This window comes from Oryctolagus cuniculus, assembly GCF_964237555.1.
Source record: "Oryctolagus cuniculus chromosome 17 unlocalized genomic scaffold, mOryCun1.1 SUPER_17_unloc_2, whole genome shotgun sequence".
Classification (NCBI taxonomy): Eukaryota; Metazoa; Chordata; class Mammalia; order Lagomorpha; family Leporidae; genus Oryctolagus; species Oryctolagus cuniculus.
In genome coordinates this window covers 985,237-1,129,415 of record NW_027208203.1, presented here as the reverse complement: position 1 = coordinate 1,129,415, position 144,179 = coordinate 985,237, and the positions used below count along the sequence as shown (strand labels likewise).

Sequence of the window (144,179 nt, the reverse complement as noted above, 5' to 3'; positions counted from 1 at the left end):
GCATCAGGAAGCCAGACCAATGCATCCACTGCATGCCATGCACGTGTTTCTGAAGTCACAGGTACGCACCATGCCATCCATGAATCCTGCCAAAGAATGCCTGGACTGTTTGGAGACAGATCACCTGTATATGCTTGCAGGGTATCAGAGGCTTGAAGAGCTTGTATGATATGAATCTTGTCTTTTGTTCACAATTGATGCCATGAGTGTGTATGTGTGTGGGGTGGAGTTGTGATACAGCTCTGAAGGCCAGCATGGTGGTCCCAGTTTATGACCAGGCTGCTCCACCTCTGATCCAGTACCTTGCCAATGCACCTGGGAAAGCAGTGGGAGATGGCCCAAGTGCCTGGGCCCCTGCACCCATTCAGGAGATCTGGATGAAGCTACTGGCTTCAGCCTTTGGCCTGGCTCAGCCCTAGATGTTGTGACATTTGGAGAGTAAACCGCCAGTGGATGGAATTCTCTCTCTCTCTCTCTCTCTCTCTCTCTCTCTCTCTGTGTGTGGGTGTGGGTGTGGGTGTGGGTGTGGGTGTGGGTGTATGTATGTATGCATGTATGTGTCTCCTTCTCTCTCTAACTCTGCCTTTCAAATAACTAACTAAATCTTGAAAAAGAAAGAAGCAGCTGGCGGGGGAGGGGGGGAAGTTCAGCCATTCCACCAATGGGAATCCATGGATAGTGAGCAGTAGAACATCCCAGGATACCAGAAGCCACAAAGATGTTCATTCATGAACTCCTGGTATGTGAGTATAACATCATCATTTTATTTTCCAGGCTGTAGTGTGTATATGTGTGTAATTCTTTAATTGCTCAGGAATGGGATTCATGACATTTTATGGATGAGAGTTTTTATCTTCTTTCATATTAAGTTTTTTATGTCAGCAAAGAAATGTCAAAGAATATTTTTGCTTTAACCATGTATTTCCAAGATAGTGCATGTAAGGACAACAAGGGTAAATCAGTAAGGATGATCCTTGGCCACTCTGTGTCAACAAAAGAGACCATGGTAAGCCTGATGTATATGCTTGAACTTGGCAAAACTCATTTCCGCTGGAGTTATGGGCCTAGGTGGACCTGACCTTTTCTGTACCTCTTTGATAATCTAAGGGATTAAAAATGCATAGCAATCACTAATTAACTTAAAAAAATTTTGGTATCTAAAATCAAATTTTTCTGAAATAAGATTGATGTTAAAGTAAATGAAAATTTTTAGTTCTAAACTTAAGTGACACAAATGTAAATAAGAAAAAAAAGCTCCAGATTTTGTGACTCAAAGAAACCAAAATATTTGAAAACTTAATAATCCTATGAATAAAATGGTGACCAATAAAAACAGGCTAATCAGTCACTCAGAGAAATAATTTTGTAGACATAATAGAAATTAACTCCATAATCTCAAGATTCTGATACCCCCAATATAAAGGAAAATAAATACAGGTTTGCAAAATTGGGGCCTGTTGTTTTCTTATATAAGAGGCCTTCCTAAATAGTATCGATAATAAGGTTAAGTGGAAAGAGGGGTTTTCAGAGGGGAAACTCACATGAAATAAGGATAAAATACAGAGCCAAGAAATTAGGTGTCATTTTTTTCAGCATTGCAAATACAATTGAGACAAATATTTCTGAATCCTATATTCATTGACAATTCCCAAAGCCAAATTTTCTATTAAAAGGAACAAAACCAAAATCTTGGTGACATTATGCACAACTATATACAAAAGTACTAAAGGGAGAAATCAGTAATAAAAAGACAGAAAGGACTCTCTGATACATGCAAATACTTCCATCTTTGTGTAATTTGTGTTCTCAGCAGGGTAGTTTACAGGATGAGGGAAAATAGCTCAGACAATGATACCAAGCATGAAAGGACATCAATACTAAGAATCAGGGAAACTCAGAAATGAATGTACAGAACTCAGGAAAAAAGGAAAACGGGAAAAAATAACATCACTCATGAAATGCAAACCAGAAGAAACACAGAGACAGATGGTGCCTTTCAAGAAACAGAAGGTGAAAGGGGAAATATAAAGAATAGGTGCTTGACCAAAGATTTCAGAAGATGAGAGAGAAATACTAGAAGTTGAATACAAGCATATGTATGAATGAGATTCTTGGAAGAGGAATACCAATGCAATGATCTAAAGCTAATAATTTTAATTCAAACTATTTCAGAAAATGACAATATGCTCTCAAAGTCCATCTTCACAGAAAACCAGGTCATACTTACAGTGATTGAAGTCATTTCTATTCTAGTAAAATCTGGGAATTAAATAAAAAGTACTCAGGCATCTAGAAAACACAGATGAGTAACATAGAAGGGAATGAAAAGGATCCAGCTTATCTGGGTTAGGAGGGAAAAGAATATATTTAAGATGCTCAAGAAGAAAAGGTTAAGCCAGGAACTGCGTGCTGTGTAAGCTGACATTAGTTAAAAAATGCAGTGGCATCCAAGTCTTTGAGAAAGACCTTGGGTGAGATGGACCCCATGATCCCTTCCAGAGAAAGGAACAGATGTGAGACAAAATCCCTAGAAAGTCATTCCTGTAAGGACAGATTGAAGCAGCCAACTTGGCAGTGACTTTCTTCAAGTGAAGACCAAACGAGATTCCTCTTGAGGGAGAGAATGGTGGTGGTACTCACTAGGGTGACTGCTCTCTGATCATTTTAAGTTCTACATTTGCTAAAGGTGTTTTCTTTCCATGTATTTTCTTTGACAGAAAAGCATGTGAAAATCAACTAGTACTGGGTGACAAGAATGTAATGTCAAAGCTACCAGAAGACTGATGAGGTGCATGTGGCTGCAGTTGTGTCTCCTCCTGTATGGTTCAAGTTTCCGATGGCTTGGGAAACTCCAGCTCCTCTGCATCCCAGGACTCCACACTGCAGTCTCCTAAGTTGCTAAAAGTTTCTGCAAAGATGAAACAGGTACAGGGATCAGTGGGGGAGGACAAGGATGTTGTAGGGGTAGGGACCATGGGATGGGTGTGCAGCACTCAGAAGGCTCCTGTGCTCTGGAGGGTAACCCTAAGTCCTGACCTCCACAGAAATCAGGGCCATGGGTCACTGAGGCCCATTTGTGTGGGGCATGGATGTCCTACAATTGTGAATTCCATTAGGCATTCACTTGAGCAGCCTTCAGGGGACATTTCACATGGCATTGAACCTGATGTACAGGAAAGGGGAGATCTCTTGGCCCCTGGGATTAAAAATCCAAGGCCAGGCCGGTGCCGCAGCTAATTAGGCTAATCCTCTGCCTATTCCACTGGGTTCTAATCCTGGTGGGGATGCCGGATTCTGTCCCGGTTGCCCCTCTTCCAGGCCAGCTCTCTGCTATGGCCCGGGAGTGCAGTGGAGGATGGCCCAAGTGCTTGGGCCCTGCACCACATGGGAGACCAGGAGAAGCACCTGGCTCCTGGCTTCAGTTCAGCGCAGTGTGCTGGCTGTAGTGCCCCAGCCACGGTGGCCATTGGAGGGCAAACCAACAGCAAAGGAAGACCTTTCTCTCTGTCTTTCTCTCTCTCACTGTCCACTCTGCCTGTAAAAAATAATCCAAGGCCCACTCCCCTGGGTCTTATGAGAAGGAGGTTTGATGACACATAATGGGAGTCCTGATGCTGCCTACTCAGTTCTTACCCCACAGGCCTGGGGCCTGTGACCTACATGTTAATTATGGACAACTGCATAGAGCTCTTTGGTTTCCTTCCCTAATCATGTAGAAGTTCTTTCTATCCTCCATGTAGAAGTCATTTCAGGGATTTTATTGGCAAGAATTATTCTGTGACATTAACCCAACCATTATTGCTTTACTATATTTGAGCATGGAAAATGTGATGGAAGACATTTCTTTTGAGAGGGCCATGCAGCCAGTGTGTATTTGTAATTGAAGTATAAAATTAGTGCACAAATGAGAAGAACACTATGTCCTTGACACCCTGCTCCTGTCACTCTTCAAAGTGAGTTTTGCCTTAATTGCTGACAATTAACAGGCACATAGAAAAGTTTATATGCACAAAAATAAACAATCAACATGTGAAAAAGCATCTATCAACCTCTGAGAATGGAGGCTGAGGGCCCCAAAAGGCCTGGGTAAATCCCCACAGCTCTTGTGTTCTGTGCTGGCTCTTATGTGATGTCAGGTTGGGATGGGTAGCTACAAGGATATAAAGATGTGTACAGTGGGCTGTCTTCCTGGTGTGAAAAGGCACCCAAAGGTGCCTCTCTCTGTCTCACCCTCTTCCTAATCTTCCTGAGTTGGAGGTGGTCAGGGACAACCCCCAGTGTCTCCCCACACCTGTAAGGCTCCCTGTTGACTTCAGGTTGGGTTGGCAGGGACTCACCTTGTAGAGGGAGATATTCAACAGCTGTGTTGGCTCTCCCCAGACACAACACAACTACACTACTAACAGCCCTCTCCAGAGTCATTTGCCTGCTAATCCTGCTAGCACCTACAGCCTTCCCTTCAGATGAAAGCAAAACTCCTCCTAGCAGCTCTAGGAGCTTCCATGGAACGGGGATGTGCTTCATGGGACCACCTCAGGGCACATCCTTCACTCACCTGTGTGGATCCTGAACATCCATTCATCTCCACTCTCAAGGTCAGGCTCATTGGCAGCCTCTCCACTTCTGGTCTACATTTAGTTGGCATCCCTGAGGTGTCACAAAGAATGTGGAACAATGGAGTCCATGTGACCTTATTTCCCTGACCCCCATCTACCTGCTGCAAACTCACATTTCCTGTTCTTCTTGGTCGAGATCCTCAATGTCCTGAAAGCTTTGAGTGTGATTCACATCAAGGAAACACGTGAACAGCTGGAAGGAGACCAGAATGAGTTTCTTGAGGCAGGCATTGCAGGAGAAGACCTGTCTGACCTGTCTTGGTGGACAATAAGGACAGATTCAGACTTCCCTGGAGACCTCCCTCCCACCGAGATTGGGACCCAGCTTGCCTGTCCCCAGGTCAGTTCCCTTGTAGGCCAGCCAGATTGCTCAGCACCATTTCATAGTGTAGTCTGGGGGTTAGGAGTGAAGGCAAGTTTGATCAACTGAGAAAGGAGGGCTGTAGATAGATTGTATCAGCATCCATAGTGCAAGTATATCAAGTGCCTAGATCATACCAGGTTCTTCACAATGAGAATCATCAACTCTGGTGAGGAGGGAATGAGGGAGACAAAGGAATAGGAGCTTCTGAGCAAAAAGCCAGAGAATCAGAAAGATATGAAAAAGGAAACACTTAACCCCAGATCACCACTTCCAATGGAAAGTTCAGAGACTACCACGTAGCCTTCCATGTGCACAGGAGCAGGGAGTGATGAGGTTGCCAGAGAAAAGAAAAGGGAAGAGTTAGACTTGAGGTGAGGACTTGGACCCCTGCTGCTGGTTGGATGATGTAGGCCAACCTTGAGGCCCTCTTGGGGCTCCATCTCTATACCCCTGTTCCTGGGATTGGATGGCTTCACCTTTGTAATGAGTTAGAGGATCTCTGAACTTTGACCTCTTCCTTGAGCCCTCAGTATCCCATAATACTCACTAGGAATGTCACCTTGTTCCTCCTTGTGTAGCCACTGTCCATTTGTTGATGTGTGCAACACATTGTTTTTCATCCCTCATGTTTCCCTTCCTCTATTTTGGCTCATAAATATTGTCCATTTCCTTTGTCCTTGTCGACCTCCACCATTCATATTATTGTCTGCTATGGGAGCTTTGGAGCCCAAGATAATGCTATACTGCCACCTGGAGCTGGCATTGTGGTGCAGCAGGTGAAAGCGTCCTGTGTGGTGACCACCCCATAGGATTACTGATTGGTGTCCCTGGTTCACCCCTTCTGATCCAGTTCCCTTTAATGTGCCTTGGAAAGCAGTGTAAGATGGCTCATGCTTGGGTCCCTGCCAGACATTTGGGAGACAGATGGAGTTTCAGGATCCTGGTTCGGCCTGGCCCAACCTTGTCATTGAGGTTATGTAGGGACTGAAACATTGGATGGAAGATCTCTTTTTATTTTTTTATTTTTTGCTCCAACTCATAACTCTGCCTTTCAAATAAGTATATAAATCTTTTAAAAATATATTTTCATGCACAGCAATATATCTGGAGATCAATTCTAAATGTGGGGAGCGAATATCCTGGTATCCTGTTGGGGCCTGAGAAGGTAACAAGATAACAAGGACCAAGTCCATATATCCGGGTTAACCTTGTGGAGTTTGGAAATATTTAATCAACATAGCAATCCCAGGTTTCCTGACCCATTTGAAAAGATGCCCCAAAAAGGAGAGGAAATTTAATTTGTTCAAATTCTGGTAGTGTGCCAAGGAGGCAACAGGGAGTCCACAGCAGGTTTATTTTTGGCCATATCAATAAATGGGACTTGCTAGAGTTTTCAGTGAGCAGTGGAAAGACTGGGAAGAAGGACACCAGGCAGGCCTGAGGACAGGGAATCTGCTGGGTCTGCCTAGAGGAGGGAACAGTTCAGTACTGTGTGTTTGGAGCAGTACATCTGAGGGGAACAGCGACACACAGCCCAGAGGCACTCCACTGAGCCCAGTACGTTCCAAGGGATGAGGTCAGCAGGACCGTGAGGGCCAGTGTGTGTTTCCAGCCCAGAATGCCCTAACACAGATCCTCTGGGAAGCCTGTGCAGCTATGCAGTATCTCCAGTAGCAGCTGGATAACAGCCTGTCACAAAGCCTATTCCAGACTTGGGTGAGATGGGGATGCCAAGAGGAACTCAAAGTAATGCTTGGCCATCACAATTCTGGGATGTTGGGGCCTCCTCTGTCAGCTCAGAGGAATTATTCTTTAACTTGGCCAAACCTGGGCATGAGAAGGTTGTGTTGTAAGCTGGGAGTAGACAGTGAAGATAGAGCACAAAAGCATTGGTACATGTACTGGCTGTGCAGAGGGGCAGGGTCCACTACTCACTGTCACCTGGCACTTGCTACAGAACTGTGTGGGTTCCAGCCAGTGTGTGTGAGAGATGGTGTCCCACTGTATCCCATGCACTTCTGCCTTCTGCCAAGTGAATCGAGGATGCAACAAAGAGCCCTTCCTCAGACACAATGGCACCATCTTGGTCTTTGACTTGCCAACCGTGAGAAGAAAGAAATTTCTCTTCCTTATTAATACAGAGTCTCAGGTATTATGTTGCAGTGAAAAGTGGACTAAGGTAATGGTCAACAGAAAACTCAAACATCTCCTGTCCTGAATATGCAGGCAGTGCTGTCCTATCACAATGCAGTGGACTTGATCTTTACAATGGCAAAGCCAGGGATGGTCAGCAGCAGAGAAAATGTAAAGTTTTAAATACTAAAGCAAGAAATGATCAGTAAAAATTCAGTTTGCTCCAATCCCATGGGTATATAACCTCTTCCTACTCTATAATTAATGTAAAAAAGAACAAAACAGACGTCTACATGCAATATATTTTTTCCTCCTGAGTTAATATGTCCTCTCCAAAGTCCAAAGCAGCAGATAATCCAAGCCTTCCCCTAATTTGACTCTCCAGTCTTTGTGGGTATTGCTCATACCTGAGGGGCTTCATCCTCACTGTTGGACTTGGAAATGCTCTGCAAGACCCAATCTTGAGAGACAAACACAGACAACATGTGTTCACAGAGAGTCTCGCCTATTCCTCCCCTCAGCCTGATCCCATCTTGGATTGCCCAACATGATCCTGCTCCCTCCTCTGTGCTCTCACACCCTTCCTTGGCTCTGTGGACCTTCAGGCAGACATTGACCACAGCTTCAAGCCTTCCAGTGAAAGAGTGGAGCTGAAAACACTACCTCTCAACATCTCACTTTCCCTAAAACAATGAATGAGGATGCCTCCAGCCTGCATCTGAAAACCCCAAATCCCAGCTGTGATGGGCATGCTCATAGATGGATGAGCTGGAGAATGGACCTGTCCCAGGCTGAGAGAGAGCATTCTGTGAGCAGCTGGAACTAATTGTGCAGGAAGAGCACTTTCTTCAGGAGCTCGTGCTGATTGTGCCTGACTTGGTTCAGAGCCTGAGCAGGTAATCGGCCCGGTGTGTGGTCCAACAGGGTGTGCACAGTGAGGAGTAGACCTTTCCAGCCCTATGCTAGATCCCACACCAGGGATATATTCCTCATTTGTCTATGATACCCTAGGAGGACAGCCAAGAGCCAGGCTGTGGGATGGCAATGTCTGCAGATGACCAACCAGCCCAGGCTAGGCCTCCTGTACACAAGAGTGGGAGAACACAGATGGACTTTGGCCCTGGGAACTCTAAGAATTTCCAGTGCTGCTAAGCCACAGAAGTCTTTGGATCATACAAAGAAGCAGCAAGGGTGCATGGACCCTATCATTGTGCTGAGCGTGTACTGTGCTGGAGCCTATGCCCCTCCCCACCTCTCCTATTACTGCAGTGTGCTTTAGCTGTGATGGCCCTGAGATGTGATGGCCCCTCTAGTTTCCCTCTTTCTGTGTGGACAATAATTGTATGGCAACTTACAAAATCTTGTTCCCTGTTCAGGCCCCAAAAGATCAGACCTGAAATCCTCTCTGTATCTGGCCTATACCTGAAATTGATTTCTGCTGAGGCATGTACTGTCCTTCTGCAGCAGAGAAGTGGAGACCTGCATCCTATTCTCTGAACCTCACCACAGCATCCTTTATTTCCTTTGGTATTTATATAGACTTCAAACAAAGACCTTGAATTGTTTCCTTGGAAATGCCTTCTGAAGAAATATAGAACCATTTTCAACTGAGAAATTCAGCAGGAATATTGTAGGGTACTCCACCAAGGACCGAGTTGACATTAGAAGCAGACATAGCTTTCATTTCTTAATGTAATCAGTTCTTAGTATAAGGCCATAGGATCAAATATGGACATTTTGTAATGATTAAAACAAGGGTTTTCCATAAAGAAGCATAGAGAAGATGGTAGAATAGGGAGAAAGCTTATTGATCTAGTCCAGGAGAAGGTAGTAAAAAAAAAGTGGAGATAGTGTAGTCTCAGGAAAGAGTTAGAGAAAAAAATGGCAGAGGAAACTCTTCCAAAATTAGAAGGACACAGTGGACCTACTTGAAGGGTGTGGTCACCCACAGCTCAAGACACCAGCATTTGAGAGGCTAAGCTCCAGCATTGGAAAGTAAGGTGAGATGAGACTGCAGTAGCTGGAGACACTGGCAAAAAAGCAGCAGGAAGAGCCTAGAGGGAACAAGGCTTGAAGCCCCATGGGGGAAAGTACACCAACCTAACTAGATGAGAGAAAAAATAAAAGGGGCCATAGAGACACATTTCTCTCTGATCGCCTTACAAAGGCATACAAGCTAATAGAGCCAGCTCCATTTTGGACATACATAACAGCAGCGGCAGCTTGTGTTTGCAACCAGCAATCAGCTGAGCAGAGAAACCTGACTCTGGTGGGGAGTAATAACAGGAGGCTAAGACCTAGTGACTGTATGGAACTTCTGAACTGGGATTGTGAAAAAAAAAAAAACTGAGTGTGTGGGAGAAGTCACGGTGTGGCTGAGACTTTGAGTAGTCTTGGTAGGAGAAACCACAAGCTCAGGCGGACCTGGCTAGATGGTGGGAGACATTGCAGGGGAATCTGAACTTACACTGAAGACTGCACAGATTCATTGTGAGGTCCTTGTGACAGTGCAGACAAATAAACCCACTGGGGCTACCACTCAGGCACTGATCACCATCAAAGTGAAGAGCTTAGTTGAGCAGAAATACTTCCCCTCTGATTAAAAGAGAGAGAGAGAGAGAGAGAGAGAGAGTGAGAGAGAGATTTACCACATCAAACCTGGGTGTGTCACCTTAGGCACGTCCCTAAACCTGAAGAATTGAACAGAGTTTTCTGGCCACATCCACCACAAGCCTCTAGAGATTCGCTGAAAGCAGATAGTCCACTTATCTACAGAGTCATAGTACAACGAAAAACGCCACCACAGCAGAAATAAAAGCAAAAGAAGAAGAAGAAACCAATGAGAATTTCCACAAGTGCTGAACAACAAACACAACAATCCAAGAAACAAGGATAAGGAAGACAACATGATGCTCCCAAAAAAACGCGACACTTCAATACAAGATTATGAAGACAATGAAATAGAAGAAATGCAAGAAATGGAACTCAATACATTGATGATAAGAACACTTAGAAGTAATCAAAACCAAGCACACAGAGTACTGAAATCCATGCAGGATATGAAAAAAAATCTCTCTCATGAAAACTAAATCTTAAGGAGAAATCAAAATGAAATGAAGAATTCAATAGAACATGAAATTGAGATATTGAAGAAAAACCAAAATTAAGAATTCAATAGAAAAAATAAAAAATGCAGTTGAAGGCCTTAAAAACAGAATCAGTGAGGAAGAAGAGAGAAATCAGACTTGAAAGAGAACAGGAAAGTATAGAGTCAAACTGAAGGCAAGAAGAAGAAATTAGAAATCTAAAAAATATTATTGGGAATTTACAGGATACTATTAAAAAAAACAATATCTGGGTTCTGGGGATTCTTGAAGGCATGGAGAGAGAAAAAGAATTAGAAGGCCTTTTTAGTGAGATACTTGAAGAAAACTTCCAGGGTTTGGAGAAAGACATCCACATACAGGAAGCACACAGAACTCCCAATAGGCATGACCAGAAAAGATACGAGCCACCACACATTGTAATCAAACTCCCCACAATGAAGCTTCAGGAAAAGATTCTAAAATGTGCAAGAGAGAAATGCCAGATTACTCTCAGAGGATCTCCAATTAGACTCACAGCAGACTTCTCATCATAAACCCTACAGGCTAGGAGGGAATGGCGAAACATAGTCCAACTACTAAGAGAAAAAAAACTGCCATCCCAGAATATTATATCCTGAAAAGCTCTCATTTGTGAATGAAGGTGAAATAAAGACCTTTCATAGCAAACAGAAATTGAAAGAATTTGTCACCATTCATCCAGCCCTGCAAAAGATGCTTAAAGATGTGTTATACACAGAAACATGGTCATCAATATGAAAGAACATAAAGGAAAAAAAATCTCTCAGTAGAAGAACACAGGAAGTTCAAACTATATATTAGAAATATTTTTGGAAAAATGGCAGGGCACTATATAATGATTATGGGATCAATTCAACAGGAAGATCTACCTATTATAAACATCAATGCACCTAATTACAGGGCACCAGACTATTTAAAAGATATGTTAAGGGACTTAAAGGAGACTTATGCTCCAATAGAGTAGTATTGAGTACTTCAATACTCACTTTCAGCAATAGATCAATCAGACAGAAAATTAACAAGGAAACAGTAGGTTTAATAGACACTATAGACCAAGTGGATCTAATATATCTATAGAACTTTTCATCCTATACTTGAAGAATACACATTCTTCTCAGCAGTGCATGGAACTTTCTCTAGGATTGACCACATACTAGGCAAGTCGCAGCAAATTCAAAAGAATCAAAATCATACGATGCATCTTCTCAGACCCCAGTGGAATGAAGCTGGAAATTAGGAACTCAGGAAACCCTAGAACATATGGAAACACATGGATACTGAACAAGATGTACCTGAATGAACAATGGGTCATACATGAAAGAGAAATGAAAAACATTCTGGAAGCAACTGAAGATAACAACACATCAAAACTTATGGGACACAATAACAGCAGTGTTAAGAGGAAAGTTTATAGCAATAGATGCCTACATCAAGAAATTGAAAAGGCACCAAACAAATGAGCTATCAATGCATCCCAAATATCTAGGAAAAATACAGAAAACCAATCCCAAAACTAGTAGGAGAAGATAAATAATTAAAATTGGAAAAGAAATCAACAAAATTGAATCCAAAAGAACATTACAAAAGATCAGCAAAACGAATAGTTGATTTTAAAAAGAAAAAACAAAAACAAAAATGACACACCAATTGGCCCAAATAACCAAAAAGTGAGAGAAGACCCAAATCAATAAAATTAAAGATGAAAAAAGTAATGTAACAACAGACACCACAGAAATAAAGAGTCATCAGAAATTACTACTAGGGGCTGGCGTGGTGGTGTAGCAGGTAAAGCCACCACCTGCAGTGCCGGCATCCCATATGGACGACCGGGCTGCTCCACTTCCGATCCAGCTCTCTGCTATGACCTGGGAAAGCAGTAGAAGATGGCCCAAGTCCTTGGGCCTTTGCACCCGCGTGGGAGACCTGGAGGAAGCTCCTGTCTCTTGGCTTTGGATCAGCACAGCTCTGGCCATTGCAGCCAATTGGGGAGTGAACCAGTGGATGGAAGACCTCTCTATCTCTCTCTCTCCCTCTGCCTCTCCTTCACTCTGTGTAAATCTGACTTTCAAATAAATAAATAAATCTTTAAAACAAATTACTACTAAGAGTTGTATGCTAACAAACTGGGAAATCTAGCAGAAATGCATGGATTCCTGGACGCATACAACCTACCTAAATTGAACCATGAAAACATAAAAACCCTAAACAGACCCATAACCAAGTCAGTAATTTAATCAGTAATAAAGGCCCTCCCAAGAAAAAAAGCCCAGGACCGGATGGATTCACTTCTAAATTCTACCAGACATTTAAAGAACTAACTCCAATTCTTCTCAAACTATTCAAAACAATTGAAAGAGAGGGAATTGTCCCAAATTCTTTCTACAAAGCCAGTGTCACCTTAATTCCTAAACCTGAAATAGATGCAGCAGAAAAAGAAACTTACAGACCAGTTTCTCTGGTGAATATTGACACAAAAATGCTCAATAAAATTCTGGCCAATAGAATTCAATATCACATCAGAAAGATCATCCACCCAGACTAAGTGGGATTTATTCTTGTTATGCAGGGATGGTTCAGCTTTCCCAAATCAATGTGATACACCATATTAACAAACTGCAGAAGAAAAACCATATGATTATCTCAATAGATGCAGAGAAAACTCTTGGTAAAATACAACACCCTTTCATGATGAAAACTCTAAGCAAATTGGGGATAGAAGGAACATTCCTCAACACAATCAAAGCAATTTATGAAAAACCCACAGTCAGCATCATATTGAATGGGGAAAAGTTGGAAGCATCCCACTGAGAGCTGCTACCAGACAGGGAAGCCCACTCACCATTGAATATTCAACATAGTACTAGAAGTTTTAGCCAGAGCCATTAGGCAAGAAAAAGAAATTAAAGGGATACAAATTGGGAAGGAAGAAGTCAAATTATCCCTCCTTGCAGACAATATGATTATTTAGGGTATCCAAAGAACTCCACTAAGAGACTTTGGAACTCATAGAAGAGTTTAGCAAAGTAGCAGGATATAAAATCAATGCACAAAAATCAATAGCCTTTGTATACACAGACAATGCCACAGCTGAGACAGAACTTCTAATATCAATTTCATTCACAATAGCCATAAAAAATACCTTGGAATAAACTTAACCAAGAATGTCAAAGATCTCTATGATGAGGATTACAAAACTTTACAGAAAGAAGAGGATACCAAAAAATGAAAAAATCTTCCATGCTCATGGATTGGTAGAATCAATATCATCAAAATGTCTATTCTTCCAAATCAATATACAGATTCAATGTGTTACCAATCAAAATACCAAACACATTCTTTCTCAGATCTTGAAAAAATGATGCTAAAATTCATATGGAACACAGGAGACCTCAAATAGCTAAAGCAATCTTGGACAACAAAAACAGAGCCGAAGGCATCACAATATCAGATTTCAAGACATACTACAGGGCAGTTATAATCAAACCAGCATGGTACTGGTACAGAAAAATAGATGGATAGACCAATGGAACAGAATAGAAATGCCAGAAATCAATCCAAACATCTACAGCCAACTTATATTTGATCAAGGATATAACACCAAAGACAAAACTAACAAATGGGATTACAACAAATTGAGAAGTTTCTGTACTGTAAAAGAATGAGTCAGGAAAGTGAAGAGACAACTGACAGAATGGGAGAAAATACTCACAAATTATACAACTGATAAAGGATTAATAACCAGAATCAACAAAGAGATCAAGAAATTTCACAACAACAAAACAAACAACGTATTTAAGAGATGGGCCAAGAACCTAAAAAGACATTTTTCAAAAGAGGAAATCCAAATGGCCAACAGACACATGAAAAATGTTCAGGATCACTAGCCCTCAGGGAAATGCAAATCAAAACCACAATGAGGTTTCACCTCACCATGGTTAGAATGGCTTACATACAGAAATCAACTTAACAGATGCTGGTGAGAATGTGGCAGAAAAGGCACACTAATCTACTCTTGGTGAGAATGCAACTAGTAAAGACACTATGGAGACAGTTTGAGGATTCCTCAGAAACCAGAATATAGCCCTACTACATGACCCAGCCATCCCAGTTTGCAAATAAAAGTGCTGTCTGTGCCTCAATGTTTATTGCAGCTCAATTCAGAATAGCTAAGACATGGAATCAACCTAAATGCCCATCAACAGAAGACTGGATAAAGATACTATGGGATATGTACTCTATAGATTACTACACAGTGGTAAAAAAATAAAATTCAGTCATTTGCATTAAAATGGGGAGTCTGGAAAACATCATGCTGAGTGAAATAAGCCAATCCCAAAGGGACAAATATCATATGTTCTCCCTGATCTGTGACAACTGAGCACCTAAAAGGAAACTTGTAGAAGTGAAACTGACACTACGAGAAACAATGACTTGATCAGCCCTTGTCCTGACTGTCGAGAAGGAGCTTACTATTTTATTCTTTTTAGTATTTTTTCTACTTAATACCATTGGTTGAACTCTTTTAATTAACACACAATTATTCTTAGATGTTTAAATTTAAGTGAAAATTGATCCCTGTTAAAAATAAGAGTGGGAATAAGAAATGGAGGAGAGGTACAGTTTGGTGCATGCTCACTCAGACTTACCCCTTAATGGTAGAGCTAGAAACGTGTCATGGAACTCCAAATCCCATTAAGTTGGCAGGTACCAATGCCATCTTACTAGTAAAAATGATCAGTTTAATTCAAAATTGATCATAAAGATAGCATTAGTGTCAAAGGAATCACATAAATAAGACCATTATCTGCTAATAATAATTGATAGAATTAAAAAGTAGAGAATGACCCAACATGGGAAGTGGGATACACAGCAGACTCATAGAATGGCAAATGCCCTAAATAGCACTGTGGCCTCAGAATCAGCCCCTAAGGCATTCGGATCTGGCTGAAAAGCCCATGAGTTTCTCAGGCATGGAAAGCAAAGACACTGTGGCAAAAAATGACCTAAATGAAAAATCTCTGTGAGTGAGATTCCAGTGGAAAGAATGGGCCATCAAAGAATGAGGTACCTTTCTCTGAAGGGAAGAGAGAACTTCCACTTTGATTGTGGCTTTGTCTAAATAAGGTCGGAGTTTGTGAACTCAAGAGGCTTCCATAGCTTTGTGTGATTACTGATGTCATAAATAAGAGGTGTCAATTGTTAAATCAACAAGAGGAGTCACTGTGCATTTACTCCCCATGTATGCTCTGTCCTTAATGTGTTCTACTATGAGAATTAACAGCAAAACTAGTCTTCAGACAGTACTTTATACTTTGTGTTTCTATGTGGGTGCAAACTGTTGAAATCTTTACTTAGTATATACTAAGTTGATTTTCTGTATATAAAGATAATTAAAAATGAATCTTAATGAAAAATGGGATGGGACAGGGAGTAGGAGGTGGGATGGTTTGCAGGTGGGAGGGTGGTTATAGGGGGAAGCTGTTAAAATCCAAAAGTTGTACTTTTGAAATTTAATATTTATTAAATAAAAGTTTTCCAAAAAAGTGAATTTGCAAACCATTAGGCTTTCATTTTTAAGTCAATATTTTAATCTTATTTGTTGATTTAAAAGGTTGTGATCATCTTAAGGCTGATAAATAACCCACACTCACATCATTCTTGTTAAATTACTCATGTGGGCATTTGGAGAATTCACCAAAAGATAAATCTTTCTCTCCAAAAAAAAAGTTAGATGCTGCAAGTAGCAAGCAAGTTAGTTAATAATCTCCAAATATATTCCAGTATTACAAATCATTTAAAGTTAGGTAAATAATGATAAACTAAATATTTACTATAATGAAAATGTATTTGTGGGCAGGCACCATGGCTCACTAGGCTAATCCACCGCCTGCAACGCCAGTACCTCGGGTCCTAGTCCCTGTTGGGGTGCCAGATTCTGTCCCGGTTGCTCCTCTAACAGTCCAGCTCTCTGCTGTGGCCCAGAAAGGCAGTGGAGGGTGGCCCAAGTCCTTGGGCCCTGCACCTGCATGGGAGACCAGGAGGAAGCACCTGGCTCCTGGCTTTGGATTGGCACAGCACGGCGGCTGTGGTGGCCATTTGGGGGGTGAACCAATGGAAGGAAGACCTTTCTCTCTGTCTCTCGCTCTCACTGTCTAACTCTGCCTGTCAAAAATAAAAATACTTTGAGATCTGGCACTGTGGCATAGTGGGTAAAGGTAAAGCTGCTGCCTGCAGTGCCGGCATCCCATATGTGTGCCGGTTCGAGACCCGGCTTGTCCACTTCCAATCCAGCTCTCTTCTATGGCCTGGGAAAGCAGAAGGAGATGGCCCAAGTCCTTGGGCCCCTGCACCCACATGGGAGACCCGGAAAAACTCCTGGCTCCTGGCTCCTGGCTTCGGAGTGGCTCAGCTCTGACCGTTGCAGCCATCTGGGGACTGAACCAAGGATGGAAAGCCAACTCTCTCTCTCTCTCTCTCTCTCTCTCTCTCTCTCTCTCTGCCTCTCCTTCTCTCTGTGTAACTCTGACTTTCAAATAAAATAAATAAATCTTAAAAAAATAAGTAAGCAATTGTAGGTTTTCCTGCTGTCCTCTAAGCAGGACTGGGCTTAGAGGGTTACAGCAACACAGGGTGAAGGGGAAAGCAATAATGGATCCTAGGATGCTTAGTCACTAACTGAAAAGTGGTGAGCAGGTTCATCCACAGAAGACTCTGCACTGCATGGAGAACCATGAGGTTTAATGGAGATCCAGAACTAAGCTGCTTGTAGATTTCACATGTTGTTGCTGTTGTAACTCTTACGTAAAATAGTTATGCCTCAGCCACTGATCTAATGAAAGTCTGAAATAAGCAGCATAACTCTAATCATTGTTAGGAAATTAGTCTAGTTTCCTTCCATTCTATCCTGAAACTTTATGAACAAAAATGGAAAAAAAGCTTGTGAATCCAAAGTATAGGAAACCCTTGGGAGGAGAGGTATTATATCAATATTTGTCTTTGAATATTAGAATGTTTATTTAAAAACCCTTAAAAATATTCACTCATTAAAAGACATATTCTTACACGTTCATTATATCCAGAAGACATTGTATTTTTAACTTGTCATGTTATCTTAAGGCTAAGTTTGGTAAACAAAAGACTCGTAACTAGGTTAATTAACAGTTGGAGAAATTTAGATAAATGTAATTATTCCTATTGCCCTTTTTAGGGTGAAAAAACAAATTTTTGTGATAACTAATGGTGTGGCAGATAAAGCTGCTGCCAGTGATCCTAATATTCCGTATGGGTGCCAGTTTGTGTCCCAGTGGCTCCACTTCTGACCCAACTTCCAGCTAATGCCCTGGGTAACACAGAAGAAAATGGCCAAAGTGCTTGGGCCCCTGCTACCCATGGGGGAACCTGGCTCCTGGCTTTGGCCCAGTCAGTTTGTGGCCATCTGGGGAATGAGCTAGTGGATGGAGTACCTCTCTGTCTCTGTGTCTTCCTCTGTGTAACTCTTTCAAATAAATAAACTCAATTTTTTCAAAAAAAGAAAGACTTAGCTATTTTTACTCCATGAATAACTATTTAATATTATTTAAACACTTTAAGGATATATATATATCTTCCAAAAAATTTAAAATATATATGGATGTATATATAAATAAAATAAATTTATAATGGTATGTACCTATATATAAATATATATGAAAATGCTAGGTATATTATATTCCCAAAAGCTTTTGCAGCCACTTCTCTCACCTCAGATGCCTAAGGCCCTCCTGTGATGAACACAGGTTTCCTTTGAGGTCCCAACAGAGAATCTCAGGGCGCCTTCAGCCGCCCAGCTCACAATAACTGTAACCTAGCAACGCCCTTAAACACAAGTGCGCAAGCACGCCTCCAGAGGGTAGTAGATGTAGGTGGACTTGACCGAGTGTTGGGGTCATTGTGGAGACGAACCACTGGAGCCTGTGGAAGCCGTCTGCGCTGACCAGGGCTCAGGTGGTGTGGAATTTCAGGATGCTGAAGACCTCGTCAGGAGTAGACACCCTTAAATCCCTCTCTAGATCTCCTGCTCCTCAGTTTATGCTCCCGCCACGTCCCCCTGAGTCCTGGGCGGCTGCAGTGGGAATGTAACAGATGCGAAGACAAAGTTGTGCTCTTTGATTTCAGAAACTGGCACATGTGCCATATAGGTCAATCTTAAGAAATCAAAGCAGGCCGTCCAGAAAAAATGTCTTCAGGCCTCTTGCATTTGCCCAGCCTTTACATTTTCTTTACTTTTAGTTTTTATATTATTTCCCTTAATTGGATTTTTAGTTGATCCATGCATTATTTTGAAACATGGTGTAATATTTATAAACTTTCTAAAATGAGTGTTCACTTGTCCCACAAACAGTTCATGATTTGATGGTATGTTAAGATGCCCCATTGTTTTACTTGAAATTCCTGTTTTTCCCATTTCTGGCTTTTTCATTGTGTTCCATCAAATGTTCTGCTTTTTATTCTTGTTTTTCCTGATCCATGCATTCTTTATTCCATTACCAGCCCCTGTGCCCCATTAAAACAACAGTAGGCAATCCAGCAATCACTACAGTCCAGTTGCACCACGATCTGAGGCTTACTGTGCTTTAAAGCTTTTAACTTTGAGGGAAAAAAGGAGAACTCAAGACAAAGAAACCCACAACCATTACAAACAAGAGTGTCAATTGTTCAATCAACAACGGGAGTCACTCTGCAGTTACTCCCCATGTAGGATCTCTGTCCTTAATGTGTTGTACTTTGAGAATTAACGGTAAAAAATGTCTTCAAACAGTACTTTACACTTTGTGTGTCTATGTGGGTATAAACTGTTGGAATCTTTACTTAATATATATACTAAGTTGATCTGTGTATAAAGATAATTAAAAATGAATCTTAACGAAGAATGGGATGGGAGAGGAAGTAGGAGATGGGATGGTTTGTGGGCGGGAGGGTGGTTATGGAGGAAAAAACCGCTATAATCCAAAAGTTGTACTTCTGAAATTTATATCTATTAAATAAAAGTTTTCAAAACAATACAAGTATTAGAGCAATTCTAAGCATTTTACAATCTGATGCCCCAGAAGGGCTCCAGTCTTGGGGTCAGCGCTCAGAGAGAGGCCGATGACCTCAGCTTCGCCCCAGGACGACCAGCAGGTGAGAGACTTCAGAAATCCTCTCGGTGCTGGGACAGCCAGGAAACAGTCTTCCTGGAGTCCAGACAGGCCACGCGCAGAGCGGACGCTAGAGGGCAGCAGAGGACGAGCGCACACAGCGCCGTGCTGAAAAACATGACGGAAGCAGGTGTTCAGGTTGAAAAATATTTGTGTTATCCAGAGAAAACCCCATGAGAACCGAAAGATGGTGAATTTTCTATCTCCATGGTTTGGCCAAAGCGCAAACCACTGGTCAGAGGCAGACAAAGCCCTCTTAGTCTGGGTAGATGAGAGTAAAGAAAGCAGATGCCACGGGCAGAGACAGCACTGGGAATCAGGACACTAGTTGAGGAGACTTTTGTATGCCTCCATCCCCAGAGGTATGAACCTTTGCCGATTCAAGCCTCACAGATTCTTCCTGTTATATATAAACAAACATAACGACAATAGAAGATGGTTGTTTATTAGCTTGTTCCAAAATGTATCAGGAGTTGTCAAGGCATAGAAGAGAGTGTTGGCAAAAGGGGAAAGTAGTTTGCTGTCTCTTTAAGACCGAGACCGAGAGAAAGAAGAGAACGAAAAGCCTTTCCAGTAATAATGATAATAATAATAATAATAACAACAACAACAACAGTTGGTGGTGGTGGCGGTGGCAGCGGCTGGAGACCGAGGGAAGCGCTGCTTTTTGATCCCGATTCCAGTCTCTCAGTCTCTCTCTCTCCTGCTCTCTCTCTCCGCCAAATCTCTCCTCATCTGGTCTCCTCGGGAAGCCCCGAGGAGGTGCTCACAGCACCTCTGCCCCTTCCCCTCCTCCTCTCGCCCCGCCCGCAGGCCCCGAGTCCCAGCCACCAAGGGTCGGGCCAGGCCCGCGCACAGCGCCCACAGGTGCAACAGGACCGAGACGGAGCCGGAGCCGCCGGGCCCGCGCACACACAGCGCCCGCAGGTACAGCAGGATGGAGACGGAGCGGAGCCGCCGGGCCCGCGGCAGACTTCAGGGCTCGGGGGGGGGGGGGGGGGCGGGCGACAACCACAACCGTCCGGATCGCCTCAGGCGGCCCATGAACGCCTTCCTGGTGCGGTCCCGCGGGCAGCGGTGCAAGATGGCACAGGAGAACCCCGCGATGCACAACTCGGAGATCAGCAAGCGCCTGGGCGCCGAGTGGAAACCCTTGTGGGAGACGGAGAAGCGGGCGTTCACCAACGAGGCCGAGCGGCTGTGAACGCTGCACGTGGAGGAGCACAGGGTTATAAATTCCGGCCCCGGGGGATCAGTGCACGCTGCCTGGCAGGCTGCTGGACCCAGCGGCCACAGCAGGTGAGCGGGGTGGGGAGCGGGTGCCGGCCTGAGCGCAGGCGCGAACCAGCGCGTGGACAGCTACAGCGCAATGCAGGACCCGCTGGGCTGCCTGCAGCTCCCGGCACCGCCTAGATGCAGCCCAGGCAGCCTGCGATGTGAGCGCGCTGCAGTACAACTCCAGGAGCAGTTCCAGGACATGCATGGAGGGCTCTCCCACCTACAGCATGTCCTACTCGCAGCAGGGCACTCCGGCATGGCGCTAGGCTCCAAGGGCTTAGGGGTCAAGTCCAAGGCCAGCTCCAGCCCCGTGGTTGCCTCTTTCTCCCACTCCAGGAAGCCCTGGAATACGGCATGTTGATGACTAGGCCCAATGCCTGTCCCGGAGTCGATGTTCCTAATCAATATATTCCATGGATCATATAGAGCCTGATCACCTGGAAGGCCCCCTTGGTGTCTAGCTGAAGTCTTCCATGAGGCAATTCTAACAACTTCGCTCTTCCCCAGTTATTAATGGGGCAAAAATGTCTGCAACTGAAAATCCACGAGCACCCACTCCTTCCAAATCGCTCTCTGCCTCCCAAACAGTTTTTAAGAAACAGGACAAAGATGGAGACATTTGTCTGGATAGAGGGAGCCAGTCGATTTTCAGCTAAAATACTGCTCTTGACTCAATCACAATCAAAATCTCAGAGCCTGGGGATGGTGTTGTGGCATAGCAGATAAAGCCACCAGCTACAACACCAGCGTCCCATGTGGGAGTTGGTTCGAGTCTTAGCTGTTCCACTTCTGATCTAGCTCCCTGCTCAGTGGCCTGAGAAAGCAGTGGATGATGGTCCGAGTGTCTGGGCCCCTGCTACCCATGTGTGTGACCTCGATGAAGCTTCTGGCTCCTGGCTTCCACCTGGCCCATTGCTGGCCATTGTCCAATCTGGGTAGTGCACCAGCAGTTGGAAGCTCGCTCTCTCTGTCTCTTTCTCTATGAGTTTGAAAAATAAATCTTTAAAATAAATAAAATCTCAAAACATATTTTCATTAAATTTGTATAGAATAACGATTTGCATAGACTTAAAATTCATCTCAAATAATAATCAATATTGCCAAGAGAATCCTGAAAGAGAAAAATACAGGTGAAAGCTTTCTAACTGTAGCAGACTTTTAAATGTTAACATGTTCTATCCTTTCATTTTATTTTAGCAGCAGAGAGTGACAGACACAGAAAGAGATCATCTTGTCACTGGCCCACTCCCCAAGTGCCAGCCACAAATGGGATGTGGTCCAGGAAGAAAACAGGAGCCTGGACTCGATCCAGGACCCCAGGGAGTCCTGTATGGGCTGAGGGCATCCACGTCGTCTAAACCAGTGTTCCAAACACTCATTCCAGTGCACTGCATGTTTTGTAGATAAACAAACATTTTAGTACTCATTTGAAACACTGAGTTACAATGAGGGAGGGAGGGAAGGAGGGAGAAGTAGAGCGAAAGTGTGGTGGGAGGGAGGGAGAGAGAGAATAAGGGAGGGTGGGAGGGGGAGGGGGAGAGAGAGAGAGAGAGAGAGAGAATCTTCCATCCACCGGTTCACTCCCCAGATGGCCGCAATGTCCAGGGCCCAGCCTGGAGGCAGCCAGGAGCCGGGAGCTTCATTCGGGTCTCCCTTGTGGTGGCAGGGGCCATGCACATGGACCATGTCCGCTGCTTTTCCCAGGACATCAGCTGGGAGCTGAATCGGAAGTGGAGCAGCTGGGACACAGACCCGATGGGATGCCGCGTGATAGGCCACGGCTTTCCCGGCAAGGCCACAATGACTGCCCCTAGAGCACCGAGTTAGAGCACTGACCATCCGGAACGGCGCCTCCGTCTGACGCAGTCTGGGAGGGCTGCACTGCCCTTCACGCACGCTCGGGCCGCCCCTGCCCCTCGCCCTGTGCCCTGCTTGTCCTGCAGCGGCAGGCGCCAGGCCGCCCTGATGCCAGGCCCCAGGATGAACGGGCATCTCGCTGGGAGAACTGCGGCGGCTCTTCACTGCCCTCCCTGCCCGAGCATCAGCTCCGCCAAGCCGGCCTTCCTGCCGCCAAACCCACCTACGCCGAGCTTGTGCCCGAGCGGCGAGGCCCAGGGTCACCGGCCTGAGCGGCCGCCGCGGCTCCAGCCCCTGCCTCTGCAGACTAAGGAGCGCCCGGGCGCAGATCCCAGAGTTTGCAGCCTGCACCGAGCGAGCGCGCGACTGGCGACACCGGCAGCGCGAGGTGGACGCGGCCGAGGTGTTCTTCGCGCCCTCGGCCAGGCACGACCCGCGGAGCTGCAGGTTGGTGGCCCGCCCGCCCTGCAGCCGCTGCGCGCTGCTCTTCTCCCACACGGGCACGCGGGGGACCAGGGCCAGATGTCAGCTTCCATGTGGGCCTCGGCTCGCGCATCAGATGCAGCGTATGGGATTCCTCGGTCTACGGCTTGAGCCCGGCCAGCCCCCCAGAACCGCCATGCAGACCCGCAGGCGCTGTGCCCTGGGCAGGGTCCCAGTCCCGAGAACTTCGTCTTCTGCAGGCAGAGCCCGGGACTGCGGCCGCGGGGGACTCGGCCTCGCGGGGCCGCGCGCGCTCGTCCTCTGCTGCCCCCTGGCGTCCGCTCTGCGCGTGGCCTGTCCGGACCCCAGGAAGACTGACCGCTTCCTGGCTGTCCCAGCACCGAGGGGATTTCTGGTCTCTCACCTGCGGGTCGTTCTGGGGTGAGCATGAGGTCCTCGGCCTCTCTCACGGCCTGGCCGTGTGTGAGCGCTGACCCCGGGGGTGGAGCCCTTCTGGGCATCAGGTGTGCAAGATGCTTAAATTGCTGTATGACTTTATGACTTGTATCGGATGCTGGTATGGGTTGTATCGGATACGGGTATTTCTCTTGTTTCTCCTTTTTTCCCTCAAAGTTAAAAGCGTTAAAGCACTGTAAGCCTCGGATCGTGGTGCAACTGGACTGTAGTAATTGCTGGGTTGTCTACTGTTGTTTTAATGGGGCACAGGGGCTGGTAATGGAATAAAGAATGCATGGATAGGGAAAAAAGAATACAAAACAGAACATTTAATTGGGCACAATGAAAAAGACAGAAACGGGAAAAAAGGGAATTTCAAGTAAAAAAAAATGGGGCATTTTAACATACCATCAACTCATGAACTGTTTGGGACAAGTGAACATTCATTTTAGAAAGTTTATAAATACAACACCATGCTTCAAAATAATGCATGGATCGACCTAAAGAATCCAATTAAGGGAAATAATATAAAAACTAAATGTAATGAAAATGTAAAGGCTGGGCAAATGCAAGAGGCTTGAAGACATTTTTTCTGGACGGCCTGCTTTGATTTCTTAAGATTGACCTAGATGGCACATGTGCCAGTTTCTGAAATCACAGAGCACAACTTTGTCTTCGCATCTGTTACATTCCCACTGCAGCCGCCCAGGACTCAGGGGGACGTGGCGGGAGCATAAACTGAGGAGCAGGAGATCTAGAGAGGGATTTTAAGGGCGTCTACTCCGGAAGAGGCCTTCAGCATCCTGAAATCCCACGCCCCTGAGTCCTGGGCGGTGCAGACGGCTTCCACAGGCTCCAGTGGTTCGTCTCCACAATGACCCCAACACTCGGTCAAGTCCACCAACATCTGTAAACAATCTAATCCCTCAGTTTTACCAGGTGGGAATCATGCACATGCACACTAAGCACACTTGGCTGCCGGACTTCTGTGTGCAGGCACAGTGACTGCCCTCTAGAGATGCGCTTGTGCACTTGTGTTTAAGGGCGTTGCTAGGTTACAGTCATTGTGAGCTGGGCGGCTGGAGGGGCCCTGAGATTCTCTGTTGGGACCTCGAAGGAAACCCGTGTTCATCACAGGACGGCCTTGGGCTTCCAAGGAGAGAGAAGTGGCTGCAAAAGCTTTTGGGAATATAATATATCTAGCGTTTTCATATATTTATATGTAGGTATATACCGTTATAAATTATTTTATATATACATCCATATATATTTTAAATGTTTTTGGAGGATATACATATATAATCTCCTAAAAGTGTTTAAATAATATTAAATAGTTGTTTATGGAGTAAAGATGGCTAAATTATTCTTTTTAAAAAAAAAAAGTTGAGTTTAGGCCCATGCTGTGGCTCACTAGGCTTATCCTATGTCTGCGGCGCCAGCACTCTGGGTTCTAGTGCTAGTTGGGGCGCTGGTTCTGTCCCGGTTGCTCTTTTCCAGTCAGCTCTCTGCTGTGGCCCGGGAGTGCAGTGGAGGATGGCCCAAGTGCTTGGGCCCTGCACCCACATGGGAGACCAGGAGGAAGCACATGTCTCCTAACTTCAGATTGGCGCAGCTCGCAGGCTGTAGCAGCCATTTGTGGGGTGAACCAACAGAAGGAAGACCTTTCTCTCTGTCTCTCTCTCTGTCTAACTCTTTCTGTCAAAAAAATTGAGTTTATTTATTTGAAGAGTTACACAGACAGAGGAAGACAGATACAGAGACAGAGAGATACGCCATGCACTGGCTCATTCCCCTGATGGCCACAATAGTCAGGAACTGATTGGGCCAAAGCCAGGAGCCAGGTTCCCCCATGGGTAGCAGGGGTCCAAGCACTTGAGCTGTCTTCCTCTGTTTTACCCAGTGCATTAGCTGTAAGTTGGATCAGAAGTGGAGCCACTGGGACACAAACCAGCACCCATGTGGGTTGTAGGTATCACTGGCAACAGCTTTATCTCTCATACCACAATCCTGGACCCCAACATTATTTCTTGTTTTGTAGTTGTCTTCTGTGTCTGAAGAAACAAGTTAGTTCCTTTGGTTAACTATAGGAATTAATAAAAATATTTAGTTGCACTAGGTATAATAATTAGAAATATAACTATGTATATTAGATAATAGATATTATTTTTAACTCCTTATTAAGTTATTATAAGATGAATATCACATGTATTGCTTGTTTATTATACTGATAAATTTTTCACCTATAAGTTTCCTTAAACTTATAGGTAAAATATTGAGATTATAGCCTATTTATATGTTTATGTATATCTTTGTATGCATTCATATAAAGGTATATTTATAAATCCTTTTGTACAAAGTTGTATACTGATAATGTGCCAGAAGACTAAAATTATTATTTGAATATTTTTTATGTGTATGTAGATTGATGGAAGTTATTTTTCATGAAGTTATTGTGTTAACTCTTGGTGTTTCTCAATATCTTCTAAAATCATCTTGTAAAAAAATACTTACTTTTAAACAAAAAGCTAATTTCCTTTTTCAACTCTTTATTGGTGAGTGATTTCACAGTGTTAAGTGTATATATTTCTTTCTTTAGATGTTTATGACTTACACCTTGTCCGTTGTAACAACAGTTCATAGTTTTATCCTCCCTACATGTAGCATAATACAACTACTAAGAAGTCTTTATGCCCAAATTGCATTTTTGTTTCATAAAATGGTAATCAGGTAACACAAAAATTTGCTTTTTCATCCTAAAAAAGAAGGGGCAATGGGAATAACTACATTTATCTAAATTTTTCCAACTTTTAATTAACCTAGTTATGAGAATTTTGTTTACTAAAAAGCATTAAAAAAACGTGCAAGTTAAAAATAAAATTTATCTTCTGGATGTAATGAAAATATAACAATATGTATTTTAATGAGTGAACATTTTCAAAAGTTTTTTAAGAAACCCACTCACATTCAAAGACAAATATTGGCTGGTGCCATGGCTCACTAGGCTAATCCTCCACACTCCGGGTTCTAGTGCTTATTGGGGCCCCGGTTCTGTCCCAGTTGCTCCTCTTCCAGTCCAGCTCTCTGCTGTGGTCCGGGAGTGCAGTGGAGGATGGCCCAAGTGCTTGGGCCCTGCACCCGCATTGGAGACCAGGAGGAAGCACCTGGCTCCTGGCTTTGGATCAGTGCAGCGCACCAGCCATGGCAGCCATTTGGGGAGTAAACCAATGGAAGGAAGACCTTTCTCTCTGTCTCTATCTCTCACTGTCTAACTCTGTCTGTCAAAAAAAAGACAAATATTGATATATAATACCTGCCTACCAAGGATTTCCTATTTTAGATTCACAAGCTTTTTTTCCATTTTTCTTCATAAAGTTTCAGGATAGAATGGAAGGAAACTAGACTAATTTCCTAACAATGATTAGAGTTATGCTGCTTATTTCAGACTTTCATTAGATCAGTGGCTGAGGCATAACTATTTTACATAAGAGTTATAACAGCAACAACATGTAAAATCTACAAGTAGCTTAGTTCTGGATCTCCATTAAACCTCATGGTTCTCCAAGCTGTGCAGTCTTCTGTGGGTGAACCTGCTCACCACTTTTCAGTTAGTGACTCAGCATCCTAGGATCCATTATTGCTTTCCCGTTCACCCTGTATTGCTGTAACCCTCTAAGCCCAGTCCTACTTTTTCATTTAGTCACAGCAGGAAAACCTACAAATACTTCTTTTTTAAGATTTATTTATTTTATTTGCAAGAGTTATATAGAGAGAAGGAGAGGGAGAGGGAGAGGGAGAGGGAGAGGGAGAGGGAGAGGGAGAGGGAGAGAGAGAGAGAGAGAGAGAGAGAGAGGAAGGTCTTCCATTGGCTGGTTCAATCCCCAGATGGCTGCAATGGCCAGAGCTGAGCCGATCAGAAGCCAGGAGCCAGGAGCTTCTTCCAGCTGAGCCAGAAGCTTCTTCTGGGTCTCCCATGTGGGTGCAGGGGCACAAGGACTTGGACTATCTTCTACTCCTTTCCGAGGCCATAGCAGAGAGCTGGATCAGAAGTGTAGTGGCTGGGTCTTGAACCGGCACCCATAATGGGATGCTGGCACTGCAGGCGGCAGCTTTACCTGCTAAGCCATAGTGCCAGCTCCTCAAGTATTTCTTTTTTTTTCACTGTTCAAGGTTTATTTAATGATTTAGTTGGTATGACACATGGATAGCTGGTTGCATTGCTATATGTAGATCTTTCTTTTTACATTATGTGCAGTGTACACTACTCATACATACAATACACAAAATAAGATCCTTTAGAACAGTTATGCACAAGACATGCAATATTGAGTTTATACAATATTGGATCCCAGGTTATGACTGACTAGGAAAAAAAGTTGGACTAAGCACGTTTGGTGAAGGGACCAGAAGTTACGTAGCACACAGTAAACGCACGTCTAGTCGGAAGGGCAACTGGAGCTCGTGCAACACAGGCAGTGGCACCTCAGAGGTGGGGAACTATAACTTAGGCTGACCAGCTCAGGATGACACAAAGTCAGTGTCACCCAGTACCTGGATGTAGCTGTCGGATTTTGTAAACCATTCTATTTCTAACTTTAGGAAACATGGTTTTTTCCCTCCCTAGGCCATCATGATCTCACTGCTTTAATCATGGATCAGATTAAAAAGGACCACATGCACAACCTCCAACTAAAACCCTGTAGTAGCCTAGACAGTGAAGTGGTAGGACATTATCCAAAGACTTTAAAACTGCAGCTCTTTTTGGATTCCCCAAAGCGTGTCTGCGCTCTTCTTCAAGTGGGCCTCTTCTTCAGAGGTCAGAGTCACCTTCACAATGTCTGAGATCCCATTTTGTCCCAAGACGCAAGGAACACTAAGGAAGACCTCCTCCTTTATTCCATAGAGCCCCTTAATCATGGTGGAAATCAGATGCACCCTCCTGAGATTCTTCATTATGCTTTCTGCCAGATCTGCCACAGACAATCCAATGGCCCAGGATGTGTAGCCCTTCAGCTTGATCACCTCATAAGCACTGTCTACCACTTGTTTGTGAACCGGTTTCCACTGTTCCTTGTCTGCATCGGTGCCTAACTCTGAGTGCAGAGTCTTCAGGGAGACATCAGCAACGTTCATGCCGTTCCACACAGGCACACTTGAATCTCCATGCTCGCCAAGGATCCAGCCGTGACAGCTCAGTGGGTGAACTCCCAGCCTTTCCCCCATCAGGTAATGGAAGCGGGCTGAATCCAGATTGAAACCACTTCCAATCACATGGTTTTTGGGAAAGCCACTTATCTTCCAGGCCACATAGGTCAGGATGTCCACTGGATTGGAAACAACAAGCAACTTGCAGTTGGGGCTGTACTTGACAACATTGGGAATGATGAATTTGAAGATGTTCACATACGCTGGACCAAGTTCAGACGGCTTTCTCCCTCTTGCTGTTGTGCCCCAGCCATGATGATCACCAGCTTGGAGTTGGCCGTCACACTGTAGTCCTTGCCAGAGACAATTTTAGGGGTTCTAAGGAAAAGGCTGCCATGCTGGAGATCCATCATCTCTCCCTTCAGTTTATCTTCCATGACGTCAACAAGAGCAAGTTCATCCGCCAAGTCCTTCATTAACATACTGATGGCACAGGCCATGCCCACAGCACCAACCCCCACAACCGTGATCTTATTTTGGGGGACATGTTCTTCCTTCAAAAGGTTGTAAATCAGCTGATCCTTGAGAGCTGCCATTTTGGACCTGGAACCAAAAGGAATCGGGAGTGCATGTCGGACAGGCGTGAGGGGCGCTCGGTAATGGGACCCGGGCTCGGCGGCAGCGGCTCCAGCACTCAAGTATTTCTTAAATACTTTTTTGTTTGAAAAAGCTACAGGTGGTATTGGGGAAAGGCAGGTAGATCTTCCAAGGTTTACTTGCCTGAAGGCTGAAAAAGTCAGAGATGGGCCAGACCAAAGTCAAGAGCATCAGCTAAGTCTCCCACATGTGTAGCAATAGCCCAAACACCTGGACCATCTTCTATTGCTTTTCTTAGGTCATTATCGGGGAGTTGGATTGAAGTGGAGTCTCTGGGACACAAACTCTTGCCCACATGGTATACTGGTGTTGCAGGCGGCAGTTGTATCCACCACATCACGATTCCAGCCCCTGTTACCAAGCACTTTTGATAAGAAATTTTCAAACCATAGCACAAGTTTTATAACTGATTTAGTCATTTGCCATTTTGGCTTATCCAATGAAGCATTAGAACATTATAAATACGAGTGAAACATTCCCCCAAATTTCCAGCAAAATCACCATACAGTGTGTATGAGATCTGTTACTATGAGGCAGTTGAATTTGTGGGGTTTTGTCATGTCTCATCAGTCAATGAAGCTTCTGGTTCATTCCTATGTGTGGCCTTCCCAGTACCCTTGTTTGAGTTTAATAAGTTTATCCAAATATATTGTCCAAAGACAGTTGATTCTATGAGGAAAATTAGGGTACTGGATGATGAGTCTGTTTTCTTTTTAACAAAATGTTCATGCTGAATGGAGACTTGGACCCCAAGATTCAGGATCCACTCTTCTGGCCAAACCCTCTCCCTGGAGCTTCATAGTAGAGGCAAAGGAGTCCTAGAGTGGTAAAGGCCCTAGCTTTTCATGGCCCAAGCAATTATTGATCCCGTGGTCCAGGGTGACCAAGATTGAGTGATGCTAACTCACCTCATCTGTAAGCTACCAAAGCCTGAGTGCAAGGAAGATGTGAGTAGATGAGAAAGATAGACAAGGGCCTAGTAAATGATATTTATTGGAGGGATCTTGGAGATGTGACTTTCAGTGAAGGGCTGACTTGTCATATCTGAAATATCACCCCATTACACACTCCCATTGCTTCATTCTGCCTTTGTTATTCCCAGAATGTGAACTGTTTGAAACCTATCCTCTCTGCATTTTGTATTTGGAGATAATGCTGAATCTCCCTGTATCCTGATAGTTTTTTCTGGTGGCTCAGGAATTGTCAGGTTCTTTGTACCATATGAGAAAGATGTAACAAAGCGTGCTCTAGGACATTGTCTGTTGACAAATGTCAAATGATTAATAGATGTCAGATACCATGGATTTTAAGTAGAAGCATTTACTTTATAGAAATTGTAAACCAATGCTCATGATGTTCAAGCAGTTTAAGTGGCAGTGGTCTTGCTGACATCCTTGCTGACATAGTCGGCATGAATCATGCCCATGATAATATCTATGTGAAGCTCTCTTGATTGTATTTGGCATACTATTAAATTTTTCCACACTCAGCAAAGTGTATCAGCATTTGATGTATTACAAATCAACAGAGGCTTTTTGTTGTAATTTTATTTGTAATTTTTAAAGTATTTATTTGAAAGGCAGAGCATGAGAAAAGGGAAGAGAGAGATGTTCCATCTGCTGGTTAATTCACTTGCCAAATGTCCTAACAGCCAGGGCTATTCCAGGCTGAAGCCAGGAGCCAGGAATCCATCTGGGTCTCATATGAGGGTAGCAGGAATCCAAGTACCTATCCATCATCTCAGATTATGTATTTTAGGTATGTAATAGCAAGGACACAATCCAAGAATGTGCATATGGGATATGGTTGCCCCAAGCAGTAGTCTAACCTGTATTCAACCTTCTCAAGTCTGGTGGTTTGTCCTGATTCTTTCCTAGACCTTGTATCTCCAACAGGCAAGTCCCAGGTTTCTTCATAATATCACTATTTAATAAAGTAAACTCCAGTAGGCAAATACTTTTCAAAGTGTGTTGGTATCATATATGTTGATATTCCCATTAACCTAAGGATAACTAGATTTAATCACTGCCAATTACTCTAATTTTGTGTGCTCTTTCAAAAGTCTTCTGCCTGTTTTCAATTGTACAGTGCTAATTCTCCATAGGGAGGTTGATTTTTATTTTGTTTCTCCAGCTAAGGTGTCGGTTATTCTGTATTTGCATGATCTTCATTAGCACTGTGGACTCTAAGAGCAAGTCAGGCCAATTCTCTCATGATTCCCTGCATTTACCTTCTCTTCCAGGTATAGTTGTAGAGACCTCTACATGTTTCCAAGACCAAAGGAAATGAATACATCTCCAGTAAGTTGATTGATTATTTCTCATTTTGTTTTATATCATATTATAGGAGATTTATGAGGGCTTTAAGTTAAAATGAAACAAATAAATGTGATAAGGTAAAATTTTCATGGTTATAAGAAATTAGAGCCATCAAAGCTGATTGTATATTGGTCTCCAGGTCTTCTGATGCCACAATAAAGGCATATTTGTTACATAGGATTAAAATCAGAATTTAGAATTTGCTAAATTCCTATGGGATATGAAGTCTGAAATGGTCTTTATTGGTTGTATAGATGATATAGTAGAAGTGGTTAATATCAGCCTACAAATAAACATGCAACATTCTGCAGTGGTGAGAGTTACCCTCTGCTAATATACAAGTCAGCCAATGAAGTTTTTAAGGAATTGCTGAAACAGCATTTGGGAGATTGTACTGCATTTATGGATCAGACCAGGAGTTTTTGGAGAACAGAATCTGCTGCAGGTTCTCAGACAGCTCTGTATACTTTTCTTCTAGCCAGTCTCTATAGGTTGTTTGTGTTGCAGACTTTTCCTAAGTTATATTTTCAGGCAGATATTCCATTCTTCATTGATACTTCAAACAACTCACAGTAGTTTCAATTGAATTATTCAAACATGAGTCAATATCATGTTATATTCTTTAGTCGTTGCTTTGCTTGATTATTGTCATATTAAAAATTACATATGTGTGGCCGGCGCCACAGCTCAATAGGCTAATCCTCTGCCTGCGGAGCCGGCACACCAGGTTCTAGCCCTGGTTGGGGCACCAGATTCTGTCCTGGGCACTCCTCTTTCTGTCCAGCTCTCTGCTCTGGCCTGGGAGTGCAGTGGAGGATGGCCCAAGTCCTTGGGCCCTGCACCCGCATGGGAGACCAGGAGAAAGCACCTGGCTCCTGGCTTCGGGTCAGCGTGGTGCGCTGGCCACAGCGTGCTGGCCACAGCAGCCATTGGAGAGTGAACCAATGGAAAAGAAAGACTTTTCAATCTGTCTCTCTCACTATCCACTCTGCCTGTCAAAAAAAAAAATACATATGTTTGTGTGTGTCTGTATGTGTGTGTGTGAGTTAAAGAGACATAAAGAGAGGCAGGTAGGCCAGGAGAGACAAAAGAGAAAACCTCTTATATACAGACTTACTCCTCCAAATACCCACAGTAACCAGGGCTGTATCAGGGCTGAATCCAAGAGCTGGGAATGTACTCCTGTCAGAAGCCCAATATCATGAGCTATCACTACTGCCTCCCAACATCTGCATTAGCAAAAACCTGGCATCGGAAACAGCTGCGAATCAAACCAAGCACTCTGAAGTGGGATTAGAGTCTTTTTTTTTATTTTTTGACAGGCAGAGTGGACAGTGAGAGAGAGAGACAGAGAGAAAGGTCTTCCTTTTTTGCCGTTGGTTCACCCTCCAATGGCCGCCGCGGCCGGCGCGCTGCAACCGGCACACTGCGCTGATCCGATGGCAGGAGCCAGGTACCTATCCTGGTCTCCCATGGGGTGCAGGACCCAAGTACCTGGGCCATCCTCCACTGCACTCCCTGGCCACAGCAGAGAGCTGGCCTGGAAGAGGGACAACTGGGACAGAATCCAGTGCCCCAACTGGGACTAGAACCCGGTGTGCTGGGGCCGCAAGGCAGAGGATTAGCCTAGTGAGCCACGGCGCCGGCGGGATTAGAGTCTTTATAAATTTTATCACTTTATATAAAGGACTAGATTTCCTTTATTTCATATATACAGGTTTTGCAAATAATTATTTTATTTATTTATAAGGCTAAGTAGAGGGAGAGAGACAGACACAGAGACAGAGAGATATCTTCTCTCTGCTGGTTCACTGCCTAAATGGCCACAATGGCTGGGATTGGGCCAGGCTGAAGCGAGGAGGCACGTGCTTCTTCCAGGTCTCCTACCTGGGTTCAAGGCCCAAGCACTCGGGTCTTCTTCTGCAGCTTTCCTATGCAAATTAAAAACAAAAATGACATTTTGATATGTGATGATCTTAACAGCCCTTATCTTGACTGTTGAGGAACCTTTTTTTCATACTAATTGTTGAACTCTTAATTGTTGGATTAATCCTATGACTATAATGTTAACTGTAAATATATCTTAGTAAAAATAATTGGAATAAGAATGGAAGGAGGAAGAAGAGTGGGACCATGGGCAGGAGGAATGGTAGGATGGAAAGTATCACTATGTTCCCAAATCTATATATATGAAATACATTAAATTTGCATATTCTAAATTAAAATTTAAAAATAAGTGTGATATACAATATTATCATAATAAAGAATAAAAATCATAAAATTGTCACTATATGAGCAGATACAGAAAAACAACTTGTGAAAATTCAAATTTGTTCATGGGAACTCTCTAAAAGTTGTCACAGAAAGAACATACCTCAACACAATAAAAGCCATAAACAATAAAAGCAGAGCTAACATTAAAGTCACTGATGAAAAGTTTAAAAAGTCTTTTGTCTAAGATCAGAAATAATACAAATATGTCCATGCTTACCATTTCTTTTCCATGTAATGCTGAAAATCCTAGAGAGAATTATTAGGCAAGAACAAAAATATCATCTGTATAAGAGGAAGAAGTAAAATTGTTTCTATTTGCCAGTGATAATAATGAATCCAATAAAAAACTGTTAGAAAATAAATAAATTCAGGAAATCTCAAGTTCTAAAATCAATATAAATATCATTAGTGTTTCTACAGATGAATAATATGTTATCTGGGAAAGAAATTAAGAAAATCATCCCATATATAGGAGCATGAAGAAATAATGTTTTAGGAAATAATGTGTCCACATAGGTGAATATTTTATACACTAAAATTATAATACATTGATGAAATAAAGAAGATACAAATAAATTAAAAAAGTCTCTCATAATAAATTGGAATAATATTATTAAAATAGGCATATGACCCAAAGCAATCTATGCATTCAGTTCAATTCCTATAAAAATAAAAACAATCTTTTATTCAGAAATAGAAAAAAAATCTAAAATTTCCTTGGGACCAGAAAATATACTACATAGTCATAGTAATCTTGAGCCCAAAGAACAAAACTGAAGGTATCACACTTCTCCCTTGAAAATATATTATAAAGCTATTGTAATTAAACAGTATGACACCAGCATGAAACAGATACATAGGCCAATGGAATAGGATGGAAAGTCCAGAGAAAATATCCAAGGATTTAAGTCAACTTATTTTTGACAGACATATCAAAGAAGCACAATGTGGATAAGATAGTCTCATGATAAATGGTTTTGGGGAAACTGTAAATGCAAATATAGAAGAATGAAATTAGTCTCTTTTCCATGTCATATACAAAAGTCAACTAAAAGTTGATGAAACACTTAAATGCAATACCCAAAACTATAAATCTACTGTAAGAAAACACGTGGTGGAAGCTTTACTCTTCTGAGCAGTACTTTCTTGGATAGGACTCTAAATCTGCAGACACCAAAAGCAGGGATGGACAAATGGGATTGTGCAGTTGATGAGGATGTAAAGTAGGACATCAGTCATCATGGAAAACAAAGCAATGAGAACAGAAAACTGTCAAATAATCCACCAACTGTGTTCCTGGATATATATACAAAAGAACTAAAATCATTATATTAAAGGGATAGCCCCACTCCCCTGCTCATTTCAGCATTGTTAACAACAACCAACATAAAGAAGTTACTTAAGTATCAATAAAAGGATGAATAATTAAAATATCTATGTGTGTATATATATGTAATGAAATACTAGTTAGCTTTAATAAAGAAAAGAATTCCACAATTTGCAGAAACATAGGTGAAATTACAGGACATTATATTGTGAAATAAGCTGAATAGACAAAGACAAATACTGTATTATCTCATGTATATGTGGAATTAAAAAAATCTCACAGAAACAGAGAGTAGAAAGGTGGTTACCAGAGGCTAGGGTATGGGGCAGGATGGGGAAAGGAAAAATGTTGACCAAAAGGTACAAATTTTCAGTTAGTCAGGAGGATATGTTATAGTAATCTATGAAACCACTTGTTTGCCGCAATTAATAATGCATTGTGTATCTAAAATTGCTAAAAGAGTAGTATTTTACCATAACCAAAGATAATTTGGTAATTAGCATGATTAAATCTTTCTACAAACATACATACATTTTAAAGGTAACATCGGGGGCTAGTGCTGTGTCATAGCAGACTAAGCATCCACTTGCAGAACCAGTATCCCACATGGGTGCAAGTGCATGGGCTGGCTGCTCCTCTTCTGATACGGCTCTCTGTTTATGGCCTGGGCAAGCAGCAGATGGTGGCTCAAGTGCTTGGGCCCCTGCATCTATGTGGGAGAACCAGAAGAAGCTCCTGGCTCCTGGATTCTGCTTGGCTCAGCTCTGGCTATTGCTGCCACTTGAGGGGTGAACCAGGATGCTGAGCTGTGTAGATTCTGGCTCCTGATTTCAGCCAACAGTCATCAGGGATCCAAGAACTGCTTCTGGAGGCCCAGGATGGATGGAATTGTTTGGCCAAAGAGAGGGACACAGGTTACAGCAACCAAGACCTGGCCCTGGGCTGCTGCAGAAAATCAGCTGGAGCAGCAAGGGCCAAGGGAAAAGGCCAGTGCACACTGTGGGGACAGCAAGATGCAGCATGCGACACAGGGATCTGGTGCCGGGAGCTTTTCAGGTATCTTAGGATCAAGGCCGGGGGTGCAGAGGCTGAAGGACCTGGAGCTGCAGCAGGAGCAGAGCCAAGCTAAGGCAGCAGGATGGGGATCACAACTTTCTCAGGCTCGGGCAGCTCCAGTATCAGCCTGGAAAACCAATATGGAACTACGCTCAGAGCTGTCTGACTCACTGTGCACACTGCAGCCTGAGGGCACACCCCTGGAGATCATTGCCAGTGCTTCCAGAGGAGAGACAAGTGGAAATCAAAGTACAAAGTGAAGCTCCTGGAGAACTGGGCATCCTAGAGACCCAGCTAGAGCAGTATTGGTGTGGGAGCCACCACCCTTCAATAACAACAGTAAAATTTAAAATGAACCAAAACTGATGTACACTTAAAAATGAGGATGTGGGCCGGCGCCGCAACTCAATAGGCTAATCCTCCACCTGCGGCGCCAGCACCCTGGATTCTAGTCCCTGTCGTGGTGCCGGATTCTGTCCCAGTTGCCTCTCTTCCAGTCCAGCTCTCTGCTGTGGCCCGGGAGTGCAGTGGAGGATGGCCCAAGTGCTTGGGCCCTGCACCCGCATGGGAGACCAGGAGAAGCACCTGGCTCCTGGCTTTGGATCAGCGTGGTGCGCTGGTGGCAGCGTGCTGGCCACAGTCTCTCTCTCTCTCACTGTCCACTCTGCCTGTCAATAAATAAATAAATAAATAAATAAGGATGTGATAAACATTAGAAACCATGGGTTCGGATATCTCAGAGTATTTTATCATGGCTCATTAGACAAAAAAAATTATTATTCTCAAACAGAAGGGAAAAAAGGCATCTTGGGCCAAATATTAGACAGAATGTAACTGAAGTTTAAAGCCTTTAACAAAGAACTATGATATTTTGGCAAAAAGTAAGGAAATATTGTACAAAAACACAGCAAACGAGAAATCAATGAGGCAAAATGTATTGCAATTGGAAACTCACACATAAGTTATAAAAGATTTCAATTACCCAGGTATGTTGGCTATATTAAATAAACAACAAAATAATAAAGATTTGGAGAACATAAACCCAATTTTAAAAATCCATATTTGTAGGTTTAGATGAATTAGATTAAAATGAGAACATCATATTTTTATAACTCACTACATTTAATCTACACTACAACTGAAAGTTTTCTTGCCAGATAAAATACAGAAAGCAGTTAAATGTGTTTTAGATATAAAGGGAACACATGGGATGCCATTGCTGAAGGCCAAGGCATTAAGGGGCTGGGCCACAGCTTTGGCCCCTGGCTTGAAATTTACATACAAGTAGTTTCTCTGCATTTCTATTTGCAAAATTAGTGGCCAGGCTTTAAAGAAATCACACTTGCTACATAAAATAGAATTTTGCATTTAAAGCAAGATTCACAAAAATTAAGTAATAAATGACAACAGAAACCTTAACTCCCCCCAAATCATACAAACGAAACCTATATTAAATGAAAATTGAGAAATACTCTCTGGAAATTCAGTTAACCAAAGAGTGAATAAAAGGAGAGAACACAATTAGGAGCTTGTTTTTAAATTACAATTTAAAAACGACACACTGTGCCCTAGACTCACAGCTACACAAAGAATGGCTCCATGAAATCGCAGATCCAGCATCACACTGGCGCTTGTTAGACCTGCAGAAATTTATGTTCATTTAAGACTAGTAAGTCATTTTCCTGCCGCGCTCCGACAGAGGGCCGGGGCCGCGGGGAGAGGCGGAGCCCGGGAGCAGGGCCTGGGCGCCCCGCGGGGAGGTCGCGGCCTTGACCATGACGGGGCTCGGGCCTGCTCCCCTCCCGCCGGAGATGAGGGAAGATGGCCGTGTCTGGGCTGAAGGCCGAGCGGAAGTTCCTGGCGTCCGTCTTCACGAGAACCACGGGCGATTCCGCATGGTCAGCGGGAAGCTGGAGGAGCTGCACTGCCCGTTCCTGGTGCCGCCGCCGGCGCCGCCGCTGCTCTCGCCGCACCGCAGCATCGCGGATCTGAGCCCTCTTCTTCAGAACGCGCTCCTGGGACCTCTCTCGGCGGCGGAACTGCACTATTATGACATCAAAATCCTGCAAGATTACGTTTCTTACACCACCGGGTCTGATCGGACAGCTCGCATAGCCGTCAGCATGGACGACACAGAAGACGCAACAAATCAGCATCTTTACAGCAGGGACGGGAACTCCAGGCCACTCCAGATGGTAGAGAGGGGAGGCCTGGGTTCAGGGGCCAAGGGCCTCCCCCAGGGCTGCACCCTTTCACCAGTCCCCTGCTGGGACCCTCCTGCCTCCCCAAGGGTCTTCCTGGGAGAATCCCACCTGAGGCTGCAGTAACCTGCTTAGGGTGAGGTAGAGAGTATTGGCTGTTTATTGGCTTCTGGGCCTTTTCCCTTTCTTCATATTTGTAACTCATTTCTCTGTGTGTCATTTGTGGTGGTTTTGATAATATTTTGATAAATATCTTGTGAATGTTTACAATTATTACATAATATAATCGTTTTATCTCTTGTAGATATTTGTTTTCTACTCTGCTTCTTGCCCTTTAATGTTTTTTTTATCTCTTGTTGGTACTTAGTAAGTAGTGGAAATCTTTCTAGTAATCTCATTACATTTGTTTATTATTTGTATTTTTTTAGATTTTTATGAATTATCTCTATGTAAGTGTCATACTATATGACAGTTTTATTCCTTAGAAATTATCTTTACACCTTTGATTTACTTTTTGCCATTTTATTTCCCTGACGACCCTCCAGTAGGAAGTTGAAGATAAATAGTGGCAGCCTCCTGATCCAGGCTTACTTCCAGGGAAGAAAGCTGTCAGTGGTCCTGTATTAGCTGTGTTGTTCGTTGTAGGTTCCCTTTGTTCTTGACCAGATTGAGGAAGTCACTTTTTGTTTGTTTATTTTTACTGATAGCACGTATTTTTTCACTAGATGCAGAATTCTATTAAATGCTTTTCAACATGTAATCTAACTGATCACGTGATTTCCTTTTTGTATTTTTCACCTGTTTAGATGACTTGGTAACATTAACAAATCTTATATTTTTAATTATCTCTTGCTTGTAGTTTATTATATTTTCATACATGATTTCATTTATTATTTCATAATACTTTGCTTAGCCTATTTGTATCTCTGTTTATGAAAGGGCTGCTTTTAAATCCTGGTCCACTTGCCTCATCATTGATGTTAATGTTAGTTTCACAAAAGAAATTTAAAAATATCTTCTGCTTATTTACACTTTGCATAGGTCTGGGAATTTTTGTTTGTTTCCTTAGAAGTTTGGAGTATGCCATGTTTAATTTGAACTTAGAAAGATTTCACTTTAAAATTGTGTTTCTGAAGGATTTTCAGAGTATAGAATAAAATATTCAAGGACAACTTAAGAGAATCCAGAACAAACATGACAATGAGGGGGATTTTGGACAACTGGCCTTTGTTTCTGGTAAGTCAAAGAAATTTTAAAGCAAATGTGCAAGATTAAATGACAGAAATGGGCTAAAAAACAGATCAGTCATTAGTCCTGCTTTGTTCCTTGGACATGTCTGACGTGGAAAAAGGGAAGTAATCGTTCTTCATTAAACTGGGTAGAGGCCGGCGCCGTGGCTCAATAGGTTAATCCTCCACCTGTGGTGCTGGCACCCCGGGTTCTAATCCCGGTCGGGGCACCAGATTCTGTCCCAGTCACTCCTCTTCCTGTCCAGCTCTCTGCTGTAGCTCGGGAGTGCAGTGGAGGATGGCCCAAGTGCTTGGGCCCTGCACCCACATGGGAGACCAGGAGGAACACTTGGCTCCTGGCTTTGGATCAGCGTGCTGGCTGCAGTGACCATTTGGGGGATGAACCAATGGAAAGTCTCTCTCTCACTGTACACTCTGCCTGTCAAAAATAAATAAATAAATAAACTGGATAGAAATGCACTGTTGAACAAAAATAAATATTCATGAAATCATATAACCGTGATGCTCATAGAATGTTCTCATATAGGAAAAAGTAATGCTGTATTTTCATTATGAGATCTGGGATGATATGAGTCTTAAAAGTTAATAGAAAATGTGTACTATGGAAAAAACTATGCAGGGATTTAAATATTTTTGCACAAAGTACATATCTTTTAATTTCATTTTTCTACAATCTCAATATTCCTTGTGTATATATGCTAAGCAATCTCCTATGAATCCCATGTTGTTTTTGTACTACCCAGTATTCAATGTGAGTTCTTAACCTACTTGTTCTAAGGTTATACATTATGACTAAAAAAAAATAAAACATCACATCTGCAGTTGTTAAATTTTGGACTTTTTTATTTTCAAAGCTTTACTTATTTATTTGAAAGGCAGAGTTGCAAACTCAGAGAGAGATTTTTTCATCCACTAGTTCACTCCCTATATGGCCACAGTGCAGAGCTGGGCTGATCTGAAGCCAGGAGCTAGAAGTTTCTTCCAGGTCTCCCATATGGGTGCAGGGGCCCAATTAGTTGGGCCGTCCTCCACTGCTTTCCCAGGCACATTTGCAGGGAGCTAGATGGGAAGAAGAGCATCCAAGACTCAAACCAGCACGCATGAGATTCCAACACTACGGTGGTAGGTTTACCTGCTATGCCTCAGCACCAGCCCCAAAACTTTGGACTTTTAAATCAGAAACTTCATGGATTGGAACTTAAAGATGCTGATCTTGCTTTCTCTCATAAATATTTGGCACTGATTACCAATAAACTCAGGATGCCAAACTTCACTATTTGGATTCCTGTCTATGCTGATAAGCATCCACTGCCAGCTGTCTCTTTTATTTGAAATTTGGTTGTATTTAAACACAAAGCGACAGAAATACCAGCACTGCTGACACACATAGAATTTATGGTAAAATAAACAATACTTAAACCTTCAGTTGCAACAGTCTGTAGTTTCTGTTTCATCCTGTAAATTTTCAAAGCAGCCAAAGCCAACAAGAATAAAATGAGGAACAGTAAGACTCAAAGACAATACTTAGCAATACTACTAATGTCGATGATGTTAAAATTTTAGTTATGTGCCCTGCACAAATTAAGTTCTTTCACATTCTGACCCAAGAACATAGATCCCCAAAACTACCTTAATGTATGCTTAGAAATCTGAAAACAGATGTAGAAAAGTACTAATCTAAACCAGCCCTCATTTCACAAGGGAAGACAGGAATCTACATATGCACACTGATTTAACACAGTAACAGGGAAAGAAAGCCAAAGCAAAACAGTCCAAATGAGCAAAACTCTGCTTATTGAGATTTCACATAATAAACTTTATAGCTGTTCTCATGGATAATCTGCACATACATAATTATCCTTCATTTTCATATATTTCATTTTCCAAATGAGGGCAAAATAGTGTCAGTAAGCTCTTTGAAGGGCATTATAAAAGCTATTAGCCAACCTTTTATGTGAGTGTAATCTACACATTCATTTCTCCAAGCTGGGACAATGAACATACTTAACTAGTGACTGATATGAATCAGGATTTCTTTTTTTTTTTTTTTAACGGGCAGAGTGGACAGTGAGAGAGAGACAGAGATAAACGTCTTCTTTCCATCGGTTCACCCCCTAAATGGCCGCCACGGCCGGTGCGCTGCACCAACCCGAAGCCGGGAGCCAGGTGCTTCCTCCTGGTCTCCCATGCAGGTGCAGGGCCCAAGGCCCTGGACCATCCTCCACTACACTCCTGGGCCACAGCAGAGAGCTGGACTGGAAGAGGAGCAACCTGGAAAGAACCCAGTGCCCCAACTGGGACCCAGGGTGCCGGCACCACAGGCAGAGGATTAGCATAGTGAGCCACGGCGCCAGCCATGAATCAGGATTTCTAATACCCATTAAAAACACTTGAAGAGAATTACTTACCTAAACTATTTTTGAGAATCAAATTAGGTAAAACTCAAATGAAAAAGACTACTTTAAGCATGTCTCCACTCTCACACTATTCTAAACCTTCTACTCTGGTTTCAAAAATTATCTAAAAAATTTGTTGTCAAACACCATAAATACTAAGAATATAAATCAATGATATGATACCAGGAATTTGGCTAGCTATATTGAGAATTTGAAAAATATTGAGAATAAAGAAAATACTGAGGGGGCAGCAGATGGTGTGGTTACAGTAGTCTCATATGAGTCCTGTATATGATTCACATTCACAAATAGGTGTATATGCAAGCAAAGACCTAAAATCAACCTTAAATCTACATTTATGGCCAGTGCCATGGCTCACTAGTCTAATCCTCCACCTGCGGTGCCAGCACCCCAGGTTCTAGTCTGGGTTGGGGCACCGGTTCTGTCCCGGTTACTCCTCTTCCAGTCCAGCTCTTTGCTGTGGCCTGAGAAGGCAGTGGAGGATGGCTCAAGTGCTTTGGCCCTGCACCCGCATGGGAGACCAGGAGGAAGCACCTGGCTCCTGGCTTCGGATCTGCACAGTGCACCGGCCATGGTGGCCATTTGGGGGGTGAACCAATGGAAAGAAGACTTTTAACTCTGTCTGTCTCTCTCTAAATCTGCCTGTCAAAAAAAAAATCTCCATTTATTTCTTCTCCTGCATGTAGTTTATGTTTTTAATCTTTTTTAAAAATATTTTTGACATATATTCATTTTATTACTTGTCTAATGCTACATTCTTAATTTATTACCTATGATTCTCATCGCACTCAAATTTTCAGATCAACTTTCTAGCAGTTGTTATTGCCTTCTCATTCAAGTTATCTGAAAACATCACTATAAACTCCACATGTAACTTGTTCCCATCATTTATGGTTTCTGGTCTTGAGGGTTTTGCTTTTTTTTTTTTTTTTTAATACCTTAGATTTTATTATACCATCCAGAATTTTTATTTTGTTTGAATTTCCATTGTTTTTCAAATAAAGTGTTTTTAATTTTATTTGCTTTTTTTATTTTTTTTATTTGACAGGTAGAGTTATAGACAGTGAGAGAGAGAGAGACAGAGAGAAAGGTCTTCCTTCCATTGGTTCACTCCCCAAATGGCTGCAATGGCTGGCGCTGCGCCGATCTGAAGCCAGGAGCCAGGTGCTTCTTCCTGGTCTCCCATGCGGGTGCAGGGGCCCAAACACTTGTGCCATCCTCCACTGCCTTCCTGGGCCACAGCAGAGAGCTGGACTGGAAGAAGGGCAGCCGGGACTAAACCCCAGTGCCCATATGGGATACCGGTGCCGCAGGTGGAGGATTAACCAAGAGAACCACAGCACTGGCCCCTAATTTTATTTGTTTTTTTAAAAAAAGAGTTTTACATTTTGTTCAAAGTGTTTTTCACTTTATTTGAAAGCCACAGATAGTAGAGACAGAGAGATCTCCTATCAGCTTGTTCACTACCTCAAATATTCATAACTGGCAGGGATGAACCAGACTGAAGTCAGACACTTGAAAGCCTGTCTTGGTCTTTCATGTGGGTGGCAAAGATACAGGTACGTGAGTCATCACCTGCTCCCTCCCAGAGTTCACATTAGATGGAGTGTGATAGAAAGCAAAGGAGCAGGGACTCAAACTATGCATCTAATATGACACACAGGCATTGAAAGTGATATCTGGGGGCTGGTGCTGTGGCACAGTGGGATAAAGCCCCAGCCTGCAGCCCTAGCATCCCATATGGGCACTGGTTCAAGTCCCAGCTGCTCCTCTTCTGATCCCACTCTCTGCTATGGCCTGGGAAATCAATAGAAGGTGGCCCAACTCCTTGGGCCCCTGCACCCACTTGGGAGACCTGAAAGAAGCTCCTGGCTCTTGGCTTTGGATCATCTCAGCTCTGGCCATTGCGGTCATTTGGGGAGGGAACCAATGGAATGGAAGAACTCTCTCTCTCTTTCTCTTTCAAATAAATAAAAAAATTAAAAAGTGACATCTGAACTGTTGTGCCCATCACCTTCCCAGTTAAAAAATTGTACCAAACTAAATTTTGAGCCTATTCAGGGAAAATTACTTATTGTCCTGACAGCTTTGTTAGACTATAGTAGAGCCCGGCCTCTGAGCACTGCCCTTTTGCTGGAACTAGTATGGGGCAGCTCATGGAATCCAAGCAGTCTTATGCAAGAGAGAAAATTGCATACCCATTTGCTTACATATTCATTTTTCTTTTGCTTCTGCAATAATCCTGTAAAATATTCACATCACTTTTATGGAGACTAGCCAAATTAGTTTGGTTATACAAAGTGTTTTCATTTTGATACCAGCAGTATAATGATATATACTTAACTTAAAATCAGCAAAAAGGTTGAATAGAGAGAACACCTCACTTTTCATAAAGATAATAGTTTATAAATTGTTCTGCCTTCCTTAAGTGGTGGGAAACCTTCAGAGTGCTTTGATAACTTCTATGAAGACAAATAAAGCCGTTTCTGAACAGTAATGCTTTCTTCACCACTTCTTTAATGTTCTGATGACAGAGAATAAAGCAAAAATAAAAGCCTGTGCTGCTGTTATCTTTGAAACTAACTTTATTTAGTGAGATACACACACACAGAATAAAACTCATTTCAAATAGATAATACATGCAAAGGACTGTATATTTCAAATATATTTATAGTAAAAATAATTTTTGTGAAGTTACATAACTCCCAGCATTCCTTTCTTGTCAAGGTAACATAAAATATCAATATTTCACAACACTTGATAAAACATAACTATCAATTTAATAACTGCAGAGAAACAAGTACAGCTGGTGCTGCGGCTCAATAGGCTAATCCTCTGCCTGTGGCGCCAGCACACTGGGTTCTATTCCTGGTCTGGGCACCGGATTCTGTCCCGGTTGCTCCTCTTCCAGTCCAGCTCTCTGCTTTGGCCCAGGAGTGCAGTGGAGGATGGCCCAGGTGCTTGAGCCCTGCACCCACATGGGAGACAAGGAGAAGCACCTGGTTTCTGGCTTCAGCTCAGCGTGGTGCGCCAGCCGCAGCGGCCATTGTGAACCAACGGAAAAAGGAAGACCTTTCTTTCTGTCTCTCTCTCTCACTGTCCACTCTGCCTGTCAAAAAAAAAAAAAAAAGAAGAAGAAGAAAAGAAAAGAAAAAGAAACAATTACAGTTGGAAAATGTTACAGTTGGAAAACCAAACCCTGTAAGTATACCTAGAAGTTTCCATGCTGTCTGAACATTTCAGCCTGAAATGGTATCCATTCCACCCATTTATATTCATTGATATAAGCTCAATACTCAGAACCAACTACCTCTTACAGACAGCAAATAATCAGAATTTGAGAAGAGTTCAATATTATACTATGGATAGCAATAATGATGATAAATATCATGATTTCTCTGATTTTGTATCTCATGCTCATTTAAATTCAGCATGGTATCTTCAATCTCATCAAAGTATTCCACTTAAATATTTATAACATTTTTGGAAATAGGTGAACATTGTAGTTTGACAGATAAACAGTTATTCATGGGCAGTTTATAGGCATTATAGCCCAGAAGTTTTTTTTAATTGTTTTCATTCAACTGTTTTATAAATAACTTTACAGTTTTATTAACGATGTTTCATCAAAAGTTTTAGAGATATAAAACTTTTATAGTACCCCCAGTACTATATTCAAGAAGATTGGTGAAAGTGGACATCTTTGTCTTGTTCAAGATCTGAATATAAATTCTTTTAGCTTTTCCTCATTCAGTATGAGATTGGCTGTTCTTTTGTCATATATAGTCTTTATAATTTTTGTAAAGATTTTATTTATTTGAGAGGTAGAGTTATAACAGACAGAGGGAGAGACAGAAAGTTAGTTCTACCATCTACTGGTTCATCTCCCCAATGGCCACAATGGCCAGAGCTACATGGTTCCAAATCCAGGAACCAGGAGCTTCTCTGGGTCTTCCACATGGGTGCAGGGGCCCAAGTACTTGGGCCTTCTTCCAGGATGGAGAGCAATGTGGTTTCCTTTTCAAAGTCCTGCAGTTGCTCAGACACCAGTCAGCTTCCCAGAGTAAAGCATAAGTCACTGGATGGGTGTGGAATTCCCTCTCTGCTAAAGCTGCGAGTGGCAGTCATTTTTTTTCTACCTTCATTTGGTAAGATGGAGGCAGAGGCTCAGAATGAGCAGCTGGTTGCACTGCATGACAGACCACAACTGTGTTCCTGCCTTCTCTCCTCTTGCCCCACAGAATCTTCATTGTTTTGTCACTTCTCCACCAAAAACACCTGCCCCTGGAACTGTGGTCCTTCCTTTGTTCTTTTTATAACCCAGAGCAGCTGAAGTCAGCACAGCTATGCCCTATTTAGACATCTTGGATCTCCATTTGAATGCATTTCTGCCATGTTGTTTTGATTACTACAACTTTGGAAAAATGTCCAACATCTCTGCTTAAAAATGCACATTTACACCACATTGTGGTATTCCCTCCCATGTTAGATTGGCTATTATCAGAAAGATGAGAGAAAACAGGTGTTGGTCAGAATGTGGAGAAAAATGAACCCCTACACACTCTTGGTGGTATATGTTAGGATAGCTATTTTGTTGTATAACATGAATATTACTCAAAAAATTAAAGATAGAAATACCATACAATCTAGCAATCCCACTTTGGGGAACACCCTCAAAGGAAATTAAATCCTGATGTTGAAGGGATATTTGCACTCACATGCTTATTGCTGAATTATTCACAACAGCTAAGAAACAATATACCAGTCCATCAGTGGTTGAAAGGATATTTAAAGGGATATATGTTTATATTCAGCTTTTAAAATTTGAGACAACATGGATGAACCAAAATGACACCAGGGTAAATGATACAGACCAGGGATAGAGTAACCAATATCATCTCTCTCACTTATGTGAGAAATCTAAAACATCCAGTCTCATGGAAGAGTAGTGGCTCGATCAAGGGAAGTGGTGGGAAGGGAAAAGGGAGACATGAGTCATTTGGTATCAAGTTACAGTCAGATAGGAGGAATAAGTTCTGATGCTCTACCACATAGCAAGTTGACTATAGTAAACAGTAATGAACTGGCCAAAAGAGAGGATTTCAAGTGCCCTCACCATATACCTCACCATATACCATATACCACAGTTGTTAACATACCTATTAGCTCAGGTATATGGTGAGGGCATTTGGTATGTTAACAACTGTGACTCAAGAAGTATACATATTATGTACTTTATATACATAGGGGTTCAGGAGCATAGTAATACTTCCCATTGTACCCTCCTTCTTGCACACCCTCTTACCCTCCTTCCTCCTTCCTTATTTTTCTTTTAATTTTTACGACATCCTTTCAGTTTATTTTATAATCATAAGGTTAACCCTCAACTAAGAATTCAAGAAACAGTAAGAAGAAATAAACATTGTTGAGCAACAGTAGAGACAAGGGCTATAAATAATCATCAAATCTCAAAATGATAATTTTGCTAAAATACATTATGTTTTTGGTACTGTTTGATCTTCCACAGATTAGGGAATACATATGATATTCATCTTCTTGAGACTAGCTTATTTTACTAAGTACAATGGTTTCCAGTTGCATCAATTTTTTACAGCTGAGTAGTATTCCATAGTGTGTGTGTGTGTGTGTGTGTGTATTTAGTCATTGATGTTGGACATCTGGGTTGATTCCTCATCTTTGCTATGGTGACTTGAGCTGCAATAAATATGGAGGTAAAGATAACACATTTATATGCTTATTTTATTTCATTTGCATAAATTCCCAGGATTGGATGGCTGTCATATAGTATATCTATTTTCAGCTTTCTGAGGAATCTCCATACTGTCTTCCACAATGGCTGAATTAGTTTGCCTTCCCACCAACAGTCAATAATAGTACCTTTTTCTCCATATCCTCACTAGCATTATTGGTTTTGGATTTATATGTGAGATTGATTTTAACTGGGGAGAGGTGAAACCTCATTGTGATTTTTATTTTTATTTCCTTGATGGCTGGCATGCACAATTTTAATGACAAAGGGAGAAAGAGCTTGAATTTTTGAAATGATATATCAGAACCACATTGCTTCTAAAAGCAGTGCTTTTACAGCAGTTCCCTTTTATGTCCAGATAGTGGAAGTAGCTGTATTGTGAGGTCTGCCACAAAGCTGTCAAAGACCTAGATGCTCTGGACAACAAATAGAAAACACAGTATGTAAAGAGATTTGAGATATAATCATATGTGGGTGTTAGATTTTTCAATTATTATGTTCCAAATGAAAGTTTAGAACACTCATGGCTGGAACCCTAGCATTTCACATAGTTCTAGGCATTGTTGACCTAGACTATTTGATTGGTGAATGTCTGAATGACTGTTTTTAAATAAAATCCAGCATTCATGTAGCTGTCAGGTTTTTTTTTTTTTTTTAATCAAACACCTACACATCTGGTTTTAAAAACACTGGATTAGATGACAAGGCAATGAAAATCAAGAGGAAACTTCTCCAAGTACTTGAGACTAGAGTGGTGACCCTTTGGTAGTGGAATTCCTGGCATGGTAGTATATGGCCTCCAGCCAAATAAATTTAAACTTATTTTATTTTAAATTTATTTTATTTAAATCTGTAAGGTCACCATGCTAATACCTCTCTATACCAGTTATCAAGATACATGGTGATGTGTCAGTATTGGAGAATTTGAGAAGAAATAGGTTGTTACTGTAGTCAACACGAAATAACTTCAGAACAGTGTTCTTTGTTAAAAAAAAAAATTACAAACCGAGGCATGGAATGTCAGACCAACAGCTTTGCAAGGCTTCTGAGAAATCTTTCACATTATTTTTTTCTATTTGTTGAATTTATTTAAGCAAATCGATTTAGAAATACCATAAAATTAAACAAAACTTCTGACATATAAACAACTGGCATGTTCCTGAAACAAATGCTAACACCTGATAAAAGTTAATCCTTGTTTAGGAAAGCTGTCCATTAATAAGGTCAGTCTTCAGCAAAACTAAAACCATTCTCTTTCTTTAGCTTTCCTAGTCTGACAAGGCAATACCATCAAACTACAAAGACAATGCTGGAAGGACAGATCAGTAGCATTGTTTACAGCTGTTAAACAAGTTCATTCTTGGTGCCACATAAAAACAGGTTAGCCAATCACATCAAATAAAACATGACTTTTTTTTTCTCACAAGTCACTAAGTGGTGTTAATTATGGTCCTTGTCAATCACTTTTGGTAAAGGCTATTCACAGTGTAAATAATTTAAACCATTAAATCATTTACAGTGTACATGGCTGAACATGTGTGTGAATGATTTCAAATTTAAAGTAAAAAATTACTAGCAACTAAGAGTTGATGCTGTAAGAAAAGGAATTGCTTGGGAAAGGAAAATGTGAGCTGAATTTTACCTGAAAGTTTTCAAGGCATAAACAAGAGCATGTGAGTCTGAACTTTAAATGTATATAAAAGAAATACAATAGTTTTCCTTTATTAATTTCAAATATACTGTATTTTGAACGATTCAAGTAATGCAAGGCTATCAGAAATAACTTCATAAGCCATACAAGTATTAACTACATTTTCAATGTCTGAATTAAGAACGTTTTAAAAATTGTAGACTAAACCATGACAGTTTAGTTAAATAAATGATAAATGACTTTTTATTTGTACTTGTGATTCTTTTAATACAAATTGCTACCAACAAATATGTAAAGATATGTCAGATTACGCATTTAAACAAAGTACTTTGATTTAAACATAAAATAGATCCAAATGGTGCAAGTTTGTGCATAAGATCCCAGGAGTTGCCTGCTAACTTGAAGACAATCCTTTCTCTAATCAGAATCCATTATTCCTCAGCTGCAGATGAGATAGGGCACCATCTGTTGTAAACAGGGCACTGTTGTAAAGCCAGGATAATAGTCTTAAATTAAAATAATTCTCATTCAATGAAAAGACTTTCCCAAGTCTCTTCCAGCACTGTACGTAGAATAGTTTTCTGATCTCTTAATTTCATAAATTAACTTTCTTTGATTCCATTTTTATGGTGGTTGAGTTCAGTTTTGTTTTAAAAATTGGTTTAAGTTTATATAAAACTCTGTACATATCCACAAATTATTGCATAAACAGCATAATTTTCAAGACAGTGTTTGCAAACACATGTCCAATACAGGGAAAGAAAAAACACTCAGTTTTCCCATCTGGCTTTTTTCTTCTTTTTTATTTGTTTGGGATATTCCTTGGTTCCAGACTTGGTCTGGGCAGGAGGCACACTACTTTGCTTCATATTTGACTTGGATTTATCTGTCTGGCACTTGGGAAGAGTTCTTGTCAGAATCATCTTTTGATAAGCTAACCGATGACTCGGTAGAAACCGCAGGTGGAAGCGTCTTGATGGGGTGACTGTTTTGACAAGTACTTCAGGTGGATCACTAGTGCTTACAGTCTTCGAGGAAAAAACCTTGTCATGTTTTGGATGGGATTTAGAGGTATTCACTGGAAGCTCTTCTCTAATTTCCTTTTCTAATTCTTCTGTGTCCTGTGCAAGAGTTATCTTCCACCTTGCTGCTTCTTTTTCTTTTTCATCTTTTTCTTTTTCCACTTGGAAGAGCTCCCTCTCCCTTTTCTTTATCATCATCTGAAATCTTGTGATCATCAGGAATTGGTTCTTGAGACTTCAGAAGTGAAGCTCTTTCTTCATCTACCCAGATCCCCCATTCTCCTGCTGGTGCATTCCAATCAGAGCCGGGATCTGCAGAAGACAGACCATCAATGTCAGAAAATATTGAGCGGTCACTCCAATTCCTTCCCCAGTCTTTTCCATTTGCAGTAGCATCTCCAGTGTCCTGACTCCAAGCAGATGGCTCAGTTTTCCTCTTGCCTGCAGTAGTAGGTGAAATAGCTTTCCACTTCTCCTCACTTGCACTGATCTGTGAGGAGGGCTTTATCAATTTTTTCATTCCAGCTTACTCCATTGACAGTGAGGCTTTCATTTAATCCTGAAGAAACCTGAAGTGTGGAATCTCCTTTTCCAGACTTAAAGTTGCTAACTTGAACATCTAGATGAGAATCAGCTTTATCCTTCTTGGAACCAACAGGAAATGATGCAGTTGCAAGTTGCTTGGTGGGAACTGTGATGATATTTTCTATCCCAGGGACAGTTGAATCCAATGAACCAGAATCAGTCAACATTTTATCACATTTACGCTGCTGTCGTTTCTCTCTGACTAATTTTAGTTTCCCAGGCTCCTTCATCAACTTCCTTTCCATCATGGCGAGGACTGTTTTGCACTACTTCAGCACTGACTTTGCTTTCTTGTCTCTCTCTCGTGGCTGTTTTGCTGTTCTACTTCGAGGAGTTCGAACAACTTCACCCTCAGCCACTACAATGGTCCGTCCATTTGGTCTGGGCTTCTCGGGCAGTTTCTTCCGGTTCTTCTTCTTGCGCCCCTCGTTTTTGAGGTTCTTCAGCAAGGCTAGGTCGTCAGGGCTGAGGCTGGCGAGGCCGCCAACTCCCTTTTGAGCGGCGGGCTCCTCCATTTCTTGCGGGCGCCAGCACAAGCCGCAGCCCAGCCTTAGCCTAGCAGGAAGAGCAGCAGCAGCCCGAGCGCTCCCATGCACCACCAGGATCACCCAGCCCAGGTACCGCTTCTGCTCCAGGCCCAGGTCGAGGCCCAGTTTGGTGCACAGAAAGCCCAGGAGGGCCGGGAGCATTTCCTGCATCCGGGCAGAGCCCTCCTTGGACTGCTGGGCCAGCTCGTCCTGCCAGCTCCCTGCAACCATCTTCCCTCCTGGCAGAGGGACTTGCAGGATGATGCTGGGGCATAGAGATGCCATTTAAGAGTCAGGGGGAAGGGCGGAGTGCCGGGCTGGATAGCCTCAGGCAAACACATCGCTGTCATTCCTCCTGCCAGAGCCAGGAATCTGCCGCCACAGCTAGGGCAGAGGGGGTGCCCAGTTCTCCCCTAGTCAGCCTCACTCTGACACAGCCAGGAGGAGAAGGGCAGGCGGAAGTGAGCATCTCCAGTGCCAGCCCTTAAATGGCATCTCGATGCCAGCGCCAGGTCCCACTGACCTCCCTTAGAGGAACAATTGGAATCTATCACTTTATAAAGGCCTGATCAATGATGCGACTTACACTGGAGCAGTGTGACCCTTGGAGTTATTGGTTTCTATGCACTGAGTAAAGTTATCTGGAAAATGTCAAAGAATGATAATAAATTAACTGAAGAAAGACCTGAGAAGTTGTGGATCAGGACCAAGATGAGGACTATCTATTGATTGACCAGAAGCAGAGGCTAATCCAAGGCAGGGATGAACTTCAGACCCAGGATTGGCCTGCTCATGAGGCCCAGGGCCACCCATGTTAGCCATCTTGGGCATGGCTCCATGAACTACTCTGATAGGACAAATCACTCAAGATTTTGCAGATTCTTGAAGTTGCCAGTTCTGACCTAGAGCTGAGAGCTCCAGGATTATCCCTCTTCACACAAGCCGCTGACAGCAATGCTGATAAACAAGGTGTTGCCTGAAGAAGTAATCAACTTGACCAAGAGATATTTCAAAAACAGCAAAGGCACTGTTTTATGCACAGCCCAACCAGATTCAAAAAAGAAAAAGATTGTGTCTAACTGAAAATGTTATCAGATGTTGGAGTGTGGATGAGAATTCTGACTGCATCTACAGGATGGGTTATCAAGAAGGGGAGACAGAACTCCCAGGCACATGTGAGAACTGCTTCCCACCTGAGGAGTGTCTGCTTCTTCAGGGGAGACTCAGTTTAACCTTAGGGCCTTATAACTGAGTCAGCCCCACCAAGTTCATCTGGGGTAATCCCCCTTACTTAAAGTCAATTGATTATGGACTTTGATCATATCTACAGAAGACCATCATAGCAGCCTACATTAGTGTTTTACTGAATAACTGGAGATTGGAACCAATCAAGATAACTCATAAAAGGGACCATCACCAAAATTTCCCTTCATTCCACTTCTCTTCTCAGATGAGCACTGCTACAACAAACCCTTAATGAAAACTTTTATGTCTTGGTCCTCAACTAAGCAAGGTTTTTTTCCATGGGTAAATTTTATTTAGAAAGGTTCTGTATGACAGCATTATTCACATTTGACATTTTTCCTCATTAAAAGCAATTTATAATCCAAATCAATTTACAGATTCAATGTAATCTCAATCAAAGTTTCACAAAAGTTATTCTCAGCTTTCAAACAAATGACCCTAAAACTCATATGGATCACAAGAGACCTTGAATAGCTAAAGCAATCCTAAATAATAAAAATGAAGCTGGAGTCATCACAATACCAGATTTCAAGACATATTACATATTCAGGGCAGTTATAATCAAAACAGCTTGGTACTACCACAAGAATAGACATGTGGACAAATGGAACATACTAGTAACTCCAGAAATTAATTCACACATCTACAATCAAGTAAACTTTAACAAACTAAAAATCACTCCTGGGAGTGTCTTTGGGTGTTGGGGTAATTGGATCTCTGCATGCAGAAATATGAAAAAAAAAAAAACCTTAACTTACATCTTATACAAAAGTCAACTCACAGTGGAACAAGGATCTAAATCTAAGACCTGATGCCATCAAATTACCAGAGGAAAGGTTGGGGAAAACACTGAAAGACATTCACATAGGAAAAGACATCTTGAACAAGACCCTGGAAGCATAGGCAATAATGGCAAAAATACACAAATGGGGTCACATCAAGCTAAGAAGCTTATGCACAGAAAGGAAATGCTCAACAAAATAAAGAGGCAACCAACAGACTTGGAAAAAATATTCACAAACTATACATCTGATAAAAGGCTAATATCCAGCATATATAAGGAGCTCAAAAAATCAACAACAAAACAAATAATCTAGTTAGGGAATAAGGATATGAACAGACATTTTTCAAAGGGTGACATACAAATGGCCTACAGGCTTAAGATGCTCAAAATCACTAGGCATCAGAAAAATGCAAAGAACAACCACCATGAGGTTTCACCTTACCCCAAAGGAAATCCTGGTGTGGGACTGACTGGCCAGAGTGTCCAGGGCAACAGACAACCACAGAGGACTGTGCCCCGACAGACAGCCCTGGGGGTCAGGAATGCCTCACCATCCAGAACCCTCAGGAATGGTAACCAGCAAGTGCTTTTGTTGAGGGATGAAGGTTCTGACCCAGAAGGGCAGTGCCCGCCTTGCCCACTGTCCACAGTGTGGCATTCACCTTCTGAGAGCCTGGGCTGCTTATGAGAGGCCTACAAAAGGTTTCCAATGCAAAAATTACCTCAGATGGTCTGCAATGACACGAGGATTTCCCAGTCTGTTGCCTCTCGAAATAGCAAGTCCATTATGTCATAGTTAATATACAAGCATAACAATAAACACAGCTGTTTCAGAATCACTTCTTCTGTGTTAAATGTGCATGCAAACAGCAGGTCCCTGCCATGGTTTCTGTGAGCAGACCAAGTAAAGTCTGGGTTAAACCCACACAAAGCCTGCTGATGCTGAAGGAGATTTCTGAGCATGTTTTCGGTTGTGCTTAAAAGATGTTCATTTGTGGAAAACTACTCAGGGCTTGACCAGTCAGCCTCCTGTGAATGCAGCAGCCACTAAGGACAGAAAAGTGTCACCTGAGCTGTCTATCTCCAGCACTTGTCCTAAAGGGCCAATGTCCCCAAGACCGTGTCTTGTCACCGTGCAGATATGGGTATTTGTTGAGTGAGCCCCACTGGACTTTAAGTCTTGCTTAGTGCAGGATAGGCCATAACCATTTCTGCATTGGCTGGAATTGATTTGGTCCACAGCGAAGTTTGTTCTCCTTACTCAGCACCCTGTTCTTCAGGGCTATGCAGTTTGAAAAGTGACTCTTCAGCGGGAGCTGCAATATTAAGCTTAATTTCAGGGTCATCACCTCCAGCTGGGAACTCCTGCCATGCAGCCACAAATAAAAACAGCTTGAGTCCACTGAACATGGTGTAGTGCTGAGAAACAAATCCGGGTTCCCTTACAGAAATATCTCCCGACCTCGGAATTCTGGCATCTTTACTCACTATGCCACAGCATTGGCCCCTGGAATTCTGGCATCTTTTACACTAAGGATGATTGATTGATTGATTTAGTTAGTAAAGTGACGCAGTTTATTTTGGTTTCCTGGTCATTGCGGGGCATTGCTGCACCCTTCAGGGCTGAGTCCTCCCCCTGAGAGGGTGCGCACTCCTTGGAAGAGGGCTCTGGGGACCGGATCCAGCAGAGGGTTGCAGGGGAAGAAGCACAAGAGTCAGAGTTCTGGAATGTGGGGAGAGTCCTGGAATGTGGGGAGAGGGGCGAGCCAGAGAGCTGGTGCAGACTCCTGCATAGACTGCGGTGGCACAATTCTGAGACGTGGTCTGCACTGCCGTCTGCAGGGGCACCGCATGGAGGGCAGGAGCAGCCCGCCACAGCTCCAAGTCCATTGGGCATCGGGGCCTGCCCTGCCTTCCCTTGGCATGGGAGGACCAGCCACACTCAGCAGCTTACCCAGCCAGCAGGCGGAGCCTCACCCAGCTCCCAGAAGCTGTTGAACTCCTTCTGCCCAGGAAGAGTTGGGCACTTCATGCACAAGGTGCAGCCGGAGCTCCGGCTCCAGTGACATCAACACCTCCAGTGCATGAGTTCAGCGTCCATGCCACCCAGGGCGTGCACTGGTGGTGGGGTCCCAGGGCACCGCAGGACACAGGGCCTTGTCCTGGCTATAGCGCCGCCACCTGCTGCAGGTGTGGGCTCTCAGCACCCGAGGCAGCCTGGTAGGAAAGGGCTGGAGAGAGTGTGGTGGCCCAAAGGCCACAAGTGCCAGAACAGGATAGAGGCTGGGGCAGTCCTGACGGAGGCCCCGGTGGCCACAGCCCACCATCCAGGCCAGGGCCGTGTACCACTGCAAACTCCATAGTGCGTGGGCACAGTAGGTTAGCAAGGTGGACTGTGGCTTCGGGGCTGGGCTGTAGCCCTCAGTGAACAACAGGTGGTAGGCAATGGTGGGTCAGGGCAGGAACCCCATGCCATCCCCACCCACCCCCGGCCTGGCCAGCTGCTGCTCTGTGACCGGGAGCCTGGCCCTTGAAGTTCCTGCAGTTCAGCTGTGCTGCAGTTGATTTCTCAACAATGTTGCAGTGGATTCGTTTCTGAGAGGAGGAGCGTGGTGGGGGCAAGAGGCGTGGAGTCACCACATAGACCCCGGGAGTCAGGTGAAAGCAGGCTTGAGGCAAGCAGCCCGCAGACTCGTTTATTTCAGTTGGTACAACATCTTATATAGCCAAGACCAGCCAATCTGGTCAAGGGGCGGTCTATGCCCCAACCAATCACAGCCTGTTGCCAGGCAGTTTCCAAACCCATCCAATCACAGCCTGTTGCCAGGCAGTTTCAAACCCATCCAATCACAGCCTGTTGCCAGGCAGTTTCAAATCCATCCAATCACAGCCTGTTGCCAGGCAGTTTCCATTGCCAGGTGGGTTTCAAAGCCATTCCTGAGTAACTGAGGCTCGCTTGCCAGTGGCCACCTTGGCATGACCTTCTCATTCCACACACAGCTGCACTAAAGGAAAGTGGAACCCCACTCCTTTTCCCATCTGGCCCAGGATACACTGAGCTCCGCCCTCCTGCAAATCCCACAGGCACAGCTCTCTAAGGCTTTTCCTTTGGTTGTTCGTGGATAACTTTAATAAAGGTCATTTAAGAGCAGTGTAAGGGGTCAGCGCTGTGGTGTAGTGGGTTAAGGCTCCACCTGCGGCACTGGCATCCAAGTAGGGGCCGGTTCGAGTCCCGGTTCTCTCTGCCTCTCCCTCTATGTAACTCTGACCCTGAAATAAATAAATAAATCTTTTGAAAAAAGGAAAGTGTCAGTTTTTAAGGACTCAAGAAGTGAGATTAAAATCAACCATTTAGACAGGGTTTTTAGTGCATATATCAACTTACATTGTGTGCTATTTTAGTGTTTGGGGAAAATGAAAATATTATCTTTAGCATAACAGATATGTCTATTTTAAGTGTAAAAAATAACAAATGCTGGTGAAGATGTGGGGGAAAGTTACCCTGATGCACTTTTGATAGGAATGTAAACTTGCATAACCATTATGGAAGAAAGAGGAATCCTCAGAAAACTGAAAATAGATCTAGCATATGACCCACTTATCCCACTCCCAGGAATTTACCCACTGGAAATGAATCAACATATGAAAGTTTTCTGTACCCCTCATGTTTATTCCAGCTCAGCTCAAAATAGATAAGATGTGGAATTAACCCCAGATATCAATCAACTGACGACTGGATAAAGAAATTGTATGTATAGGTGATGGAATACCACTCATCCATTGAAAATAATAAAATCTTTTCTTTTGCAACAAAAATGATGCAATACAAGACCATTATGCTTAGTGAAATAAAGAAGTTCATAAAACACAAATATCATGTTTCCCTGATCTGTAGTAACTAATATACAGAGTACAAAAAGTAATTCATTGGTGCATATTTGTTAATCTGAGATTCAATTATTTTTATAGCCCTAATCTATACTCCTGAAGAGCAATTGTTTTTCTACTTAGTACTTATTGAATCCTTTATTTAATGAAACGTTAAGCTTGTGATTACAAAATAAATTTAAATTATGCCATTGTGAAAATTTAAAAGAAAAATAATACAGAGGAGGGAAGCTGGGAGTGAGGGAAAAATGGTAGGGTAGGAAGTAACATCATGCTCTTAAAATTGAATATATGTGAAATGCATGAAATTGGTTCCCCTTATATAAAAATTGAAGAAAAATATCAACTTATATGTAAACTGTTGTTTGTGCATTCTGTTCATTTTAGCTATATGGATTATTAACTGATTTGTTTGTATTTAGTGCTGTCCTTATGGTGGATGTTTTATGCCTGTTCTCAGCACCTCTGACTACTATATAATTTAATTTCCCTTTTTTCATGTCTACTTTTCAAGAAATAATTGAAATAATTTACCTTTTATTGGGTAAAGAGTCCTGTATCAGGTCAAATTGTTAATCATGTCATTCAAGTCTTCCATATCCACTTTTACTTTGTCCAGTTTTTAATCAATTTGAGAGTGGGATGTTGAAATTTCCAACTATGATCATGGTTTAACTATTTCTTCTTAAATTTCTTCTTAAATTTCTATTAGATCTTTTTTGCTTCATGTAATTTGAAGCTCTATTATTAGCTACATAATGTTTGGAATAGTTATGAACTTTTGGTGAATTAGTAACCTTTATCATTATGTAAAAAAATGAGTCACCTACAGAAGACATCTCTATACACACATCGCTCACACATCTTTGAGTCACCATCATATTGCAATCAAGCCCTCCCCAACCCACTAACACATGCTATGAAATAGCTGCATCTCAAACTTACTAAAGAATTCATGTCTTGTCAGTCTAATGGACACTATTAGCCATGCCCTTTTTCTTTAAATGAAATTTCCCACAGTCTTCTACACACCTCTCAGTTTTTCTTCTTTACCTCTATTGCTGCCCCTTGTAAATCTGGTTTCCTTTCTGTCCTTCCCTGGCCTGTGGGCACAAGGGCAGTGAGAAGGCCCCTATGGACTGACAGTTGACTGCATACTGAGTCAGCAACATCTGCTCTCCCTCTGGCTCACAGGCTGTGGCAACCCCACACCCAGGATGCCTAATCCCAGAGGTCCAGCTCTAGGTGTCTGGAGGCCTAGTACTGCTCAGGGCTTATAAAGGGTCTGGTGGATGCTGAGCTACTGCCCAGGGTGGCCACGGCCTGACCTGCAGCTCATGTGGACCCATGGTGCCTTGGCTACCACACAGGCCTCTCATGAGGACCCCAAAGGGTGCATCAGCAGAAGGCAACAAAATCAGTAGCAAGAAGTTTTCTGAATATATATTAACTTTTTCTCACAATAGATATATAAACATTTAAATATAACTTTAGATTCAATTTCAAAAATGGCTGTAATTCTCAACTGGCTCTCAAAATTGTCAGATCATCAACAATCCTCTCTGATGAGCCCACTGTCATGCAGCCCAGCCACCACTGGCCTCAGGGACTCCCACCCCTTCACCTTTACCTGAAGGCTCTCAGGTACTCTGCACACCTGTGCTAAGGCAGGCCATTGGCCTGAGACCTGAGTGTAAGCTGAGGGCACAGGGCTGCCTCCTGTCTCTGGGTCCTGGGCACTCCTGCTTTATGGGTGATGGGGAGATGTGAGGAAGGTCCCCAGGCTCCAGCACCAGGTGGGGCCCACTGCAAACCTGAGCAGTGCTGTCTTCAGACCTGAAACTGGCTGGGGACTCCTTGGCTACGAGAAGCCACTCTGGACCCCTCTCAGATCCCACCCCTCACCATGGGCATGAACCTGCACCTTATCCAGGTCCAAGGGCTCAGCAAGACTTGGTCTCACTTGTGTATGGCAACAGCAAGAAGAAGGGAAAGAGAGTTATGGTGGACTGCCTGGAGGAGGTGTGTTTGTCAGTGGGGGAGAGCTGGTCACAGAAACCATGCTTCTCTGCTCTGCCTTCCCACTGCCCAGATCTTCATGGGTCCTGTGTGGCTTGAAGACACTTTCCACAAACCATGCCCAGCTTCAGCCAAGAGCCGAGAGCACCCTTGCCACATGGCTGTCAGGGTCTGTATTCCAGCTGGCTTCTCCAGGATGGAAGGCAAAAGCAGATCAGGGTGCCTGCAAGGACAATTTCACTCTGTTGCAAACTCTCAACATCAGGAAGGAGCTGGCTGGGCTCTGGAGGGGGCCTCGCAGCTCTGCCTGCTCCCTGGTTGGGCTTGGAGAGGGGCACCTTGGAAGAGCAGTCACATGGAGGGGCAGAGTTGTTCCTAGGAGCACCTCTGCATGTCCACCAGGGGCAGGAGGCATAGGCCCTGCTGCCTGCATCCTGCAGAGTATGAAGGAACTCTGCTCCAGGCTCATCCTTGCTGGGGAAAGCACATGGTCCCTCTCCCAGCACACTGAGTGTGACACTCTCCCTGGCTGCCTGACACATGACCAGCATGTCCCTCCTCCACAGGCTGGCTGCCATCTCTGTGGATCACTGGCCTTGGAGCTGGCAGTGAATGGCCAGGCATGTATTGGACTAGGAAGTTGGTGAAGTCTACATATTAAACAGAAAACCTAGAGCCCTGGATTCTGGTTTGGTGATGGAGAGCATTGGAAAGGGTCCTGTGTTGCACACTGAGTGTGACCACAGGGTTGGGAGGGTCAACACAGTACCCATACCCCCTCACTGGGAATTCCCCAGGGTCTCGATCCACCCCCCAGCCATCACATTTCTTTTCCCACTGCCCACTGTCTCCATCTCTGCAGACCAGCCATAGCATGGGTTGTCAATGCAAACCCTAACTCTTCTTTTTGTGAGATCTAAAAATGAATGAACATTTGCCAATGTGGACGGGACCACTGAGGACTAGGTTCTGGGTGGCCAGGGCCTGGTGATGCTGGTTTCAGGAAGATGTGGAGCAGAGAGGGAGGGGAGTTTTCTCTGTTTCAGTGCTATGAACATAGTCTTCTAACCACAAGCAGTAGCACTGTGGGACAGTTTCCTGGACAGGCAGGTGAACGTGGAGTAGTACTGACCTGAGATGGAGTTCAGGCTCCTGGGGAGTCTGCACACAACTTGGGAACCACATTGACAGGCAGTTCTGAGGGCTTCTGTTTATAGCTAAACTCACCGAGTGCTTGTCAGGATGAGTCTAGAATCAGAGTGATTAGCAGATGGGACTACCTCATGGAAACCAATGGGAGTCCTGCAGAAGGATACACTCCCAGGCTTCCTGCACATATGGGGAAAGCAAGGATCAGAGATGTCAGTGACTTCATTCTCCCAGCAAGAGATGGGTCTCACCATGCTTGGGGGTAGAACCCCAAACCCCTCGATCTCATCTCTCTGTCAGGGCTCTGAGAGGTCACCCAGGCAGCAGTACTGCAGGTAACTGGGCTGATTAAGACTGATTGTTGCTGTCTCCCCAATAACACCACCTGGAGAAAACTCAGGGACCATCAGGGGTCTGGGGGGCACTACGGTTGATTCCAAGAGCAGTGGGGAAGGTTTCACTGACAGCAGAGGAGCAGGTGTGTGCAGCTGTCCCCTAGCTGTGCATCTGTGCACAGCCTCTCATGTTTTCTCACTGCAGGTCAGATGAGGTGCTGGCTGCATATCTGCTGCCCAGGGCCACACTGACCCAGGAACAGCTGCTCACTGACCTCAGGCCTAACCATAATCTGCTAAACCCAAAATGAGCCAGGCAGGTCACACTGCACGCTTAGGGAACTCTCTGAGTGCTCAGACAATTGAGTTGGTGGACAATGCAAGAAAGGTAGAGAAAAGGGGGCCAAGATGGGTTGTGACACTGTATTGCCCAGAGATGAGAACAGACCTGTCCTTGGTCATCTGAGGGCTTGGTCAGGTAACAAGAATGTCAGCCTCAGAAAGCAGGCTTCTTCTGGCTATCCCCTGCTGATGCAACCCTGCACACGGATGTGGTTCTGGGTAGCCATGCCCTGCAGCTTGGGAGACCTTGTGGAAGAAGGCAGAGCTGTGTGCCACAGCAGACTGGGGAGAGTGGCTCCATGGACTTACCTGGTTCTGTCTGTGAGGCGGGGGAGACCCACAGCCCACCATGCAAGGCTGGATTTGGCTTAGACAAGTCTGTGTTACCGTTACTCCCTTAAGAAGACTGATCCAGGTGGCTGTGTGAGGAATGAGCCCAGAGAGGGAGCAACAGGCAGGCACCTTCTTGGGTCCCTTTACTGCAGCCTCTGGTCAGCAATGACAGGAGGAAGGGGAGTGAAAGGTTGGGTTCTTAAGCTGCTCTGTTGCTGTCTTGGTAGATTCTGTCCAGTCTTAACAGGTGGCCCTCTTTCCTGTCACCTTCTAAGTTCTTGGTTTCAATGTCCTGATGTTCTGCTCCAGGGAGCCTCACTCCCTCACCCCCAGTCATCTCCCCTCTCCTCCAGGCCTGCATTAGGGAGGGAGGTGACTGATGTCTCCCAGTGGTGGAAGAGGCTGCCCATGGAGCCAGGGTATCTGCAGGGGCCTGAAGGAAGGGGTGGGGCCTCTGTGACAGTGTGGGTGGAAACAGAGGCCCTGGCTGTAACCAAGTTATACTACATAGAAAGGGTCACCTCCAAAGGCTTAGAGAGGACTAAGGCTTTTCAAAAAGATTTGTTTTATTTATTGGAAAAACAGAGTTACAGTTATTTAAAAAACAGAGCCGGCGCTGTGGCTCACTAGGCCAATCCTCCGCCTTGCGGCGCCGGCACACCGGGTTCTAGTCCCAGTCGGGGCTCCGGATTCTGTCCCGGTTGCCCCTCTTCCAGGCCAGCTCTCTGCTGTGGCCAGGGAGTGGTGGAGGATGGCCCAAGTGCTTGGGCCCTGCACCCCATGGGAGACCAGCATAAATAACTGGCTCCTGCCATCGGATCAGCGCGGTGCGCCAGCCGCAGCGTGCCAGCTGCGACGGCCATTGGAGGGTGAATCAATGGCAAAGGAAGACCTTTCTCTCTGTCTCTCTCTCACTGTCCACTCTGCCTGTCAAAAAATAAATAAAATAAATAAAAAAATAAAAAACAGATAGAGGTGCAGCCCGAGAGAGACGTCTTCCATCTTTTGGTTTACTCCCCAAATGACTGCAATGCTTGGAGCTGGGCAGATCCAGAACCAGAAGCCAGGAGCTTCCTCTGGGTGTCCCACATGAGTGCAGGAGCCCAAGGACTTGGGCCATCTTCTATTGCTTTCCCAGGCCACAGCAGAGAGCTGGATTGGAAGTGGAGCAGCTGGTCTCACACAGGCACCCATATGGGGTGCCAGCACTGTAGGCGGCAGCTTTACCTGCTACGCCACAGTGCCAGCCCCAGAAGTAAGGTTTAAACAGCAGCTCTCCACACATACCCCCCACTGCTATTCATTCTGCAAGTGGCAGAGGGAGCTTCAGATTCAACAGTGTGCACACAAGCCACATCTGGCAGTAGGAGGTCATGTGCTCCAGGCAGACCCCAGAGGTAAGCAGAGCAGCTGGGGGCTGAGCAGAGATGCTGTCTCTGCTCCTGTCTGTCCCCCTGGGGGCTGTGGCTGCACAGAGCTGGGAGCACAGGGATAGGGGTGCCAGCCCAGAGGAAGCTACAGGGACAGGATGTGTCTGGGGACACTGGCCGAGAGGCTACAGGTGACTTTCACCAAAACAGGGTTGGGTGGGGGCTGGGTGCCATTCTGTATTTTCACAAGGCTCTGGGTGTGAGCTTCTCCCATCTGCACCACAGCCTCTGGCCCAGAGCTGGCTTGGGGACCCAGGCTTTTGGGAGAGGCACTCAGCTTTGTGAGGCAGCGTCCTTCCCTGACTGCCCTCTGGTGAGACCCTGGCTTCAGTGAGGTCGGGAAATCAAGGCAGACCTCTCTCGATGATCTGATTTTCCAGCTGTCTGAATGACAGGTCCTGGCCCCGGATGACTGCACAGCCCTCATTCCTCCCACTTCTCAGAAGCTTCCTTGGATGTTCTGACACACCCGGCTAAGGCAGCTCCTGCAGATTCTGGCTAAGCCTGACCTTCCTCTGAACCAGCTTGACCGAAAAAGCCCCACCCAGCCTCGGTTGGGCCCAAGTGGCTTTCTCTGAAGAGCCCTGCTGTCACAACAGGAATTGCTGGCTGTCCTGGCAGCAGACAGGAAACATCATTCTGTTGGGGGAAAAATAACCCTCTCAGCACAAACATAGTAATGAATAAGTGGCTAGCTTATATACTGTGCTAAATTGACCCAGGGCTGACTCTGCCATGTCTGAGCAGAGCCTCAGGGGTGGACTGGCCAGGACCCTCCAGTGAGCATCCTGGTGTTTGGGAGGCAGGAGCAGCCAGTGAAGGAGAAGAGGACAGAGGACACCTGTGTGGTCACATGGCAGGGGAAGGAGGAGATGCAGTGAGGTTTCTGGTCACAGCCAGAGTGATGTCAGGCACTGGGTCACCTCACTAAATGTGATGAAATGAAGCTTTCCACTCACATCAGGACCTGGTTCTCTGTGTCCAGCAGGTGCAGTCCCATGAGTCCCCTCAGATGGTTGCAGTGGACACCAGCAGGATGGGGAATCCTTGGCAATGCCCACTAGGGAGCCAAAGACCAGGTTCCCTGGCACAGCTGCCCCCTTGCAGAGTGTGTTCAGGGAGAGGAAGCCTGCTGCCCTGCAAGGAAAGAGACACGGACAAGGTTGAGAGGACACAACCAGCAGGGTCAGTCGTGGTCACTGTCACTGACCCTCGCATAGGTCTTGTTGCAGACACGGTTCTTCATAACACATTTCCATGGATGGTTTGACGCCCTCTAAGCTTGGATTTCAAACATTTTCTGCGCCCAGGTAAACCCATCTTTTGATTGCATTTTCTATAGACTTGCAGCCATGTCATCCAGTGTCGATGCAGCAAACAGCAATGGCTGTAAGAAAAGATGGCAGGGAAGCCAGGCTGCCAGAACTGCTCCCTCATCCTCTGCTGTTTTTCTCACTATACCTCTGCCAGTTCATGTTCTGCCCAAAGCTTCACATCTATCATAACTGGAGAAGAAAGGGAATTTTAGGAGCAAAAAATCTTGGGGCTAGTGTTGTAGACAGCGTGTTGAGCCACCACCTGAAACACTGGTATCCCATATGGGAGTGCCAGTTGGAGTCCAGGCTGCTGTACTTCTGAGGCAGCTCTCTGCTAGTGCACATGGGAAGGCAGCAGAAGATGGCCCAAGTATTTGGGACCCTGGAACTCACATAGGAGACCCAGATGGAGTTCCAGGTTCCTGGCTTAGACTCAACTGGTGTAGCCATTTGGGGAGTGAATCAGCAGATGGAAGAACTCTTTCTCTCTGTTACTCTACTTTTCAAACAAATGAAACAAAACAAAAATAAGAAACCCTTGGCACAGTGATGTTGGAAGAAAGGGATCTTTCAATGAAAACTAATTGTGACTGACCCAGAATCTCCTCTCAGGACAGAGGCAGGCATGCAGCAGGGCTCAGGCTGGAGAGGCTGGTCAGTCCCTGCTCAGATGCAGGTGTTGGGCCACCTCCCTCTGACTGTAGGGAATTAGGCCACCTCCCTCTGACCCAGGCCAGGGAGGGGGGAATGAGGAGCAGCTTCCTATCCTGGTCTCCTTACAAGAGTGACCTGTGATTTTACATTGTCAGTTTCCACAATTTCAGAAACATCCATGGACAAGAGGAGATTTAACTTTCACCCAGAGTTAAAAAAAGATGTACAATGGTGACAATAATGTTAAAACTTCTCTTGCTTTATTCCTCTTATTAGAGGAATTGATGTGCTAGGCTTTAAGTAATTAGAGCCCATGGGATTTTTGGAGAAACTGGCAGGCATGGAGTCTCAGCTCTCATCTCCAGGGGGCCCTGCCTTCCTTACATGTTTTCAGCAGCAGGGACTGAGCTCCAGGCAGAGATTCCCCAGTGAGTTCTGGTGCCAGGTCTCAGACCCTCCCCAGAGCTCCCTGTCATGGTGAGGGGCATGGGTCCCAAGAACACTTTACAGGAGACTGGGGCCACTGTGCTGGAACTACAGTGAGACAGCCATCACTTACGGCAAACGAAAGGGAAGGAAAGCTTGTCCAATCTTCAGTGGATGTGGATTGAGTGACTTTATCAATGATTTTGAGTCAGTAAACTAAGCTTTGTGTGTGAGGGCACACAGCCCACCATACCCATGGAGTGTGAGATCCCATAACTCAATGCCAGCACAGGGTGACTGTGTGTTAAAGGCACAATGAGCACAGGTAACCTGTGGACACCTAAAGCCCAATGAGAAAGCATCTTGCATGCTGCACCAGGGAGCATTTGGTTCTCATCTGTCTTTGATCTGTAAATGCACCCGTGTCCTGAGGCCTTCTCCTCACTGCCTGTGCTGTTCCCAGCTGCCTTGCCCACAGGAGTCGTCCTCGTATTCAGTGATGTCTGCTGTCTGCTGCGGTCATCACTCAGCCTCCCCTGCACCACACACACACACAACACAGGGAAGGACACAGTCTCCTCTAAGGACATGAACTTGTTCAAGTGTGGATGCAGGCCTAGACCACACCTAACGCAGGACAGTGTGCCATGCTGTCCTCTGATTGAGACACCTGCAGAGAACAGGGAGTCTGTGGAGTGATGAGACTGCCACAACTGGGGATGGTGTAGAGGGAAATGGACACTCCGAGTGGAGGAAATATGAGCTCTGTGGGGTGAGCTGGCCACATGGGGAGCCCTGGAACAGCAGCACCAATGGCTGCTTCCATAGGAACTGCTGGAGGCTGTTTCACTCCTGAAGGAGCTCATGTAGATTGGCAGCATCTCCAGCAACATGCACCTGACACCCTGGGCTCAAAAGACTCAACAGGCTTCATTATGTTGGTCTTTTAAATTAACAAACTTCCCCAGCAACTTCCAGAGGCTTAAAAATTGTGTAAAAAGGGGTGTTTGCACTGCCCAGTTTCCCAGTTGTCATGATTAAGAGTGTATGCTTGCTGCTGCTGCTAAGCCAGCACCCAGACCTGATAATGGCCATGTCCATGGTCCATCTGCACATCCTGCTTGATGCTGCATGCTCTATGGGCTTTGAAAAGCAAACAGCAACAGGTGTACCCATACAGGACCACACAGGATGAAGACATCACTGATCTGGGCACCCCCGGGCTCTGCCAGTGCAACCCTGGGAACTCCTGGTCTTTTCCTATCTCCATGGCTTTGCCTGTTCCACATGTGCTATGGTTGACATTACGTAGTGGGTACCCTTACACACCAGCTTCTCTCACATTTTAAAAAGTAGACTCTAGTGTTTGGTCCTAGGTCTGAGGTGCCAGCATCCTGAATGGGTATCAGTTTGAGTGCCAGCTGCTCCACTTCTAACCCAGCTCCCTGCTGATGGCCTGGTAAAGCAGTAGAAGATGGCCCAAGTGCTTGGGTCCCTGCACCCACATAGGAGTCCTGGAAGAAGCTCCTGGTTCCTAGCTTTGGATCAGCTCAACTCCAGCCATTGTGGTCATTTGGGGAGTAAACCTTTATCTCTGTCATTCCCTCTCACTGTCTGTAACTCTACCTCTCAAATAAGTAAATAAAATCTTTTAAAAAAAGAAAATTTACAGAATTTTCATCCAATTGATGAAGACACAATGAAAAAGTCAACCATACTGATCTTTTGTTCTCTGTACTAAGATTGGCTTACACTACAACTTCATTGATGTATACATGACATAGAAATAAAGATAAACAGTGGAGGGTTTGGGCTGTGGCATAGCCGGTAAAGCCACATTCTGCAATGGCTGTGACCAGGCCAGGCAAGCTTCTTGCAGGTCTGCTACTTGGGTGGCAGTGGCCCAAGGACTTGGGCCATCAACTGCCTTCTCAGGCACATTATCAAGGAGCTGGATCAGAAGTGAAGCAGGCCAGCACCGTGGCTCAATAGGCTAATCCTTCACCTTGTGGCACCAGCACACTGGGTTCTAGTCCCGGTCGGGGCACCAGATTCTGTCCTGGTTGCCCCTCTTCCAGGCCAGCTCTCTGCTGTGGCCCGGGAGTGCAGTGGAGGATGGCCCAAGTGCTTGGGCCCTGCACCCGCATGGGAGACCAGGAGAAGCACCTGGCTCCTGGCTTCAGATCAGTGCAGTACACCACCCACAGCGAGCTGGCTGCAGTGGCCATTGGAGGGTGAACCAACGGTAAAAGGAAGACCTTTCTCTCTGTCTCTCTCACACACTGTCTAACTCTGCCTGCCTGTCAAAAAAAAAAGAAGTGAAGCAGCCATGTCATGAATCAGCACTCATTAGGGATGCTCACACTTCAGGTGGCAGTGAAACCTTTTATGCCACAGCACTGGCCCTGGTTTTCTTTATTTAGAAGTGTTTAATTTTATTGTTCTTTTATCAATCATTTCTTTTTTCAATTTTTGATATATATTGTTCTCATTTTCAATTCATTTTTATCTAGTATGTATTCCCATTTAGTTTCATAAAATTTAACATGAGAATGATTTAGGAGTGTGCATTGTTTCTGTAACTTTAAAATTTTAATGAAACTTTAAGAAATTATAAGAATAGTATCAAGTGTTCTTGGACACCCATTACTCAGATTTACAAGTTAATCCTTGAAATTGCTTGTTCTCTCCACATGCGCATCACACACAAACACACACTATACTTGTTTTATCTCTATTGTTTGGAAGTGAATTGCAAAGTTTTTGCCACTTTTCCCTTAAACAGTTCACTATATAACATTTTCTAAGAACAAGAGTATTCTCTTAATTCATAATACAGTAATTAAGAAACTATAACAGTTTGATAATAGTGTTACTCATCCCCAAACTCTATATTTGAGTTTTCCACTCATTCCAGTAATGTCCTTTACAGCAGTTTACTCTCTTCTATGTACCACCCCTGTTCCCGTTTAGCATCACATATTGAATTTAGTTATCATATCTCTAACCTTTTTCAACCTGGAAGAATTGTTGTCTTTCTTTTTCTTTCATTAACTGGCTAAGCCAGTTAACTTGGATTTGCCTTGTGATTGTCTACACCACATTCAGTTCGTGATTTTGTGGCAGAACGACCCCAGAAGTGATATTGTGTCCTTCTCAGCACATTGGATCAGGAGATACATGATGCTGACTTGCTCTATCTTTGGAGATGTTAATTTCATAATTTCTTAAGGTGATATCTACCATTTTTCTCTACTGTGAAATTGGTAGTTGTCTATTTGTAATAAATTGTGGTGAGATATTTTGAAACCATAATTAAATTATTAGGAAACATTCATTCACCCATTTTAGTATTTATTGATAATTATTGTTTGGCTCTGTTATTACTGGCATGTTTTCTAAGTGGCTATTTTTACAAATCCCATTATTTTGTTATATTAATTGGTTATTATAATTTATTTTTTAGAAGATTGATTTACTTTATCCAAAAGGCACAGTTACAGAGAAAGATAGGGGGAGAGTAAGAAGAGTCTTCCAACTGCTGGTTCACTCTTCAAATGGCCACAAAAGCCAGGGCTGAGTGAGGCCATAACCAGAAGCCAGGAGGCTCATCTGGGTCTGTCACATGAGTGCAGGAGCCCAGGTACATGGCCATTCCACTGCATTCCTAGGCACATCATTAGGGAGCTTGATTAGAAGTGGAGCAGCCAAGATTCCCATCTGTACCCATATGGGATGCTGGCATTGCAGACAGCAGTTTAACCTGATAACAGTAGTAGTCCAACTTTAATAAAAGTGTTCCCTTCTCCCACACCTATTTATCCACTTTTATAACAAGAGGTGCTCATAGAATTTTATTTTACTTAACAAATTAAAATGTGCTACTATTTAGATACTCAACTCCTGTATTTGACCCGTTGTAGCCATTCAAGCTGCTTTCTGTATCCTTTTGAATTCTCTCCATTAATCTAATCATTTCCATTTTATTGGCATGATTAAATGTTCCAATGTCATTTCTAAATACTAGTCTCTTTCTTCAGTCTGGAAGAAATCATTGCACTATAAACCTGTTTCCTTGCAGTGAAGAATACCAGAAAATAAGATGTAGGTGAAAGGACTACAGTGCTTATTTTAGTCTAAAACATATTTTAATCTTAATCTCATAATTCCTTCAATTCTAGAATATATAAGCATGTAGTTTTAGGATGCTTATCCATACTGTAATAAAAATCAAACATAGTAGAACTCATTGTCTATTCATAGTTTTATCTGTCTTTATACTGAGGTATCATAATCAGAATAATGTATACAAGTTTACTTTGATATGTTTTCCCCCATTCAGTGTGGTTGTTTTTCATTTGAACTTCATTTAAGTTTGTTCCTGTTTTATACTCTGACATTATCACTCAATTCCTGTTTGATTGCATGAGTAATACATCAACACGTTTGTAAAAGTTAAATAGTACAAAAATGTGTAATTACAACAGATATTACTCTGCTCCTACAGTTCTTGGTGTGTGTTAGGGGAGAAAGTGTGTACCCTAAAAATTCATAATTTGAAGAAGCTAACCCCTGGTACCTTAGAATATAAATTTATTTGGAAATAGGACCATTAAAGAAATGACTGATTAGCCAGCGCTGCGGCTCATTAGGCTAATCTGCCTGCAGTGCCAGCACTTCAGGTTCTAGTCCTGGTTGCTCCTCTTCCAGGCCAGCTCTCTGCTGTGGCCCTGGAAGGCAGTGGAGGATGTCCCAGGTGCTTGGGGCCTGCACCTGCATGAGAGACCAGGAGGAAGCACCTGGCTCCTGGCTTCAGATCAGCACAGCGCCAGCTGTAGTGGCCATTTTGGGGGTGAATCAACAAAAGGAAGCCCTTTCTCTCTGTCTCTCTCTTTCTCTCTGTCTATAATGCTACCTGTCAAAAAAAATGAATGATATACAGTGAGCCTTTTGGCGTGAACTCTCATCTAATGACTGACACTCTTACAAAAGAAAAAGATTAGGACAAAAGGATCATGTATGTTCACACACAAAGAAAAGAACAGATGAGCATACAGGAAGAATGTGACCATCTTTAAATCAAAGAAGGAGGCCTTGGAAGGAACCAGACCTATTGATACTTTCATCTTGGAATTCTAACTTCCAGTACTCTGAACAAACACATTTCTGTTATGTAAGCCAGCCAGTGTGCACTTTTATGATTTCCCTGGAAAACAACTATAGTAAAGATGTTGCTTCATCCTGGGTCACAATATGTGCCTGCATCCTGTATTATGCTACATTGCACTTGAGTAGATCTAGTTGCAACAGAGTGGTTCTAGTGGGCCAGGAAGCCAATGATCATCCCTTTTTGAAGATTCCACTCCAGATGATGCTTGGGTTTTCAGAGGAAAGCTAGTCTCTTGGATACCAGACTGTAAATTACTTCTGGTAAGAGGATCCCAAAGTGACTAAATGGTTTCATACGGTGAGTTTCATCCAGGTCCAAACAAGATGTGCTATTTACAAATGTCAGTATCTCACTCTTTACCAATAATTCCCATAAATTTCACATGAAAAAATATGGAAGGCTGGGAATTCAACTGTCATCATAATTCAGCAACCTGAATAATTGTGTGTGTGTGTGTGTGTGTGTGTGTGTGTGTTTAGCAATTTCAATTCAGTGACTATAGGAAATGGGAGACTCTTCTAGAATTTTCATGAAAATGTTCTGTTTCTCAGACTGTGGTTTGAGCTGAGTTTGCAGTGTGAGATTGTCAATGTTTGTCTTATATTTTAAAGATTTATTTATTTATTTGAAAGTCAGAGTTAGAGAGAGGCAAAGCAGAGAAAGAGAGAGAGAGAGAGAGACAGACAGACAGACAAAGTCTTCCCTTTGTTGGTTTACTCTCCAAATGGTCACAATAGCAGGAGCAGAGCCAATCCAAAGGCAGGAGCCAAGGGCTTCTTCCAGGTCTCCCATGTGGGTGCAGGGGCCCATGGACTTGTTCCATCTTATACAGATTTCCCAGCCTATAGCAGAGAGCTGGATTGGAAGTAGAGCAGCTGGGACTCAAACTGGCACCCATGTGGGATACTGGCACTACAGGCAGTGGCTTTACTCACTACATCACAGCGCCAGCCCCTGTCAATATTTTTTTGTATGTGCTCAAGAGGCAAATGAATCCACCCCATACAACAGTCCTTATGAATGATCATTATGGCCATAATCAAACATAGCAACTATTTGGCTCCCAAGTCATGTGTTTTACTTGCCACTACATCAGAATTCACCACAACTTGTTTCAATTTAATGTCACTGCAGGTCACAGACTTCTAATACCAACATCTCATTGTCACAGATTCTGCACTATAGTTAAATCCAGAGGATTAGTAAAAAGAAAAGAACAGATCTTTGCAACAAAGAATTAAGGGATGGCTAAAATGCAGGGCCAAACTAATCCCCATATCCCATCTATACAGGCCTATTTCCTTGGATGAATTCCATAACAATCAGTAACTATTGAAGAGAGAGAAAACACTAGTAATTTGAACTGAGAAAGTTTAATATAAAATTATCTGTAATATAAATACAGTTACAAACGATTGGTGACTAATAAAGACAGATCATTTAAATGTCATTAGTATGGCAGATATAAGGATGACTGAGGTAGAATACCCAAGAAAGAGTCTTTCCCAGGGTTAAGGTTCCTATTTGTTCATATCTGTTGGTTAGGGCATAGCTGTGACTCACTGGCAAAATTGGTTGTTTTTTTTTTTTTTTTTTTTTTTTTTTGCTTTGAAACTTTTATTTAATGAATATAAATTTCCAAAGTACAGCTTATGGATTACAATGGCTTCCCCCCCATAATGTCCCTCCCACCCACAACCCTCCCCTTTCCCACTCCCTCTCCCCTTCCATTCTTTACTTAATGTATGCTAAACTGATCTTCTGTATATAAAGAGAAATGAAAATGAATCTTGATGTGAATGGAAGGGGAGCAAAATTGTTACGATGAAAGCTCAGACTAACATGAGCCAAGTAAGGCATGTAGGGTACAAAACAGGAAGAAGCCCTCATTCTTATATGTCAACTGTACTACTTCTGTGAGAATGAATGCCTTAGATTTTACACCTAAGTCTAGCATTTTCTTTATATTCTCTTTAAGTGAAAATTACATGCACTGTTTTTCACTAGAAACCTATATTTGTGCTTCTCACTTTATAAGTGATTATGCCAAATCACTCATTCATTTTCATCAAAATACAGTGGCTAGTGTTGTGGGGCAGAAGGTTAAACTGCTCTCTGTGATGCCAGCATCCCATCTGAGCTCAGCCTGAGTCTTGGCTGTTCCACTTCCAATCCATTTCACTCCTATGGAAGGTGGCCCAAGTACTTGGGACCCTGCCAACCATGTGGGAAATCCAGATAGAGTTCCAGGCTCTTGACTTCACCCTGACCCAGTAGAGGCTTTGTGGTCATTCAGGGAGTGAACCAACAAACTGAAGATCTCTCTCTCTCTCCTTCCCTCCCTCCTTCCCTCCCTCTCAGCTTTGTAAATCTTTAAAAAGACAATTAAAATAAATACCTTAATGAGTTCATCCCTTTTCAAATTTCACTTTGTCTTTGAATTATTACTATCACCTAGATATGTCATCAGTAACCAACTTATGCCAACACTAAAAGTAACCTGTTGATTTATTGGTAGGCTCTATCATTGTGACGTCATCAAGTAACTCAAAATTCTGTCAGTTGCTATAGTGATTTTATGGTACAGAGTTCCCTATAACCAGATATATGGGGATCTTTTTATAGGCACATATTAATTTTACTTTATTCTTCCATTATTCAAAACTAATTATTGACTTGAAATTTTGTTATTTAGATTGAAACACTGGTATCATCTTTTACATTATTCTAGTAATAGCCATAATATTTTCATTTAGTTCCTCATCATTACCATTTTCCTGTGAGTCAGTACCTGTAATGTTAGGCATACTTTTCAAATATTTCCATGTATATTTGTGTCTGTCTGTTAATATTCATACCATATTATTCATCTCACCTATGGTAATCAAACTATAATGTGAATCATAAAATTAACATCCCTTATTTATTTTCCATTTTGATTCTGATTTTGTCACTGTCATATGTGTATATAATTAGTAATCTTTCTTTTCTTAATATCCTACCGTGGGTAAACTGTGGCCATCCTGGTTTTCATTTTGTTGTTATTGTTGTTATGCAGTCATCAATCTCCTGCATATTCTGGTGGAATACTTTTTTATCTTGTATTTTTAACTTTTAAAATGCATATTGCATACATATATGCAAGCAAGAGAACATTTACCTTTAAACTGTGTGGACATATTTGTCATTATTGCAGACTCATCTTACTCAGAGTAACTTTGATGTACATATATTTCTCAAAATCATGTTGATGTCAAAATTTTCCATACATTAGTTTGAAACTGTGATAATACTGTTTTAAAGCTTTTCTACAAATAGCTTGAACTTGTGTAGACTTAAGATACTGCAATATTTCTGAACTGTATTGGAATAGGTTACTTAGGAATATTTTTCAAGTATGATCTCTATCTTCTTGGAACTCTATAATCAAAACTACTAAGTTACCATTTCTTTTTTAATTTTTCATTTATTTTGTTTGGGGAATACAACTTAATGCATTTAATATATACAGATTTGGGAATATGATGCTTCTCCCCCCCACCCATACTCCTGCCTTTCTTCTTTCACCCTCTTCCTTTGCTATTCTTATTTTTTAAAGAAATACGTTTTCAGTTAATTTTTATACTCATAAGGTTAACCCTACACCAAGTAGAGAGTTTACTGATTAGTATGAAGAAAAAAAGAAGTAAAGGACAAAAACAAAAAAGAAAACCATGTTCTCTAACAATCAAGGGCTAAGTTATCCATTTCTACCTTTAATAATCATAACATAATATATAGCATTATACTTAACCCAATTTTATTTTGTTTTGTCTTGTCATTGATTATTATCACTTGTTTATATTTTCAATAATGTATACCAAATCTGCTATGAGGAATCTGGATGTATTCTGGTTTACTTGGTTTTTGTTTTACATTCATCAGAATTTAATTTTTTTATTTCAAACACTTTAAAAAACAAAGGCAAGTTGCAGGCAACAGGTTGCACTTTTATATTCTTGCATTGCAACGTCTTCCTTAATCCCATGCTTCAAGCAACAGTCAGAAAGAGCATCACCTGAGAACATTCCCACCACTGCATCTCCCCCCAGGTGCTGCTTTGCTGCTGCTGAGTAGGCTGCCAGACTCTGATGGCATAGCTAACACACTGCCCAAGAGCCTCCAGCTCTGGTGGCAGGGCCACTTGAAGCAGAGTCTCACAGAGGCTTTATAGGGGGAGCGAGCAACACAATGCAATGGGTGGTTGAGGCAGGTGCTAACTCCATGAAGACAGTCCATGGAAAGTGGATCCCTACAGTTGAAGAGAAGCATAGCAAGAATGTCATCAGGAGTAGCAGCTTTGCCAAGACCTCAAAAATGAGCTCAAAGAGAAGGAGTCTGTAGCACTGGTTATTGGTGCTCTTCATTTTCTTGTTTGTTGCTGTGCAACTCTCCAATTATTCAAGTATCTTGATGGGCATGCGAAGTGACTACCCTTTTAGATGCTTCCATTCTCCAGTGAATTTTTACTTGAACTTATCGCTGATGTGTGATACCTAGGCTTGTTAAAACAATTCAGTAAGTGTGGGGAGCAATCCGGACTAGACTAAGTTACTCGAATTAAGACTTATTCTATGCATCTGCTCTCCCACAATGTGGCGTTGGGAGAGAAGTAAACAGCTTCCGCACAGCTGCCTCCAGTTCAACTGATAAACTGTAGGACTTGCTCCTGATTGGAGAGCAGCGTACTCGGCGTGTGGGCAGCCGAGTTAGGATTGGCGGAGGAGGACTATAAAGGAGGAGAGAGACGGCATGCACTGGGAACATCTATGGGGAACATCTAAGGGAACCCGTGCAGCCCCCGAGAAAGCCGGCCGGCGGTGTGCCGCTCCCCTGCGGAAGTGGGGAATGTGGCCAGGGGGAACTGCCCTTCCACGGAGGTGGAAGGGATAGTAGCCAACCCGGGAAGAACCAGCAGCAAACCCGGGGAGGGCCGAGCAGACAAAAGAACAGCGCAGGGTCTTGTGTCACTCCTCCACGAAGAGGGGGAGCGACATAATGGTGCCGTGACTCGGATATGAAGCCTGGGCAGGGTTTAGTGTCGTTCCTCCACGAAGAAGGGGGAGCGACATAATGGTGCCGTGACTCGGATAGGAAACCTAGCTCGGATAGGAAACCTAGGACGGATAGGAAACTTAGGAGGGAAGAAACGGGAAGAACTGGGAAAATACCGGAGAGAGAGACTAGCAAACAGCCTAGGGAAAAGCCGGACAAAAAGGGTGCCGGAAGAAGCTATTGAAAGCCTAGGCATAGATTCAGATACGGACTACAGGGGGAAGCTGGGAGAAATCTCTAAGGTCAAAAGCGAAAGTGAAAGCTAGAACAAACAGACTTGGACGCAGACTGTGGGGAGAGGCCAGGAGAAATGAGGGAGGAATATTGTTGGAGGAAAACTTAGGGAAACATACCGGGTAGAGAAAAATGTTAGGGAAATTGAAGCCGTGGGGGGCAGGCCAAGGCGGACACGAAAGCCACTTTGGGGTTCTCAAGTTAGCCCGGGAATAGGGGGCGAAAAGTTGAAACCGGAAGCTGAAACGTGAGCCTGGTTGGGATCCGTCTGATTAGCCCGGGGAGCAAAGGACGGGAAGCCAAACCGTGGGGCGGAGACGTACGCTGGGTTGAATTCACCAGGCTAGCCCGGGGAACTTAGATTGAATGCTAGTGGCGGACACGTAAGCTACGCTGTGTTACTCGCGGAAGCCGCCGCGTGCAGAGAGCACGGGGCGTGAATAGATAGGGAACGGGGCTGGCGCGAGGCTGTGGTTCAGACGCGAAAGGGTTAAGCGTGGAGACCGCGGAGCGCGCGAAGCCGAGCCGCGCAAAGCCGGGAAGCTGCGCAGATGAGAGAGGCACGCGGGCTGAAGCGGCGCAGAGCCGGGAACCCGCCGGCGGGGCGAGGTGCCGGAAAGCCGCAGGGATAAGAGAAACAGAAGTTTAGAAGTAAAGTGAGAGAAATGGGAATGTTGGCAGACAGAAGTAAAATGGGAGAAATAGGAATGCCCGGAGATAGAGAAATAGAGAAATAGAAAGGCCTCCCTACAACACTGCAATGTGAGAGCTTGGATTCGGTCTGCCTGATTAAGTGAGGCGATGAGCACCTGGGCGGCTAGCAGCTTATGCGCCGCAGGTCACCGAAGACAGGCACGAATTAACATCAGTAAAGCTTCCCCACAATGCAACAATTAGGAGGCTTGGATTCGGTCTGCCTGATTTAAGGCGGTAAGCGCCAGCAAGCAGCTCGACCAGAGTATGAGCTGCAGGTCACCGAAGATAGGCACGAACCAACACTAATAAGTCTCCCCCACAAAAAGGCAATGAGAAGGCTTGGATTCAGTTTGCCTGATAGGTTTTGTAAGCACCTGCAGGCAGTTCTAGCAGAGCAGAGCATGCGCTGCAGGGCACCGAACACAGGCACGCATCAGCGCCTAAAAACCTCCTCACAACATGGCGAAGAGAGGACCCGGATTCGGTTTGCCTGATAGGACTTGTAAGAGCCTGTGGCAACTCTAGCAAGTAGAGCAGAGTGTGTGCCGCGGGACACCGAAGACAGGCGCGTATCAACGCCAAAAAATAAAAAGAAAGGGGGATCTGTGGGGAGCAATCCGGACTAGACTAAGTTACTCGAATTAAGACTTATTCTATGCATCTGCTCTCCCACAATGTGGCGTTGGGAGAGAAGTAAACAGCTTCCGCACAGCTGCCTCCAATTCAACTGATAAACTGTAGGACTTGCTCCTGATTGGAGAGCAGCGTACTCGGCGTGTGGGCAGCCGAGTTAGGATTGGCGGAGGAGGACTATAAAGGAGGAGAGAGACGGCATGCACCGGGAACATCTATGGGGAACATCTAAGGGAACCCGTGCAGCCCCCGAGAAAGCCGGCCGGCGGTGTGCCGCTCCCCTGCGGAAGTGGGGAATGTGGCCAGGGGGAACTGCCCTTCCACGGAGGTGGAAGGGATAGTAGCCAACCCGGGAAGAACCAGCAGCAAACCCGGGGAGGGCCGAGCAGACAAAAGAACAGCACAGGGTCTTGTGTCACTCCTCCACGAAGAGGGGGAGCGACATAATGGTGCCGTGACTCGGATATGAAGCCTGGGCAGGGTTTAGTGTCGTTCCTCCACGAAGAAGGGGGAGCGACATAATGGTGCCGTGACTCGGATAGGAAACCTAGCTCGGATAGGAAACCTAGGACGGATAGGAAACTTAGGAGGGAAGAAACGGGAAGAACTGGGAAAATACCGGAGAGAGAGACTAGCAAACAGCCTAGGGAAAAGCCGGACAAAAAGGGTGCCGGAAGAAGCTATTGAAAGCCTAGGCATAGATTCAGATACGGACTACAGGGGGAAGCTGGGAGAAATCTCTAAGGTCAAAAGCGAAAGTGAAAGCTAGAACAAACAGACTTGGACGCAGACTGTGGGGAGAGGCCAGGAGAAATGAGGGAGGAATATTGTTGGAGGAAAACTTAGGGAAACATACCGGGTAGAGAAAAATGTTAGGGAAATTGAAGCCGTGGGGGGCAGGCCAAGGCGGACACGAAAGCCACTTTGGGGTTCTCAAGTTAGCCCGGGAATAGGGGGCGAAAAGTTGAAACCGGAAGCTGAAACGTGAGCCTGGTTGGGATCCGTCTGATTAGCCCGGGGAGCAAAGGACGGGAAGCCAAACCGTGGGGCGGAGACGTACGCTGGGTTGAATTCACCAGGCTAGCCCGGGGAACTTAGATTGAATGCTAGTGGCGGACACGTAAGCTACGCTGTGTTACTCGCGGAAGCCGCCGCGTGCAGAGAGCACGGGGCGTGAATAGATAGGGAACGGGGCTGGCGCGAGGCTGTGGTTCAGACGCGAAAGGGTTAAGCGTGGAGACCGCGGAGCGCGCGAAGCCGAGCCGCGCAAAGCCGGGAAGCTGCGCAGATGAGAGAGGCACGCGGGCTGAAGCGGCGCAGAGCCGGGAACCCGCCGGCGGGGCGAGGTGCCGGAAAGCCGCAGGGATAAGAGAAACAGAAGTTTAGAAGTAAAGTGAGAGAAATGGGAATGTTGGCAGACAGAAGTAAAATGGGAGAAATAGGAATGCCCGGAGATAGAGAAATAGAGAAATAGAAAGGCCTCCCTACAACACTGCAATGTGAGAGCTTGGATTCGGTCTGCCTGATTAAGTGAGGCGATGAGCACCTGGGCGGCTAGCAGCTTATGCGCCGCAGGTCACCGAAGACAGGCACGAATTAACATCAGTAAAGCTTCCCCACAATGCAACAATTAGGAGGCTTGGATTCGGTCTGCCTGATTTAAGGCGGTAAGCGCCAGCAAGCAGCTCGACCAGAGTATGAGCTGCAGGTCACCGAAGATAGGCACGAACCAACACTAATAAGTCTCCCCCACAAAAAGGCAATGAGAAGGCTTGGATTCAGTTTGCCTGATAGGTTTTGTAAGCACCTGCAGGCAGTTCTAGCAGAGCAGAGCATGCGCTGCAGGGCACCGAACACAGGCACGCATCAGCGCCTAAAAACCTCCTCACAACATGGCGAAGAGAGGACCCGGATTCGGTTTGCCTGATAGGACTTGTAAGAGCCTGTGGCAACTCTAGCAAGTAGAGCAGAGTGTGTGCCGCGGGACACCGAAGACAGGCGCGTATCAACGCCAAAAAATAAAAAGAAAGGGGGATCTGTGGGGAGCAATCCGGACTAGACTAAGTTACTCGAATTAAGACTTATTCTATGCATCTGCTCTCCCACAATGTGGCGTTGGGAGAGAAGTAAACAGCTTCCGCACAGCTGCCTCCAATTCAACTGATAAACTGTAGGACTTGCTCCTGATTGGAGAGCAGCGTACTCGGCGTGTGGGCAGCCGAGTTAGGATTGGCGGAGGAGGACTATAAAGGAGGAGAGAGACGGCATGCACCGGGAACATCTATGGGGAACATCTAAGGGAACCCGTGCAGCCCCCGAGAAAGCCGGCCGGCGGTGTGCCGCTCCCCTGCGGAAGTGGGGAATGTGGCCAGGGGGAACTGCCCTTCCACGGAGGTGGAAGGGATAGTAGCCAACCCGGGAAGAACCAGCAGCAAACCCGGGGAGGGCCGAGCAGACAAAAGAACAGCGCAGGGTCTTGTGTCGCTCCTCCACGAAGAGGGGGAGCGACAAGTAAGCCTCCTCCTGCAGTGCCAGAATCCAATACTGGTGGTGGTTCAAGTCCTGCTGCTCCTCTTCTGATCTAGCTCTCTGCTATGGCCTGGGAAAGCAGTCAAAGATGGACCAAGTGCTTGGGCCCCTGCATCTGCATGGGAGACCCAGAAGAAACTCCTGGATCCTGATCTCAGATTGGCCCAACTTCAGCTTTTACAGCCATTTGGGGAGTGAACTGGAAGACCATTCTTCCTCTCTCTATGCCTATAACTCTCTGTAACTCTGCCTTTCAAATAAATTAATAAATTTTAAAAAATAATTTTTTAAGATTTGTTTATTGCTCTCTTCTCCTTTCTCTCTCTCTCTCTCTCTCTCTCTCTCTCTCTCTCTCCCCTCTTCCTCGCTCGGCTCCTCTCATCCTTGCTGTCTCTCTCCCACTCTCTCTCCTCTTTCTTGCTCCCCTCTCTTCTCTTACTCTCTTTTTCCTTCTTCACCCCTTCCCTCTGGTCTCCTGGGTTTTCCCCAATAAACCTTTTCCCTTACAAAAAAAAGAAAAAGATTTGTTTACTTGAAAGGCAGAGTTACACAGAGAGAAAAGGAGAGGCAGAGAGAGAGGTCTGCAATTCTGCTGGTTCACTCCCCAACTGGCTGCAATGCCAATCCAAAGCCAGGATCCAGGAGCTTCTTCCAGGTCTCCCATGTGGGTGCAGGAGCCCAAGGATTTGGGCCATCCTCTACTGATTTCCCAGGCCATAGCAGAGAGCTGGATCAGAAGTAGAACAGTTGGGACTTGAACTGACACCAAAATGCGATTCTAGTGCTGCAGGCAGAGGCTTAGCCCACTATGCCACAGCACCAGCCTCTAAAAAAATAATTTTTAAGTTACAATAATTGACCCTACTTAGTAAAGAGTAGTTTTTTTAACGTGGCTATTAAAACAATATGCAGTATGGGTGATTAGATTAAATATGTGTAGACAAGAACTAGACATCATTAACCCTGATGTATAAATGCTATTAGCCACAATGTAAAATTTGGGCTTTTCTGGATTTTTTAATAGCTATTCACTTCATTAATCTCTTTAATTAAAAGCGCACTCCTGAAAAGGTCATGTAACTATCTTGTAATAAGAGCCTTTTCAATGGTTCAACTACACAGTTTGCCTAGTTTTGCCACAACTGCTAGTACCTAAGATTTTTTTAACAGTTTCTAAATACATAATATAAAGGGAGATGCATACAGCCACAATGTTTATGTTTAACTATTGTTTCTATTACACTATCTTGAATTATTGCATGAGTGAATATGCGAACATAATTCTCATAAAAACAACTTGGTTGAACATTTTGTAACTTGGTCACTGCAGTTTCACTAAAATCAATCACGGTAGAGCAAGGTCAGAGAAGTTTTGGGGGCTGGCCCGTGGCTCACTTGGTTAATCCTCCACCTTGCAGCACTGGCATCCCATATGGGCACCGGGTTCTAGTCCCGTTTGCTCCTCTTCAAGTCCAGCTCTCTGCTGTGACCCGGGAGGGCAGTGGAGGATGGCCCAAGTGCTTGGGTGTCTGCACCCACATGGGACACCAGGAAGAAACACCTGGCTCCTGGCTTCGGGTAGGTGCAGCACTGGCCCTAGTGGCCATTTGGGGGGTGAACTAACGGAAGGAAGACTTTTCTCTCTCTCTCTCTCACTGTCTATAACTCTACCTGTCAAATATAAAAATTTAAAAAAAGAGAAGTTTTGTTATGTTAAATTATTTTCAGCAGAATTATTTTAATGTCTCAAAATAATTTACTATACTAGACAAAACCTTAGAAAAAATAGCATCAAAAATGGCAGCCTAATCAGGATATATTGTTCAATCCAATGTGCTAAAGACAGCATGTTAATAGCATATTTAATACCAAAACAATGTAAAATTTGACACTTAGTTTAGAAATGGCTTTTCTAGCTGTGATTAAAATGCTCTTAGGGTACCAGGCACATCAAACAAGGACGGCATCTGGAATTAGATCATTACTCTTCCCATTATTGTTTGATTTTATAGGTTATAATTGCTGAAATTTTATTTTTACTAATGTTAAGAGTTTGTCAGGCCGGCGCCGTGGCTCAATAGGCTAATCCTCTGCTTTGCGGTGCCAGCACACCGGGTTCTAGTCCCGGTCGGGGCGCCGGATTCTGTCCCAGTTGCCCCTCTTCCAGGCCAGCTCTCTGCTGTGGCCTGGGAGTGCAGTGGAGGATGGCCCAAGTGCTTGGGCCCTGCACCCCATGGGGGACCAGGAGAAGCACCTGGCTCCTGGCTTCGGATCAGCGCGATGTGCCGGCCACAGTGCACTGGCAGCAGCGGCCATTGGAGGGTGAACCAACGGCAAAAGGTAAACCTTTCTCTCTGTCTCTCTCTCACTGTCCACTCTGCCTGTCAAAAATAAAAAATAAAAAAATAATTTAAAAAAGAGTTTGTTATAAGGTATATTGTGGGGATTTTGCGTACTGTTGAAAATTGAATGTATTGGCTGTCTATGCACTTCACCATAACTTGGTGACAAAAGTGTGAGCAGTGTCTATGTTTTAATGGAGTGGATAAAAACTACTTATGTTTGCTTGTTAATTGCCTCAGGTTATCTTTTTAAATAAGCATTTTTAAGAGGAACAGAAGAGAAATTTCCTACCTAGTCTATATAAACTGCAAAACTCATAACATAACCTCAGATATGGAGGAGAGGAGAGGAGAAAACTGCAGTGGTTAGGATATATAGGAACTAACTACTCTGGAGTCAGAAAGGAATCAGCTGATGTTGGATCAGATTTTTAATTGAATTGTTATGTGCCTTTCTCACCAAGTAAATCAATCCCTGTATTTGTTTCCCCTTTGAAACAAGTCACGGTTAACTAATTCTATTTTATTCCATTTAAAATCAAAGTTTTTTTTCTAAATTCATAGCAGGTTCATTTACTTTAAATCAAATAATTCCATTTCAAAATTTCTTTTGGTTTACTATAGATAATTAGCTTTGAGTTTTTGTTTTCTTAATGTACATTGGCTTGATAACTATTACTGCTGAATTGCGATAGCTATAGCTAGCAACCATTTTACATGAAAATTGTATTCCCTTTGTAATCTCTGTGTGATTTACCAATTGAGTGCATTTTATATTCATGTGTGGGTAAATGAAAACTATGTCTATTTGATTTAACAATAGTTTCCTGAAAATATGATGCTTTTCTTCTAAAATAAAATGATAAAGAATTCTTAATTGAGTATACTCTTTATAGTTAACAGAAAAATTTTTAAAGGCTGCCTAACGATATGTGATAGTTAAATTGAATGATAGGATACAAAGAAATAGATATGAAGTTTATTACAGGAAACTGAAACAAAGGAAAATATATAAAAAACACAATGAACCAAATACTTCTCTGCTTAGAATTTACCATCTCATTATTACTCATGTCTGGTTCAAAGAGAAAGCACAGTTCTTTGATATCCCTTTCTCAGTTGCATTTTACATATCATCTAATGTTGAGCACAACATGATAATAAATACTTATTTAGGAAAAAAATCACACAGAGCAGAAATTTGCAATGCATACATCTTCATACAACTTATATACAGATGTTTATAACAACAATAAAATAAACCAATAAAAAAGAACACTTCCGGTGGACTTTGTCCAACCATCAGGGAGCTGGCAATCCAGAGTGCTCCTCAGAGCAGAGAGGCTTCTCCTGCAAGACGCCCGCTCTGCCTCTGCCAGAATCCAGCCCCCCAGCACGCATGCTCTCCCGCGACAGGCACCTGCTGCCCAGGGTCGGTTTCCCAAAACACGGTTCGCTAGGGCACTGCACCTCCTGGCCGGCCACGAGGCGACAGGCTGCGTCCCAGGAGTCCGCAAACCCTCCCTCTGCAGGGTTCCCCATGCCAGCAGACCTCACAGGCACGCCTGACAGGAGTCCCCAGCGTCCCCGAGTCGGGCCAGCCACCTGCAGGAGCGCCAGGTGAGGTCAAAGGCGGGCTCCGCGAGCCCGCCCCGCCGGACACTCCCCTGGGTGCCTCGCCGCCACTCCCCTGCGGCCCCAGAGACGCCGGCCCGGCGCCGGTCCGCGCCCCCCTCACGCGCTGGCCACGCGGGACGCCCCGCCGCCAGAGGAACCACGCGCGTGGCTGTGGCTGGGGCCACACCGGCCACGCCGCCCGCCGCGGGTCCCAGGGACGCCGGGCGCGCGAGCACCAGTGGACGCAGCCGCACAGGTGGCTCCTGACCGGGCGCCCGCGTGGCCTGGGCGCTGCCAGAAACGCCAGGGGCATGGCGACCCCCGCGGGAGGGGGTGCAGGCCGCGCCAAGACCGGGACCGGGCAGAGCCGCCGCACGGTACCTGCTGCGGGGGGATCGCACTCCTCCTCAGCCTCCGCCTCAGCTGCAGCCCCGACTGGCCGAGATCTATTTTCAATTGACTTTATACACATAGTTTAACTCTGTGCTAAGTAAAGAGTTTGACAAATAGCATGAAAAATAAACACTATTCCTCAACAGTCAAGATAAGGGCTGTTCAAGTCACTGCTTCTCAAAGTGTCAATTTCACTTGAAAGAGAGCCTTTCAGGTTCTCTATTAGTTATCACAGTTCAGGGAGAACATATGGTATTTGTCCCTTTGGGACTGGCTTATTTCACTAAGTTTGATGTTTTCCAGACTCATCCATTTTGTTGTGAATGACTGGATTTCACTTTTTTTTACTGTTGTGTAGTATCCATGGCATATATATTCCATAATTTCTTTATCCAGTCTTCAGTTGATGGGCATTTGGGTGGTTTCCATGTCTTAGCTATTGAACTGCAATAAACATGGGGGTGCAGATAACTTTTTCATATGCTGATTTCATTTCTCTTTGGTAAATTCCCAGAGTGGGATGGCTTTGTCTTATGATAGGACTATTTAGATTCTGAGGGTTCTCCATACTGTCTTACATGCCCACCAACAGTGGATTAGGGTGCCTTTTCCCCACATCCTTGCCAGCATTTGAAGTTTGATGATTTTTGTGTGAAAGTCATTCTAACTGGAGGGAGGTAAATCTCATTGTGGTTTTTTTTTTTTTCTCATTGTGGTTTTGATTTGCATTTCTTCCAGGGCTAGTAATCCCGAGCATTTTTTCATGTGCTTGTTGGCTATTTGTGTTTCCTCTTTTGAAAAATCAGTTTAGTCCTTTGCCCATTTCTTAAATGGGTTGTTTGTCTTATTGTTGTGGAGTTTCTTGATATCTTTATATATTCTGCTTATTAATCCTTTATCAGTAGCATGGCTTGCAAATAATTTCTCTCATTCTGTTGGTTGCCTCTTCACTTTTCTGATTGTTTTGCAGTGCAGGGGCTTCTCAATTGGATGTAATCCCATTTGTCAATTTTAGCTTGGGTTGCCTATGCCTCTGAGATCTTTTCCATGAACTCTTTACCTATGCTAAGTCTTGCAGGGTTTCCCCAATGTTGTCAAATAATTTGATGGTATTAGGTGTTAGATTTAGGTATTTAACCAATTTTGAGTGCATTTTTGCATAAGGTGTAAGGTAGGGGTCTTGCTTCATACTTCTGATTGTGGAAATTCAGTTTTCCCAGCACCATTTGTTGATGACACTGTCCTTGCTCCAACGATTGATTTTATCTCCTTTGTCAAAGATAAGTTGGTTGTAGATGTTTGGATTGATTTGTGGCATTTCCATTCTGTTCCACTGGTCTGTGCATATGATTTTGTACCAATATCTGGCTGTTTTGAAAATAACTGCCCTGTAGTATGTCTTGAAATCTGTGTTGTGATGCCTCTGGCTTTGTTTTTGTTGTATAAGATTGCTTTAACTATTTGGGGTCTCCTGTGTTTCCATATGAATGTCAGCATAATTTTTAAATGATTTATTTATTTACTTGAAAGAATGACAGGCAAAGGCAGAGAGAGAGAGAGAGAGAGAGAGAGAAACAGAGAGAGAAAAAGAGAGAGAGAGAGAGAGAGGTCCTCCATCCACTGTCCCATTCCCCAGATGGCTGCAATGGCCAGAGCCATGCCGATACAAAGCCAGGACTCCCAGGAGCCACCTCCAAGTCTCCTATATGAGTTCAGGAGCCCAAGAGCCAGGGACATCCTCCACTGCTTTCCCAGGCCACAGCATAGAGCTGGACCAGAAATGGAGCAGCCAGGACCCAAACCTGAGCCCCCATGGTGCACCACAGCACCAGCCCCAGCATCATTTTTTCTTTATCTAAGAAGAATTTTCTTTGTATTTTGATTGATATCCTGTCGAACCTGTAAATTCCTTTCAGAAGTATCAACATGTTGATGATATTGATTCATCCAATCCAGGAACACGGAAGATTTGTCCATTTTTTGTATATTCTTCTATTTTATTCTTTAATGTTTTGTAATTCTCATCATAGAGATCTTTGACATTCATGGGGCACACTGGTTTTACATTTTCTTTATTTCTAAAGACTCATAATTGGCCAATCACTTTAAAATTCCCAAGCACTAGATTAAGAAATTGTTATCTTAGGTTTCAAACCATCAGCTGGTAACCAGATAATGAAAATGTGACACACACACACACACACACACACACACAATATGGAATACTACTCAGCAAAAAAAAAAGAATGAAATTCTGACTTGTGCAGCAAAATGGTTGCAATTGGAAATCATTATGCTTAGTGAAATAAGCCAGTCCAAAAAGACAAATATTATATATTTTCTGATATGTGTCAATTAACATAGAATACCAAAAATGTACAGAACTGAAACTGACATCTTAGTACATAATTATTGTTTTTATCCCTTTTTTATACTCCTGTGGAACTTTAGTCTTTCACTTTTTACTTGTTGAATAGTAAAGTCAGTAGTGAATTAAACCTGCGATTAAAGAGTGGAATTAAATTTTGTCTTTGAAAAAATTAAAGAAAAAAAAGAAGGAAGTGAATGGATGGAGGGAGGGGGAAGGGGAATATGGTTATCACCAGATTTGTAGCTATGAAATACATGAAAGATCCATTTATACTAATAAAATTTTTAAAATATTATTGAATTAAACTGCTTAGCATTTCCATGACTTAAGAGACTGCAAATTTTCTGTATTTTTAAAGGTGTTTAAAAACTATTTATCTATATCCATTACTTCTCTTTGTGATCCTATTTCTGCTTCTACTGAAATTTTCATTGATAAACACAATTATCAAAATACAATGTATGTTGAAGTTACACATTTGTCTATTTTTCATATTATAGTTGAATTTGTTACTACTACCTGAGTAAATTGTCAATAAACTAATTTATGTCAGTCTTTGCACAGAGGCTTCAGGCTACCTTAGTTTTCTTTATCAGTTTTAGGCCATCAGTTCTATAAATTAGGAAGGTGTCCAATCAAATATTATGTTCATAGTATCTGAGCACAATCTATGGCTGATTTCATCTTTCTCATTAGCAGGAGATTGTATTTTAGCCTTATGGACATTCATGTAAATTGAAATACAATTTCAGGGTAGAAATGTAGGATTTTGTTTGGTCTTCAAAATCACTGAGCTCACTTTTTTTTTTCAAAATATTCTAATCTAGACCAGTTCCAGCCCTGTGAACGTGACATAAATTTTCATTGTGAGGTCATCATCAGCTCCAACATTCTATAAGCTGTCCTGGAAACCTTCAGATTCACAGTGCCTCAGAGCCATCTTAGTCAAGGGTAATGATGCTCCATACGTGTGTGTGTGTGTGTGTGTGTATGATTATCTCAATAGACGCCAAGAAAGCATTTGATAAAATACAACACCCGTTCATGATGAAAACTCTAAGCAAACTGGGTTTGGAAGGAACATTCCTCAATACAATCAAAGCAATCTATGAAAAACCCACAGCCAACATCCTATTGAATGGGGAAAAGTTGGAAGCATTTCCACTGAGATCTGGTACCAGACAGGGATGCCCACTCTCACCACTGCTATTCAATATAGTTCTGGAAGTTCTAGCCAGAGCTATTAGGCAAGAAAAAGAAATTAAAGGGATACAAATTGGGAAGGAAGAACTCAAACTATCCCTCTTTACAGATGATATGATTCTTTATTTAGGGGACCCAAAGAACTCTACTAAGAGACTATTGGAACTCATAGAAGATTTTGGCAAAGTATTCTTTAGAATACTATACCGCAGTAAGAAACAACGAAATCCAGTCATTTGCAACAAAATGGAGGAATCTGGAACACATCATGCTGAGTGAAATAAGCCAGTCCCAAAGGGACAAATACCATATGTTCGCCCTGATCGGTGACAACTGACTGAACACCAAAAAGGAAACCTGTTGAAGTGAAATCGACACTATGAGAAATGGTGACTTGATCAGCATAGCCCTGACTGTTAATGAACAACTTAATACATTATCCCTCTTAGTAGTTTTTTTTTGTCTGTTCTACTTAATATGACTGGTTTAATTATGTAATTAATACACAGTTATTCTTAAGTGTTGAAATTTAACTGAAATGTGATCCCTGTTAAACATAAGAGTGGGGATAAGAGAGGGAAGAGATGTATAATTTGGGACATGCTCAAGCTGACTTGCCCCAAATGGTAGAGTTAGAAACATACCAGGGGACTCCAATTTAATCCCATCAAGGTGGCATGTACCAATGCCATCTCACTAGTGCAAGTGATCAATTTCAGTTCACAATTGATCATAATGAAAGGACTAAGAGTCAAAGGGAGCACATAAACAAGTCTAGTACCAGCTAATACTAACCGATAGAATAAATAAAGGGGAGAGTGATCCAACATGGGAAGCGAGATACACAGCAGACTCATAGAATGGCAGATGTCCTAAACGGCACTCTGGCCTCAGAATCAGCCCTAAAGGCATTCGGATCTGGCTGAAAAGCCCATGAGAGTATTTCAGGCATGGAAAGCCAAGACACTCTGGCAAAAAAAAAAAAAAAAAAAAAAAAAAAAAAAAAAAAAAAAAAAAAAAAAACAAACCCTAAATGAACGATCTCTGTGAGTGAGATCCCAGTGGAAAGAACAGGTCTTCAAAGAAGGAGGTAGTTTTCTCTGAAGGGAGGAGAGAACCTCCACTTTGACTATGACCTTGTCTAAACAAGATAAGAGTCGGAGAACTCAAGGGGCTTCCATAGCCTTGGAAACTCATGACTGGTGCATAGGGAGATTACTGATGCCATAAACAGGAGTGTCAATTTATAAAGTCAACAACAGGAGTCACTGTGCACTTACTCCTCATGTAGGATCTCTGTCCTTAATGTGCTGTACATTGAGATTTAATGCTATAACGAGTACTCAAACAGTATATTTCACTTTGTGTTTCTATGGGGTGCAAACTGTTGAAATCTTTACTTAATGTATACTAAACTGATCTTCTGTTAAAAAAAAAGAAGAAATTAGCAATTCCCAACTTGACTCTTGCTGGGATTAAACATGACAATAGGTCTGATCTGATTTCATCATCATTTAAAAAATCATCTATTATTTTTCACTTTATGTTTCTGTGTGGGAGCAAACTGTTGAAATCTTTACTTAATGTATGCTAAACTGATCTTCTGTATATAAAGAGAATTGAAAATGAATTCTCATGTGAATGGAAGGGGAGAGGGAATGGGAAAGGGGAAGGTTGCAGGTGGGAGGGACGTTATGGGGGGGGAAGTTAAAAAAATAGTCATACTAAGAGCAGCAGTGGTATTAATAGTAATAGCAACAGTACTAGTAGCAGTAACTGATAGCATCAACAGTAATAAAAGTAGTATTCTCTAGATAGTACCAAAGTGTACATTCTTTTTTTTTAACTTTTATTTAATGAATATAAATTTCCAAAGTACGGCTTATGGATTACAGTGGCTTCCCCCCCATACCATCCCTCCCACCCGCAACCCTCCCCTTTCCCACTCCCTCTCCCATTCCATTCACATCAAGATTCATTTTCGATTATCTTAATATATAGAAGATCAGCTTAGTATACATTAAGTAAGGATTTCAACAGTTTGCTCCCACACAGAAACATAAAGTGAAAAATAATAGATGATTTTTTAAATGATGATGAAATCAGATCAGACCTATTGTCATGTTTAATCCCAGTGAGAGTCAAGTTGGGAATTGATAATTTCTTTTTTTTTTTACAGAAGATCAGTTTAGTATGCATTAAGTAAAGATTTCAGTCGTTTGCACCCCCATAGAAACACAAAGTGAAATATACTGTGAGTACTCGTTATAGCATTAAATCTCAATGTACAGCACATTAAGGACAGAGATCCTACATGAGGAGTAAGTGCACAGTGACTCCTGTTGTTGACTTTACAAATTGACACTCCTGTCAATGGCATCAGTAATCTCCCTATGCTCCAGTCATGAGTTTCCAAGGCTACGGAAGCCCTCTGAGTTCTCCGACTCTTATCTTGTTTAGACAGCAGCCAGGCACAAAGAGGGAGGGGAGGGGCCAGGGGCTGTCTGTTCCCACTGTAGACAACGTTATTAAAAAATAAACTTTAGAATAACACCTTTTCGCTCATCTTGGGGGGAAGAAGTGGAAGGGGCATTATTTCGATATGTCCATTTCTTAAAAAAAGGAAAGAACAGGGAACCACAGGACACACAGATGTGATGTGCATATATACACATTTGCAAAGACCATATGTACAGCTGACTTAGGTCTCAGAGATGGAGGGGGGCATGGGCATGAGAGGGGCATGCAGACAACTGCTGGAGACACGCGCCCACCACCGGATCCTGCTGCCCCTCTCCAGTGAGACCACACCCACCCATCCAGCACCAACAAAGCCTCATTTCTCTCTGACCCTAAAACTCTTGCCACCAAGGAGGCAGAAGCCCCCACCTCCACCCTGGAGCTGGTGCCCCAGGCGGGCTGGGCTGGGCTCTCTGCCATCCGTGCCTCCCAGGGAGCTCAGGGTATATCACCCCTTCTGCAGGGGTCCCCCACCCATGCCAGACTCTGGCCCACCAGCCTGCTGAGGGCACAGAAGCAGTCAACACTCCTGCAGCTAAGAGGAGGGGCAGACGGGACCCACAGGTTCCCAGTGTAGGCTGCCCCCGGCAGGTGTCCAGCATGGGCTGTCCTGCCTCAGCCTGCAGCAGGCACAGTCACATGTCCCCCTGGCAGCAGGGTCTTGGTCTCTTGCTTCAAAGGGGTCCAGAGGAGAAAACTCCAGCCGAGGATGGAGGCTGCCCCCCTGCTTGTCTGTCCAGCTTAGAAAAACTTCTCCAGAGAAGAAACCTGGGAGGAGACAGGCTCAAAGTCTCACTTTTGTCTTATTTTGTTTTGTTTTGTTTGCAAGGTGTGTGTGGTTGTCTTGTGTGTGTCTGTGTGTGTCTGCTGTGTCAGGCGGGAGTTCTTGTCAGAGGCACTTCCAGAAGCCTTGTGGACACAGTTCCCCGGGGTGGGGCCTACAAGGCCCAGATAAGCATGAGGAGGGAGAGCTTGGCCAAGGCAGCTGATGGCCTTGCTCGGCTGAGGCCAGAGTTGGGTTTGATCACCTTGCTGCTTCCTGGGATGATGTCTGTCATCAGCTCCATGAAGCACAGGCTCAACTCTGGAGCTGTTGGCCTTCAGCCCCTGTTCCTGGACAGAAGGGCAGGAGGTCATGGCACTTGTGCCCAGGCCAGTGCTGTCACTCAAGTCATCCAGCAGAGAAGGCATCTTCTCCACCCGAGGGGCCTACATGGCCAGGAACGGGGGCCCTTCAGGGACACGCTCACATCTGTGCGGTTGCCAAAGGCCTGGATGGCGTTCTGGAGGCACAGGTTCTCGGTGAAGTCCCTCAGGAACCTCTCACATTCCTCCTCCATGTTCCCTTGCTGCGGCAGCTGCACCACACCAGTGGGGCTGGAGTCCACCTAGTAGGGTGTCTTAGCCGACCATGCCTGTATAGGAGCCCAGACACGCTTGGTAACTGTCCCCTGGGCAGCAGGTGAGTGTCCGGGAGGAGGCTCGACAGCTGGTGTGGAAGTTGGCCAGCCTGGACTGGCACAGGTGGTCGGTGCAGCTCAGGGCATGCAGGTACAAGCAGGTGGGCGCTCCTTGTCCTCATAAGAGCAGCTGGGCAGCATGGTCTGGCGGCAGCGCTCAGTCCATGCCTGGTCTCAGCAGGAGCAGAGGAGCATGTGGTAGGTGTACTTGCTGAGCACGCGGTTGAAGAACAGGCACAGGGCCTTGTGGCACTGGCAACAGCTGCAGAGCTCCGTGTACGAGCTCCTGGGTTGAGGATGGAGATGTAGGAGGAGCGCAGCTTCTTGCAGTTGCCGTTCAGGACGCAGGCCTTGGCCCCGTCCAGGCGCTGGTTGCTCTTGGTGCTGACTGCCAGGTCTGCCCCTGTCCCTGAGAAGAGGAGGCAAGCCTGAAGACCCGTCCTGCTGGGGCGCAAACCCACCACCCGAGCCTCTGCACCCTCCTCCTCCTCCCCATCCCCACCCCACCCCGCGGTGGCAGCTGCCTTCATTTTGTTCTATTTTGTTTTAATTTACTAGTATCACTTGTATGAATCATCAATATCCTAGGGACAGCCAATTACAACAATATGATATCAATGAAACGAAAATTTCTATTTGTTAACAGTTTTATGTACACAGCTTTTAAAATCTTGTCCAGTATTATCATTTTCACATTCCAGGTCATATATTTTTAAATATTTCTTTAGTTCTGATAACCCACAAATTATCCTATTGTTTCAAACTCGGTGATGTATGCTTCCTTCAAGATTCATTGGATATTCTGCAAAATTTCACTTTATGTTTCATTCATTTCTGTTTTCCCTTGAATTTTGTTGCAAATGTAGTGAGGTTTTTCACCAAGTGGTCATCATAACTGGTTGTCAGTTTCTCAATTCTTCCACCTATAAATTGAGTTTTTACTTACAATAAACAATATATATTAACAACATATATATATATATTAACAACAATGTATTTTTAGGTTTATCTTTGAATTTATTTCCAACAGATGTGTACATCATCTATATTCTGTCAGCCACTCCTCCCACTGTGCACCTCAGGACATCTTGCTCACATTTTAATTGTGAGACCACTGACATTAACTCTCTCCTAGCCACTGAATTACACACATTACTCAGAACCAGCATAGTCTAATGGAACAATGTTCTCATTACTGGCTATATATGTTTTGTTTATTCCTCAGTTCTACATAACAGTGCCTTCCATTATTACATTTTAAAGAGTATCTCTAGGAGCTAGTGTTTTGGCATAGCAAGTAAAGCTGCAAACTGCAGCACTGGCATCCCACATGGGCACCAGTTCATCACCCAAGTGCTCCACTCCTGATATAGCTTCCTGCAATTGGTCTGGGAAAGCAGCAGATGATGGCCCAGCTCTCTGGGCCCTGCCACCCTTGTGAGAGACTTGGAAGAAGCTCCTGGCTTTGGTTGGGGCCAGTGCTGGCCATTGTGTCCATCTGGGTAGTAAATAGCAGATATAATTTCTCTCTCCTTCTCCCTCTGTAACTCCTTCAAAATAAATAACTAAATCTTGAAAAATAAAGAGTATCTCTAGATATAAATACTTTTCCTTGAAAAATTTCCTGATTATTGCCATGATCTTTATTTTAAATACATACGGGGGCCAGCACTATGGGGCAATGGGTTAAAGCACCGGCCTGCAGCACTGGCATCCCATATGGGTGCTGGTTCAAGTTCCAGCTGCTCCATTTCCGATGCAGCTCTCTGCTATGGCCTGGGAAAGCAGTAGAAGATGGCCTATGTCTTTGGGCCCTTGCACTCATGTGGGAGACCCGGATGAAGTGCCTGGCTTCAAATTAGCACAGCTCTGGCTGTGGCGGTCATTTGGGAAGTGAACCAGTGGATGGAAGACCTCCCTCTCTCTCTCCTGATCTACCTCTCTCTGTTAACTCTTTCAAATAAATAAAATAAATCTTAAAAAAATACATATGCCCTTTTCTTTTTTGTAATTGTAAAATAATATTTTTTACCAAGTTCCGGTTTTTATATCTGCTTTTCATATTATTATTGTCCCTATCAATAATAAAGTCTATTTATGGAAATGCAATATCATTTTTGAGCACTGTATATCTTTTGTGTATTTGTTCATCTGAATTTACTGCTACCACTTGGATATATAATCATTCATGATGTTTCAGATAAATGGATTGTCCTTCCTTGAATTATCTTCATTAAGTTTTTAATTATCCATTTTAATGCAATCCTAGCACTTACAAACTTAGTCCATCTTTCATTGTGGGATGAACAAACCAAAAATTTTGCTAAGGTTTCTTGGTTGCTTCCATATGTACCCCCCATGAGAACTGCCTTTTACCAATATAGTAAAGCTATCTTTTTTTTAAAGATTTATTTATTTATTTGAAAGTCAGAGTTACACAGAGAGTTGAGAGGCAGAGAGAGAAAGAGAGAAGGGGAGAGAGAGAGAGGTCTTCCATCGCTGGTTCACTCCCTAGATGGCTGCAACAGCCAGAGCTGCATCAATCTGAAGCCAGGTACCAGGAGCTTCTTCCCAGTCTCTCATGTGGGTGCAAGGGCCCAAGGACTTGGGCCATCTTCTACTGCTTTCTCAGGCCATAGCAGAGAGCTGGATCGGAAATGGAGCAGCTGGAACTTGAACCGGCGCCCATATGGGATGCCAGTGCTGCAGGCTGGGTCTTGAACTGGTGCCCATATGGGGAGCCGGCGCTTCAGGCCAGGGTGTTAACCCACTGCACCACAGCACCAGCCCTATGCTAAATCTATCTTTTGAGTTGATATAGATTTTGACTTTTCTGGTGGTCTAGAGGACTGTAAATAACTCTATGGTTACTGATATTTTATAAAGTATAGATTTAGATGCTCATGTATTTCATTAGTGATTTTAATAGTAAATGACATAAATGTTCCCTGGTTTTCCTAAATTTATTATTTTCTCAAATTTAAAGTGACTGTTAGACCTTTAAGTTCACCAAATTACCTCATAGCTGCCACCATATTGTTGCTCTTCTTTTATTTTTTTATTGTTGACAGGCAGAGTTAGAGAGAGAGAGAGAGAGAGAGAGAGAGAGAGACAAAGAGAAAGGTCTTCCTTTTCCATTGGTTCACCCACCAAATGGCCGCTATGGCCACGAAATGCGCCGATCCGAGGCAGAAGCCAGGTGCTTCCTCCTGGACTCCCATGCGGGTGCAGGGCCCAAGCACTTGGGCCATCCTCCACTGCCTTCCTGGGCCACAGCAGAGAGGTGGCCTGGAAGAGGAGCAACCGGGACAGAATCCAGCGCCCCAACCGGCACTAGAACCTGTGGTGCCGGTGCCACAGGCGGAGGATTAGCCAAGTGAGCAGCAGCGCTGGTCACATTTTTGCTCTTTAACATATTGCTTTGTGCTACTTCCAGTAATCAGTGTATAACTTATATGGTTACGTGCATACTATTATTTTGTTTAGATATTCTTTTACTTTAGAATATCAGTTTTATCCTTCACTTAGCCTATCAGAGAACCTCAAATCATCCTGCTTGTAGGTTTCATTGTGACATCATAAAATCAATGAAAATTCTCTAAGTTTTAATTGAAATATTCACATACACTTTTCCAGAATTGTCTCATGCTGCTTTACCCATTCTCCATTTCCAGGTGATATTTGTTCAGTATGAAGATAAGAGAAAAATAAATGAATACTTTTATATAAATATTTGGTAACTTTCCCATTAACTATACACTATTTATTAAGAATACAAATATATATTGAGAATCCACACTATGTAAGATATTGTAGGCTCTGAGGATAGACAAAATTACTGTTCTTATTCAGGTTAGAGTCTAGTGGAGAAGAAATGAAAGTAAAATTACAATTCTAAATTTAGGTAGTTTATCAAGATAACAGAGTTTAATGAGAGAAAGAATTAGAATTAGAATTAGAGAATTAGGCCGGCGCCACAGCTCACTTGGCTAATCTTCCGGGACACCGGGTTATAGTCTTGGTTGGGGCGCCGGATTCTGTCCCGGTTGCTCCTCTTCCAGTCCAGCTCTCTGCTGTGGCCTGGGAGGGCAGTGGAGGATGGCCCAAGTGTTTGGGCCCTGCATCCACATGGGAGACCAGGAGGAAGGACCTGGCTTCTGGCTTCAGATCAGCGTACCGCACCGGCCATAGCTACCATTTGGGGGGTGAACCAATGGAAAGGAAGACCTTTCTCTCTGTCTCTCTCACTATCTAACTCTGTCTGTCCAAAAAAAAAAAAAGAATTAGAGAATGAATTAGAATTGAATTAGAGGCCAGTGTCGCGGCTCACTAGGCTAATCCTCCGCCTTGCAGCGCCAGCACACCGGGTTCTAGTCCTGGTCGGGGCGCCGGATTCTGTCCTGGTTGCTCCTCTTTCAGGCCAGCTCTCTGCTGTGGCCAGGGAGTGCAGTGGAGGATGGCCCAAGTACTTGGGCCCTGCACCCCATGGGAGACCAGGAGAAGTACCTGGCTCCTGCCATTGGATCAGCGTGGTGCACCGGCCGCAGCACACTGGCCACGGCAGCCATTGGAGGGTGAACCAATGGCAAAGGAAGACCTTTCTCTCTGTCTCTCTCTCTCACTGTCCACTCTGCCTGTCAAAATAAAAAAAAAAAGAATTGAATTAGAGAATTCAATCTACACCAGACCCAGAAAATTTTCCTAAAGGTAGGATAAGTAGACTGAGAAATAAAGGATAGGCACAAAGCAGTTAAGAAAAGGGAGAAGAGTATCCTAGCCAATCTGTAACAGTGCTGAAGCTCAAATGCAGTTTGCTTGTGGCCAAGATTAAGTAAGGGCTGTTTATCTTCCTACATGAAACAATAAAAAATAAACTGCATTATACACATTGTTCATAATAATGGGCCTCAAGAAACAAAGACAATACCTGAAAGCCAGAAAAGAAATGAAGTAGGCCTCACACACTCCACAGCTCCTTCTAGAGAGAGATTCTAGACCACAGGGGAAGGAGCTGAGGCAGTGTCTCCCCGACTCCCTGAGCAGATGTGATGAAGCCGGGCATCTGGGAACACAAACGTAGTCCCATATCACAGGGCAGAATAGGGGGGAGGAAAAGGCAGGAATGAGAAAGAACCAGGAACTGCAGAGGACCATCTTTGAATTCTAATCCAAGTCATTTACAGTGCACGCCCATCAGAAAACACCCAAATACTGTGGGTGGGACATTACAGGAAATTGTGCCTGGTGCCCAGGTAGTGCTGCACTTAATCATCCATTCCTATCAGCCAGAATGAAAACTCCTTAGTCATGGGACAGTGAAAAGAACAATAATAAAAGTTTTTGCCTTAGGAGTAGGAGATTACTCGTGGGCTAAGCATGGTTATGATCCACATCACAAATCATAAGACTGGAAAAGATGAACCTGTTTAGAAGGAACTGAACTGCATCAAAAAAACAGTCTGGAAACAGGTAAGTGGAAGCATGAAATTTTTTAATAACCTACAGTTGTAAATATATACATTTTAATAACCTACAGTTGCAAATATATAAATCACAGTGCCAGTGATTGTCACTATACTAGATGGAAATTAACATAAATTACACATCATAAAAATATGTTCATCTTGGAGACAGTGCTGATCTATGATAAAACTTCAAGTGATCAATATAAGCCCCCAAAATGGAGAGGGAAAATATTTGAAGGAAAACAGCAATTTTGTTTCTAAATTTAATGAATTATAATCTTACACTAGCAGGAAGGGTGTAACAGGACAAGGAGAAAATATTGTGTTTTTATTATATATAATGTGCTATGGTGTTACTTCCAGGTAGAATACTATAAGTTGAAATCTATGTTAATATCAGTAAAGCAGCTACTAAGGTATCAAAACAAAAGATTTTAATTAATAATTCCTCCTAAAATAGAAATATAACCAAATCATAAAATAGTAATTGGGGTTGGCAGTGTGGCTCAGTGGCTCCTATCTAGTTAGGGGTGAAAGCCCTAACCTGCAGCACTGGCATCCCATTTGGTCATCAGTTCAAGTCCCAGCTGCTCTACTTCTGATCCAGCTCCCTGCTGATGGCCTGGGAAATCAGTAGAAGATGGCCCAAGTGCTTGGGCTCCTGCCCCTGTGTGGGAGACCCAGAAGAAGTTCCTGGCTCCTGGTCTCAGATCAGCTGAGTCCTGGCTGTTGTGAGCATTTGGGGAGTGAACCAGGAGGTGGAAGCCCTCTCTCTGTATCTACCTGACTCTGTAACTGTCTTTCACATAAATAAAAATAAATAAAATAGCAATCTAAAATAAAGCAGAATGGTGTAACAAAATATGGAATTAAAAGAAAGCAATATTATGTAGAACAGACAAAAAAAAATACTATGAGGGATAATGTATTAAGTTGTCCATTAATATGACTGGTTTAATTCTGTAATTATCACACAGTTATTCTTAAGTGTTGAAAATTAACTGAAATGTGATCCCTGTTAAACATAAGAGTGGGAATAAGAGAGGGAAGAGATGTATAATTTGGGACATGCTCGGGCTGACTTGCCCCAATTGGTAGAGTTCGAAACATACTAGGGGATTCCAATTCAATCCCATCAAGGTGGCATGTGCCAATGCCATCTCACTATTCCAAGTGATCAATTTCAGTTCACAATTGATCATAATGAAAGGACTAAGAGTCAAAGGGAGCACATAAACAAGTCTAGTATCTGCTAACACTAACCGATAGAATAAATAAAGGCGAGAGTGATCCAACATGGGAAGTGAGATACTCAGCAGACTCATAGAATGGCGGATGTCCTAAATAGCACTCTGGCCTCAGAATCAGCCCTAAAGGCACTCGGATCTGGCTGAAAAGCCCATGAGAGTATTTCAGGCATGGAAAGCCAAGACACTCTGGCAAAAAGATCTCTGTGAGTGAGATCCCAGTGGAAAGAACAGGTCATCAAAGAGGGAGGTGCCTTTCTCTGAAGGGAGGAGAGAACCTCCACTTTGACTATGACCGTGTCTAAACAAGATAAGAGTCGGAGAACTCAAGGGGCTTCCATAGCCTTGGAAACTCATGACTGGTGCATAGGGAGATTACTGATGCCATAAACAGGAGTGTCAATTTGTAAAGTCAACAACAGGAGTCACTGTGCACTTACTCCTCATGTAGGATCTCTGTCCTTAACGTGCTGTACACTGAGGCTTAATGCTATAACGAGTACTCAAACAGTATATTTCACTTTGTGTTTCTATGGGGGTGCAAACTGTTGAAATCTTTACTTAATGTACACTAAACTGATCTTCTGTTAAAAAAAAAAAAAAAAGAAACTATCAATTCCCAACTTGACTCTCACTGGGATTAAACATGACAATAGGTCTGATCTGATTTCATCATCATTTAAAAAAAAATCATCTATTATTTTTCACTTTATGTTTCTGTGTGGGAACAAACTGTTGAAATCCTTACTTAAGGTATAATAAGCTGATCTTCTGTATACTAAGATAATCGAAAATGAATCTTGATGTGAATGGAAGGGGAGAGGGAGTGGGAAAGGGGAGGGTGGTGGGTGGGAGGGACGGTATGGGGGGGAAAGCCATTGTAACCCATGAGTCGTACTTTGGAAATTTATATTCATTAAATAAAAGATAAAAAAAAAAGCAATATTATGACAGATAAGTTGAATTACATAAACAATCATTTTAAAAGGAAGTGGTCTAAAATCTCAATAAAAAGTCAAATGATTAGACAGTACAGAGAAAATAAGATGAATTATATAGTCTCTATCAGATATATACATTAAATGTAAAAACACAAATTCACTTAAAATGGAAAATATTTGCCACAATAACATTTGACAAATCAAAACTGAGGAATAAGAGCTTTTGCAAGGTGTATTTAATAACCAAAACTACCATGAGGAATAAAAATGTCATTTCATATTTACAAGCAGTTCAATTAATCAAGACAATGCAATAATCCTAAAATTTTTACATCAAATAGAGTTTCAAAATGCATCTTGTAAAATAAGAGTATTTAAAAAGAAAAAAAAATTGCAAGTGTCATCTCAGTACATTTTATTCAGCAAATAACAGAATGAGTCAGAAGAAAATCTCCAACAACATACAGGTGACACCACCACTCTCAAGTATCCATAGAAGATTTACCAAAATAGATGTAGGCCATAAAACAAATATGAATTACAGGATAATATCAAAATGATAGTATACAAATTATATTCTATGACCACAAACCAAATCCAAAAGAACTGTTACACTGAAGAAAACACTGAAGTTCGTAGCAACTCAGTAGGACACATTTCTGTGAAACTGAGTCCAAGACTTAATGAAGACATTAGAAGGTATAAATGCTGAATGAAAATACAACATTAGAGCATCTGTGTAATGTATCCTTAGACACACTAAAGAAAAAAATAGCAGTAAATGTCTGTAAGGGATTTTCAGAAGTTCGTTATAAAAACACACCTTGGGGCTGGCACTGTGGCATAGCAGGTAAAGCCGCAGCCTGCAGTGCCAGCATCCCATATGGATGTCGGTTTGAGTCCCTGCTGCTCCACTTCCCATCCAGCTCTCTGCTGTGCCCAGGTGCTTAGGTCCCTGCACCAATGTGGGAGACTCCGAAGAAGCTCCTGGCTTCTCGATTCTGATTGGCACAGTTCTGGCTGTTACAGCCAATTGGGGAGTGAATCAGTGAATAGAAGACCTCTCTCTCTCTCTCTCTCTCTCTGCTTCTCCTTCTCTCTCCATGTAACTCTTTCACGTAAGTAAATAAATCTTTAAAAAAACACACTGAAGAGAGAACTGAATTTTCTCTGAAATTTTTGAAGCCCCTCATATAAGAATTGTCTCAAATCAATTACCTTGATTTCCACCTAAGGAAACTAGAAAAAGAGCAAATTAAACCCCAAACAACAGGTAGAACACAAAGATAAACATCTGCTGTGGTCTGATCAGAGCACTAAATGCTGACAGGTGGTCAAGAGGGACGGGGTTATCACCAGGTGAGGCTGTGAGATGGCCAGGTGTGTTCAGCAACCTCACAAACAGATCCAGTGTGCGTCTTTTCATTTATCCCCTTGAAGATTCTGGGAATGTCAGACACCAGACACCAGACCCCTGACGCACCCCAACTTGCCAGGCCCATCATCTGAGAACCCACTTCCGCATCCGCTGTGAGCCCATTTCTGTGGTTTATAAACTACCAGGGCTATGATAGCTCCACAGACAGTCCAAATAAACTGCAGTCTCAATGATAAATTCAAGGATGTGGTCCTGCAAGTAGTGCCCCCAGCACAGAGAACAAGATCAGCCCTGCGGGGACTGCAGCCTGGCCCTGGGTGGCTCCCACGCCTGTGGGTGAAGGCGCCCCCTAGTGGTCGTGTCTCACGGGCTTGTGCACTGCAGAGTATAAAACAGAGACAGGAAGTCAGGGGCGCCCTTGAGCCTCTGTGACACTTGTCCTATGGCTGGAGAATGAACCGATTGAGATGCCCACACAGTGACTCTTTACGACCTGTACAGTGCTGGCTTTGAGGCCTCTGCCCCAGGGTCATCCCCTGGAGGCTGAGAATTCATCTCAGACACAGGCAAGGATGCCCCACAGCACTGCACCATGCAGCACACAGTCTGTCAGCGAGCATGGCATCACCATGAAGAATCTGCACCAGTGCCGCTCAGCCACACAACCCATGCAAACATGCCTGTCTGTCCCACGTCCGCACATGAGCCAGTGCATAGCCAATTTCATTGTGAGATGTGAAAAAAGTCAATAGAATTTGAAAAAAGTAGGAAAAAAATCAATGTAACAAAACCCTGTGTGGACACTAATAAAGATAATTAACAACTATCCTATGTGGGGAGCAACTTGGACTAGACTAAGTTACTGGAATTAAGACTTATTCTATGCATCTGCTCTCCCACGATATGGTGCTGGGGAGAGGAGTAAGCTTCTACACAGCTGCCTCCAGTTCAACCAATAAGCAGCAGGACCTGCTCCTGATTGCAGGAGAGCAGCGTACTCGGCGTGTGGGTAGCAGAGTTGGGATTGGCGGAAGAGGACTATAAAGGAGGAGAGAGACAACATGCACGAGGAACATCTAAGGGGAACATCTGAAGGAACACCTGTGCAGCCCCAGAGAGAGCCAGCCGGCGGTGTGCCGCTCCCCAGCGGAAGTGGGGAAGGTGGCAGGGGGAACCGCCCTTCCACGGAGGTGGAAGGGACGGTAGCCATCCCGGGAAGAACCAGCAGCAAACCCGGGGAGGGCCGAGCAGACAAAAGAACAGCGCAGGGTCCTGTGTCGTTCCTCCACGAAGAGGGGGAGCGACAATCCTATCTAGTTAGGTTGATCAGAATAAAACAAAAAGACATATTATTAACAGAGAAAATTACCAATAAATAAATAAATACTTAAAAGAAAACAGATTTGAGAGGATACAAAGGTTGTACATAGAGAATATAATTCAGTAACAGTGACAACACAGAAGCAAGCTGAAGCAATGGACCAGAACACATTCTGATGGCCGGCCCATGGTTCAATAGGCTAATCCTCCACCTGTGGTGCTGGCACTCTGGTCTAGTCCCAGTAGGGGCACCGGATTCTGTCCTGGTTGCTCCTCTTCCGGTCCAGCTCTCTGCTGTGGCCCAGGGAAGGCAGTGGAGGAGGGCCCAAGTGCTTGGGCCTGCACTAGCATGGGAGTCCAGGAGGAAGCACCTGGCTCCTGGCTTTGGATCAGCACAACGCGCCAGTGGTAGCAGCCATTTTGGGGGGTGAACCAATGGAAGGAAGACCTTTCACTCTGTCTCTCTCTCTCTGTCTAACTCTGCCTGTCCAAAAAAACAAAACAACAACAACAACAAAAAAAAACATACTGAAAATCTAGAGTTAAAACACTATAAGTGCAAAATATACTTGAACATATGTTTATACAGTGTAAATGTGTTTAAGAATATCACCCCATAACATTCTAAACTTAGACATGTTCTTACAAAATTACTGAACATATAAAGCAAAGGAAAATACTATGGTTATCTAGAAAGCTAGGCACTGATGAGGAAAATGAATGGTAATGAAGGGTTTCAAATGATCTGAAACTACAGAGAAAAATGTGAAACCATAAAACTCCTCTTACACAGATGTGCCTAATGAGAATCTTCTTAAAACTTCCACTTCACAAAGGCATTTACAAATTTTATTACTTTTTTCTGTAAGCTAAAAGCCATGTCTTTAACATGGTATCAAGGACACAAAGTTCCTATGGATTAGGATTAATTTTTTTTTTATTTATTGAAAGAGAGAGAGAGAGAGAGGAGACAGAGAAGACAGAAAGATTTATCTCCCATCTGCTAGTTGACTACCCAAATGGCCACAATGGCCAGCACTGCTCCAGGTCAAAACCAGGAATGTGCAATTCCACCCAGGATTCCCACATGGCTGGCAGAAGCCCAACCACATGGACCATCTGCTACCATCCCAGACACATTGCTAGGGAGTTGTAATGGAAGCAGAGAATCTAGGATTCAGTCAGGCACTTAGATATGCAATGCCTGCATTGCTGCAGTGGCTTAAGCCAGTAGAACACAACACCAGCTCCAGATTATTTTAATTTTACATCTGGATCATTCAATGATCTTCTACCTATGAAATTCTACAATAGAAAAATATCTATCTTTCAGATTATCCAGATCCAAACACTCATAGCATATTATTAGAGAAATGGGTGTCATATTTCTTAAAATGTCAGTGCCCTGAAAGCCACCCTAGTAATAATGGTATTTAGGTACAAGGCCACATTCTGGTAATTTACGTGTAATTTTTATTAAACTACTTTCAATTTAAAAGATCCCTATTGCTGAAGCAAGAACCTAGGCTATATAATTTTAATTCTTCTGGAAAAATCTGTGTTTTTTAATTTTATTTATTTATTTATTTGAAATAGTTAGTGAGGGAGAGAGAGAGAAAAGGTCTTCCTTCCATTGGTTCATCCCCCAAATGGCTGCTACGGCCAGAGCTACACCTATTCAAAGTCAGGAGCCAGGTGCTTCCTCCTGGTCTCCCACGCGGGTGCAGAGGCCCAAGCACTTGGGCCATCCTCCACTACCCTCCAGGGCCACAACAAAGAGCTGGACTGGAAGAGAAACAACCGGGACTAGAACCCAGCACCAATATGGGATGCTGGCGCCATAGGCGGAGGATTAACCAAGTGAGCCACATGCCAAACCCAAAATCTGGTTTTTTTAAAATTATATTTAAGGTATGCAAGCTTCATGTATTTCATATATACAGATTTTGGAACATATTTTAAATCAATTAATACAGTAAGGCTGTCAGTTATTCATGAGGCCATTTCCATGGCTTAAATCTCCAAGCACAAGCCACCTCTCTCCCATTCACCTTTTCAGTAACTGTTCTCCATAGTTTTCATTTTAAAACAAATGGCAAAAGCAGTAGGATGCATGAATACTCCTTAATAATATAAACTATCAATTAGGAAAAGTGGCTTATAACACAAAAGCTCTAAACATGATAGGATAATGAATTTGTATTCTGAGTAAACTGTTAATCATAGGATAATAGGAAGTTTTACTAACAGGATGCTTCAAATGTAAATAACTGCAAAATATTGTTTGTAAAGGTTAAATTTGTCTCTGAAGTTCGTTTTAAGGATTATAATAATGATTATAATGGACAATATAAAAACTGGTTTTTAAGACTTTAAAATAATAATTTGTGAATTAATACAATATATTTTTCTATTCAATAAAACAGAAACATAGAAAAATTATGGAGGTCCATACAGAAAATGATACAAAGTGATTCCAGTTAAGAATACGCAACATCAAGCATAGGCATTGTGGCACTGCTGGTTAAGCTACCACCTGTGATGCTGGCATCCTCTATTGGAGCTGGTTTGGGTGCCTAAAGCCTCACTCCTAATCCAGCTCCCTGCTAATGTTAATTCTAATGCTTCCAGCAGCAGAGGATGGCCTAAGTACTTGGGCTCCTACCACCCCAATGGGAGACTCAGATTGGGTTCCAGGCTCCTGGATTCAGCCTGGGCCACCCAAAGCCATTGTGGTCATTTGGGGCAATAAACCGGAAATTGGAAGATCTGTCAATCTCTCTCTCACTCTGCTTTTCAAATAAAATATATTGGTAACAAACAAAGGAAAAGCAACATCAAAAATTGTGAAAATCATTTGTGACCTTTCAAAAATATTTATTTGTAAGTCAGAGTTACAGAGAGAGAGAGAGAGACAAAGATCTTCTATGCACTAGTTCACTCCCCAAATGGCTGCAACAGCTGAGTGTGGACCAGGCTGAAGCCAGAACCAGGAGTTTCTTTCAGGTCTCCCACATGGAGGTAGGGGTCCAAGGATTCAGACCATTCTCCCCTACTTTCCCAAGTACATCGCCAGGGAGCTGGATGGGACTTAAACAGGCACCCATGTGGGATGCGGGCACTGCAGAGGTGGCAGAGCCCACTGCATCAAGCACTTCCCCCTATTTATTTTAGAGATGGAGCTGGAGAGAGAGAGAGAGAGAAAGAGAAAGAGAAAGAGAGAAAAAGAGAGAGAGAGAGAGAGAGAGAGAGAGAGAGAGATCTTATATTCTCTGGTTCACCCCCAATGGCTGCAGTATCTGGGACGAGACTGGGCCAGCCAAAAGCCAGGAGCTAAGGGTTTCATCCTGGTCTCCCATATAGGTGAAGGGTCTCAAGCATTTGTGTCATCCTCTGATGCTTTCCTGGGTGCATTAGCATCAGCTGGATTGGATTTGGGGCATGAACCAGTGGATGGAATACTGTCTCTATGTTTCTCTGTTTCTCCCTCTCTCTGTAACTTGGCCTCTCATATAAATAAACTAATCCCAATTCATGTTAATTATTTAAAACAGCTGAAAGAACTGGATTCCTCCCAAACTCAGCATGATCTTAATTATAAAATCAGAAAAAGACACAAAGAAAATGAACTGTAGACCAATATCTCTGATGAGCATAGATGCAGAAATCCTCAACAAATTACTATCCAATAGAATCCATCACCACATCACAAAGATCACTCACCCAGACCAAGTGTGATCTATCCATCATATGCAGGGATTGTTTAATATGCACAAATCAATAAATGTGATACATCATATTAGCGAATTGAAGAATGAAGGCCATATGTCTGATTATCTCAATAGATGCAGAGAAAGCATTTGATGAAACACAAAATCCTTTCATGATAAAATTTTAAGCAAACTTTGTATAGCGGGAGCATTTCTCAACACAATCAAGATAATATATGACAAGCCAACAGTCACCATGATACCTTTGGGTAAAAAGCTGGAAGTATTTTCACTGAGATTCAGAACCAGACAAGGATGCCCTCTTCATCACTGCTATTCAATACAATTCTGGAAGTTTCAGCCAGAGCCATTCAACAAAAAGAAAGAAAAGGTGTAAAATTGGGAAAGGAGGACATCAAATGATCCTTGTTTGTAGATTATATGATCCGATACATAGGGGAACCAAAAGAATCCACTAGGAGATTATTGGAATTCGTAAGAGAAATTTGCAAAGTTACAGAATATGAAATCAACACACACATTTCAAAAGCTTTTATATACACAATGTCATAGCTGAGAAAGAGTTTGTAAGATCAGTCTCATTCACAACAGCTACCTCGCGGCCCCCCGCCACCCAGGTCAAGGCCCGGGGCGCTGGCCGGAGCCCAGAGCCGGGCCGGCCCCCAAGTGCCCACTCAGACCGGGGTCAGGGGGAAGGGGGGAGGCAGTCCCTGTGCCTCATGACGCCCACCGAGGAGGCCATGTACTGCTTCTACGACTCTGACTAGGCGCCCTCCTCAGCCGGGCAGCCCCGCGACGACCGTCCGCCATCCCGCGGGCCCTGAGCGGGGCGGGAAGGAGGCCCGGGCCCCAGCCAAGGCGGTCGCTCCGGCCCAGCCGCCCCCACCCCGGGCCCAGCCCCGGCTGATCGCCGATGAGACCCCACTTTGCTCAGAGGGACACCTCCGAGTCCGACCCGCTCAGCGAGCCCGAGCCCTGTGAGCGGCCGGCCAGCCACCTGGGAGGCCCGGAGCCCACGGTCCCCCAGGCCCCGCGCCAGGGAGCCGGGCGCGACAGCTCCCCCAGCCCGCGCTCCGAGGAGGAGCTCCTGCACCGCTGCATCGGCTCAGCCATGCCCAGGCGCCGGCCCCCGGCCTCAGGCGCCGCAAAGCCCGGGCTGTCGGGCAGGACGAGCGGCTGGCAGAGGCGCCCCGGGACTGCGGCGAGGAGGCGGCCGGCTCAGACCGGCCTCCGACCTGGACAGCGTCGAGTGGCGCGCCATCCAGGAGGGCGCCAACTCCATCGTCACGTGCCTGCACCAGGCGGCCGCGGCGGCCCCCGCGAGGCCTCCTCCGAGGCCCACTCGCTCCTGTCCCTGGGGTCTGCTCTGTCCACGGGCCCCTCCCCGCAGCTATCCAAGCGCAGGAGCAGGCGCCAGCACGGGGCCGGGGCCGGGGCGGGGAGGGCAGTGCCCAGCGGCCGGAGAAACGGAGCCTGACCTCAGCCAAGAGCGGCGCGAGCCCCCACCCCCGCGTCCCTGGCGACCCGGAGAAGCCGCGAGCTGCTCAGTAGGTAGTGGCGGGGGTGCCGGCCGTTCTCCAGGGGCGGACAGTGATCTACGTGCCCAGCTCGGCCACCCGGCCCCAGCCCAAAGCTGTCTCTGGCCCCGGGCCACACTGAGGAAGGCGGCGGAGCCCCCCAGCCTGGCACAGACAGCAGCCGCAGGCAAGGCGCCAGAGCCCGGGCAGCAGCGCTCTCGAAGCCTGCACCGGCCGGGCAAGATCTCGGAGCTGGCGGCGCTGAGCCACGCCCGCCCCCCCCCCAGGAGCGCCACCCACCCTGCTCCTCTGGCCAAGACCCCTTCTTCAAGCTCCTCCCAGACCTCGCCCGCCTCTCAACCTCTGCCCAGGAAGTCGCCCCCCTCCACCCCAGCTTCAGGGTCTCTGCCTGGCCCAGCAGCCCCCGGCGTGCCCAAGACGCTGGCGCGGGCCCTGCTGGACAAGCACCACAAGACACAGAAGTCGCCCGTGCGGATCCCGTTCATGCAGAGGCCGGCCAGGCGCGGGCCGCCGCCGCCGGACAGACCCGCCCCAGAGCCGAGCCCCAGAGGCCGCGAGGGGGTGGCAGGGGCGCGTGGGGGCCGACTGGGCCTGGTGCGCGTGGCCTCCGCCCGCTCCAGCGGCAGCGAGTCCTCGGACCGCTCGGGCTTCCGGCGCCAACTGACCTTCTTCAAGGAGTCGCCCGGCTTCCTGCGTATCCGGCGCACGGAGCTGCTGTCCGACTCCGCCTCCACCTCCCAGGGCGCGTCGCCCCGCCGCGGCCGGCCCGCGCTCCCCGCCGTCTTCCTCTGCTCTTCGCGCTGTGACGAGCTGAGGGCGGTCCCCAGGTAACAGCTGACCCGGCCAGGGTCCGGTCCCGCCCTGGCCCGCGCGCGCCCCAGCGCACCAGCTGCGAGAGCCCTTCGCGCCTGCCCGTGAGCGCCCCCGTGCGGCCGGTGGAGGTCAAGCGCTGCTCCTCCCTGCCCCATGTCAGCGTGGCCCGCAGGCCCGATGGCGCGGCCCCGGGAGCCCCCCCACCCCCAGCGCACACCACCGGAGCCACCGGAGCGACGGCGAGGCGCGGCCACTGCCCAGGGTGGTCGCACCAGGTACGACATGGCGGCGCATCCGGGACGAGGACGTCGCGCACATCCTGCACAGCACCCTGCCCGCCTTGGCCCTGCCACTCCGGGGCGCCTCGCCGGAGGAGGGCCCCGCCGGCCCCCCGCTGCAGAAGACCAGCGACGTCTTGGTGCAGACAGAAGAGGTGGCCCAGCCCAAGACCAATGCCAGCGCGTCCCTGAGCCTGGAGAGCAGGGAGTAGCCCCCCGCGCCAACCAGCGCCCAGGCCAACCCTCCTGGGCAGCGACATGCATTGGCCGATCCTGGCCAAGGGCCCTGCCTCCGCGCCTTTCGCCTTTCGCCTTTCGCCCACGAGGGCTTGGGTATCACCGTGGGGGGCTTCCCTGCCAGCCGGCACGGCTCCCCTAGCCTCGCAGCGCGCATCCCGCCCTTCAACTACGTGCCCAGCCCCATGGTGACGAGGGACAGGATTCCTCAGGGGATGCTGAAGTCGGGCTAACCCTGCTGCCCTGGAACGCCACTGCCCGGCCAAGGCAGGGTGGGCAAGGCAGGCGTGTGGGGGGGGCTGGCTCTGTGCCTCCCTCCCAGCTTCCTCTGCATGGACCACGTGGACAACACAAGGACCACGGGACCCCAGGGCCATCACAGCCCAGGAGCCTGAACGCAGCAGGAGAGGGGGCCCCGCAGCCCTGCCCACCTCCACGGAGGAGTGCGCTGCAAAGGGAGCCAGCGACCTCTTTCCTGCAGCATCTGGCTGGGGGAAGGGAACCTGCGGGTGGCTGCCCAGCAGGGCTACCCCAGCACCCCATCCCCCAGGAGGGGGCTCCACCTGCTGTATCCTGTCCTCCACATCCTTGGGCCTTGGCCAGACAGCCGCAGGCAGCAACCCGAGCGGGCGCCCCCTTCAGGCCCCACCTGTGCCCCGCAGGACACAGCCCAGGAGTAGGGGTGGCCCCCAAGCTCCAGGGCGCACCCCAGGTGCCACGCACGTCCTTCTAGGCCACACTGCCAAGCAGGGGTCCTGGGAAGCGTGGGGCAGCCAGCCAGAAGATGACCAGCAGCGGGGGTGAGGCAGTGCCTGAGGCCTCCGCACACAGGGACTGCTGGGTGTCCTCAGGCCTGGGGCTCAGGGCTGCTCCTGGAGCAGTGAGGGGGAGATGCAGGCACAGCTCACCCCGCCCAGTGTGGGGAGATCACAGAGTGACCTTTGGGCAATGGAGCTGAGGTGGGGCTGCAGGCCCTGTCCTGGGGACCGGGTCTTGCCCAGCCCCTGACCCTGGACACCAGTTACCCCCTGGCCATTCCCAGGGCCACTCAGGATGGGCGACCACTTGGCGGCCTTCCCTCCACCCACCTGTTCCTCATGCCCTGCACCATCTGTCCCTCGTGTACTTAGCGCACCACCTGCCAGCACCCCATGTAAAGCCGCGGGCTCGCAGAAGGACCACGCCCCCCCAACCCGTGTCGCACAACTTTAATAAAGGTAGCTGTCCAGTCGCCTCTGCTGCATGAGCAGGGCGGGGCAGGCCTCCCACGCCGGCCACAAGCAGGGAGGCCAGGGGTCCCTGCTGGCCCAGGAAGACTGTCCCACTGGGGCGTCTCTGTCCGGCTCCGTCCTTGGCTGTAGCCCAGGCTCTGTCAGGCCCAACAGTGCCCGGTGGGCTGGGGGGGGGGGTGGCTCTCTGCCCCGGCTGAGCGGCTGTGGCTGGGGTCTCTGAGGCTCAGGCAGCAGAAGAGAAACTCCTGTGGCCCTGGGGCTCGGCCCTGCCCCTCAGGACGCAGAGGACCAGGAGCCGGTGTGGCCTCTGTCCCAGGGAGGGCGTCCAGGGCCTGGCCCGTGTCCGCTCTGCTGTCTGCTGCATCAGCCTCTCCCGCAGCAATGAAGGGGTGGCTCCTGCCCAAGAGTGCAGCATGAGGCCCGTGGGGCCCCGCCAGGAAAGCCGGCTCCCCCTTTCGGCCAGGGAGTGGTGCGCCGGGCCAGCACCAGGCAAGGGAGCACAGAGTGACCCCGTGAGATGGGCAGAGTCCGCCGGGGGAAGGTGGTCCCGGGCACTCACACAGGTCCACTGGGGGGAGGTGGTCCCGGGCGCCCACACAGGGTCCGCTGGGGGAAGGTGGTCCCGGGTGCCCACACAGGGTCCAGCCTGGGCCCAGGGTGGGGAAGGGCCCAGGTCAGCTGGAGGAGGCGCCAGGCAGCACCGTGCACGTCATGTGGCAAATGTCCAGCTCCAGCTCAGCACCGGCTCACCGCAGGCCCTGGCACTGCTGCCTCAGCCCCTCGCCTGCCCGCTGCAGCTGCGTTTTGGGGGTCATGTAGGCCCGGCACTGCTGGTACAGCCGCTCCTGCTGAGCCTCGGGGTCCTCACTCTTCCTGGGGTCTCCTGGGGGGTCTGGGACAGCATGAGGAAGAGTCAGTCACAAGGAAACCCCCGAGACCAGAGCCACCCAGCAGGAGGGAGGCCAGCCTGGGGACGCGGGTGCCTGTAGACCCCTGCACAGCACAAGCCCACCCTGGCGGCCTGGGCGTCCCACAGTCACTCTTGGGGGCCCATACATGACCTGGTGCCTCACACGCCAGCCGAAGCACACCAATCTCAATAGCGGGGTCCCTGCCACCCACACGGAGCTCTGGGTTCCCACATTCCTGCTGTGCCCATCTCTCACATTGTTCTAGAAATGCTCTCCTCAGCAATGATGGAAACAGCAGGGCCCACACCGGGGCCGCCAGCTGCTGCCAGCAGGGAACCGGATCAGATGCCGAGCGGCCCAGATCACAGGCGGCGGCTTCACCCTCCATGCCACAGACCCGGCCCCTCTCAGGGCCCTGTCCCTGAGGAAGGCCAGGGCCAAGGGTGGCCCCGAGAGATGGACAGGGCCTGTTGTGGGGGGAGCAGTCCTGGGCACCCACACAGCCCAGCTGGCGCCCTGGCCAGGGAAGAAGGGGCCCAGGTCAGCCTGAGGCAGCAGAATGTAATTTGTTTTTTTTTTGCCAAATGGGCTGTGGCACTTCCTAGGAAGATGCACCCCGAGTGAGACTGCATGGGGGGTTGTGGGGGAGCATGGCCGTGACCCTCAGAGGCAGCGATGGGATGGCAGTGTGCCAACACACGTGGTCCACGACCCCCCAACACAAACATGGTCCACAATCCCCCCATGCGGTCCACGACCCCCCCACACACACACCTGGTCCAGGACCTCACACATGTGGTCCACGACCCCCACACACACAGTCCACAACCCCACACACGTGGTCCATGATCCACACACACATGGCCCACAACCCCACACAAACACACACATGGTCCACGACCCCCCCACACATGTGGTCCATGACTTCCCATGTGGTCCAGGTCCCTCCTCCAGGGCTGGAGCAGCAGCAGGAAGACAGGCAGCCTGGCCTCACCTGGTCAGCAAACACGTTTTGCTGAAAGGAGGGAGCAGGTCTGCTCCTGTGGCCCTACAGCTGCCAGCACCTCCCTGGCCATGGCCGGGAACCTGGCCTCGAACCTCGGCCAGACGCCTGCTCCCTACAGGAGACTCGCGACAGACAAAAGGCAGCCAGCCACTGAAACGCAGCTCAGCCTGAGTTCCGCCAGGTGCCCTGTCCCACAGAACCTCCGGCAGACGGCAGCAGCCCATAGCGATGCTGAGCAACCCCGGGTCACACACAGCACAGCACAGAATGTGGTAGTACAGCTGGGGTTGTTTAATTCATCTGACGGGAGGAGAGAGAGAGAGAGAGAGAGAGAGAGAGAGAACAGGGAAGGAGGGAGGGAGAGAGAGAGAGGGAGAGAGAGAAAGAGGGAGAGAGGGAGAGAGAGATCCTCTATCTGTGGTTAACTCCCCAAACGGCCACAACAGCTGGGGCTGGGCCAGGCCGGAGCCAGGTGCTCCCTCCGGGTCCCACATGGGCACAGGGACCCAGTATAACTTAATTCTAAAAAGTTGGCTCCCGGGGCCAGTGCTGTGGTGTAGCAGTAAAGCTGCTGCCTGGGACTCTGGCATCCCATAGGGGCACCAGTTCAAGTCCCGGCTGCTCCACTTCTGATCCAGCTCTTTGCTGTGCGCTGGGAGAGCAGTGGAGGATGCCCCAAGTGCTTGGGCCCCTGCACCCGTGTGGGAGACCCGGATGGAGCTCCTGGCTCCTGGTCAGCCCAGCTCCGGCCGCTGCAGCCATTTGGGGAGCGAACCAGCGGACGGATCTCCCTTTGTCTCTAATGTCTTTCTCAAAAAAGAAAGAAAGAGAAAGAACAGTAGGTTCCCATAGAATCCTCAGGCCTCGGTCCACGGGGCACGTCCAGGGAGGGCGGGGGCGGCGCTCTGGCTCTGTCTGGGCCCAGGGCTCAGTACAGCTGAGCACCTCGCAGAGACCACAGAGTCCACGCCAACCCTGCATGCAGAACCCTGTCCTCGCAACCCCACTTCTCAGCTCCACCCCAGGCTGGGTCAGAAACCCCTGTGACCCCCACCACGGCCCCTGTCCCATGGCACGCTCCCCCTCTGTTAATGGAGCCAATGCCTTCCTCAGCCCCAGGGCCACGCACGGGACCCAAGGTCCTGCCCAGCCACCGCTCCTGAGGCCTTGGGTCCACCCCCTGCCCTGCCCTGGCCCGAGCCCCCTACCTTCCAGGGCCAGCGCAGTGAAGACAGGGTCTTGGGCCGGTGCCCTGCGCACGTCCTCCAGGATCTGCTCCACCGTGGGCAGCACCATACACTTCTTGGCCTTGGAGCGCATGCCTGCAGGTGGCAGACTAGGCCATTACAAGGCGCGTCCCCGTCTCGGCCACTGCCTGGTGAGGCCCTGCACACCTGGGGAGCCTGCCCTGCCCTGGCCACAAGGGGTGGCGGGGAGCCAGGCTGGGACCCTACCCCGGCCTCCTGGTCCCAGTAAACCACAACAGCCAGCCCATGACTCACCGGGCGGCAAAGTATTATTATAATAAATGAAATGATATAGGAAAACATAATAGGTCAATTAAAAGGAAGAGATAATAAAAAATACAAGAGTTGTCAAGATTCCCAAAACAGCCATCCAAATAGGTGAAAAATGCATAAAGACGATCACTGAGTGTTTAGATTACATGTTGAAAATATTTAATAAAACTCAGCTTCTAATAAAAAAAACCTTACATCAGTGAAAACAAGCAGAAAGTAACTTCTTCAATCTGATCAAGATTAAAAGAAACCTACAAAAACCAACACAACTAATACAGAACCATTGAAAGCTTTTCCCTGGACGTAAGCCTACACCCAGATGCCACCACTGTTTCTTTTCAACTTTCTATTGTAAGAATTATACACAAAGAATTATATAGGATGACACTTAAGCACCTAAATAATTCATAAAATCTAATAATAAATACAACTGATACATAAATTTAACAATATTACTGAAAAGATTAATGCATAAAATCCACTAATTACTAAGTACCAGCAAGAAACAAACAGAAAATAATATTAAAGGGCAAGAGGCAGACTAGAAAACAAATATCTAGGAGAGATGAAAAAAAGGATTGAATTTGTAATATCTGTAAACATTATAAATATTAAAAACCCCACAGAGAAATGAGTCAGCAATATGAAGAAAATGAAAAAGACCAAAGCCAATAATCTCTAACTCACCTAAGCAGGTTACTGCAGCCTCCAGGTGGGATTCTCCCAGGAAGACCCATGGGGAGGCAGGAGGGTCCCAGCTGGTGGCAGGACCCTGTTGGTGAAAGGGTGCAGCCCTGGAGGAGGCCCTTGGCCCCTGAACCCAGGTCTCACCTCTCTACCATCTGGGGTGGCCTGGAGTTCCCGTCCCTGCTGTAAAAATGCTGATTTGTTGCGTCTTCTGGGTCCTGTGTGCTGACGGCTATGTGAGCTGTCCAATCAGGCGCGGTGACATCACTGCCACATAATCACACTGGACTGTGACACCACAGAGTTCCAAATTCCTGGAGGAGAGAGGTCCAAGGAGGGACCTCTGCCGCTGGGAGACTCCGGAGGTAGTGTGGCATCTGCTGTTCTCTGACCTTGTCCCCCACAACACAGCCCATCTTGGACTCCTGGGAATGGTGAGTGTGTGTGGCCAGGTGTCCAGAGTGGGGGAAGGGGAAGCTGGTGGTACCTGCTGGCAGGACGCTGGCTCCCAGAGGGCATCTCTGGAACCTTGGGCCCCATCTTGCTGTCAGCACAGCACTTCCCTGGGTTCCTTGTGGCCTAGCGGGTGGGGCCTGGACTGGCACCCAGGACCCAGGCACCCTGCCTCTTCCCTGTTAGCAGAGAAGTCTGGGCCCCAGAGCCATCTGTGGGGAGCTGAGTGGCAGCAGCCCCACATTTCCCAGATTGTGCAGTGGGAACAGAGTGGTCACTAGGCAGCAGCAGTGCTGTGTGTATGGGGTTCATGCACGTGAGGAACTGTCATCTATGGGGTCCTCAGTTCTCCTTTCTTCCCATGTGGGAAACAGGGTCTCAGTTTCAGGACCTGGCCTTTCTGCGTAGCTTTCTAGGAAATACCCCAGTAGTTTTAGTATGTGCAATTATTAACTAGAAACAGTGTAGACTGCCTAACGATTTCTAAAATTTACAAGGAGGTTGAAGCTGTTTTTATGTGAAACTGTCAAGAAAACTTGAGAAAAGTTCTACTTTATTACACACAATCCTTTTTTAAAGAGATCATATAAATAGATGTTTTTGTACTGACATTTGGTAAATAATGACAGATTTCCCATGAGACTTTTTGTAAAGGAATTAGGACACATTTTAGTTTCTCATTTAATGTCTTCATTTTTATATATTATTTATAACCATTCACGATATTCCCCCTAAACTAGGGTCTTCTTGCATTTTATTTGTTAAACTTTTCTTTGGTGAAGTATTAAGACTTTTTTTTTTACTGTAAAGTGTATTTAAAATGTTATCTCAAAAACTAAAGAAAAAATACAAGGAAGAAGAGTGGGAGAGAAGAAGGATATATCATTATGCTTTTAGAATTGTGTATACAAACGATATTGCATCTGTTTAAAAAACTACCAATTTGGCTGGTGCCACAGCTCACTAGGCTAATCCTCTGCCTACGGCGCCAGCACCCCGGGTTCTAGTCCCAGTTGGGGCACCGGATTCTATCCCGGTTGCTCCTCTTCCAGTCCAGCTCTCTGCTGTGACCCGGGAGTGCAGTTAGGATGGCCCAAGTGGTTGGGCCGGCAGTCACATGGGAGACCAGGAGGAAGCACCTGGCTCCTGGCTTTGGATCAGCACAGCACGCCAGCTGTAGTGGCCATTTGGGGGGTAAACCAATGGGAGGAAGATCTTTCTCTCTGTTTCTCTCTCTCACTGTCTAACTCTGCCTGTCAAAAAAAAAAAAAAAAAACTACCGATTTCACAAATATTTACATATGGAATTTGACAAATATTTAAAACAAAATCAGACATTGTAGATACTTTCATTTTGATTATCATTCTTATCTAGGAGATCAGAAAGCAATCCTATCCTCTCATGTTAAAATATCCTAATATATTAGAGTGGATAGAGTTCTTGGCTCCTGGCTTCAGTATGGCCCAGTCCTGGCCATCGTGGCCATTTGGAGAGTGGACCATCAGATGGAAGATCAGTAAAGGTCCCAGAAGTGCCCCCTGGAGGACATGAACAGACCATTTAGAATGTCAGTGCATGCCAAGGTTGGGTCTCTGCAAGCCACAGGCTCCCTGCTCCTCTGTCCTGCCCCAGTCACTATTAAACCATTTAGGGAGTAAGAAGCAAAATTACAGGGCAGAGACATGGGCACGGAGGATACTCACAGAGAAGGGAACCCCAAACTCTTAGCTCCTGCCTCTCTGCCATGCAGATATGGTGGTCACTGTGGTGCTGTGACAGCCGGTTAGGGACAGGCTGGCCATGGGGGCCTTGGTGGGAAGTGAGACGACCACTGTGCCCAGGCATCCTGCAGAGATACAGGGCCCTGATTCTGAGGGTGGCAAGTAGGCCAACACTGCTTCACCTCACACTCACTCCCACACAGGGGTGGGGAGGAGCACTTGGCCCCTGTGAAACTGCCCTGCCAGGTAGATCAGAGGTCTGTGGAGCTGCGAGCATGCCACAGGGAGACACAACGGAGCCAAACTGGACAGAGAAAGTAGCACCTGCCATGCTGTGTGCTGAGCTCTTTGATTCATTGGTGGCTTCTGCGCCTGACCTCCCCATGGGACTGGCTGCCAGGCTTGGTAGAGGAAGTCTGTCTGAGAACCCCGTGGCCAGGCAAGGGCTTCCTTGACTGACCCTACTTGCTGCACAGAATTTTGGCACTAAATTACGCTGTTTCCTTAAAGCTTTATTTTACATTTATTGGTTTACTGTACTCAGAACTACACATTACTTGGGTGAAGGTGGAGAAGCAGGGTGGAGTGCACCTGTGCAGCCTGGAATGTGACCATGGAATTGAGGAGTGACTGTAACTGGTGGTTACTTGTTACATGGTGACACAGCTGCTCAGTCTCAAGTGCCTGTTAAATTGTGAGGTGTCACAGAGTCAAAAACATTATGGAAAAATAAAGTATGTATCTGTCTAGAGTTGATATTGGTATAATATTTTCATTTTTGATGTAGTCTAATTTATATTTTATTATTTTTTAAGATTTATTTATTTATTTGAAAGTCAGAGTTACACAAAGAGAGAAGGAGAGGCAGAGAGAGAGAGAGGTCTTTCATCCACTGGTTCACTCCCCAACTGGCCGCAACAGCCGGTGGTGCATCAATCCAAAGCCAGTAGCCAGAAGCTTCCCCCAGGTCTTCCCACATGGGTGCAGGGACTCAAACACTTGGGCCATCTTCTACTGCTTTCCCAAGCCACAGCAGAGAGCTGGATCAGAAGCAGAGCAGTCCAGACTAGAACCAGCACAAATATGGGATGCCGACACTGAAGGTGGCAGCTTAACCCGCTACACCACAGGGCCAGCTCCTAGTCAAATTTATATTAATCTTTCCTTCTATCCAGTACATCCATAAAGTTTCACTTAATTTTGTCTTATTTTCAATAGCTAAACATAATTTTTATCTTTTTCTTTGAGGCAGCCTTTGGAGAGATGACCCTCACATTAATCTAATCAGGACTCTAGTTTTAGTGATTTTGATATTTTGATACTCCTGGATTCTACATTGCTTTTCTCTCCTACTGAATCTTCATCAAGAAAGGCCCAACAGGGCCCGGCACTGTGCCTCAGTGGGTTAGGCCATGGCCTGAGGTGCTGGCATCCCTTATGGGTGCTGGTTCATGTCCCAGCTGCTCCACTTCTGATCCTGCTCCCTGCCATTGCATCTGTGAAAGGTGCTGAGGATGGCCCAAGTGCTTGGATCCCTGCACCCACGTGCGAGACTGGAAAGAAACTCCTGGCTCCTGGCTCCGGCCGGTCTGGGCCTTGGGCATTTCGGCAATTCTGGGAGTGAACTAGCAGATGGAAGACATCTCTCTCTTTCTCCCCACCCCCCGTTCTTCCCTTTGTAACTCTGCCTTTCAAATAAATCTTAAAAAATAAAGACCCAGCATTTGCTGAGGTCTGAATTTCTAGTCACTTCTTTATGCTCTCCATTCCCCTCTTTTTGAAATAGAATTTCTATAAGAGTTTTCCAAGCATTTGCTGCAATTTTATGTGGGTGTGGTGGGAGCAGTAAATTTGATGTTGGTTTCACAGATATAAAGATGGAGAGGGATGAAGGCAAGAAACTATACTCCTATCAGTTCATCAGAGAAACCTTCTTCAACGTATACTCTCACCCCACCCCAGGGGCTCATGTCTTTGCCATTTTCTAAATTAACTGCATCTCTCAAAAGGTCCCTATGCAATTATAGCATTCATTCAAGGGCTGTCTTTTCAGTCCCTGTGAATACCATCAAAGGATTTAGATTGTAAAATTAAATGTTAATTCCTCATAATTTTTTAAAAATATGTAAGTCTTCAGAGAGGCATATGTTTTCCGATGAATAGAAGGATTTGGTTTACTATTATTTACCCCAACCTGTCTAGATTAGAGGATAAAATTGTTCTCTGACTCTTAATTTGAAAGATGTATATTGAAATGACTTGTTCTTTGTCTTAGTGTCTTAATATACATGTTTATATATATATATATCTGCTTTTGCTATCACATATATACATACATTACACACACATATATCTGAGGATACTTCAAAAAATTGTAAGAAAATAGAGTTAAAAGAATTCTGGCACAGGCCTTGTGGCACAGCAAGCTGGACACTACTAGAGACACCTGTATCCAATACTGGAGTGCTGACTGAAGTCCTGGCTACTCTTTTTCTTTCTTTTTTTAAAGATTTATTTATTATTTGAAATGCAGAGCTACAGAGAGACAGAACGAGGGAGGGAGGGAGGGAGGGAGAGAGAGAGAGAGAGAGAGAGAGAGAGTTCTTCCATCCAATGGTTCACTCCCCAGATGGCTGCAATGGATGAGCCTGGCCAGTCTGAAGCCAGGAGCCAGAAGCTTCCTCCAGGTCTTCCCACACAGGTGTGGGAGCCCAAGCACTTGGGCCATCTTCCACTGCTTTCCCAGGCTACAGCAGAGAACTGGATCAGAAGTAAAGCAGCCAGGTCTCAACTGGCACCCATATGGGATTCCAGCAGTGCAGGCAGTGGCTTTACCTGCTATGCCACAGCCCCGGCCCCTGGCTACTCTATTTCTGATTCAGCTCCTTGTTAATGAATCCTGGGAGACAGCAGATGATGCCAAATACTTGTGCATCTTTCACTCATTTGGGAGACAAGATCATCATCCTGGCTCCTAGCCTGGGCTAGGACCAGCCCTGGCTGTAGCAGACATTTAGGAAGTGAACCAGAGAATAAAAGATCTGTTTCCCCTTCTCTCTTCTCTTTCTCTATCTCCTTTTCAAGTAGCTGAAAATAAACGCCACTAAGAGACTGCTGAAACTCAGGGCTGGTGCTGTGGCATAGCAGGTAAAGCCGCCGCCTGCCGTGCTGGCATCCCATATGGGTGCCAGTTCTAGTCCCAGCTGCTCCACTTCTAATCCAGGTCTCTGCTATGGCCTGGGAAAGCAGCAGAAGATGACCTAAGCCCTTGGGCCCCTGCACCCATGTGGGAGACCCGGAAGAAACTCCTGGCTCCTGGCTTCGGATTGGTGCAGCTCCAGATGTTGCAGCCATCTGGGGAGTGAACTATCAGATGGAAGACCTTTCTCTCTCTCACTATTCCTCTCCTCTCTCTCTCTGCCTCTCCTTCTCTGTCTGTGTACTCTGACTTTAAAGTAAATAAATAAATCTTAAAAAAAGAGACTGCTGAAACTCTTAAGAGAGTTTGGTAAAGTTGCAGGATATGAAATCAATACACAAATATCAATACCCTTTGTATACACAGAAAAATGCCATGGCAGAGAAAGAACATGTAAGATCAGTATCATTCACAATAGCTACAAAATATTTCAATACCTTGAAATAAATTTAACCAAGGATGTCAAAGTTCTCTACAATGAAAATTACAATATATTGAAGTAAGAAATCAAAGAAGACACAAAAAAATGGAAGAACCTTCCACGCTTGTAGATTGGAAGAATTAACATAATCAAAATGCTCATACTATCCATAGCAATTTACATATTCACAGTTATCCTAAAAAGAGATAAGCAAAAAAAAAAAAAAAAACCTCAAAGTGGTCCAAATCAAAGTACCAATGACATTCTTCTCAGATCTACAGGAAACAATGCTAAAATTTGTATGGAAGTACAAGAGACCCCAGATAGCTAGCGCAATTGTAAACAAGAAAAAAAAAGTCAGAGGTATCACAATAACAAACTTCAAGTTATCCTGCAAGGCACTTATGTTCAAAACAAGCCTAGTACAGGCACAAAAATAGACATATAACCAAGGGAACAGAATAGAAACCCCAGAAATCAATCCACACCTCATAGCCAACTAATCTTTGACAAAGGAACTAAAATTGATCCTTGAAGAAAGGCCAGTCTCTCTCTTTCTTTTTTAAAAAAGATTTATTTATTTGAAATTCAGCATTACATACAAGAGAAGAGGAGGGAGAGAGAGAGAGAGAGAGAGAGAGAGAGAGAGAGGTCTTCCATCTGCTGGTTTACTCCCCAATTGGCTGCAATGGCCAGAGCTGCTCCGATCTGAAGGTAGGAGCCAGGAGTTTCCTCTGGGACTCCCACAAGGGTGCAGGGGCCCAAAGGCTTGGGCCATCCTCCACTGCTCTCCCAGGCCATAGCAGAGAGCTGGATCAGAAGTGGAACAGCTGGGATATGAACTGGTGCCCATATGGGATGCTGGCACTGCAGGTGTTAGCTTTACCTGCTACACAGGCATTGGCTTTACCTGCTACGCCACAGTGCCAGCCCCCAGGCCAGTCTCTTCAACAAAGTGTTGCAAGATGATTGAATCTCCACATGAAGAAGTGTGAAACAAGACCTCTACCTTATACGTTATACAAAAATCAACTCAAATGGATCAGGGATGTAAATATATGATCTGATACTAGCAAATTACTAGGGAACATTGCAGAAATTTTGGCATAGGCAAAGACTTCTTCGAAAAGACCCAGAAGCACAGGCAATAAAAGCAAAAATAGACAAATAGGACTACATCAGGCTAAGAATCTTCTGTACTGCATAGGAAACACAGCAAAGTGAAGAAGCAACCGATAGAACAGGAGAAAATATTGCAAACTATGCAACTGATAAGAGATTAATATCCGGAATCCATAAAGAGCTCAAGAAACTCATCAAAAAAAAACACAAACAATCCAGTTAAGAAATGGGTAAAGGACTCGATCAGGCATTTTTCAAAGGATGAAATTCAAATGGCCAACAGACACCTGAAAAATACCCAGGATAATAGCCATCAAGGAAATGAGAAGAAAAACCACAATGAAGTTTTCCCTCATCATAATTAGAACAGCTACTATATTAAAATCAATAAACCATAAATGTAAGTGAGGACGTCAGGGAAAAGCTGGGAATGTAAACTGGTATCACCATTGTAGAAGACAGTATGAAAATATCTCAGAAATCGGAAAACAAATCTACCATATGACCCAGCCATCACACTTCTGGGAATTTACCCAAAAAATGAAAGCAGCATATGAGAGAGTTTATCTGTACCCCTATGTTTAATGCAGCTCAATTTGCAGTAGCTAAGATACAGAATCAAGCCAGATGCCCATCAACCAATGTTTAGATAAAGAAAATGTGGTACATATAAACTATGGAATGCTACTTAGCCATAAAAAACAATGAAATTTTGTTGGTTGCAACAAAATGGATGCAACTGGAATCCATTATACCTAGTGAAATAAACCAGTCCCAATGAGAAAAATGTTTTCCATGATCTGTGGTAACTAATAGAGTACAAAAATTTAATGTATATGAGTGAAATGGACATTTTGTGGTTTGATTATTGTTTACAGCTCTTGTCTCTACCTTTGAAGAACAGTGTTTTGTTTGTCTCTCCTTCTTACTGCTTGTTACATGTGACTTGTTACTACTTGTGTTAGTGGGGGGTTAAGCTTATGATTATAAAATAAACTGAAAGTAAGTCACTGCAAAAATTAAAAGAAAGAGTAAGAAAGCAATGATAAGGGAGGGTAGAGTAGGAAGTATCACAATGTACCTAAATCTGCATGTGTGAAATACATGAAATTTACTCAACTTTTATAAGTTTAAAAACCCAAAGTACTGAGTTTTTTAAAAAATGTTAAAACTATCACTCCTTCAAATGTCACTTACCTACTGGCAATGTTGGTTATTTTTTCATCCCTAACTTCTCCCAAATAACTGCAAGTCATATAAGATCAGAAGCCATTTCTCCCTTTCATACCTTACATCATCCCTCACTCCATCCCAACACCAATGGTGGTATTTCAATATATATGGTCACTAATACATTCCACAGCAAGTAAAGTAAATGTATTCCTAAAACTTATTGAGATTTTCCTGTATGCTTTATTTTAAGCACTTTAGAAAGATTAGCTGCTTTATTTCTCACATTTATCCTAGGAATTGCAGCTTTTAATGCCTCCATTTTACACATGAGAAAACTGAGATTCATTAAGTAACCTAAGGAACAAGTAAATGACAGAGGCAGAATGAAAACCCAGGTCATTGAGTCCAGGTTCCATGCTACTACTCCACATGGGCTCTGAAGGGGCTATTTATTGAACTCTGTAACTGTGTGGCCAAGTTCCTACAACCTGAATTCTGATTTGGAAGAACTCAGAAGAGCAGTGAAGAGGAGGCAGACATTGAAGGGGAAACACCTGCAGCCATGAAGCTGGACCATGTTTTCTGTGACAAGGACAGCAACTTCCACACTTCCAGAAGAACGACCCTGATCCCAGAACCCTGACAGAAGAGGCAAAGCAGCTTCAGAGAGCAGTGAGTTGTCTTTGAGCCAGGTGATTAAACCCCTCTGATTTTGCTGGCCCTAATCATAATCCAACTGGTCTAGATGCTACCCCCTGTGCAAGCCTAAGCTGGGAGCTTCCTGAGGAATGCCTGGGCCTCAGAGAGCATGGCCAGGAGCTTCCCAAAGAGTATGAATGGAGGCACAATCCTGACAGTGCAGACCTTGGCTCCTGCCATCAAAACCAGTGCAGTGTCCACTGCCCATCAAGACAGTCCCCGGGGCCAGCACCAACAAGGAGTCTAGCTGAGTATCAGAGGCAAGAAATAGGAGGCAACAGCCACGCAGGTGACAAATAGGCAAACAAGAGTCCATTTTCCTTCCTTCTGACCAAGCTACCCTGAATCTCCTTGTCCAGAAATGAAGTGAGCCCCAGCCACCTACTGCCAGTCTTCATGGGGGGTGATGGTGCTGTGGGAAAATTCCCTGTGATGGAACTCCAGAGTGCCCCTGTCCAGGACACAGTGACCAAAAAGCTTGGTAAAACCAAGGGCCAGCGGACCAGAGTCCCTTCCTCAGGGAACCCCAACACCAAAGACCTGGAGCTCAGACAATAGTGAGAAGAGCAGAAACAGTTCTTCAGGGAGGGAAGGGCCCCAGATGGCCAACTCAGCCCCCAGCTTGGGTTCAAACCCTACTGGGAGGGAGTGAATTACAGAGAGTAACCCTAGGCTTATCCTGACCTGTTCTCAGGTGTCAAAGGCTCCTCCCAGGTCAGACATCAACCTTCAAGTTCCCTCTACTCTGGACAACAGATTTCCTAGATGTCAAGCAGCAGACTCAGTCCCAACAGGCAACAGGGATCATGTTTCCCAATGCAAGTAGAAAAGAGGCCGCATGAAGCACCACAGCTCAGAAGCCCAAGAAGTGGGTCATGGGCCTCCGAAGCACAATCCTTCTAATCAATAGTTCCCACCACCTCCTGTGAAAACCTAGTCCATGAGTAAAACCAGATGCAGGCCTTGGTGGGCAAGGTCCTGATGGAGTTGCTGAAGCAGGAAAGAAACGGCCATAGACATCACCAAGATCAGCAAGAATGATCGCAGGAGCTGCAAAGCAGGAGCTTCCTGGGTCCTGTTGGTGACGAAGGCCCCCAGGAGCGAGCAGAAGCAGAAGCCGAAGGCTGGGGAAGGTGGAGATGGTGCCAGTTCCCAAGAAAATGCCTCTAGGATTCCAAGAGGAAACAAAAAAGCAGTGCAAGTGGTAATGGCAAAGAAAAAATGAAACTCCAGAGTGCCTGGGAGTGCCTGACACCCACGGATCCAGGGACAAGCCATAAGGGGATTTGGGAATGGTGAAGATTAAGGGTGGAGGTCAAAGCAACCCGAAAACAAGGAGAAGCAATCTAAAAAGGAAAGACAAAGGACAGCACAAAATGGAGAAGCAGAAAGCAAAAAGAAAACCTTCATCCCACAGCACAAATATAAATTTCCCAAATCCAGTATAACAAATATAAAATAGGAAAACTCTAAATTAAACTAAGCAAGTTGAATCACAATTTAAAGACTACCAACCAATAAAAAGTTACAGAAACAAAATTTAAGTTATAGAAATACAAAATATTCCAAACATTTAAGAAAAAAAAAACAGGCACACTTATATTTCCCAGACATGCCAAGGTAGAAATAAGCACAGAATATTTTCACATATTTTAGAAAGCCAGCATTACATTGATTATAATGCAAATTGATCAGAACTTGAAATATGAATTAAGTGTAAGCCTGTCTTTTAAAAACACATGCATATCTCCTTAGTAGTTTTATAATAAATGAAATACATATGAAAATAAAATCAATAACAAGTGAGATAGAAGAAAAATGCAAGAGGTGGTAACATTTTGAACAAGCCATGTAGATTGTCCAGGTAGTTGAAAAATTCAAGAAAATCACATGACCATTTAGATTGAATGTTGAAAAGCATTTAAAAAATTCATTGGAGGGTGAACCAAGGGCAAAGGAAGACCTTTCTCTCTGTCTCTCTCTTTCACTGTCCACTCTGTATGTCAAAAAATAAAAAATAAATAAAAAAATCAGCATGTAATCAAAAAAAAAAACTTACTAGCTTTTTAGTAAAAATAAACTGTGGCTTCCCTACTGTGATCAAGGTTGTTTAAAAGGATCCTACAACAAACAACATAATTAATACGGGATCATTGACAGATTTCTCCCTTTAGAAACCTAGACCAGCTGACTCCACTGTCTCCAAATTCATCTTTTTTCATTACATCTGCATTTATTCCAAATAGAATTAATATATTTATACTGAAAAGTCAGGCATATGAAATTCACATATGCACTTGTCTGCATTAGCATAGAGTTAGTGAACCTAAGAATCCTCAATTCCAGGCTGTGGTACATTTTTTTTTTTTTTTTTTGTCTCCAGCTTCTTACTGGAGGAGTAGTCGGGGGAGGGGGAAAAGAACAAAAGGAAAAAATAAGGTGTAAAGATCAATTTCTAAGCAATAAAATCTCAGTATATTGGAGATCTTTATTTAGAGAGAATCCATAACATCTAAAAACAAAAACTGATACATGAATTGAACGAGCTTTCAGGAAAGATCAATATCTTTAAAATCCACTAGATTACCAAGCATCGGCAAGAAACAAATAGAAGATATTAAAGGTCAGTAGGCAGAGTGGAAAACATATATTGACAGGAGGGAAAAAAAGGCTTCAATTATGTGATGCCTTTAAGCATTCTTCAAATCAATATTAAAACATGATACAAATGGCCCAACAGAAAAATGAGCAGAAATACAAAGCGAAAGCCCCTAAGCCAAGAAGCAGAATTTTAACTCACCTGAAGCAGGTGACCGCCAGCTGCAGCCAGGATCCGCCTGCGAGAAGCATGGGGCGACCCCGGGGTGATCCCAGCGGGTGGCAGGTGCACCACGCGGAGAGGAGCCCAGGAGGAGGGAAGGGGGCCGCTTCCCACCTCTCCTGATTCACACCAAGCACAGACCAGTTAGGGAGCCACGCCTTGGAGGATGCTGATTGGCTGAGTCTTTTGTGACGCTGTGGGCGCCCCCGTCCAATCAGCCACGGTGATGTCATCACGCGGGATCTTGACGTCACAGTGGTGTTAGAGTTCCTAGGCAGAGCGAGGTCCTAGGAGATGGCCGCGCTGCTGAGAAGCTAAAGAGCCAAGTCGGGGTCTGCGCTCTCCACCTTCACAAGCTGGGAGTCACCGGGTAACTAGGAGCTGAGGACCGCGACGTGGTGAGTGTGTGGGCCTGGGGGTCCCGACAGGGGGAAGCGGAACCAGTGGAAGCTGCCTGGGACCCCGGACCCCTTCCCTGGCACCCGGGACCCCCGACGCCCAGCCATACCAGGACCCCCGGGACCCCCGACGCCCCGCCTCTTCCCTGGTACCCGGGACTGTTGACGCCTGGTCCCTCCCTGGCACCCAGGAACCCCGACCCGTTCCCTGGTACCCATGACCCCCGACATCCGGCCCCCTCCCTGGCACCCCGGATCCCCAGAGCCCGGCCCCTTCCCCGACGCCCAGCCCCTTTCCTAGCACCCATGACCCCTGATGCCCAGCCCCTCCCTGGCACCTGAGACCCCCGACCCCTTCCCTGGCACCCATGACTCCCAACACCCGACCCCTCCCTGTCACTCGGGATCCCAGAACCCGTCCCCCTCCCTGTTACCTGGAACCTCCTACCCCCTCCCTGGCACCCATGACCCCAGACACCCTGCCTCTTCCCGACATCCAAGATCTCCCTGGCTCCCACTGCCCCGACGCCTGGGCTCTTCCCTGGCAAACGGGACCCTCGACGCCCGACCCTCCCTGGCACCAGGGACCCTGAAGCCCAGCACCTCCCTTGCACCCGGCACACCCGATGTCCCACCCCTCCCTTTCACTTGGGATCCATGACGATCGGCCTCCATCCTTGCACCCAGGACCTTGACGCCCGGCCCTTTCCTTGGCACCCAGGACCCTCAATGCCCGGCCCTTCCCTGTCACTTGGGACCCTAGATGCCCGGCCCCTCCCTGACACCCGTGACCCCCGACACCCAGCCACTTCTGGTACCCTGGACCCCAGATGCCCAGCCCCTTCCCTGGTACCCGGGACCCAAATCACCCGGCTCCCTATTGGGCCCCAGGATCCCTAACACGTGGACCCCTCCTTGAAACCCGTGATCCCTGAAGCCCGGCTGTCCCTGGCACCCAGACCCCTGATGCCCAACCCCTCCCTGGCACCCAGGACCCCCAACCCCCTCCCTGGCACCCGTGGCCATGACGCCAGGCCCCTCCCTGTCCCTCAGGACCCCAGACGCCCAGCCCCCTCCCTGGCAATGAAGATGCCTGACCATTTCCCTGTCACTGGGACCCCTGATGCCCGGCCCCTCTCTGGCACCCAAACCTCAATGCCCGACACCTCCCTGGCACCCGGGACACCCAACAACCTCCTGGCACCCGGGACCATTGACAACCAGCCATACCAGCACACCCGGGACCCATGACACCAAGCCTTTCCCTGGCACCTGGGACTGTCGACGCCCGGTCCCTCCCTGGCACCCGAGAACCCCGACCCATTCCCTGGTACCCGTGACCCCCGATGTCCAGGCCCCCCCTGGCACCTCGGATCCCCAGAGCCCAGTCCCTTCCCTGATGCCCTGCCCCTCCCTGGCACCCGGGACCCCTGATGCCCAAATACTCCCGGGCACCCGAGACCCCCAACCCCTTCCCTAGTACCTGTGACCCCTGACTCCCGGCCCCTCCCTGTCACCTGGGACCCCAGACACTCAGCCCCTTCCATGGCACCTGGAACCTCCAACTCCATCCCTGGTACCCAGGACCCCCAACACTTGGCCCCCTCCCTGGCACCCAGAACCCTCAATGCCCGGCCCCTTCCTGGCACCCGGAACCTCTGACTCCTTCCCTGGCACCAGGGACCCCTGACACCCAACCCTCCCTGGTACCCGGGACCCCTGATGCCTGGTCCCTTCCTTGGCACCATGGACCCCCATCACCCGGCTCCCTAGTGGGCCCCAGAATCCACAATGCCTGGCCTCTCCTTTCACCCAGGGCCCCTGACGCCTGGCCTCCTCCCTAACACCCATGACCCCCCGACATCTGGCCGCCTCCATGGCACCCATGAACCCTGGCGCCTGGCCCCCTCCTTCTCATCCAGGAACCCTGACACTCAGCCTCCCCCGGCACCCTGGACCCCCAATGCCCAGCCCCTTCCCTGGTACCCGGGACCCCCATCACCCGGCTCCCAACTGGGCCCCAGGATCCCTGATGCCTGGCCCCCTCCTTGACACCCATAACCACTGAGGCCGGCCCCTTCCCTGGCACCCAGGACTCCTGACACCCAACCCTCCCTGGCACCTTGGACCCCCAATGCCTTGCCCCTCCTTGTCACTTGGGACCGCAGATGCTCAGCCCCCTCCCTGGCACCCGTGACTCCCAATGTCTGGCCCCCTTTCTGGCACCCAGGGACCCTGCCACCTGGCCCCTTCCATGGCACCCAGGACCCCTGAGGCCCAGTTGCTTTCTTGGCACCCAGGATTCCCACCACCCGGACCCTTCCCTGGTACCCAGGACCCCCAATGACCAGCCCCCTTTCTGCACCCGGTACCCCAACGCCCAGCACCTCCCTGGCACCTGAAACCCCCGACCCCCTCCCTGGAACCCATGACCCCCGACACCCGGCCCCCTCCCTGCACCCGGGACCCCGACATCCAGCCCTATCCCTGGCAACCTAACATTGACACCCAGCCCCCTCCCTGGCACCCATGACCCCTGACACCTGCCCTCCTCCTTGACACCCGGGAACCCTGATGCCCGGCCTCCCCCCAGGCACACTGGAACCCCAATGCCCAGCCCCTTCCCTGGTACCCGGGACCCCCATCGCCTGACTCCCTATTGGGCCCAGGATCCCTGACATGTGGACCCCTCCTTGAAACCTGTGACCCCCAAAGCCCCGCCGTCCCTGGCACCCGGACCCCTGATGCCCGACCCCTTCCTGGCACCCGATACCCCCAACCCACTCCCTGGCACCCGTGAACCATGATGCCCAGCCCATCCCTGTCTTTCAGCACCCCAGATGCCCAGCCCTCTCCCTGGCACCCGGAACATCGACTCCCGGCCTCTTCCCTGGTACCCATGACAAATGACCCCTTCCCTGACACGTGGTACCCCCGATGCCTGGCCCCTCCCTGGCACCCGGGACCCCTGATGCCCGGCCCCTCCCTGGCACGCGGGTCCCCCATCTCCTGGCTCCCTCCTGGGCTCGAGGATCCCCAACGCCTGGCCCCTCTTGACACCAAGGACCCCTGACGAATGGCCTCCTCCCTGGCACCCCAACGTCCAGCCCCATCCCTGGCACCATGGACGTTGACACCCAGCCTCTTCCTGGGCACCAGGGACCCTCGACACCCTCCCTGGCACTCGTGACCCTGTCGCCATGCCCTCCCTGCCATTCAAGACCACCGATGTCTGGCCCCCTCCCTGAAACCCCTGATCCCCAATGCCTGGCCCCTTCCCCAACGCCCAGCCCCTTCCCTGGTACCTGGGACCCCCATTGCCTGGCCCCTCACTGTCTCTCAGGACCCCAGAAGCCCAGGCCCCTCCTGGGCACCCGGGACCCCCATCACCCGGCACCCTCACTGTCACTTGGAACCCCTGAGGGCCGGTCTCCTCCCTTGCAGCTGGGACCCCTGATGTCAAGCCCCTTCCCTGGCACACAGGACCCTTGATGCCCGTCCCCTCCCTGGCACCCTGGACCCCTGGCGCCCGGCCCCTCCCTGGAACCCAGGAAACTTGACGCCTGACCCCACCCTGGCACCTGGGACCCCCAACCCCCTCCCTGGCACCTGTGACCCCCAACTCCCGTCCCCTCCCTGTCACATGGGACCCCAGATGCCCAGCCTCCTCCCTGGCACCCTGGACCCCCGATGCCCACCCCCTTCCCTGGTACCCAGGACTCAAATTGCCCAGCTCCCTCATGGGCCCAGAGATCCCTGATGCCTGGACCCCTCCTTGAAACCCCTGACCCCCGACATCCGGCCTCCTCCAAGGCACCCGGAATCCCTGACACATGACCGCTACCTTGCACCCGGGACTCCCCAAACCCCTCCCTGGCACCCCTGATCCCCAATGCCTGGCCCTTTCCCTAATGCCCAGCCACTTCCCTAGTACCCAGGACCCCCATCGTCCAGCCCCTCACTGTCTCTCAGGACTCCAGAGCCCAGGACTCTCCTGGGCACCTGGTACCCCCATCGCCTGGCCCCCTCCCTGTCACTCGGGACCTCTGATGCCCAGTCTCCTCCTTTGCACCTGGGACCCCTGACGCCCAGCCCCTTCCCTGGCACCCAGGACTCTCGACACCCATCTCCTCCCTGGCACCCAGGACCCCTGATGCCCGTCCCCTCCCTAGCACCCAGGACCCTCAATGCCTGACCCCTCCCTGGCACCCAAGACCCCGACCCCCTCCCTGGCAGCTGTGTCCCCGGACACCCAGCCCCTCCCTGTCATTCGGGACCCCAGACACCCGACCCCCTCCCTGTTACCTGGGACCTCCAACCCCTTCCCTAGCACCCATGACCCCAGACACCCGGCTTCTTCCCCCGACGTCCAAGATCTCCCTGGCTCCCAAGACCCCGATGCCCGGCCTCTTCCCTGGCTCCCGGGACCCTGAAGCCCAGCCCCTCCCTTGCACCCGGGACACCCAATGTCCAGCCCCTCCCATTCATTCAGGACCCATGATGCCCGGCCTCCACCCTTGTATCCAGGAACCCTGATGCCCAGCCCTTTCATTGGCACCCGGGACTCCTGAAGCCCAAACCCTCCCTGGCACCCGAGACCCCCGACCCACTCCCTGGTATTCGTGACCCCCAATGTCCGGGCCCTCCCTGGCACCCGAGACCCCGGACACCTGCCCCCCTCCTTGACACCAAGGAACCCAGATGCCCAGCCTCCTCCCTGGCACCCTGGACCCAAATCACCTGGCTAAGTCCTGGGCCCAGGAATCCCTGACGCCTGGAACTCACCTTGAAACCCGTGAACCCCGACGTCCAGCCACCTTCATGGCACCCGTGACACCCGACGCCCAGCCCTTCCTGGCACCCGGACCCTTGAAGCCCGACCCCACCCTGGCACCCGGGACCCCCAACCCCCTCCCTGGCACCTGTGACTCCTGACGCCAGGCCCCTCCCTATCTCTCAGGACCCTAGATGCCTGGCCACTCCCTGGCACCCGGGACACCTAAAGCCAACCCCTCCCTGGCACCTGAGACCCCCTGACACCCTCCCTGGCACCTGTGAACCCTGATGCCTGGCCCCTCCCTGTCAGTGGGACCACAGACGCCTGGCCCCATTCTGGTACCCAGGAACCCATCGCCCAGCTCCTTCTGGGCCCCATGACACCAGAAAACTTCCCTGACACCTGTTACCCCCAGTGTCCGGCCCCCTCCCTGGCACACATGACCCTGACACCTGCCCCCCTCCTTGACACCCGGGAACCCTGATGCCCGGCCTCACCCCAGGCACACTGGAACCCCAATGCCCAGTCCCTTCCCTGGTACCCGGGACCCACATCGCCCAGCTCCCTATTGGGCCCCAGGATCCCTGATGCGTGGACCCCTCCTTGAAACCCATGACCCCTGAAGCCCACCCATCCCTGGCACCCGGACCCCTGACGCTCAACCCCTCCCTGCCACCTGGGACCCCTAACCCCCTCCCTGGCACCCATGAAGCATGATGCCCAGCCCCTCCCTGTCTCTCAGGACCCCAGATGCCCACCCTCTCCCTGGCACCCAGAACATCGACTCCCGGCCTCTTCCCTGGTACCTGTGACAAATGACCCCTTCCCTGACACGTGGAACACCCGATGCCCGGCCCCTCCCTCGCATCCAGGGACCCCTGATGCCCAGCCCCTCCCTGGCACCCGGGACCCTGATGCCAGGCCCCTTTCCTGGTACCCGGGACCCCTATTACCTGGCTCCCTCCTGGGCTCCAGGATCCCCAATGCCTGGCCCCTCTTGACACCAAGGACCCCTGAGGAATGGCCTCCTCCCTGGCACCTGTGACCCCTGACACCTGGCCCCCTTATTGTGACCCGGGAATGCTGATGCTCACCCCCTGGCACACTGGACCCCCGACACCGAGCCCCTTCCCTGGTACCCCGGACCCCCATCCCCCAGCTCCCTACTGGCCCCGGGATCCCTGACGTCTGGCCTCCTCCTAGACACCTGTGACCCATGTCGCCCAGCCCCCCCCTGGCACCCAGGACCTTCGATGCCCGGGCCCTCCCTGGCACCTGGAACGTTGACTCCCAGCCTCTTCCCTGGTACCCAGGAATCCTGACCCCTTCCCTGACACTCGGGATCCCTGATGCCAGGCCCCCTCCCTGACACTCAGGACCCTCGACGCATGGTCCCTCCCTGGCACCTGGGATCCCTGACAACAACCCCTCCCTGGCACCTGGGACCCCCAACTCCTTCCCTGACACCTGGGACACCCGATGTGTGCCCCCCCCGGAACGCAGGAACCCTGCCACCGGCCCCCTTCCTTGGTACCCAGGACCCACGAAGCTCGGCTGCCTCCCTGGCACCCAGAACTCCCACCGCCAGGCCCCTTCCCTGCACCGGGGACTCAGACGCCGGGTCCCTCCCTGGCACCCGGGACCACTGACCCCCTCCCTCGCACCCATGACCTCTAAGTCCAGCCTCCAGCCTGGCTCCCGTGACCCTTGAAGTCTGGCCCACTCCCTGGCACCCCAGACCCCCAACACCCAGCCACTTCCCCGAAACCCAAAACATTCCCTGGTACCCGGGACCCACACCATCCGGCACCTTATCAGGCACCCAGGACTCCCGATGCCCAGCACCTCACTATCACTGGGGACTCCAGATGCCAGGCCCCCTTACTGGCACCAGGGACCCGTGATGCCTGGCTCCTCCCTGGCACCCGGGACCGTTGACAACTGGCCCTACCTGGCACCTGTGACTTCTGACACCTGGCCCTCCATGTCGCTTGGGACCCCCGAGTTCCGGCCCCCTCCCAGGCACCCGGGATCCCTGACACCTGACCCCTTCCCTGATGCCTAGCCCTTCCCTAGTACCCGGGACCCCCATCGCCTGGCCCTCTCCCTGTCTCAGGGGACCCCAGAAGCCCGGGACCCTCCTGGGCATCCGGGACACCTGACATCCAGCCCCTCCCTGTCACTTGGGACCCCAGACGCCAGGCCCCCTCCCTGTTTCCTGGGACGCCCGACCCCCTCCTGGCGCCCATGACCCCAGATGCCCGGCCCCTTCCCTGGAACCTGAGAATCTGAGGCCAGGCCTCTCCCCTTGCAACTAGGATCCTCGACTCCAGGCCCCTCCCTGGCACCCAGGATCCTGACACCTGGCCTCTTCCCTGGCAACCGGGACACCTGACGCTTGGCCCCTCCCTGGCACCCAGGACTCCTGATGCCCGGCCCCTCCCTGGCACCCATGATCCCGGACACCTGGCCTCTTTTCTGGCACCCTGGACCCCAGATGCCCAGCCCTTTCCCTGGTACCCAGGACCCAAATTGCCTGGCTCTCTATTGGGCCCCGGGATACCTAATATGTGGACACCTCCTTGAAACCCGTGAACCCCGAAGCCCAGCCATCTCTGGCACCCAGACCCCTGATGCCCAACCCCTCCCTGGCACCCAGGACCCCCAGCCCCCTCCCGGGCACCAGTGGCCATGACGCCAGGCCCTTCTCTGTCTCTCAGGACCCCAGATGCCCAGCCCCCTCCCTGGCAACCGAGATGCCTGACCACTTCCCTGTCACCAGGACCCCTGATGCCCGGCCCCTCTCGGGCACCCAGACCTCAATGATGCCCAACACCTCCCTGGCACCCGGGGCACCTAACAACCTTCCTGGCACCCGGGACCCTCGATGCCCGGCCATACCAGGACACCCGGGACCCATAACGCCCAGCCTCTTCCCTGGCACCCGAGACCGTCAATGCCTGGTCCCTCCCTGGCACCTGAGAACCCCAACCCGTTCCCTGGTACCCGTGACCCCCGATGTTTGGCCTCCTCCCTGGCACCCCACATCCCCAGAGACTGGCCCTTTCCCCAACGCCTGGCCCCTCTCTGGCACCCGAGACCCCTGATGCCCAAACACTCCCTGGCACCTGAGCTCCCCGACCCCTTCCCTGGTACCCATGACCCCCAATGCCTGGCCCCTCCCTGGCACCCTGGACCCCTGATGCCCAGCCCCTTCCCTGGTACCCAAGACCCAAATCGCCCAGCTCCCACCTAGACCCAGGGATCCCTGATGCCTGGAACTCTCCTTGAAACCCATGAACCCCGATGGCCCGCTGCCTCCATGGCACCCATGACACCAGACGCCTGGCCCTCCCTGGCACCTGGACCCCTGAAGCCCGACCCCTCCCTGGCACCTGGGATCCCCAACCCCCTCCCTGGCACCCGTGACTCCTGACGCAAGACCCCTCCCTGTCTCTCCGGACCTTAGACGCCTGGCCCCTCCCTGGCACCCGGGACACCTAACGCCTGACCCCTCCCTGGCACCCGTGAACCCTGATGCCTGGACCCTCCTTGTCAGTGGGACTGCAGACACCCGGCCCCTTTCTGATACCCCGGACCCCTGACACCCGGTCCCTTCCCTGGCACCCGGGACCCTCAACCCCTTCCCTGTTACTCAGGACCCCAGAGGTCTGGCCCCCTCCCTGGCATCAGGACACCAATGCCCTGCCCCTTCCTGTACCCGGGACACTCGACCCCCTCCCTAGCACCTGTGACCCCAGACATTCGGTCCCCTCCCTGACACCCTAGACATTGATGCCCCGCCTCTTCCCTGGCAACCAGGCCATTCACACATGTCCCCTCCCTGGCACCCATGACCCCATCACGCGGACCTCCCTGTCACTCGAGACCCCCAACGTCCGGCCCCCTCCCTGGCACCCCTGATGTCCGTCGCCTGGCTCCTTCCCTGGTACCCAGGACACCCATCGCCCAGCCCCCTCCCTGTCTCTCCAAACCACTGATGCCTGGCCTCCTCCCTTGCACCCTGGACCCCTTATGCCCGGCGCCTTCCCTGGCACCAAAGAACCTCAACACCCATCCCCTCCCTGGCACCAGGGACCACTGACACCTGTCTGCTCCATGACACCTGGGACTCCCAACCCCTTCCTGGCACTTGGGACCCACGTCGCCCAGCCCCCTCACTGGCACTCAGTAACACTGGGCCCAGATCCTTCCCTGGCACCCGGGACCCCGATGCCTGGCTCCTCCCTGGCACCGGGGACCCCCAACCCCTTCCCTGACACCCAGAACTCCTGATGTCTGGCCCCCTCCCTGGCACCCAGGACCCTCAACACCCGGCCCCCTCCCTGACACCCAGGAACCCTGCTGCCTGGCCCCTTCCGTGGCACCCAGAAACTATGAGAGTCGGCCGCCTCTCTGGAACCCAGGACTCCCACCTCCCGGCCCCTTCCATGCACCCAGGACCCCGACACCAGGCACCTCCCTGGCACCGGGGACCAGTACCCCCTCCCTGGCACCCATGACCTCGAAGTCTGGCCTCCACCCTGTCTCCTGTGACTCCCAAAGTCTGGCCCCCTCCCTGGAACTCCAGACCCCCAATGCCCAGCCCATTCCCCGATACCCAACCCATTCCCTGGTATCCGGGACCCACACCATATGGCCCCTTCCTGGGCACCCGAGACTCCTGACGCCCGACCCCTCACTGTCACTGGGGACCCCAGACACCAGGCCCCCTTACTGGCACCAGGGACCCGTGACGCCTGGCCCCTTCCCTGGCACACAGGACCCTTTATACCCAGCCCTCCCCGCCACCTGTGACTCCTGACGCCTGACCTCCATGTCACTTGGGACCCCCGAATTCCGGCCCCCTCCCAGGCACCTGGGATCCCTGATGCCCGGCCCCTTCCCTGATGCCCAGCCCTTCCCTGGTACCCGGGACCCCCATTGTCTGGCCCTCTCCCTGTCTCAGGGGACCCCAGAAGCCTGGGCCCCTCCTGGGCATCCGGGGCACCCAATATCCAGCCCCTCCCTGTCACTCGGGATCCCAGACGCCAGGCTCCCTCCCTGTTACCCGGGATGCCCGACACCCTTCCTGGCACCCATGACCCTAGACACCCGGCCCCTTCCCCGATGCCCAGCATATCCCTGGAACCCAAGAATCTGATGCCCGGCCTCTTCCCTTACAACTAGGACCCTCGATGCCAGGCGCCTCCCTGGCACCCAGGACCCTGACACCCGGCCTCTCCCTGGCACCTGGTACCCTCAACGCCCGATCCCTACCTGGCATCCAGGACCCCTGATGCCAGACCCATCCCTGGAACCCGGGACTCTGATGCCCAAACCCTCCCTGTTACCCAAGACCCCCGACTCCCTCCCTGGCACCCATGACCCCCGATGACCGGCCCCTCCCTGTCACTCAGGACACCAGAGGACCAGCATCTTCTGGGACCCAAATCGCCCGGCTCCCTCCTGGACCAAGGGATCTCTGATGCCTGAATCCCTCCTTGAAACCCGTGACCCCCGAAGCCCAGCCATCCCGGGCACCCAGACCCCTGATTCCCGACCCCTCCCTGGCGCCTGGGATCCCCAGCCCCTCCCTGGCACAAATGGCCCCAATGCCAGACCCCTCCCTGTCTCTCAGGACCCCAGATGCGCAGGCCCCTCCCTGGCAACCAAGATGCCTGACCACTTCCCTGTCACTGGGACCCCTGACGCTGACCCCTCTCTAGCACCTGGACCTCAATTCAAAACACCTCCCTGGCACCCAGGACCCTCAACAACCTCACTGGCACCTGGGACCCCTGACTTCCAGCCCCTCTCTGTCACTTGGGACCCCAGACGCTCAGCCCCTTCCCTGGCACCTGGAACCTCCAACCCCTTCCCTGGTATCTGGGACTCCCAACACCCGGCCCCCTTCCTGGCACCCAGGACCCTTGACACCCAGCCCTCCAACCCGGCACCTGGGACCCCTGGTACCCAACCCTCCCTGGTACTCAGGATCCCTGACGCCTGGCCCCTTCCTTGGCACCCGGGACCCCCATCGCCCGGCTATCTCCTGAGCCCCGGAATCCCCAATGCCTGGCCCCTCCTTGACACCCAGGACCCCTGACTCTTGGCCTCCTCCCTGACACCTGTGATCCCTGACGTCTGGCTCCCTCCATGGCACCGATGAACCCTGACACCTGGCCCCCTCCTTGTCACCCCAGAACCCTGACACTCAGCTACCCCTGCATCCTGGAACCCCAACACCCAGCCCCTTCCCTGGTACCCGGGACCCCCATCACCCGGCTCCCTCCTAGGCCCCGGGATCCCCGATGACCCCTGGACCCTCCTTGATGCCAAAGATCCCTGACACCTGGGCTCCTCCCTGACACCTGTGATCCCCAATGTCCGGCCCCCTCCATGGCACCCATGAACCCTGGCGCCTGGCCCCCTCCTTGTCACCCTGGAACCCTGACACTCGGCCTCCCCTGGAACCTTGGACCCCCAATTCTCAGCCCCTTCCCTGGTACCCGGGACCCCCATTGCCCGGCTCCCAGCTAGGCCCCAGGATCCCTGATGCCTGGCCCCTCCTTGACACCCAAGACCCCTGATGCCCAGCCTCCTCCCTGGTACCCTTGACCCTGGACATTGGCCCTCCCTGTCTCTTGAGACACCCAACATCCAGCCCCTACCTGGCACCCCTGATCCCGGATGCCTGGCCCCTTCCTGACGCCCAGCCCTTTCCCTGGTACCCAGTACCCCCCTTGCCCAGCCCCCTCCCTGTCCCTCAGGACCCAGGAAGCCCAGGCCAATCCTGGGCAACCAGGACTCCCGAAGTCCAGCCCCGCTCTGTCACTCAGGGCACCTGATGCCTGGCCTATTCCCTTGCACCAGAACGCCTGATGCCCAGCCTCTTCCCTGGCATCCAGGACCCTCGATGCCCGTCTCCTCCCTGGCACCCGGGACCCCTGATGCCCATCCCCTCCCTGGCATCCAGGACCCTCGATACATGACCCCGCCCTGGCTTCTGGGATCCCCGACCCCTTCCCTGGCACCTGTGACCCCTGACACACGGCCTGTCCCTGTCATTCGGGACCCCAGACGCCCAGCCCCCTCCTTGGTACCCAGGACCCCTGACCTCTTCCCTGATACCTGGGACCCTCGTCGCCTGGCTCTATCCCTGGCACTCAGAAACTCTGGGCCCAGATACTTCTCTGGCACCCAGGACCCCCGACGCCCGACCCCCTCCATGGCACCCATGACCCCAGATGTACGGCCCCCTCCCTGGCACCCAGGACATTGCCGCCCGGCCTCTTCCCTGGCACCCAAGACCCTCGATGCCTGGCCCCTCCCTAGCACCTGGGATCCCCAACCCCCTCCCTGGCACCCTTGACCCCGGATGTTGGCCCTCCCTGTCACTTGACACACTCATCCTGCCCCTACCTGGCACCCCTGATCCCAGACACCCAGCCCCTTCCCAGTGCCCAACCTTTTCCCTGGTACCCAGTACCCCTGTCGCCCAGCCCCCTCCCAGTTTCTTTGGACCCCAGAAGCCCAAGCCAATCCTGGGCACCCAGGACCCCCGAAGTCCAGCCCCACCCTGTCACTCGGGACACCTGACGCCTGGCCTATTCCCTTGCACCGGGACCCCTGACACCCGGCCCCTTCCCTGGCACCCAGGATCCCTGACGCCTGACCCCTCCCTGGCGCCTGGGATCCCTGACACCCTCCCTGGCACCTGTGACCCCCGACGCCTGCCTCCTTCCTGTCACTTGGGACTCCAGATGCCCAGATCCTTCTCTGGCACCCTGGACCCCTGAACCCCTCCCTGGCACCCATGACCCCGACGCCCAGCCTCTCCCTGTCACTTGGGGCCCATGACGCCGGCCCCCTCCATGGTACCTGTGATCCCTGATGCATGGTTCCTTCCCTGGCACCCAGGACCCTTGATGCCCGGCCCCTCCATGGCACCCGGGACCCCTGGCTACCTGCCCCTCCCTGGCACCGAGACCCCTGACACCCTCCCTGGCACCCGTGACCTCTGACACCCAGCCCCTCCCTGTCACTCGGGACCCCAGATGCTCAGACTCCTCCCTGGCATCCTGGACCCTGACACCTGGCCCCTCCCTGTCTCTAGGGACCCCAGATGCCCGGCCCCTCCCTAGCACCCAGGACCCGCTATCCCATCCCTGGCACCTGTGACCCCCGACTCCTAGCCCCTTCCTGACTCTCGGGACCCCAGACGCCTGGCCCCCTCCCTGGTACCAGAGACCCCTGATGCCAGGCTCCTTCCCTGGCACCCGGGACCCCTGACACCCAGCCTCCTTTCCTGGAACCCCCATCTTCTGGTTCCCTAATGGCCCTGGGATCCCCGATGCCTGGCCCCCTCCTTGACACCCATCACCCCCGACACCCAGCCCCTCCCTGGCACTCAAGTCCCCAGACGCCTGGCCCCCTCCCTGCTTCCTAGGACCCCTGACACCTGACCTCCTCCCTGGCACCTGGGACCCCCGACAACTGGCCTCCTCCCTGGCCCCCCAGACCCCAGACTCCCAGCCCCTTCCCTGGTACCTGGGACCCATATCGCCCAGCTCCCTTTTGGGCACCAGGATCCCCAACATCTGGCCCCCTCCTTGGCACCCAGGACCCCTGACGCCTGGCCTCCTCCCTGGCACCTGGGACCCTCGACGCCCGGACGGACCCTCCCTGGCACCCGGACCCTAACACCCAGCCCATCCCTGGCACCCAGGACCCCCGACCACCTCCCTGGTACCTGTGACCCCCGACACCCAACCCCCTTGACAATCTTGACCCCTGATGTCCGGCCCCTTCCCTGACACCAAGGAACCCTGCCGCCCAGCACTTTCTCTGACACCCAGGACCCCTGAAGCCTGGCCCCCTCCGTGGCATCTCAGAACCCCGATGCCCTGCCCCTCACTGGCACCCGGGTCTGCTGACCGCCTCCCTGGCACCAGTGACCCCTGACGTCTGGCCCCTTCCCTGGCACCAGTGACCCCTGACATCCAGCCTCCTCCCTGGCATCTGGGACCCTTAAGCCTAGCCCCCTCCCTGGCATACCGGACCCCCAATGCCCGGCCCCTTCCCTGGTACCTAGGACCCCTATCACCTGGTTCACTCCTGGGCCTGGTGACTCCTGATGCCTGGCCCCCTCCTTGATACCTGGGACTCCTGTTGCTCAGCCTCCTCCTTGCACCTGGACCCCCAACGCCCAGCCCCTTCCCTGGTACCCAGGACTCAAATAGCCTGGCTCCCTCCTGGGCTCAGGAATCCCTGACGCCTGGACCCCTCCTTGAAACCCATGACACCCGACGTCTGGCCACCTCCCTGGCACCCGTGAGACCAGATGCATGGTCCTCCCTGGAACCTGGGACACCTGACGCCCAACCCCTCCCTGGCACCCAGGGCCCCCAACCCCTCCCTGGCACCTGTGACCCCCAACGCCCGGCCCCTCCCCATCTCTCGGCACCCCAGATGCCCAGCCTATTCCAGGACGCCTGACCCCACCCTGGTACCCAGGACGTCGACGCCCAGCCTCTCCCTGGCACCCGGGACCCCTGATCCCTTCCCTGACACCTGTGACCCCTGACGCCCGACACCTCCCTGGAACCCTGGACCCCTGACCCCTCCCTGGCACCTGTGACCTCTGATACCCAACCCTTCCCTGACACATGGGATGTCGACACCCAGCCTCTTCCCTGGCACACAGGACCCCTGACCCCTTCCCTGACACCTGTGACCCTTGACGCCCGACCCCTCCCTAGCACCCAGGACCCTCGATGCCCTGCCCCTCTCTGGCACCCAGGACCCCTGAACCCTTCCCTGATACCTGTGACCCCTGATGCCTGGCCCCTCCCTGGCAACCGGGACCCCTGCTGCTTGGCCCCCCCAGCACTTGGGACCCCTGACCTCTTCCCATACACCTGGGACAACCTATGCCTGGACCCCTCCCTGGCACACAGGACCCTTGAAGCCTGGCCCCTCCCTGGCACCCAGGACTCCTGACACCCAATCCCCCTTGGCACCCAGGACCCCTGACACCCTACCTGGTACCCGGGAACCCCAATGCCGGCTCCCTACTGGGCCCTGGGATCCCCGACACCTGGCCCCCTCCTTGAAAACCGTGACCCCTGATGCCTGGACCCCTCTGAACCCAGGACCCTCAATGCCTGAATCCTCCCTGAAACCTGGGACCCTTGTCACCCAGCCTCTCCCTGGTACCCGGGACCCCAACGCCCAGCCCCTCCCTGTCACTTGGGACTGCAGATGCCCGGCCCCCTGCCTGGCACCCATGACCCCGGATTTCTGGTCCCCTTCCTGATGCCCAGGACACCCGCCGCCAGGCCCCCACCCTGGCACCCAGGAACCCTGACGCCTGGCCCCTTCCATGGCACCCAGGACATCCAAGGCCCAGCCGCCTCCCTGGCACCCAGGACTCCCACCGCCCAGCCCCTTCACTGATACCCAGGACCCTTGACACCCAGGCCCCCAACCCGGGACCCGGGACCCCTGATACCCAACCCTCCCTGGTACTCAGGATCCCTGACGCCTGGCCCCTTCCTTGGCACCCGGGACCCCCATCGCCCGGCTATCTCCTGAGCCCTGGAATCCCCAATGCCTGGCCCCTCCTTGACACCCAGGACCCCTGACTCTTGGCCTCCTCCCTGACACCTGTGACCCCTGACGTCTGGCTCCCTCCATGGCACCGATGAACCCTGACACCTGGCCCCCTCCTTGTCACCCCAGAAACCTGACACTCAGCTACCCCTGCATCCTGGACCCCCAACACCCAGCCCCTTCCCTGGTACCCGGGACCCCCATCACCCGGCTCCCTCCTAGGCCCCGGGATCCCCGATGACCCCTGGACCCTCCTTGATGCCAAAGATCCCTGAAGCCTGGCCTCCTCCCTGACACCTGTGATCCCCAATGTCCGGCCCCCTCCATGGCACCCATGAACCCTGGCGCCTGGCCCCCTCCTTGTCACCCTGGAACCCTGACACTCGGCCTCCCCTGGCACCCTGGACCCCCAATTCCCAGCCCCTTCCCTGGTACCCGGGACCCCCATTGCCCGGCTCCCAGCTAGGCCCCAGGATCCCTGATGCCTGGCCCCTCCTTGACACCCAAGACCCCTGATGCCCAGCCTCCTCCCTGGTACCCTTGACCCTGGACATTGGCCCTCCCTGTCTCTTGAGACACCCAACATCCAGCCCCTACCTGGCACCCCTGATCCCGGATGCCTGGCCCCTTCCTGACGCCCAGCCCTTTCCCTGGTACCCAGTACCCTCCTTGCCCAGCTCCCTCCCTGTCCGTCAGGACCCAGGAAGCCCAGGCCAATCCTGGGCAACCAGGACTCCCGAAGTCCAGCCCCGCTCTGTCACTCAGGGCACCTGATGCCTGGCCTATTCCCTTGCACCAGAATGCCTGATGCCCAGCCCCTTCCCTGGCATCCAGGACCCTCGATGCCCGTCTCCTCCCTGGCACCCGGGACCCCTGATGCCCATCCCCTCCCTGGCATCCAGGACCCTTGATACATGACCCCGCCCTGGCTTCTGGGATCCCCGACCCCTTCCCTGGCACCTGTGACACCTGACACACTGCCTGTCCCTGTCACTTGGGACCCCAGATGCCCAGCCCCCTCCCTGGTACCCAGGACCCCTGACCTCTTCCCTGATACCCGGGACCCTCGTCGCCTGGCTCTATCCCTGGCACTCAGAAACTCTGGGCCCAGATACTTCTCTGGCACCCAGGACCCCCAACGCCTAACCCCCTCCATGGCACCCATAACCCCAGATGTACGGCCCCCTCCCTGGCACCCAGGACATTGCCGCCCGGCCTCTTCCCTGGCACCCAAGACCCTCGATGCCTGGCCCCTCCCTAGCACCTGGGATCCCCAACCCCCTCCCTGGCACCCTTGACCCCGGATGTTGGCCCTCCCTGTCACTTGAGACACCCATCCATGCCCTACCTGGCACCCCTGATCCCAGACACCCAGCCCCTTCCCAGTGCCCAACCTTTTCCCTGGTACCCAGTACCCCTGTCGCCCAGCCCCCTCCCAGTTTCTTTGGACCCCAGAAGCCCAAGCCAATCCTGGGCACCCAGGACCCCCGAAGTCCAGCCCCACCCTGTCACTCGGGACACCTGACGCCTGGCCTATTCCCTTGCACCGGGACCCCTGACACCTGGTCCCTTCCCTGGCACCCAGGACCCTTGATGCCCATCCCCTCCCTGCACCCAGAACCACTGATGCCCATCCACTCCCTGGCACCCAGGACCCCTGACGCCCAACCCCTCGCTGGTGCCTGGGATCCCTGACCGCCTCCCTGGCACCTGTGACCCCTGATGCCTGGCCCCTCCCTGGGACCCCAGATGCCCAGCTCCCTCCCTGGCACACAGGATCCCCAAACCCCTCCCTGGCACCCATGACCCCCAATGCCCAGCCCCTCCCTGTCACTTGGGGCCCATGATGCCTGGCCCCCTCCATGGCACCCGGGACCCCTGATGACTGGCCCCTCCCTGGCACCTGAGACCCCTAACCCCCTCCCTGGCATCCATGACCTCCGACACCCAGCCCCTCCCTGTCACTCGGGACCCCAGATGCCCAGACTCCTCCCTGGCACCCTGGACCCCCAACACTCAGCCCCTCTCTGGTACCCAGGACTCAAATTGCCTGGCTCCCTGCTGGGCCCAGGGATCCCTGATGCCTGGACCACACCTTGAAACCCGTGACCCCTGATGTCTGGCCTCCTCCAAAGCACCTGTGACCCCCAACACTTGGCCATTCCTGGCACCCAGCACCCCCGACGCCTGTCCCCTCCCTGTCTCTAGGGATCCCAGATGCCTGGCCCCTCCCTGGCACCCAGGACCCCCAACCCCCTCCCTGGCACCCGTGACCCCTGAAACCAGCCCTCCCTGTCTCTCAGGACCCCAGACGCACAGCCCCCTCCCTGGCAACGAAGATGCCTGTCCACTTCCCTGTCACCGGGACCCCTGACGCCTGGCCCCTCTCTGGCACACAAACCTCAATGCCCGACACCTCCCTGGCACCCAGGGCACCCAACAACCTCCTGGCACCCAGGACCATTGACACCCGGCCATACCAGCACACCCGGGACCCATGACACCCAGCCTTTCCCTGGCACCTGGGACTGTCGACGCCCGGTCCCTCCCTGGAACCCGAGAACCATGACCCGTTCCCTGTCATCGCATGATGACCCCCGATGTCCTGGCCCTCCCTGGCACCTCGGATCCTCAGAGCCCAGCCCCTTCCCTGATGCCCTGCCCC

General features: G+C 47.6%; 2 long non-coding RNA genes, 1 other non-coding gene and 4 pseudogenes across 3 annotated transcripts; 1 reads left to right on the top strand and 6 right to left on the bottom strand.

Annotated features, from left to right (window-relative positions):
- Window positions 1–2,785: 2,785 nt before the first annotated feature.
- LOC138847890 (uncharacterized) lies at window positions 2,786–5,801 on the bottom strand. Its single transcript, XR_011385769.1, has 3 exons — window positions 4,730–5,801; window positions 4,556–4,647; window positions 2,786–2,908 (listed from the first exon to the last, which is right to left on the bottom strand). It is a non-coding gene; the product is annotated as an uncharacterized lncRNA (long non-coding RNA).
- Window positions 5,802–27,463: 21,662 nt separating this feature from the next.
- LOC138847889 (L-lactate dehydrogenase A chain pseudogene) lies at window positions 27,464–29,259 on the bottom strand (annotated as a pseudogene).
- Window positions 29,260–45,232: 15,973 nt separating this feature from the next.
- On the bottom strand, window positions 45,233–62,569 carry LOC138847888 (protein LYRIC pseudogene; annotated as a pseudogene).
- Window positions 62,570–62,667: 98 nt separating this feature from the next.
- On the bottom strand, window positions 62,668–115,239 carry LOC100347036 (uncharacterized). The gene is made up of 3 exons (XR_011385768.1): window positions 114,113–115,239; window positions 64,110–64,287; window positions 62,668–63,789 (listed from the first exon to the last, which is right to left on the bottom strand). It is a non-coding gene; the product is annotated as an uncharacterized protein (transcript).
- Window positions 89,804–92,304, bottom strand: LOC138847869 (GDNF family receptor alpha-2 pseudogene; annotated as a pseudogene).
- On the top strand, window positions 106,126–109,777 carry LOC138847867 (adenomatous polyposis coli protein 2-like; annotated as a pseudogene).
- A 659-nt stretch (window positions 115,240–115,898) lies between the features above and the next one.
- Window positions 115,899–126,163, bottom strand: LOC138847891 (uncharacterized). The gene is made up of 2 exons (XR_011385770.1): window positions 125,702–126,163; window positions 115,899–116,104 (listed from the first exon to the last, which is right to left on the bottom strand). It is a non-coding gene; the product is annotated as an uncharacterized lncRNA (long non-coding RNA).
- Window positions 126,164–144,179: the final 18,016 nt, after the last annotated feature.